The sequence below is a fragment of the Pteropus medius genome, unplaced genomic scaffold (genome assembly GCF_902729225.1).
Source record: "Pteropus medius unplaced genomic scaffold, Ma_sr-lr_union100, whole genome shotgun sequence".
NCBI classification, from domain to species: domain Eukaryota; kingdom Metazoa; phylum Chordata; class Mammalia; order Chiroptera; family Pteropodidae; genus Pteropus; species Pteropus medius.
In genome coordinates, this window is record NW_024354500.1 from 16,916,146 (window position 1) to 17,060,324 (window position 144,179).

At 36.6% G+C, this 144,179-nt stretch overlaps 2 protein-coding genes and 3 pseudogenes across 8 annotated transcripts in view; 2 read left to right on the forward strand and 3 right to left on the reverse strand.

Moving 5' to 3' along the window:
* Positions 1–4,289, forward strand: part of LOC120595042 (E3 ubiquitin-protein ligase TRAF7-like) — a 112,411-nt pseudogene extending 108,122 nt beyond the window's left edge.
* An 8,030-nt stretch (positions 4,290–12,319) lies between these two features.
* Positions 12,320–120,734, forward strand: IMPG1 (interphotoreceptor matrix proteoglycan 1). Its single transcript, XM_039853233.1, has 16 exons — positions 12,320–12,386; positions 40,115–40,281; positions 40,540–40,568; positions 44,390–44,454; positions 45,130–45,209; positions 48,515–48,667; positions 54,530–54,588; positions 57,418–57,438; positions 59,622–59,869; positions 61,219–61,295; positions 62,199–62,281; positions 92,439–92,967; positions 95,314–95,533; positions 113,171–113,363; positions 119,234–119,306; positions 120,657–120,734. Exons 1-16 carry the CDS (start codon positions 12,320–12,322, stop codon positions 120,732–120,734), a joined length of 2,142 nt encoding a protein of 713 aa, XP_039709167.1.
* On the reverse strand, positions 62,729–62,844 carry LOC120595124 (uncharacterized; annotated as a pseudogene).
* Positions 80,171–80,883, reverse strand: LOC120594982 (60S ribosomal protein L36a-like; annotated as a pseudogene).
* A 4,595-nt stretch (positions 120,735–125,329) lies between the features above and the next one.
* MYO6 (myosin VI) overlaps positions 125,330–144,179 on the reverse strand; it is a 137,198-nt gene continuing 118,348 nt past the window's right edge. For 2 of the 7 annotated variants that reach the window (XM_039853225.1, XM_039853227.1), the window contains exons 26-36: positions 143,297–143,505; positions 142,372–142,450; positions 141,321–141,481; positions 139,539–139,565; positions 138,953–138,982; positions 137,411–137,449; positions 134,434–134,537; positions 133,369–133,500; positions 130,500–130,526; positions 127,680–127,898; positions 125,330–127,148 (exon numbers count right to left, since the gene is read on the reverse strand). In XM_039853225.1, the coding sequence (XP_039709159.1) occupies positions 126,949–127,148; positions 127,680–127,898; positions 130,500–130,526; positions 133,369–133,500; positions 134,434–134,537; positions 137,411–137,449; positions 138,953–138,982; positions 139,539–139,565; positions 141,321–141,481; positions 142,372–142,450; positions 143,297–143,505 (1,227 nt within the window). In that variant the 3' untranslated portion in view covers positions 125,330–126,948. The remainder of the gene's footprint in view (positions 127,149–127,679; positions 127,899–130,499; positions 130,527–133,368; positions 133,501–134,433; positions 134,538–137,410; positions 137,450–138,952; positions 138,983–139,538; positions 139,566–141,320; positions 141,482–142,371; positions 142,451–143,296; positions 143,506–144,179) is intronic. The other 5 variants (XM_039853229.1, XM_039853228.1, XM_039853230.1 and 2 more) reach the window with 5 other exon arrangements.

Sequence of the window (144,179 nt, forward strand, 5' to 3'; positions counted from 1 at the left end):
TCCAATTATCAAGCCACTAATTTCACCAATAAATAACAGTATTTATCTTCCATTATGCTAATATTTTTAAATCTGGTGTTAATTGAAATTAAAGATTATTGAAGATTATAGTAGCTATCTCTGAAATGTGGCCTTTTTGTTAAATGTCAACCATCCCCTCCTTCCCCCTAGAGGATTATGTGCTGTGACCAGACAATTGGCCATACCTAGATTGTAGCTCGGATTCACACAGGCTAACACATATAAACACGTGTGCACATGTATACCTATGTCAAAATATTTTAAAGTGAAATATAGGCATTATCTTACGTAAAGTAAGATTCAGATGTTGTTGAATTCTCATTTGAAATTTGAAGTCACAAGCCTCACTCAGCCAATAGACAGTTACTCAGTGTGAGATCCTAGTTCGTCATCAGAGACTAGACTTAAATCATTAACTATGAGACATTTAGAACTTCCTAAGCCTCTGCTTCAGTTTCCTCACATGCAAAATGATAATAGTATCTACCTAATCTGTATAATATGTGAATAAACTAAACAAAGTTATCTAATGTTTCTTATTATGGTTAGTGTTTTGGCTAACATCTTTTGGCTAATATCGTTTTAAAAGGTATTGAACTGGTAACTCCATTTCATTAGCTCTGTGTACATTGTATCACTTTTAGATGATATAATGGGCAAATGTCTGTGTGTTTCAAGCTCAGAAACTCCTTTGAGTCCTACAAAACTGAAGCAGTTCTGGAAACCTCTTTTCAGGATAAGTGCTTCTTAGGCAGACAGAGTACCTGCTCCTGGGAATTTTGTGCTAAGAGGTTGGTGCCCCACTCACATCCATTTCCTGCCTTGAACTCTGCTACAAATGCACATTTCTCTCCTATGCTTCCTGCTCTGCCTATAAACAATCCTTTAAAAAATGTGCTTTGTATTTACAATAGCCAAGATATGGAAGCAACCTAAATGCCCATCAACAGATGATTGGATAAAGAAGTTATGGTTCATATATACAATGAAATATTTATCAGTTATAAAAAGAAAAAAGAAAAAAAAGAAATCCTATCATTTGCAACAACATGGATGGACCTATAGAGGTGATTATGCTGAGCGTAATAAGTCAGTCAGAGAATGATAAATATCATATGATTTCACCGACATGCAGAATCTAAGGAACAAAAAGAACAAGCAAATAGAAAACAGACCCACAAATATAGAGAAAAATCAGGTGATGACCAGAAGACGGGGGTTGCTGGAAGAAAGTGGTGGAGAGTTAACTAAGTACAAATTTGTAGCTGATAGATGGTCTCAAGGATGAGGAGCATGGCATAGGGAGTGCAGTCAGCAGTAAGGTAATGTCTATGTGCAGAGCCCAAAGGAAGATAGAGTAATCAAGGGGATTGTTTCATAAACTATATAAATGTCTAACCAATGTACTGTATACTTGAAAATAAAAAATAAAATAAAATAAAATGTGCTTTGGCTCAGCTAGCTTGTCAAACTAATTCTCTCTCATCTTTCACTGCTAGACTATATAAAGAGAAGTCTCACTCATTGTCTCTTTTCTACTACCCAATTAGTCTGTAATGCACTGCAAGCTGACTTCCTTCTCTATTATGCTACTGAAATGCTCTCTCAAAGGTCATAGATTCCTCCCTATCACCAATCCAATAGTGTTTCCTCAGCACTCATCTTCTTAATTCTCTTTGCAGCCCTTGACCCTGCTAACCTTTCACTCTTCCTCGGTCATCTAAGTGTGCAAGCAATGAGTACTGGAGGAATTCAGACCTCAAAAATAGTTCAATAGCATCATTTAAACTGGGTTTAGTATCTATAAAATTCAAGTCACTGATAAAAGTACAACATTTATCATGACTTTATATAGAAGGAAATATTTGTAACTTGCTGATACACAACATACCTTATTGATTCTCTTAGCAGCCTGTCCTTGTTCTAATAATTATTTTGAAAACATGGCTGGTGACCAAGGGGAAACAATAAAGGAGAAGGTTGGTGCTACCCAATAGCCTTGTTGTCTCTCTAGAGCAGGGGCTTGGGCAAAAGTGCCCACTACAACCAGTTCTCCTGGGGGCCTACCAGCCCTTCCCACCCTAGGCATCACTACTGGGACCAGAATGGAAATGACCTTGCGGACCTCCTTTTCAGCAGTCACCACCAACAGCAAAGCCTATGGAACCAGCACATAAGTATGCCCTTCAATAGCACCAAAGTATGCCCTCCTCCTCTAGCACACTTGCCTACTCCCCTAGGGACAAAAAGGACAGTTTGCACCCCGTCAGCACCCTGCACCACTTTGACTCGGCCCTCTCCGGCCTCTCCCTCAACTCTGGGTCCAGCCTATCCCTGTACTCCACATCCTCGATGTCCAAAGATGAAGAGGAGCCAGAGACATTTGCGTTTGCTAAGAAGCTCTTGGTGAAGTGCTGTTGCCAACTCTGCTACAGTGTGTTCAAGGACCCTGCAATCACTACATGTGGGCACATGTTCTGTCGAAGATGCACCTTGGAGTCAAAGAAGTGTCCTGGGGACATCAAGCTGACAGTCATGGTAAACAACACTGCAGTGGCCAAGCAGATCTGGGAACTCTTCATCCACTTCAGGCATGGCAATCTGGGTGGTGAGGGCTGGGAAGCTCATCATCTTTGAAGAAGGCCCAAAGGGTGCCCCTTCACCATCGAGCCCAGCAGCTGGAAGGCCCATGAGGGCGATTGTGACTACAAGCCAGTGAAGAGCCTGAAAAACACCAGCTGCCCACTGCTCGTTAAGATAACCTATCAGCCCATCTCAAGGGGTGTGATCACATAAAGTGTTCCCATTCCAAGTAGGAGTACACATTCACTGGGTACCAGGACATATACGAGAGGTACCTGAGGATATGCTGCTTGGACAGGCTAAAAAATTCATTTAGCAGACGGTTGACAGCTTCCACAAGATGCACATGGCACTGGCCTAGAAGGACCAAGAGATTTCTTTCATACACTCCATGCTGATCAAATTCTTGAAAAGATTAACCATATGAGAAGATCTTTGAGTTCAAGTCTGATGTTCTAGACAAAAACCAGAGCAATTTCAATGAGGATCATATGGAGTTCTGGAGGGATGTATCCATGTTGAATGAGGAACCCCACATCAATACATAGCTGAACATGGGCACCCAAGGATCCTGTGACTTTCAGCAGATCTTCAAGTGCAAAGGAACCTCATGGGCTACCAGGGCCCTGTCATCTGTTCCATGGATAACCTGCTCCTCAGTGGCTCCTTTAGCAAGATAATCAAGGTGTGGGGCAACTGTACCATGTACAAATGCCCGAAGATGCTGAAGGGCTGTGACAGCATGGTGCTGGTGCTCTGCATCCAGGGGTGAGAGCTCTGCTGTGGCTCAGTAGACTGCATCATCACCATGTGGGACATCTAGAACCTGCAGAAAGGGAACATGATCTGTGCCTAGAAAACGAGAGTGCACACTAGTCTCCTTGCACAACATGCTCTTCAGCAGCTTTCTGAAGGCAATCAAGGTCTGGGACATAGTGGGCACTGAGCCAAAGTTAAAGGAACTCATTGGCCTCAGCTAATGGGTATAGGCCCTGGTAGCCACCCAAAGCTACCCATACAGCAGCTCCTACCAGACAATCAAGATCTGGAACATCCAGACACTCAAATGCATCCATGTTCAACAGATGTCAGCAGCAGCATCTGTCACCATAACAAATCACCATAACAAAACTACTCTGTCACCATAACAAATCACCACATCGTCTGAGGTACCTAGGAGAACTGCTTGCAAGACAAGTAGCAAGTGCAGACCCTAATGGGCCATGTGGGCACCAAGTATGCCCTGGCAGTCACCTCATTGCCAGACCAGACCAAAGTCTTCAGCACACCCTGCAGTCTCTCAGGGTCTGGAGAGACTGAACATTTCTCTGCTGCATCGCCAGGGCAGAGTGACTAGGCTGGCTGTGTCCCAGGGCCAGCTCTTCTCAGGGGTTGTGGACAGCACTGTGAAGGTTTGGACTTGTCAACAGAGAATCCAGGCTGGGCCTTGGCTTTTCCTGGGCCTGCCCTGGGGGGACAGGCTGGCCATACAATTAGTCTCAGCTTCTCTGCCTATCCTGTGGGACAGGTGGGCAGGCTCACCCAGCCAGGCAATGCCCTCTCTGCCATATACCCAGCAAACCTCCCTTTCCTGGGCCTGTCATTGCTGCTGCCAGGTAGTCCAGCCCCTCTCTTTGGGTACCAGGTACAAGCATGGCCCGGCCCACCCTCCAGCCCTACTCTAGATGGACTGCGTTCTTTTTATTCAGCTTTACTGTTTTTAGACCGCATATAGATTTGGTTACTTCTCGATTAAAATAAAAGCAGTGCAAACTATGAAAAAAATAAAATGCATGCAGATTGACACCTTTAAGATTAAAAAAAAAAAAATTACCAGCTTTTCTAGTGTTCAGCTTACAATTGTTTTTCCCAGAGGGGAACTGGTTCGGTGTTTTCTGTGTTACTATGTATATTACCAAGCACTTGGAGAGGGGCAAGAAGGAGAGACAGGAAAGAGCCCTTGGAGAAAGGCTCACCTGCTTTGTCTCCATAAGCGGGTGGGGTCATTCAAGTTCTGCCACACCAGGATACATCAAAAAGATCTTTAAGAAAATAATGAAGATGGATGAGGATGTAGGGCCTCCTTCCCTAGGTTGCTGTCATTCATATCCTCATTAAAAATGTCATCCCAGGGCCCTACAAATGCCTTCCTGCAGTCTTGCCCTTCTGCAGTCAACTTCTGTCAGATTCCATCTGCTGCTCCTCCCCTCCTAGTGCTTGAGGCAGCCCTTTTGTTTAATTCTGTAATCTTTGGCTGACTGCCAGCCAAATGAAATGATTATCTGCATTGACCCCAATGCAGAAGATGGGAGCCCACCTTAGGTGACATTCTAACTAACCTTTGTGTTTCTATCTCTGTGTTATGTCTCTCCTTCTTAAGATATGGCTAATAATGCAGGGGACCCTCTTTGAACTACACAGGATGAAACTTGTATTAACAAGAAAGGCACTTATTCAAGACACCCAGAAATACAGACAAGGATACTGGGTTTTTATCAGAGGTAATAGAACCTATTCTCCCAGATCAAAGATTCAGTACTCAAGGCACTGAATATCTTACACTCCCAGTAATGGTTCCTGCTAAGAGTAGTTAGCCATTCTAGGTTAGTCACTGATTTTGCTGGTGATGGAAATACCTCAAGAATTTCCTTTACCTACCTGAATTGCAGAGGCAAACCAACAGTGTAAGCAAAAAGAAGCCTAGAACACTAAGCAAAAAGAAGCCTAGAACACTAAGCTTTTTTTGTCTACCAAAAAAAAGGAGCACATGATTCTAGAGATGAAAACTTTCCAGATTCTTATGTCACCACCTTACCCACAATGTCAAAATAAGTAGATGCAACATGAAGGAAAAGATTAATGCAAACAGTGAAATTTGGATGTAACTCCATATTTCATTGGCTTTTCATTCAGTGTTGTTGTGATATTGTGATTTATAAGAAATTTATATTTGATCCATGTCCTGGTTTCAGGCACAGAGCTTCCAAAACTCCTTGGAATTTCCTAAGTTATGAGAATGACAAAGGTAACTTTTATTATGTTAATGATGTGACTTAGGACCTCACCTAGTGATAGGGGCTGGTTGCCAGGGGAGCCAATCCTGTGATAAGAGGGTTGTAACTTTCAGTCCCACTTCCAATCACCAATGGGCAGTGATTTGATCAATCATGCGCATGTAATGAGGTCTTTATTTGGTTGTCCAAATCCAAAAAACAAGGTCCAATGAGCTTCCTTCCGGGTTGGTGAACACATAGAGATTGGGGCTAGAGAAGCACTCGGAGAGGGCATGGAAGCTCTGTGCCCTTTCCCCATATCTTGCCCTAAGCACCTCTTCTATCTAACAGTTCCTGAATTACATCTTTTCATTATAAACTGGTAATTTAGTAAGTAGAACATTTCTTTGAGTTCTGAGCTATTCTAGCAAATTAATCAAACCCCAGGTGGGGTTCATTGGAACTTTCAATCTATTGCCAGCGGGTCAGAAGCTCAGGTGACAACCTGGACTTTCGATTCATGTCAGGGGAATGGGGGAGGTGTGGATTTGTAGGACTGAGCCCTTAACCCGCGTGATCTGACACTATCTCCAGGCAAACAGTGTCAGAATTGAGTTGAATTGTAGGACACCCACCCAGTGTCTGAGAATTTCTTGTTGATGTAGGGAAAACATCACGTGCACGCACGTGCGTGCACACACACACACACACACTCTCTCTCTTAGAATTGATAACCAGAACCCATTAGTTGTTAATTTGTCTGATGAACATCAATTGCTTTTTAAGCATCTGTTTTCCCTGTACTAGAGAGAACATAATGCAGAGCAATAAAGAGAAGATACGTTTTGGAACCAGAGGGATCTAGGTTAAAAACCTGCTTCACCTTTACTGGTTGCATAGTTGATAAATATACTTACTATCCAAGAGCCTTGATTTCTTCATCTGTAAAGCAGAAATAATAATAGTACTTACATTATAGAGGCGCTGAGAAGATGTCACCTATGCACATAAATCACCTAATTGAGAGCTTGGCATTTAGTAGGAATTCGAAAATTTTTATCTGTTGAATAACAAATGGAATGGTTTCTTCATGATATTAACTGATTCATTTTGGCAACCATTTCTCATTCCTATTGATTTCAGAAGAGTACATCTACAGACATACTGCCCTTTAATCCTACCTTGTACATTTTAAATCTGAAATCTTTCCAGAAAATAAAGGAGAATGCTTACCTCTTTAAGAATATATAATCATTATTGACAGTCAACCAATTGAAAAAGCACTTCTAGATTAATTAACAGTGACCCATAATTAAACATAACAGTACTTAGAGAAAGACCCACTGATACCAGAAAGCATTGTTTCAGGAATAATTGTTTATCATTCTTGTTTGCTTCCTAAGTGGCAGTTATGAACATTAGTTATCCGATTTTTAATTAAAAGTGGGAAAAATTAATAAGGTAATGCTATCAATAGAAACTTTTAAATATTTGTCATTTTGATATAAATTCAATCCTTTATAATCATATATGATATAGGATATTTTTAAGAAGAAAAAGTAGTCTATACCACATTTTTCTTGAAGCAACATGTTTTATTAAGGAGGCTGTTAAGTGGAAATTGTTTTCCTAACTTGAAATTGTTACTCTCCTAGAGAAAGAACACTGATGTTTCACAACAGGATTAGAAACATAAGTATAACACATTCTAGCACATATGAATGTATATTAAAAAATTTATATACTTATTAATAAGTATGTAGCTATTTGAAACGTATAACACAAGATATACAGCAAAAAGAAAGTATTTTGTTAGCACCTACCAGCTTTCCAGTCTATATGAATGTATATTAGAAATATTTAAATAGTATTTGTATATAACTATATACCTATTCTGTTATATCATTTTACCTAGATGTGGTTATTTAAAAGTAGATTCATTTTTCACCTACTTCATTTCTCATTTTCAGATACATCGTTCTAAATAAGCTTCTACGTCAATTTGATGATTCTAATTTTCTTTAGATATCACCAAAATAAGCTGTAGTTAAAGATGAGAGCTGAAAACCCAGTACCTTATGCTACACATGTGTTTCTCCCAGTTTGTGGCTTGTCTTTTAATTTTGTTTAGTCTATTTAGCAGGGCGGAAGTTCTTCATTTTAATAAAATCCAACTTATTTTTCTTTCATGGATCATTCTCTTATTTCGTATCTAAAATCTTATTACTAAGCCAAAGGTCAAATAGATTTGCTTCTATTTTTTTTTCTAGAATTTTTATATGCTTTATGCATTTACAGGTATGATACATTTTTCATTTCTGTGTAAGGTGTAAGGTTTGTTTCTACGTCAATTTTTTTGTTTATTTTTGTGGGGTTTTGTGTATGTGTGTGTGTGTGTGTGTGTGTGTATAGCATTGTTTGTTGAAAAGACAATTCTTTCTCCCTTTAATTGCTTCTGCACTTTTGTCAAAAATCAATCTGCTATTTGTGGTCCTTCTTCTGAGCTTTTATTCTGTTCCACTGATCTTTGTTTATATTCTGTCACCAATACCACACTGTCTTGCTTACTGCAGTACAACTCTTAAAATATAATGTCTGGCATATAAAAAAAAAAAAACACTTATACGAAGAGATAAGATAATAACAACAAAAATAAAACAGCAAAAGCAAGACAATAGAAACAATCCCCATAGCTCCAGAATTTGGAATTATCAAACTATTCTTCCTCTATTAAATAAGATAAAAGGCAAGATTTAAAATTTCAGCACAGAAGTGTAAACTATAAACAAAATGAGGCAGACTTGAAAGAGAACCAAATCAAAATCCCAAAACTGAAAACACAATAACTAAAATTAAGAACAATAAATTTTATCCAGCTGAAGAAAAAATAGTGAAATAAAAGATAAGTCAATATAATGAAACAGGAGGGAGGAAAGGGGTTGGAACAACAGGAATATACAAGATACACAGATTTTATGACAAAGGTGGAACTTTAGAACAGTGGAGGAAATGATAATCTTTTCAATAAATAGTGGGATAGGCAAAAGTAAACAACAGTGCTTACAGATGTGTAGTTAAGTAGCTAAAGAATTAAGGAAAGCAAATAAATTATTATCATAGTGATTATATTTAATGGAGGAGAAAGGTTTGTGAGTGGGACCATGGATGCTTCTGGGGCACTATTAATATTCTCTGTTTTTACTTTTATATTACTAGTGTTTACTTCATAATAATTTTGTTAAGCTGAACATTTAGGTTTAAGCAAGTTTTAAAACATGGATGAATGGTAGCAGATCTAGAAAAATGAATGTTAAACTGCCAATAGGGAAAGCTCAGAAACAACCTAATTTATATATATATATGACATGCCAGATACTAGGTACTTCAGGAAATGGGAGCAAATTAATGGAAGGATGGGGTAAAAAATAGAAGGATAAATTGAAATAGCTAATAATCACTTAGAGCTCCAAATCCCCTTTCCCATTCTCTTCATTTGTGTAACTGCCTCTTGGCCACTCGACAGAAGGCTGAAGGTTTATTTTCCAGCAAGTGAAACATTCTCTAGACTACTAAATATTTGCCAGATTTGAGAGTGAGGATATTTCTCTGAAAACAGAAAGATTAAATTAAAATATTCAAAAGAATGTTAAGACTCAGGCCCCAGACCTCTTTCTCAGCTCATGTACCGATACTTTGGAAGTCAGTCTATATCCTAATATCAAGAGATTAGTAGACTTTTCTGGTATATCTGACCACCTGAAGAGGAAATAGTTAAAGATACTTACTTCAAATGTTCTAGAAAGAAGGTTGCCAAATATAGGAAATAAAAATATAGAATGCCCAGTTAAATTTGAATCTTAGGTAAGTAAATAATTTTTTAGTATGTCATATGCAATATTTGTGACATATTTATACTAAAAATTACTTATTATTTATCTTAGGTTTAAATTTAACTGAGTATCCTGTATTTTATCTGGAAACTCTAAGAAGAACATCCTAATTAGATCAACCTACAATGAAGACCACAATTGGCAAGTTCCAATCTTATGCACAGAGCTTTCTCACGGTCAATCATGGATTATATCAGCTTCTAAAATAAAAGATAGAGAACAAAAAAGAAATTAAAAATTCAGCTTGGGTGAAACAGAGCTTTACTTAAAAAGAGAATAAATTTGAATCTGTTAACTATTTTGAAGAGATAAAAGAAATTGTATCCCTAAAATTGTAAAACCATATCTTATTAAAATCAAAAATAAAAAAAAAAAATTCCAGAAACTACCAGACACAATTTCCTAGAAATTACATATGACAATAGACATTTAAAAACCAAAAATTAGTTAAAAGATTGTTTAGAAATTTTCTAGAAATCAGAGTATAAAGAGGAAGAGGAAGAGGAAAATAAAAGAAAAAATTGGTTTTAAAAGTTAAAGAACTAATTAAAGAATGCCACTATCCAAATAATATGTATTCTAGAAAAAGAGAATGCAGAAAATAAAAGATGGAAATTAAATAGTTAAATGAAGTTTCCATTAACTGAAGAACATGAATACTCAGATTAAAAGTCCTCTAAATGCTTCCATGCAATGAATTAAAATAGACCCACAATCCGAAAGATCATTATATAATATCAGAACACTGGAAACAAAGAAAACTTTTTAGAGAGGAAAAGATCCTACACAAAGAATCAGGAACAAAAAGGACTCCAGATTTTAGCAGCACTAGAAGCTAGAAGACAATGGATTAGTGTCTTCAGTATTCTAAGTGAATTTTGTTTCCAACTTATAATTCTATATCCCGTTGTCTTAATTCATTCAGGCTGCTATAACAAAAAACTATAGACTGAACCTGCTTCCTGGCTCATAGAGAACTGTCTTGTCACAGTACTTCTATGACAGAAGCAGCAAGGGAACTCTCCCATGTCTCTTTTTAAAGGGCACTAATCCCATTCACATGTGGGCTTCACCTTCGTAATCCAATCACCTCCCAAAGACCTCACCTTCAAATATCATTGCATTGGGGTTTAATTTTCAAAATATGACACAAACATTCAGTCTGTAGCACTGGCTGAACTATCAATCAAGGATGAGGATAGATGGAAACCATTTTCAAACATAAGATTTCAAATTTATCTACTGAGAACTTTCTTTCAGTAATGTACTGGAACATATGCTCTGCCAAAACAAGAGTTTAAGTTAAGAAAGAAGGCAACGTGGGATCTGGAAAACATGGGATCCAGCACAAGAGAGGCGAAGAGAATTCCAAAGATGATTGTGAAGAAAGATCTTCAGATGACTGCTGTGAACACTAACAAGAAATTAAACAATACAGCCTGGAGGGGATAAGAAAGTCTTGGGAAAGACAGATTATCTGAAGTGTTTAACCATTGGAGGAGGAAATTTACAAATCTGGGATAACATTTGGAGATAATTTATTGTTTTGTGTGTAGAAAATGAAAGAAAAAAAATGAGACAACTGCAAAAACATCATAAGGACAGCGGTTAACATTATAGGCTCCTGAAGCAGTCTCTTCGGATTCAAATCCTGGCTCTGCCACATATACCTTAGTTTCTTCAAATATAAAACAGAGATAATAATAATAGTACTTACTTCATAACATATATATATATTGAGTTATATATATAAAAATCTATGGAAATATCTAAGAATAGTGTCTATCAATCACAATATAAGAGCCCAATACATGTTTGTAATTACAATATAATTCATGCCTCAGCTATATGTAGCATGTATACAGTCACAATAATATTAAACTGAATATTCAATAAAGTGAAAATATAGTAATACTGAGGCAGATGGTGAGATAAGACGAGTACATGTTAATGAAGGGTGGGGAAAATGTGTATGGAGGGGAAGATATTATCAATACCCATTTTTGGATAATGTCTAAAAGTGAAAAATCAAAAAATAGTAGTAGAAACATACTATTTCCAGGTATAAATGAAAATACTAGAAGAATTGGCTTAAAGAATTAAATGTGATTGCCTTTGAAGGGAGATACGTCACCATTATTTTTCACAAACTTTGTAGAACTATTTGACCTTTTACGTTGTATGCATCAATAACAAATTTAAAAAATTAAAACCAGACTTAAACCAAAAAAAGTTATCTGTATGTAATGCCAGAAAGAAGGTGATTTACAATGCAATACGTTTGATGGAGACAGCCTTGCCATCTCTGGAGGCTAACACGAATTGAATGGCCACATAGTTCCAAGAACAGCAATTAAGCTCTCTTAGTAGATGTTCCTTGTGCGTGTCATTTTGGGAAACATTTGACCCCGTCAGCCTTCTTCTGTATTTAGCAGGACCTCCCCTGACTCTCTGTGTCACTGTAACAGGTGAATTACCAAGAAAAAAAGCATTCCTTCTGCCTATGCTATGGACACTTGTTAATAATGGATTTCAGGGTCCTGGAGCTAGACTGACAGATGCTCTTCCAGGAGGTTAATGAGATAAAGGTTCCTCCAGCTGGCCCTTAAGCAGAGATTACACCTGATGGGAAGATAATCAGATTATTCCAGAAACAGCCACTGCTTCATGTTCCTCATAAATTAGCATCTTCATAAAGATAAACCAAGAAGGCTATCCTCACTCAGCCGGCATCAATATTTAATTATTTTTCATATTTCTGTCATTTTTAAAGTGATATTTGGGGCTGTTCTGTGATTGTTACCAGATTGCTACCAATGCACAAAAGTCAGAATGTATTTGGAAACTAGAAGGGCTATTTTCGTTTTTTGGATTTTTCTCCAAGTTCAAGGAACCAAAGGTAAGTTATTTGAATATTTGTTTACTTTTAAATTGCTTATCTATAAAATCTATTTATAGAAGAGAACATTTAAAATCAATAAATTACCACTGTATCTCAAAGGGCTAATATATATGGTAGGCATTAAATAAAGGCTGATTGATTGATTGATTGATCGAACGTCAGAAATTGTTTTCACTTTATTGCTTACTACATAATCTTAAGTGCAATTTGTGTTAACAAATAAGAGAGATAAATGCTTCCTATTTGCTTTTATTAAACATTAAATATAAATTCATATCATTAATACAGTAACAGTAGTTCCATGAAACCAATTCCATTTATCTCTTAAAATTGATAAATAAAATCTAAAAAAATGAAATTAATATTTTGTCACTTACGATCAGACAAAAAATGTATTTCTTACTTTCTCACTGTTAAATAATGAGTTGCTTTCCCTTACAAAATAGTAAGTGTGCTTTATCTTCAGAGTTTATAACTACAGCCAACTTAGAAACTTGGTAATTTTGAAGTTATGTACATAAAAATACTAGATACCGAATGTTCTTATGGAGAATATTCAAGTGAATCTAAAATTAAAGCCAGCCACGAATCAAGCATATTTTTTAAATAATGTATTTTAAAAACTTTATTTAAAAACTGTATTAAAAAACCTGTTTAATACATCAAAAATGTATTAGATAACATTTTAGAATAAGCCTGATCATTATAACATAACATTTTAAGACATTTGAAATCAATAATGTCTGATTCTTCTTTAAGAGTGATTAACATTTTAATTAAAGCATTGGTTTGAAAATGTCCATAGAGAAGTAAAACAAAGAGTTGGTTGCATTCATAAGTCACAAAATAACTGATACTGTCAGTTATTTTATATGTAATTTTACTGGCTGCATTTAGAGAGAAAAAATTTCCAGAAAATATTACATAAAAATCCTCTTGATGTTTTGCTACATAAATGATAGTGGATGGAACAAAGTTTACTTATCTTTCCTTTCAACTATTCATTTCATATCAATGTTTACATTTATGAAAAAATTAATTAAAAACAAATGATGGTGTTCCAGTGTATTCTGAACTTAATCTGCTGAAACAAATCAATTTGTTCATTTCATAAACTTGACTAGGCAAATCAGCTTTGTTTTGTTTTGTTTGTTTGTTTGTTTAATTACGTTAAGTAATTTAACTATTTTTTTCATTTTCATATATTATATATCAGCCCTTACAAACAATTTGAAATAGCATAATTATATATAGAAAGTTAACTGAAATAAGATTACCAAAAAACTACAATTTGTTGTATGCTTATTTCTCTGAAACAAAGCATTGTAACTACGTAATAAGGAATCCTAACATGTTACTTGTTTGAGGCTTTTTTTCAGTAAGAATCTCAGATCTGTGAATTTCTGTTAATCTTCAAATAGCAAGGTCTACATTAATTAGAGTTTATTTGCTTTGGCCAGACTGGTTTCCCATTTGTGACTATCATAAGTGTACTTAGAAAATGGTTTTAGGAGAGAGAAGAGTTTAATTCAGTAAAACTGTTAAGCATAACAGTTGGGTGTTTAAATTCAATTTTTAAAAATTATAGATTATTTGAAAAATCAAAAATATATTAACAAATTACCCATTGTACTTCTATCCAAACACAGCCCTTAACACCTTCGTGTTTCCTCAGTCTTTTTTCTATGTATGCTTACTTAATTTTTTTATAATGGCAGTTCTGCGGCACACACAATTGTATATCAGACTTTTTGCACTTCTACTGCATCATATGAATGTTCTGCATGGCTTTCTAGTTTTGACAAATATCATTTTATTGGCTGTATCATGTTCCACTCAGTTGATACATCATGGTTTGCTTTATCTAAATACTCAACAAAAGAGAAATAATTGTTCTTAATTATTTTGTTATTATAAATAACATTGTGATAAACATCCCTGTACATAAGGCATCTCTCAGTATTTAAGATTCTAAGCATAAATTTACTGAAGTTAAGTTATTGATTCTAAGCAATATAGTTTTATGGCATGTGATTCATATTGCCAAATTTCTTCTCGAAAGGTTTCCTATCCCTTTAGGTTATTTTTTTTTCCATTCGATTCCACAGAGTGCTTACCACATACCCAATACAGAATATTAAGAGATTCAAAGACATGCCAATATTTCAAAAGGTTTCCTTTAAGCTTTGCAGATTCTGTATGTAGTTTTTCCATTGATACATAAAAGTGAAACAGTTCCGATTTTAAAGCATTCATTAAATAAAATTGGTTAGCACAACAAAAGACAGTTCAGTAGTTTCAAAGTACAATTACTTCATGAAGATACCATGGCTCCTCTCTTCAGTATTCATAATGGGGATGCCAGTGGCATCAGAAGTGCACAGCACCGCTTTACACTCCTACCTTTCCATTTCACATAAATAATTTCATCTAATTGCTTGTGACATTATGACATGGTGGGGGAGAAGTAGAGAAAGAAAATCCACCCTTAGCAAGCCCTAAAATGGAAATGGTGTTTATCAGAGTCCTTGCCTTTTGCATTACATTTGGTTATACTAAATAAAACCTTTAACTAAGTTATTATTAGTTCACCAAGGTAGGGCAATTATTTTAATAGCTGTGAAATGTCAGGAAATTTGCATTTGAAGACACTCCACTTCTTGCTAATCCTCGACTACTGGGATATGTTCTCATTTCATAAAATTGCCTAGGAAGGTATTTTCCCTTATTGTGGCTCCATTAGCAGAGAACATGGCTTCATTTGTGTCCCTGAGATAGCCACCCAATGCCAGTCACATTAACTTTGCAGCACCTATATTTTTAAATTTCTGCTACAGCCTCAGGACAGTGTAATTCAAAAGGGTGTCAAGGCAGATTTTTGTTGTTGTTCAATTGCATCTGAGAAGATGTCCTTAAAATTGAAGCTGTGTAAATTAAAAACACTTTGCGTCCAGTTTATCAAACTGTGGCAGCACGCTTCAAACCATTTATTAGATTAATATTTGCTTTAAAAATAAAAAGTAGTTGCTGCCTTGTGGCCCCTCTATGCTTGTTTCACTGATCACACTAAAGGACTATTATGTGTGTGAGCTAATTAAGCAGCAATGACATGACCTACTGCTTGGTTAGCCATTTCTGTCAATCATAAGCATGCAGCCACCTTAAATATCGACTGTTTTGCATGCTAATCCTCTCTGAAAATTCAGATCCTGTATACCTTTAGTGCCTCAATCATGTTCACAGATTTTATGCTGTTTTAAAATAATTCATCTGGAACATTTGAGATCTTGCTCCCTGGCATATGTTGTCAGTTTGGCTCAAATAAATTCTTTAAAAATTTCAAAAAAAATTCATCTGAGGCAACGAAGTTTGTTTTCTACAATAGTCTCTAGGTTTATATTATAATTCAGTGTATATGTGTTAAAGACCATAACAAAAGCCCCGACCTCATCACTCTATTGTGAAGTATGGAACTCTAGGGTGTCTGAGGTCTCAATCCACCACCTCTTCTTCCTTCAAGGAGGGAAGACACTTCTGCAGTTGTGGGGAGGGAACTGGTTTTACCAACCATTGGAATACTGCAAAGAAGTTTGTTTAAAGGAAGGAGAGCACAACGTGAGTTTTAGCCTTCCAACGCAGACAATTTTTAGCAACTGTTGTGTCTGAGCCCACTGTCTGAGAGTGAGAGACAATGTCACTGGGATTTCGGCCTCACAAATCGAGCATCAAGTCAGATGGAATCATTTTAATAAGGGAGGAGGTTGGGTGCACTTTTTGCTCTGAATCCAAGGCAACCTGCATGCCAAACTTATCCTACAATGAGTTGATATGGTGGCTGTTAATGAGAATTCACATGTGGAAACGCCACTGTCAAGTCTGAACTACACATGCATTGATTACTATAATTGTTTATTGAAAGTGTGCACCTCTAATTTGGTCACAGTAAATGTGGGAAAGAATATGAAAGAGTTACAGAACAGTGATAAATTCTTCTAAGCATATGGTTATATTCAGTAGATAAATATTATCCCATTTACATACAGCCATTCGTTTTTGTTTTTTTTTTGTTTTTTTTCATTTTAATTAGTTTCAAGTATACAGTACATTGGTTGGATAGTTTATAAAACAATCCCCCTAATTTTTCCTTCTCTCCTCTGGTTTTCCACCTAGCCAACATATTAATGCTAACTGCATTCCCTATGCCGTGCTCCCCAGCCCTGTGACCCTCTATTAACTACTAATTTGTACTTTTTTAACCCTTCACCCCATTCTCCCAACCCTACAATCCCCTCTGTCCATCACCAAATTGTCCGCTATATTTATGAGTCTGTTTTTGTACATACAGTTATTCTTGAGGGAACAATGTTGCTCTGTGTTCCTTTGTAAAACCATCTTAATTCATTCCAACTTGGCTTTCTTCATTCAGCCATCTTTGCTCCCCTTATCCACCACAGCCAATATCTATTTTCACAACTGCTCCCCAAGGGGAAGGGTTAAAGGAAACTAAACCAAAAGGAACTTTGTGGAGAAAAGTCAAGACCTCAAAATTAATTAAAATTTTCCACTTCAGAAATACTTTAACTTCATATAGAAAATAACATATGTAGGGCTAATTTGTCCGTCTTAAGGTTCTTGCTATGTTTATGAATAAACAAAAGTTACACTTAATTATGCCTGACTATGAAACCCAAAGGCACAATTACTAACCCATGGTAGGTAGTTCAGACCTGATCAAAATACTTTGTAGATAGTAATCATATTAATACTTTTTTTTATATAAGCTCATACAAATTTTAATTAATCTTACTCCTTAGATTTCACTAGTTGATAGACAATGTGCTCATTTCTGGTCAGGAACCTAAGCAGAGAATGCTAAACAATGTTCCTAAAATTATTTGAGGTAGGAAGGTTAGAACCAAAACTTGGATTAAAGCTGTGTCTAGTCCTATCTTACATCTACTTAGTCTATTAATCAGTCCAATATCATATGAATACAATTAATATGATTTTTAATATTAATTCAAAAGCCAACTTTCCTCTGCTGACAACATCAAATGATTGCTCATTCAAGCCATTTCTCTATTATCTGTATGCATGACTAATCTCGGGATATCTGGCCACATTACTCAGCTCTACCCTAAAAATTGAAGCACCAGTTTTAGGAGATCTATTACTCATTAAGAAAAAAGCATCACATTTTGAACTCCTCAAAGATATGGAGTCACAGTGTCATTTTAAATGCCCACCATTAAAGTCTAAGTTTAGTGGCAAGTGTCTCATTTAAGTTGCGTTATGTATCTAAAGGCAGTACCTGGCCTAATAGATGTGAATTGACACAGTGGGAAAGCCTTTTCTGAATTAAAATTACCTTCCAATCAAAACACTGAAATTTTAGCTCCAGGTTTGCAATAGTTTCAAGATACGCAACTCTGAAACACCTCTTTTTAATTTCTCTTTTTCCCTTCCATGCAACCTGATTTTTACTTTGATTAAAACAGCCCAGTCCCTCAGCCTCTCCCAGTTTCTCCAGTTCTTCAGCCCACCCAGGTCTCAGTGTCCTTTACATTAATCCTAAATTCTAGGGTCCTCTCTGTAAACTCTCTCAACAGTCTTCTTGTTGGTACAATAGAAACTTTACTCCTTGACTCTCTGCCCCATTTTCTTGGTTATTCCACTCTGGGTAAACTTAACATTCACTTTTTCCACTCTCATTCCCGAGTTGCCAAGTGTTATTAAAGAATTCCAAATAAACGGAGTGTTTCCATGAAACAAATTTATGCACTATATAACATTAATTGGGCCATCCAAGCTATTCCAGTCATACTCATCTCTGATTCCCTGTCCAAGTCTCCCAGTTTGATTTCCAAACCCTCCCTCTCCTCTCAAGCCTTCAGCCTCATTCTCCCTCATTCACATAATGGTACAGTTAAGAAAAAAGACTAAGGTTTTCACGGGACTGCATTCAACACAGAACACAGTTGCACAGAGCAGTTCTGCCGTTACTAGTTATGTGAACTTGACAAATTGCTCAGTCCTTATATATCTCCATCGTATATAAAATGGGAATAATGACAGCAATGTCTCCCTCATAGGGCAGCAATGAAGATAAGTGAAATAATGTTCATGAAGCACTTAGTGAAGTATCTTCTATGAACATGCTCAATAAATGCTGACTCCTAAGACAACTATGATGACTACTATCATTACTATTACCACCTCCTCCTATATACTGAGAAGATTTAAGTCACTTGACTTAATTCGACATCTCTTCTTTTCACTTCAAAATTTCTCTGAATCTTTATCCAAACTCTTCTCATTCTCTATTGTTTCTGGGAAAATAAAAAGATTTCATATCTTTGCAAATGTTGTTTCTATCTACAACTTTAATTCCATTTACAACCAGTTCCCCCAACAATGTTCTCTGCCAATTGCCTTTTCCATTGACTTTTTTTCCCAGCCTATGGACTTTAATGAAACATTTCTCAACATGGTAAAAACACTAATGCTGGGACTCCAGCATTGATGATACTGATTTAATTCGTCTGGAGTGGGACCCAAGCTAGAATATTATTAAAGCAGTCCAGGTGATTCTGCTACACAGCCAGGTTTGAAAAGCATGATTTATTGCCCTCTGTGAAGATACGTGGATCATTATGTTATGGGCTAACAGGGGATTTGTTTTAATCTCCCCCCACCCTGCTTTTTTTTACTAAATATTATATCACAATATACATTAGGAAGGAGTAGTCTCATTATTTAAAAGCGCTCATAGAATGATTTGTTTAATCATTCCCTTTATTATGTTGTTTCATTTTTTTAACTGTTTTACATAAAATAGCACTGATTATATATATTAGGGCATAGATAGGTTACAGGTATATGTATTTTGAAAAAGGTACACCAAGTGTTCTAATGCACACTGTTTAAAAAAAAATTCAAATGCTTCATGAGGGTGGGGACCATGTCTATCTTGTTCTTCATAATACCATAAGCACTCTCTCTGTCATAAACCACTCTGTGTCTTGCATTCTGTCTCATTTCATGCTGTCACCTTTTTTCTCTAAAGTCAGGAATTTTGATATCCTCTAAGACAAGTCCCTCTTCTTCATATATAATTTGTCACCAAATCGAATCAAAAGGTGTGCTAATAGATGTTTAGCAACTATCTCTTCAGGGGGTAAAAATCCTTCTTCATAGTGCTTGCCAATGTCCGTAGTGTAAATAAATACTCCTATCACAGCCAATTTGAAACTACCAGCATGACATACAACAAGAAGGCCTGAGTTGGGGCATGAGAGGCATCTGAGACATGCTACAGCCTGGTACAGATACATCAAATGTTCATTCTTCTGTTGATGGACTTTGCTATTACATATAACATTGATACAAACACACCCTTGTATGAGTCCCCTGGTGCTCACATCAGACAGGAGTCTCTCCAAAGTCAAAATCTAGATTTCTCTCTCTCCCTCCCTCCCTCCCTCCCTCTTTCTCTCTCTCTCCCAACCTAAGAAGGAGAAAAACCATGTCACGTGCTATGCATGTTTGCAACTTTACTGGTGATACCAAACTGTTTTCCTAAGCATTTTTACCACTTTAGGTCAGAGTTCCTTTTACTCCAAATCCTCATCCACACTTGATATTGTCGGACGTTTTATTTTTTTTCCAGTCTACAGTGGGATGGAATAGTATCTCATTGTGGTTTTAATTTTTTTTCTCTGATTACTAATGAGGTTGAGTATCTTTTTACATATTTTGTGTCTTTTATGTTTTCTCTTCTAGAAAATGCTTAAACAAGTGTTTTGCCCCCTTTTTCATGGAGGTATATGTCTTTTCTTATTGGTTTAGAACAGATCTTTAAAAGTTGTGGGTGTCGATCCTTTCACCATTTTCGTAAACCTTTCAAATATCTTCTCCAACTTTGTAGCTTATTTTTTTTCTCTCTTAATGGTTACCTCTGATGAACATTTCTTAATTTTAATATAGTTGATTTGTGGGAGTTTTTGTCTTACTTTAAAAATCCTTCCCTATCTCAAAGTCATGAAAATACTCTCCTATCTCGTCTTATAAAAGTTGTATAGTTTTGCTTTTCCTATTTAGGCCACTAGTATTTAATGTGTGTAAGTATGTGTGAATTAGGAAAATAATTTATTAACATGGATAATCAATTGTTTTAACACCACTGACTGGATAGTTTCTCCTTTTCCTCTGCTCTGTGATACTCCTTCTGTCATGAACATGGGTTTTGTCCATTTTGTTCTCCCTGAGCCCATGCCACATTGCTTTAATTATTACAAATTTATAACAAATTTACAATCTTGGTATCTGGTAACCATGTTTCCTTGACTTTGTTCTCTTTCAACAGGAGTGTCTTGACCCTCCACTATTCCATAATATGATCTCAAATTAGCTCACCAAGTTCCACAAAACATCTTATTGATGTTGGGTTAGAATTGTGTTGAATCGATGGATCACTTTGGGGAGAATTGATATCCTTAAAATGTTAAGTCTTTCTATTCAAGAACATGGATATCTCTCCTTTTATTAGTACCTTGCAATAAAGTTGCATGATTATTTTAATAAAGGGCTTTTACATCTTGGACTTATCTCTAGCTCATTTATATCAATTGTCATCATGTAAATGACATGATCAGTTATTTTTCGATGTAGAAAAGTAATTGGTTTTATATTCCATAGCTTTGCTGAACAATCTTAATTCTGAAAATTCACTAGCAGTTGTTTGAAGTTTTCTTTTTTTATTAAATTTATTGAGGTGACATTGGTTAATAAAATTATATAGGTTTTAAGTGTATAATTCAATAAAACATCATCTGCATATTACAATGTGTGTTCACCACCCAAAGTCAGTCTTTGAAGTTTTCTACTTAGCAATTATGTCATTTGTGAACAAAGAAAATTCAAGTTCTTCCTTTTCTGTCTTTGTATCTTTGATTTCTTTATATTTTCTTACTATCCTTCATAGGCCATCTAGTATAATGTTTAAGAGAAAAGGTGGTTGCTTGCATCCTTAACTCGTTACTGATCTTGAAAGGGAAGCTTTCATAATTCTCCATTAAGTATGATGTTTCCTTTAGATTTGGGGATTGTTTTGTTTTTGTAAATGTACTATATCAGATATCTTAAAAGTTTCCTTTCTATTCCTGAGTTTTAATCATGAATAAATATAGAAATTTGTTGTGTACTTCTATATCTATTGAGATCACCAAATGATTTTTCTCTTTTAATTCATTAATGTGATAAATTACCTTAATCAATTTTCCAATATTAAACCAACACTACATTCCTGAGATAAATCTAACTTGGTCATGACCTTTTTTATACACTGCTGGATCTCATTTGTTAACATTTTATTTCAAATCGTTACATTCATGTTCATAACTGAGACTGGAGCATGATATTTTTTCTCATACTTTGTCAAATTTTGTAAGTTTGTATGAAAATGGAATTAATTTTCCTTGAATGTTTGATAGAACTTTCCGGTAAAGCTAGAGAATAACATTTATGGAAAGATATTTCACTACTGACTCAATTTTTGTAAAGGTTATAATAATAATTAGGCTTCTTATCTTTTATATTAGTTTGGTAAGTTGTATATTCCTAGAATTTATTCATATAAGTTTCGCATAGATTTTTAAATTTATTGACAAAACATTATTCATAACATCTTCATGTTATGTTTTTCATATCTATAGAAAGTATAGTGATGTCCTCCTTTTTCAATCCTGATAGTAATTATATCTTCTCTTTCTTACTTGATCACTCTTGTTTTTTGTTTTTGTTATTAGTATTTTCAAAAAAAAATTTCGGTTTTATATTTCTTCTCCTTTTTTATGTTATTATCTCCTCTTTTATATTTTATTAATCTCTACTGTTCTTTATTTTTTCATGTATTTTCTTCGAATTTATTTTTTCATTTGCTAACCTCTTGAGATAGATGTTTAGCTTATTCATATTTAGCATTTTCTTTTTCTAAAATAGGCATTTTAATGAGATAAATTTATATTTCAAGTACTGATTTAGCTATATCCCACAAGTATTATGTAGTATTTTTATCATTTGATAAAGATATTTCTAATGTCCAACATGATTTCTTCATTGACTTATGGGTTAATTTAAGGTTTTTTCCCCCAAAAACATATGAGGATTTTCCAGTTATTTTTTAAAAACTGCTTTTTAACTTACTTGCCTATTAGTCTTAGTCTGAGAACATGTACTTGCATTATAGTTCAGTACCTAGTCATTATTTGTATATGTTCTCCCTGGGCTTGAAAATAAAGTATATTTTATATATGATATAAATAAATTATATGTTTATTTTATTATGTTCCATATATGTCCATTAGGTCAAGTTCAATTATGTGTTCAATCTTTTATACTCTTATTGATTTTTATCTGCTTGTTCTATTGATACCAAGAAAGATATCTTAAAATTTACCTGCTATTATTGTTGATTTTACTTTCTTTATTGTTCTGTCAACTTCTGCTTGATATATTTTGAAATTTATAATTAAGTACATAAAATTATAACTTGCCACATCTTTCTGGTGACTTTTAAACGTTTATCATTATGACGAGACTGTCTTCATCTTTGTAATGTTTTCTGCCAAATAACAAATTTCATCCCCTGGTGTGCTGGAACTGGCCATACTAACTTACAAGACTCCATTGCACACATCTCTTCCCAACTCCATGTTCAGTAATATCACATTAGTGACTTGAAATCAGCCATGGAGGAGAATTAGCACATGGAAATTAGCAAATGCTACAAATTAGGCCTTCTAATCCTTCCTCAGGAGTTGGTTAGTAAACATTTACCAGCAAGCTCTGACTTCATTTGATATTAATATTGCTATACCAACTTTCCTTTAGTTTGTGTTTGTATAACTTTTTTCCATCTTTTCATTTAGAGGCATCTATTAAAACAGTATACAGTAGATTTTTTAATGAAATCTAACAATCTGACTTTTAACAGAAGCACTTTATTTATTTTTAATGTGCCCCAAATATTGCATGGGACCTACACTAAAAAAATCATTAGTTGTTTATCAGAAATTCAAATTTGACTGGGTGTCCTATATTTTACTTTCTAAATTGGTAATCTTATTTCTATCTTATCCCTAGCCCTAAACCTCAGAATAAAATGGTACTAGATCATAGTAACAGCTACCAATGTTCCAGGCCTTCCACAAACTCTTGACATCTATTTTCTCATTTAAATTTTAAAACAAAACAAAACTATATAATATGCAAACATTAATGCAAAACTATGGTATTAGAATTATTGTTATCCCTTAATTAGAAACCTAAAACATATAGAGAATATTTGCCCAAATTCAAGAAGTAGCTTTGGAAGGTAGAGCTATCATGCTGTAACTTCAACCACACAGGTACACAAAATGAAGTTTAACTTTTTTTCTCTGCATGAACTATGATAGGTCCTTATACATCAGAAAATTTAACAGTCAGAGATTTGCAGCTGTTTCTGTTCAATCTACTCCAATTCTGCTCTCTTTTCTGGCAATATTGAACCAACACTCTACATGTAATTCTCTTTACTCAGAACTTCCAACATACTCCATTATTACGAGCACTAAAACTACAGAGTACTGTGTTTCACGGTTCACAGTATTAGAATCAGGGGCAGCAAAGAGATTCAGAAAATAAAGCTGCTGGGCTAAATTAGAGCTGAGTCTGATATGAGTACTTCGGATATGGTAAGAATCTACAAAATAAATACGCCCCAAATCAAAGAGAGAAAATGCCCCATGTTCTGGCAACCCAGCACAGCTGGAACTAGAAAGAAAGTGGGGATTTGGCACATATCATTAATGTGTCCCATAAGCAAATTTACAGTTCTGTTCCCTGATATTTCCTTAGTGCACCCCCAGCTTCTGAAATTAGCTTCCTCCTGAGTTTTGGGGAATTTTTTATAGGCTTTCAGTTTATAGGTCTCTTTGAATTCCTGTTACTTGTCTTTCCCACCCAATTCAAAACAGATCACGCACTGAATCTGCCTCTAGTTTGCGAATGACCTGGTACTGTTCCAGCATAAACCCGTGGTTTCCATATCATCCAAGCTTTGTGTCAAGCCAGGCTAAAATGCTTTGAAAACTATTACATTCCATACATTTGTAAGGTACAATTGCAATTCATTATCCACATATGTCAGATGTACGTGTAAAATTCCATTCTGAAGCTAAGCTCTTATTCATAATCTGTATCTTTGTGTAAACGCCACATTTTGAAATCTATGGAGATGGTACCAAAAAAATACACAGGATGGGTTAAAAATTGAGAAGCAGAAGCAATGAAATGGGTTAGTAGAATTTAAGTTAATATAAGGATGAGATGATGAAAAGTGGCTTAATGGGATTGGTCCTACATGTATACAAAGAAGGTAGCTGCCCAACTAGGATGATTCGAGGGGTACCAAAAAATCCAGCCACTGGAGAAAGCACTGATTTCTTTTTGTCAATTCCTGAAAATAAGCTTTAACTAGTCTGGCCACCAACTTTAGCATAATTGTTCTCACTTTTGTTTCACATCCTGTTTACTACAACTCTACCTCAGCACTAAACCAACTCCACTCACCATTTTTTTTTTCAAAGTAATATATTTTACAGTTAATCACAGATGATAGAAATATCCTACTCTTCTAACTTTCAAGACTGGCCTACTTAAAGGAGAAAGGATTTTGCTGATTTTGCTTATGTATTCATGTGAAAATCATTTACAATCCTGAACATTTTAAACTTCACTGCTAAAATTCTGAAGTAAATTTAGCACTCCCTGAAGAAGCAACAGCGCGGATCCCAGTGGTTTCTCACAGCCTCTGACACAATACTGCATACCTTGAGGGCCTTTGAGAATTAAGGACATTCCAGTGGTTCTAAAACTGCACTAGGAACAGCACCTCTGTAACTGGCAGTTGTGCGGATCCCAGTGGTTTCTCACAGCCTCTGACACAATACTGCATACCTTGAGGGCCTTTGAGAATTAAGGACATTCCAGTGGTTCTAAAACTGCACTAGGAACAGCACCTCTGTAACTGGCAGTTGGCTGCAAGTGGACTTCAGCCAAAAAAAAAAAAAACAGCCAAAAGGCTGCATTATGAAGCAATTTCATGCCCTAGAAGAAGACGGCCAGGTGTGAAACCTTCAAGCTACCCCATGACAAGTATCCCAGTTGTGTTTCTCTTATTTCCCAGGACAGAAAGAGGCCAGTTATCTTTGAGAACACTCCTCTCCTTTTCAATATGGCCTCCTCTATCTCCCCCATAAACAGGAAGGGAGTTAGCAAGCATTTCTGTTCCGGGTAGAGGTAAAGATATATGGCCCTTCTGAACTCCTGCCTCTCCACTCCCTGACATTTACCAGACAAGGAGAACTCACTGCTCCACCCTCTCAGAGACAAAAGAGACAACCCCTTTTCTCTTTTCTACATCTCTCTTCAACTAGAGTGCTGTTCCTTCCCACTCACCAAGCTGCATATGCCATCAGCAAAATTTCTCAGCATCTCACCTATAGATTTGGTTTTTTTTTTTTTTTTTTACTACAGTGAGGTGGAAGAGGGACTCCATACATATGTGGATAGAGAGGATAGAAAATAGGAGTTAGCAACTTTTATTTCTTGTAATGGATTCCCACAGTTCTAATCCTTGCCTTTCTGATATATCAAGTGTAATGGCTAAATCTGATTTTTGCAATGAGAAGATAACATAACTGCTTTAATTCTTTGAGAGAAGGGAGCACTGATTTTCACCCTTATTACGGAGCAGTGTTGCTGAACAAATGCCAGTTTGGGAGGTAAGGAAAGCTGCAATGGCATCCAAGTTTCAACAGCTTTGGAGAGGGCAATGGTATAGCACCCACTCCGTGCATCATTGATGATCAGTCCATGTGCTGACTATCATGAGAAGTTATTCACTTCATGTTTCATTAAAGAAAATCACTGGAAGTTTCCTTAATTTCTATGATCCTCTTTTCTATCATTTATTGCAACATGCTTTCACTGGGATTAGTACTGTGGAAGTTTATTGGGAACTAAATGTATGAAGAGAAGTGGAAAACAAGGTATAGAAGCTCCTGTGATAGCTTAATCATACAGAAAACTGTGTTTAAAATCCATACAATTTTCTGGAACAGCATTCAACAAGATATTCAATATATCTGCATAATTTTTGAGGCATATTCAGGTATTTTAAGCATGATGTACATTTAGTTGCCCTTCCTCTGTGGATAAAAATTTTCAGGTGTGTAATTGAGCATTTCTACTAATGTGGAAGGCTGACCGGGAAATAATAGATCAAAAACAAGCTAAGCATCTGCATAAAGGCCACAACCCTTCGCTCTTTTTCGGCAAGATTAAGAAGTTTATGCAAGGTTAAATTATTATTTTTTAAACTTTCATGCATTAATTTGGTCTTGAAATGTTATCCACTTTCCCTCTATGGAGTTCAGTTCTTGGTGATTTTTGATCTGTAAGAATTCCAGTAACTTTTGTCTCTATTCTTGTTAATTTGTTCATTAAGACATTGCAGCCTCTTCCCTTGGGGAAACATAATGGTTCGCTAAGTGCTGATACTAGTGGCTGTTGCTTTCATAACAATGCTTCCGTGAAAGCCCCATTCTCCTTTTCCTGTTATCTGTTACTGTCACTATATATATATACAGTAATCTTACATTGTAAGCCTGCACAGTTAGATAGCCAGAAAATATTCCTCTAGAAGAAAGAGTTTGGTGAGGAGTGGTCCAAACAGGTTAGTATGGATCCACTTTAATATGTAATCAAGAAAAAGACTGATTTGTGGGCAAGGCTGAGCTCTGATGTGGAAACTTTGTAAGCAGCCTATGACTGGAGGCCAACTTTGGTACAGGAAAAATAAAAATATACTCTCCAATGGTATGCTAAGGAGATGGTGTGGCCTATAATGGCACTCAACGTCAAGGCCACATGGCTACCAACCTAGAACCTAGAGTGGAAAAGACACTTTTGACTGAAGGCTGGCCTTCACATTAGCCAGTAGACATGCTTAGGCAATCTAACTTCAAAACAATAAATGAAGGGTCAAAAGCCCAACATTTCAGAGCTGCCACTCCACCCTTGGCCAGATTTAACTTTATCATAGGAAAAAATAATGTATACCCTAAGAAAATTCAGTATTTGAATCCAGTGGTTGTTTCATTAATTTCCTTTTCTATACATTTGGAAATTTCCAAACTTCTCAGCTATCCTGGGTTGTAGGATCTGGGTCAGCTCTAAGATTGAGTGGCAAAGAAATTTAATTAATTTTTTTAAGTTAATGTTCAATTTATTAAAATTGTATATCTGATAAACAAAACTCTTGGAACCAATTGAGAAATTTAATTTAAACCCCAATTTAAACCTTCAGTGTCAACCACTTTCCCTAGCCTGCTGCAAGTTGCCTTGCCTACGGGAATGTTGTCCTCCTTTCCCATCTAAATATTTTCCGGCTGCCAGGCCTTTCATGAGAACCTCCCAGCTCAATGGGAATCCATCCCATCATGCTGTCTCAGCCCTTCCTCAAATGGCCTGTTTTGTTCCAAAATCACCATCCTTACCACTAGCCCATCAACAAATGTCAATACTCAATATATACAATTCCAAATTCAAAGAAGTGATTATCGGAGATATATTTTCCAACATTCAGTTTTCAGTACATTACGTGTTAGATTAGCGACACCTTCTGGTGAAGCATCGCATTAACATGTTGGATGCACCAGGCTCTATGAGCACATTGTAAACATCAAAATAAAAAAGAATGAAGGATAAAAGAGGAGAGAAAGAAAGGAGGAAATATTAGTAGCTTTGCCTGTAGTATCAGAGGAATCCTCACACACAAAGGAGCTTGCCTTGTTTTAGGAAAGGCAATAAAGACAGATCTTTCAAAAAGTTTTTCTGGGTGAATAGAAAAAAGGGTCAGTAGCCAGAGGGGAAGTGGTATCAAGAAAGAATCTTTTAAATAGAAGGGAAAAATAATAGTATGTTTGTAGGATGATACGACTAATTCAGTAGAAAGAGGAAATATAATGGTGCAGGCAAATGAAAGGAGAGTTTCCGGGAGACTGTCCTTGAGAGGTGAAAAAAGCTGGGATCCAGTACATAAGTAAAGGAATTGGCCTTAGATAGAACAGTCTGCTCATCAAATAGTCACAGAAGGGAAAACAGGGTATTTGAGCGCAGATGCAGCCAGTGAGCAGATGTAGAAGTGGAAATTCGTGAAGTTCTCTTCTGGCACCTCTTGTTCTCAGTAAAAAGTGAAGCAAGGTCATCAGCTGAGAGTGAGAATTGGCAAGAAATGCAGGAAATCTGAAAAAAGTTGTGCGCAGCTCTCCAAAAGAGTGAGAAACTCAATGGACCATGGATATGTAGTGCAATATTATTTAAGGATCATAAAGTTAAAGTGAGCCCTAATGGTTTTCTCCAGTCATGTTCAGCTACAAGGGTGCAGGTGCAAAATAGGCAGAGGGTTGGATTCAACCATGGTTATGGTTTTGCCTATCAAATATAATAATTGAGAAGCCAAAGTTTTTAAGGATTTGCCACCCTAAAAAGCCAGGCAATATCAATATTCTCTCCCATTGATACTCATGTTTTTAATTGGTTGCATTGATTATTTATTTACTCTTAAGTAAATGAAAAGACTCTGGGGATGCTGACTTTATTAAAATATATTTATATCTAAATCATATCCTTTTTATTCTTTCGGTTTTCATTCCTAATAAAATTGTTTGTCTTTTCACTTAGGATATTGTCATTAATAAAATGACTGTCCAAAGCCTCTGATATTACACACTGTAGAAAGTAGAAATTTAAAAAGGAGTTTACAATAATCTAAGTGGACAGAACATATGAAACCATTTTTCATGGCCAAATGGCTTTTAATGAATCTCATACCTATATTGTATTTGACCCATTACTATTTCCACAAAAATTTTTCATTAATTCACTTAATAAATACATATTGCATATCTGTCATGTACAAAATATTGTACTAGGCAAGCACCAAAGCGACTTGGGGAGAGGATAGAATTACAATACTGGGGTATCTGGAATCTAAAAGTCCCTAGATGTTTGCAAATACAAAGGTGTTTACAGCCTAAGGGGGGAAACTTGTATATTTAGAACAAATTATTGTGCAAGCACTACAACACAAGTTCCATGACATTTGTTCATCTAATTTACCGCTGTATTCCATACTGGGCCTGAAACATAGTAGACACGTAATAAATACGGTGAATTAGTAAATGCAATAGAGGTCTGAGTCATGCTAGAAGACCAGGAGGGAGCAATGAATGAATTCTGAATGTGGGATCTTAGAAAGCTTAGCAGAGGAGAGAAAGTTTAGAAGCTGGCCCTTGAAGGAAAAGTAGGAGCCCAACAAACAAAGAAGAAAGAGAAGGGCCCTCCAGTATGAAGTAAGAGACAAGCACAAGACCAGCACAGCAGCAAAACGTAGGTACACTTCGGGGCATGCACAGTCTGGTCTGTGGACGGAGGATCAGTATAAAGAAACAGCGTGTTAGAAAGAAACAGCAATACCAGGAAGTGAATGTGTGGTTTATCAGGTAAAAGAGTTCTGATTGAGCACTCACACTGTGCCCAACACTGTTTTAAATGCTGCCCATGTGGTAATTCATTTAATACCACAGAAACCTTGTCAGAGAGGCACTATTATTCCCCATTTTACAAGTGAAGAAACTCAGGCGCAGAGGGGCCAAATACAACCAAGTAATATAGCTAGTAAGTCACAGAGCCAGTGTCCTGGGTACCACTGGTATAAGGCAAACATTTTGAATAGCTGAGTGACATATGATTTGTGTTGCTACTACATTTTTCTTTCACAAATAATAAACATAATTTAAGTCAAATTTAGAAAGTAAGCATCATGAATATTAACAGTTCCTCATCCGTATTTAGGAGTTCTAAATAGTCCTATGTATTCATTTCCATTTTGTTTTCTTCATTCAGTGATATTACTACCTCCCAAAATTATTGGCTTAACGATTGATTTCCTGGTGATTAATCTACATAACATAGAACAATCTATATAATATAGTACAATTGTATTTATTTTGTCAAATTCCATAAAATATTTAACTAAAATGTTCTAATATTCTTGAGCTCTGGAAATGATAGAACCTTTTTGTTTTTTGTGAAATCACTTTGCCTCTCTCTTCTCTTTGTAACTTTGAACATCATCCAGAGACAGTTGTTGATGGCAGCCAATTTGTCATCATACAGGTTATATTCATGTTTTGTCATCATCCTGGAGAAATATTTTCTGCCTCAAAAAAATGTTTCAATCTTCTATTAAATATGCTCTTTTTTTTAATAGCAGGTCTTTCAACTATCAATTCATTCTCATGAAACTTTTACTTACCCTTTCCAAATACTTATATAAGATAAAAATGATCAAATCATGAAAATATATTCAAAGAATCTAAGTTTAGTTCAATATCAACATTACAATATATCAGCACTGGAGAACAGCATCTAATATGATCTAATTGCTTTACCCAAGGGAGCTTTCATTAGCTCCAATAAATAACAGCTCTTTAACCTCATTGAAATCTTCAACAGTCCATGTTTCAATTTTTAAAGTTTTTTAGTTTATTTTCTCTGAAATCCTTGGAAAAGACACAGACTTTGTCATTGTGGCCTGTCTTATAAATATGCTTGGACCCGGGGAACTGTAAGTTCCTGTTCTCAGAGATCTTGCTCCCACATCTCTAGCAATAACGTAGGGTGGGGACACAGGCACAAGATTCTGATCCCTGCTCAAGCAATAGTATTATCACAAGGGATCCTCCGTGGTTGGCTTTATGTAAACTAGAGGAACACAACAGGCTAAGGTATCTGATACTCAGGTAATACAAGAAACCAGAGAAAGGTGGAGGATGTTTACCCTAAGTAGAAAACTGCCTAACATAGGGAAAATATAAGGAACTCCCTCAGACAGTACTTGTAACTAGGTCTTTATTATACCAGAGGACAGAAATAGGACTAATATGTGGAAGCCTTTGGAAGGTAATTTTCAGGTAAAAGGAAAGAATTATTTAAACATAGGCAGAAATGGAACAAAATGCTTCCTGGAGGAAGGAGGCAGCCATTTGTAGAGTATTTGCCTTGGGTTCCCTCTGGCAGAGAGACACTAAAAACAAGGTGCTTATATAACTTATTTTTCTAACAGGGACACATTTGGGAATGAAAGATAACAGCAATAAACCTGGATTTCCAAGCAAACCAAGTCTCATGACACCTAATTCACCCTAATTGTTGACTGCCAGCTATGTGGACATGTTGGAAAATGTTCTCTATACAAAATAGGGAAAGATCGACCCTCATAGGGAAAAGAGAGCAGGTCAGAGCTCATGGGAATGCTGAGAAACAGGGCAAATTGTGACTTTCTCATCCCCTGATATTGTCACCCTGATAGAATAAATTCCAAAGATCCAGATCAAGCAGGATCTATGTACACAAGCCTTACTATGAACAAAGTGTTAAAATCCAGAGGGATCCAAATGGAAAAAATTCCAGAGCAGGGGCATTGTTCCCAGAGGCAGAGTGGAGAGAATACTACTTCCAAATCCAGTTATTCAGAATTCTACCAGAGTATAACATAAAAATGTAAGAACAGAGCCAACCCCAAAGGACTAAAGATTGTGGGAATGGCAAAGTGAGAGCAGGACCAGGCTCACAGCAGGATTCCCCCACATATCAGGCAGGCACTGTGAGAAAAACAGAGAAGTGCAGGGCACATGGGGAACACACTTTCCCTAACTGTGATCTGTGCTTACCATGCCAGATAGGCCTAGAATTATCACAGGATGCACATTTTTTCCATTCTTAATGGCAATTGAAATATAATTATAAAAACTGTACGACAACTTACCTCACTGTAATCACTGTAAGAATTTGAAAGTGTTATTAAAAATTAACATTTCTAAACTAAAATTTCCATTTTACTAACTGCAGTGGGTACTAATGGCTACATACACTGCTATCCTCCTCTTGCATTTTGCTCCAATGTTGAAAGGGCACATTCCACTTTGCTATGCAGCCAATGTGATTCAGGAGAAACTGACCCCACTCCACAGTTCAAATGAGCCACTCAGAGTAATCCCAGTTCCCTGCCCTGTGATCACTCAGCTCAACCCATTGAGCATTGGCATATCTCTTGGCAACTGGTATCAGTCCAGGCACATGGCGTGAATCAGCCATACTTTAGGGGAAGGCTGTTTTTCAATGGAAACAAAGGCAAGCATGTTCAAGTCAGTGGAAGCCAGCATTTGGGTAAAGTCACCACACGAGGGGACTGAGCACAGAGAATGAGAGAATGTCAGAAAGGCAGAGCCAGAGCTCTGTTTTCACCAGGCATTCCCTACTTTTCACTTTCTTTTGTAGGCAATAACTTCCTTAGTGTTTAAGCCAGTTTGAGGTGGATGATATTGACTCTTCAGCTGAAAGTATCCTTAGAGATCCATAAAAAAGCGATTCCCAAACTGTCTGCATATTGAAATCACCTGAAGACTTTCAAAAGTAGCTGATGCCCATGTTCCACTCAGAGATTATGATTTATTGGTGTTTTGTGTGTCTGGGTGAGCAAATTAATTTTTCAGCTCCCTGTCTTTCTGGAGATTCTTGAGAATTTATCACTGCCCAAGACAGATGGAATACTCTGAAACTCCTCAAAGTGACAGAGAATATGTGTTCCCACCAGTACTCTCTCTCTCTACCCCCCATAATGAAAGAGAGACTTTTATGCTTTGCAACAAGATTTGAGTTGCTCTCCAACTACCCTGCTTGGATTTCTGCTTGATTCCCTTGTCTGCACCACATTTCAGAAGATATGAGTTAGAGAGCCTTCTTTATTAAAATAGGAATATAAATCTCTGTTAAGTCATAGTTTATAGTGTCAAGGAGCCATAGTGAGTGATCCCAGCTGTTCATCAATAATTCCTTTCTTAAATGGTGTTCTGGCTAAAAGGACAGAGATAGAGTAGGAGAGAACTTAAGATGTGACCTTACGGTTAACATGCGCTGATACCCTAAACCTTGATCCCCTACTGCATGTTAAACTGAGAAAATTAGTATCTATTTCATCTACATAGTAGAGCTTTTGTGAATAATATGAGATAATACAATGAAGAAAACTCAGAATAAAAAAGTGCTCGGTGAACATAAGTTATTATCATGAGAGGTCTAGTAAGTTAGAAATGCGTCTACACCTAACCCTAACAAACACAGTGGAGCCAGCAGGATGAAACGGCTTGGGGAGTTAAATCCTCTACCGGCCCCTTCTCTTTCCCCACCCCTTCATTCGTCCTCTCACCACCCCGCATAAAATATCAAACCTGCTCTGTAAATGCAACTCTAAGAACTGTCCTGGCTCTAACTCACTTTTGACCAGATTGCCACCCTATAAGCTCCCCATGTAGAAATCCTAGGGCTGTCACTAATAGGCAGGAAGTTTGTTCTTTTCTCTAGGTTTTTAGAAGCATTCCGCTTCCTCATCAAGAGTATACCTCCGGGTACCACAATGCTACATCACTCCCCACTTGAATTATAATGTCTATCAAAAGAGGCATCTCTTGGGAGGCTTGAGTGCTAAGTGAGGAGTGACTTTTAGAGAGATGTTTGGGAAATGGTTTCAATATTTGGCAGTTCCTAAAGGCAAGATGATTTGAGATATTGTTGTTGTTTTTTTTTAAATACTTGATCAGCTCATACTATTCCCTTACTTCTGAAAATGCCTTGTTATTAAAATATTTCATTTGGCAGTTGCACCAAAGTAGGACTTTCATAAACCAAAGGATTGTAATTTTTAGTTTATTCCATTCATTTATCATATGTTTCACATATATCACATAAATGTATATATTCACTAGGAAATCAATCTTTCTTTTACAGATCTCTCCATTAAAATGTACCATTCTGAAACTAAAGACATAGACAATGCCCCAAGAATCGAAACAGCTGAAAGTACTGCAAAAATGTACAAACTGTCAACCATGAGGCGAATATTCGATTTGGCAAAGCAGCGAACAAAAAGATCAGCATTTTTCCCAACTGGGCTTAAAGTCTGTCCGCAGGAATCCATGAAACAGATTTTAGCCAGTCTTCAAGCTTATTATAGATTGAGAGGTAAGAAAAGAGATGAAACCTATTAAGCCTTTCGTTCTTTTCTTCCCTTCCCTTTCATTCATCCATAGGTCGTTTTCAGCCCAAAACTTCCAGAGTCTCTTAGCCACAAGAGTTATAAAAATCAGCCAGCTAATCAAAAGTATGATAGATATCTGTTCTTATGTTTTAAAATAATATCCTATACAACAGAGAAGCATTAAGGCATTTAACAAGTCACCAGAGAGTCTCAGTATCTGGTTTTACCTCTTTTATTTTTGTCAAAGTTTAATATTGAATTTTAATGTTGTTATTACAAAGTAAGAAGCACAGGATGATTGTAACCTCAGGAATCTGAGCAAGTTGATTTACAAAGTGAGATTTTATTTTTCAGAAGCAACATTACAATCCAGATACTCTCTCTCTTCTTGAAAATGTAAATTGTTTATTGCTAATTCGGCAAAACCTATTGAAGCTATGAAACCTGGAGGCACCACCTGAGTGCAAAGGTTTACAAATTAACAGCAGGTACCAAGACATAATGCAAGGGTGTTGATGGGATTTACAACACAATTACTGTGATTTCTAGTAGAGTTACAGTGCAGTTTTTACCCCAAGACAGCATCATAGGATTCTTACAGCATTCCTGGAAATCACCGTGGAGTTCAATCATACCACAGCAATCGGTGGCTGTCCTTGTCATTCACTTACCATGGATGAAAAGATTCCCATGGTTTCTTCTTTAAATGGAACACAGAATTTTTGGTAGCTGCTATTAAATTCCCCAGGTAGCTCCAAATAGTGTAAAGTATCTTGTTTAGCTGAAGCATAAACTCAATTTATCTTACAGGTGAAAGTTGAGGAGGTTTACTGATTTTTACCTTGATCATACGAGAAGTTTGTTTCCATTCCAAAAAGCACAGTCACCCTGATATATTTCAAGCCTATTGACTAGAGCAAGCTGGTTCAATTGTAGCCTGTGATGTATTGTACATTATGACAACTGAAAACCATTTCATGATACTAATGTTCCAAAAAGCTCTTGAGTATTTACCTCTGTAATATGTACAAGGATTGTATTAATCTGGGGCGTTCTCACTGGGTTTTAGAGGCATAATTAACTAACAGTATCAAAAATATCAAGCCTTATGTTCCTCATATGTCTCATTTTATATAGAAATAAAGAGAGATTTACTTTCTGACAGAAACCACACCCACAGAGAAATGACAAGTACTGGATCATAGTCAGAAGGAGAACTCTAATTATAGGAAATCAAGTGCTCTATGTTAATATTCTGAGGTCCTAGCACAGAATTTCTGCATAGCAGGTTCTCAGTAAACGCTTATTGATGAATACAGGAAGCAAAGAGGCCATTGGGAATGCGAAGAAAAGACGGTAACATGTGTAAATAATTTATTTTGAATGTGCCTACACATTGATCAGATGACACAGGTAAATTCTATTTATTCGTTTTTGGATGGAAGTATAAATTTATGTATAGTATATGCATCATATTGAATATGAACACTATTGCTAACTTTTCATGTAACTTCTAATTCTTTATGACATTCACAAATAGGATTCATCACAAGTATTTGTGGAAAAGATTATTGCTGCAACCAAATTTTTAGCTCTGAATTTTATTCTTAGCTCTTTATTCTTGATTAGGTTTGCCTCTTTCATTCTTGCCTTTCTGGATGAAACTAACCATGGCAATGACAGTCCATTATCTTTATGGCTGCCCCTGGGTGATATAAAATTTTACTGTTCATCAACATGGATTTCTCAAGTCTAACAAATTGGTTTATAAAGAAACTAGAAATAACATGCAGCTACAGAGCAGTGTTTCTTTGACAGAGTAACCCACTGATTCTCGTAGCTACTTTTACAAAATGATCTGTTGAAATCTTTTAAACTTAGGAGAGAAAGCTCTTATATTCCTCAGACCAGATGGAATATTGAGCTATTTCTTTTCCCAATGCTTAAAGCAACACAAGTGAAAATGTTTCGAGCTTCATGGTAGAATCATAAACATGTTCATCCCAAAGAAGAGACACAGAGGAGGCAAGTATATTTCTAGTTGTCTCCAGGGGGAACCCTGTGCTCCTACCCAGGCAAACTTCCTCCTTTGTGACTGCCTTCCTTCAAACTGCCCATCCCCCATGTCTCTCTATCCCCCTTCCTCTCGTCCTCTATCTGTCTGCTTTCTTCTCTTTTTCCCAACCCCAATATCAAAAGCCAGATCTTTCTTTCACATTAATATGTGACTTAGAGAAAGTTAACGAAGGATGGAGTCCTAGTTCTTGCTGCTCCTGTAGATTTACCTGTAGACCAGAACAGGTAAATCAGGGGTTAGAAAAATCCAACTTTCAGAAATTTTTAGACTCCTCCCAGCCCCGCGGTACTTTGAGGCCTCAACTTTCTCGGGTTTTTTTGATGCTCTCTTGGTGAGAACGAGAGACTCTCTCAAGGGGTCACGGGCTAATGCTCTTATTCTCCCAACCACAGAAGGAGTCAATGCCTCCCGGTTTGTGTTAAGCTTCCAAGAGGCCAGAAAAATGACCTCAAATTAGTTACCAAAAAAAACCCACCTCTCAGAGTCAAAAAAAAAAAAAAAAAAGCTAGTTGTTCCTGTTTCATCCTAATATTTTGATCCCTATAAACTACAACACTCCAGGGAGATAATTCTTCAAGAAAATTCAGACATTTGTGCTTTGGGGAGAAAGTTCTCTTAGAGCTTTTGTGAAAAGTAGATTTTAATGGGGATGGGGGTGTTCTGTGTCCCTGCGGTGAAAGAAAGGCAAAGGAGCAGAGCTGGGAAGATGCAGGCACCAAAATAAGCCTTAAATTGAACTGAAATAAAAGGAAGATTTAATCTGAGACCAAGACAACACAGGCGAGAATGTGTCAAACTGGTAAACAGAAAGATTATCACATTACGTCCTCTCAGATGTTTTGTACATGGATATTGTTAGTGAAAGTCGCCAATGCCAAGCCCTCAAAGGCAGGGCTAGTTTATTTTATGTATTGTTGTGTATCTAGGAATTCAGTGGGTTTTGAACTAAACTATCAAGTACATTAGGGAAAGATGGAAGGGCAAAATAATATCCCCCAAGAGCGTATAAAGTATGTAGGTGAGAAAAATAGCAAGGGTAGCTGTTGGCTTGGACTAAACCCATACTCAGAGTTTGAACAAATGTTTCCTTCTTGAATGATATGTAGACTCTTGACTAGAAATGGTTGGTATCAGAAAAGGCATTAAAACTCTCTGATCCTTGCCTGGCAGGAGAGAGATTACGTTCACAAACATGGGTTCTCCAGTAAGAGACTATTATACTGGTCTCCAGGTGTGCTTGACCTCTGTTATTCTCCAGATGTGGAAAATTCAATGCACATTTGCGGTAGTGGGGTCTGCACCCTCTCCTGGCTTTGTGGATTCTGATCAGATTGCGGCTGGTAAATGACCTGAACTTCTTTGGTCTAGAATTCTCTTTGCCTCTTAAAACAGAAAGCTAAGAAAAATCCAGACATAGAATAAGTGGGGAATGAGGGAGAATAAAGTATAGGAATAAACTCACTTTATTCCTCCCCACAACACCTTTCTCAGCGCAGTAGCCAAAGAGTTTCTTTAGAAAATCAAGTGATGTCTGCTTCTGCCCCAAAGCCTCCTAATGCTCCATTTCTCTAGAGGTAAAAAAAATCAACATATTATAATTGCTTATAACAAAAGTCATCTAATTCTTTTTTTCACTTAGTCCTCTAAATTAATTTTTAAACTACACACACCTCTGCGTGCTTTTCAGTTAACATCTAAAGTTTTTATCTTAAGTTTAAGTAGTTGGATAGAATGTAACTTTTGGCAACCTGTAAAAATTGACATTGAAAATAAAACAAGAATTAGAGCATTCATGTGTATCCAGTGGAATCTATCATAGCCACTCAATACTTTGCATCAATTCTCTTAACAAATAAATGAACTTTTCTTAACAGCGGGAAATATCACATGGTTCCTTTTTCTCCATATAGCCACATTTCCATTCTACTTCCCACTTCGAAGATATATTTTAATGTAATTTATTTTAAACTTGAAAGTCTATTATTGATTGCTTTAAAATACTTCTCAGTAACAAAAATATACACATAAATTGAAATTATTTTTTTTCTTTTCTGTTACTATGTGTACAAAGAAATTTATTCTGGGTTAATTTGAATTTATAATTACTTTTTAATATATAATTGATTAAACAAATAGATATATAAGTTTCACAAAAAATTTTAATTGTTAATAACAGATATAAGATCAGATACTGGCTTTGTGGGTACTCATGTTTATGAATACAAAATTAGGAACAAGGCTTTGGAAGAGGCCAGTTTAAATAAAGGGCCCATAGCTTAAATTTTATTAGCTTCTGCTTCTGGATATACGGGATTGCTTTGGTGTTGTTCCTCTGTTATTTTATGTAATATTACATATTGTTCCTATTATGTATTGCTAAAATAAGACAGGATTTTTACTTATCGTCCCTATTATGTATTGCTAAAATAAGACAAGATTTAGCATCAATTTTATCTCTATTCTTTTACTTAGTTTCACTTAAATGCGGAGAAAACTTGATACATAAATAACTAGATGAGAACAGAGGGAGTTTGTTATAGCAATATCTTATTCTTTAAGTTTCTTTGGCATCATATGCTAACAATCACATCGTGTTCTGTCACCATTATTTTTAATGATTTATCGGCCGTCGACTCCATTAGGACTCCTGATGTGCTAAAAGCAAAGAATAGGAAACCACCGTAATTGCAAAACTGTGTGTTACCCCTCAACTAAGTTTACTTGCTTTCTTAGCTTCAAAGCTATTATTTCAAATCATCCCTTTATGTGGTAACCTAGGGCACTGTGTGCCACAATAAGATTAGGGGTCAATGAATGGGGGAAGAATGACAACAAAAGGGAAAGTGAAGAAGGAAAGGTGTACCCTTAGACTGATATTAGGAAAGCATGATAGGAAAGTTGAGACTTAGTAATTAATTCTATTTGAACTGTGTGCCTGTTTATCTCTTGGAAAGCCTTCAAATACAACCAGTATCTGTGGCCAGTCTGAAGACTATGGTTCTACAAGGCCCTACACAATTTGTGTTCCCCTCCCCACATTCTTCTTTCTTCATCGTCTGATACTTTCAACCTTGCTCTGGCTATTCTGTTTCCTCAATGCTCGTAGCATCCTCCGGCCTTGAGGCCTTTTTCTAAACTGCTTGAAAGTCACCTTTTACGATGAAGCTTTCTTCAACTACCCTATTTAAATTGCAGTCTTAGACACACACACACACACACACACACACACACACACACACACACGCATTCATATTCCCTATCTTCCTTCTTTTCTTTTTCTCCATAGCACATATAGATGCTCGATAAATAGTTGTTAAGTGAATTAATTTCTATGGGCTATAAATTAGTGTGTCAAAATAAGCCTCAAAAAAGCTTTCCATGTCAGGAGATTGTGCTTGAATTGTGAGAAAGATACCTTCTACTCTTAATGGCTCTGCATTGCAGTGTGTCAGGAAGCTGTGTGGGAAGCATATCGGATCTTTCTGGATCGCATCCCTGACACAGGGGAATACCAGGATTGGGTCAACATCTGCCAGCAGGAGACTTTCTGCCTCTTTGAAATTGGCAAAAATTTCAGCAACTCCCAGGAGCACCTGGATCTTCTTCAGCAGGTAAGCTTAATCACTACATGTTTGGAATATTTCCCAAATAAATATCTCCCAGACCTCCAGCCCCTACCCCTTTTGAATTGGTTTCCACAGCATAGGGTTGTTTGAAGACATGCTTGGAGATATATGATAAGACCAATAGGAGTTTTATTTCTGCAAAGTAACATTGTACAGACAAGTTGAAATAAAGAAAATGAAAATAGACTTTAGCTCTTCAGTTGGCATAATCTCTTGGTAAAATTACTTTTTCTCTTTCTGCAGAGAATAAAACAGAGAAACTTCCCTGAGAGGTAAGTACCTAAAATAGAGTGCTGCGTGCTCTTGACTTTTGAAAGATCTCATAATGGAGTGAGACTCAGCTATTGTACCTTTATGATATTATGTCAGCCACTGAGATCTGTGTAGGTAATTCTGATAGACAATTTATACACATATTGTGCTAAATATAAATGAATATATAAAAAAAGAAAATTGTTAGACCTTATAGATTAAGATATATGTTTGTACTATGTTTTCAGATAATATGAATTTATTACTATGTGATAAATATCTAACATGTATTTTCACTTATAAGATATAGAGCAATTAAAATAGTATGATTTTTAGAATTTGTGATAAGTTATTAGTTACATCATGAAACTAATCTAGAGAGCAACCTCAATTTTGAACTCTCGTTTGGTATTTTGTAAAATGTTAGTATTTCTCAAACTAAATTACTAAAGCAATGGCTATATCCTCAACAAGAACTGAATGTCAAATAAGAAAATCAAAATGCAAAAAAAAAAAAGGAAAAATACATAGATAAAATAATTAAACAAGAGAGATGTCATTGCCAAATTCTAATCTCACAAATTACATACATTTTATAACATTTAGAAATCCAAATCTGCAGATACTAATACTACAAAGAGAAACACAAATTTGGCTATATGAATTGCTGACAATCCTTTATACTGCTTTTCTCATTTGTTCCTTCATTTCTATTCCCTTTGCCAACAACTCAGGCCAGGACCTTATTACCTCACACCATAAAAAACATCAAATCTGATCTCCCTAACAGATTTTCCTGGCTCTAACCTCTTCCCCACCCTAACTTGCATAACTGCTGCAGGACTAATGTGTCTACCATAGTCCTTTTGTTACACTGAGCCCTGTTCAATGGCTTTCAAAAGATTCCCACATCTTCCTCTTGCCCTTCTAAATATAATCCCCTCTCTGCACTCTCCTACCGCTCTGTGCTGAAGGCTGAGCGGAAAAGACTGAATCCCTGGCATCCCGTGCCCTCTGACTACTAGATAGGGCCAGCCAATAGGAAGCAAGATATCAGAGGAGGTGAAGAGAATAAGGTGAGCGAATTTATTGCCTCCTCTTCCCCTACTCCCCAACCTGCAAAGTCTCGGAGAGGGCAGCTATTGGTCTCCTTCAACTTCAGCTCAGTTCCTGTGAGGTGGCCCTCTCAACGGAGCTTTCTCTGTCTCTAGTTTGTGGTAACTGCTCCATCCTCTTACCCCTCCTGCCAGAGGAGACCTCTAGCACCTCGCTGTTACCAGCCTCGGGATTCTGCATTCTCGCTTGTGGTTGCTTACATTCTTCCCACAACTTAGTAAGTAATCTCTTTATTAAACTTTGCTCAAACTACCCCACTATGAGTGAGTCATCTGTTTTCTGCCAGGACCTTCACTGAGGCAGAAGCCAAGCTAATTAATTGAGGCATGTCAGCTCCTGACCTTTTCAACTTTGCCTTTCATTACCCATGATTCCACTGTTGCCACCATGCCACTTCCTCACTGCAGAGACCACATCCAACTCATCCCAGACTCTGACTCCAAGCCTTTCTCTCTTGCCTGAAAGAACCTGCCTCCTCCACTCCACTCCATCTCTCTAAATCCCACTCTCCTTTCAAGTCCCACCTCTTCATGATATCTTAACCACCTATTTGAGCCTGCAGCAATCTCTCCCTACTTTGAAATTTGCGTTCTATTTGGTACTTACATTGTTATTTAACATTTCCTTGCTTTACCCTGTTTCCGTGAAAGCGGAAACACCTCCAGGGCAGAAACTGTTTTATATTTCTCCACCAACTGCTATAGGACGGTCTTCATATATTTATAATATATAACAGTTCTAAATATGTCTATCTAGCCACACTTTTATAAATTTTTTAAAGCTATTGCCAAAATAAACAATGTGACTTAAGAAAATATTAGTACTAGAGTTTTAACGTTGTTCGCAAGACAAGGGATATTGATGCCTCTAATTTAAATTTAGGATAATATCAACTCCTTCATTTTCCAAAAAGAAAAAGAAAGTAAAGCAGAGGTTATTCATAAGAAAAAAAATTCAACACATACCAAGCCTTGATAGGAAAACATTAAAAATTACAGGAAATGATTATATAAGCCAGAAAGAGAAAGATATAGAATCATTCCACCAATTCTTGTGCCTACCAGCATTGATAGAAAGAAGAAACTAGAGACATTTTACATTACCTATTGTTACCAAGTTGTTTCTAAAAAAAGAAAGAAAGAATATAAAAGGAAAGGGTAAAGAAAAAACCTCTTTTACTTCAAACATTTTCAAGAAAACAAAACAGAAAATTTTCTCATCTGACTAGCTCATCAGTCTGCCAGTTTCAAATGACTTTAAAATAAAAGCCAGTGGAAGAAACCAGCAGCCTAGCTTCCCAAATTGTAGCTTCTCAGTGATGGTCTAGATTGCCAGTGTAGTGGCAGAATCACACCTGCACAAAATAGGCTGTTGAATTGTAACAAACGCAACAGCCAGCATTTTAATAACTGCTCTTCTTGGTTATTTTCTTTTTTACAAGGTAAAAAAAAAAAAAAAAAAAAGGATACCAATGTTATAACAGGAGAAAGGAAACCTTGCTATAAACAAAAATCTATAAATTAAAAAAAAAAGAAAATTAAGTTACAAATGCTATGTTTGACATAATGAAAGTTTACTAAATATTACTTCCATAAAAACTATTTATTAGACACATAGCATAATACCAACAAAAACAAACAAGAATAGCTAATACCAAATTCCATTATAAAGTCTGAGTTTAATTTAGCCTATATGTACCAATATAGTCATCCATATTTACAGCTGACATCCATTCTGATTGGTCAGAGCCCATGCCAGGCTGATGGATATATTTTGTACATTAACCTCTATCAGCCCTTTGGCAGAATTGAGTGTGGTAGAAATATGCAGATGGTCCCCTTGGCTATAGCCAATCTCTATGACACTACAACAGTAGAGCGCCTAGCCATTCCATTTGGTCTTCCATCAACATGGGCCACAGAAAAATTGGATCAAATGTATTGGTCAACCATCACTATATTATACACAGACACAATTCTTTGAGACCTAATAGCTCATAGTAACAAATCTTTTCATGAGTTTCAAAAAATATCGCTACTGCTACTTCTTTCTAAACAAAGCTTGCTTGAATGGGCCAACATTATATGCAGACAATTCAATAACAATGACCTTTATTCTGCCCTTAGAATATATCCCACACTGCCACTCCATGGCACTGTGAACCCACCCCCAACTTCCTGGCTGGTTACTATTGCAGGCAATTGTTATGTTAAGAATAGGGCTTTAATACATCTACATTCTCCAGAAATCTATCTCTCTCCCATTATTGTACCCACAAGAATTATTTTATTGAATAAACTTAATGGCTATCTGAATTTGCAGGTTTGAGGGTCTGAGATTTTAGCAAGAATATTTCAGTCATAGATCATGCCATCAATTATCTTTGATGTCAAGGACACAGTTTAAGCACAAGGGACTATAAACATCAAACCCCCAAATCCATCTTTGCCTACTAGGGAATGTTTGCAGGACCACAAAAAGCTAAGGTGCTTATGAAAAGCCCTGGAGTCAAACATAACCATTTTAAGGGAGTTTGAATTTTTCTTCAATGAAAACAGATTAGAAGATTACTACTGCAATGAAAAAAATAGATAAACCCAGTTTTAAAGTGTACTTTTTCTCTAATTTTTACGTCTATTAAATATAGGTAAATTTAAATGCATTTCTCCTATTGTCATCAAGCTCCTTGTCACCACATCTGTTTTCTCCTCTATTTTGTTGATAGAAAAGATGAAATAGCCACAGAGGAGGTATTACAAGAACTGGGTGAAACCCCCGCATTTTCAACAGGTAAGCTTAGATCTCATTTCGTCTGCTTCTGAACCTTTCATCAAATCATGAAAGCATGGTAATAAAAGCAATTCTTAATTAAAGTTGACAAAGTTTATAATGCACTTTCTCAAAACTAACTTGTATTTCCAACCTTATAAAATGATTTAAATTCATTGTATAAAACTTGGAAAATCTAGGAAAGAATAAAGCTAAAACCAAATTGTTATCTTACAACTTGGAGTCAATTATTTCAATATTTTCAAACAAACAAATTCAAGACAAATATCTGTCTGTATATCCTTCATATAGGCAAGCGCACGCGTGCGGGCGCGCACACACACACACATACACACACACATACACACACACACACACACACACAAATTAACCAGATCTCATTAGGCAAAACCATTTAACTTTATCTAGAAGAGCACCAAACTTGAGTTGGAGAAAGGAATAATGAAGAATTCAACTTGGGCGGCGGGGGGGAAGAATTCAACTGGGATCAAGAGTATCAGCTATATTTTGCTCAAAAATGTATTTAGGTGATCTTAAAATAAAAATGATCTGAGAATGCATCTAACATCTATAAATTCTAGAATGACAGAAAAAGCATATGAAATTTTGACCTTGTTCTAATGTAAGCTCCTCCAGTCTCATTTCTGTGCCTCTTATTTTCTTTAATTTCCACAGATATTGCCAGCGTCTCACCGGGGTCCTTCCTTGTCACTCCTGAGGACACACTCCTCAATGGCACTAAGATGCCTATAATAGTAAGAACTTCTGAGAGTCAATTTAGCTCCTTGCATGACTGTTTTTGTTGTATTAGTAAAATAGAATAAGAGAATGGATTAACTGGACGTTCAATATTATTGGTGTTACATTTTTATCACTCCAATTAATAGTTAGTGACTTTGCTCTATTCACAAGTCTCACTTCTCCCTAGGGACTGAGAGGGAGCAATAAATTGAAAACTAGGATAAGGTGGGAGAATTGCAAAAAGCAACTTAATTACAAACTCTGGGAAGGCAGGTACCTAACAGAACATTATATACAGCAGGTGCTCACCAAGCTTTAGAATGAATGAAGTGTTCTTTCTCCTGTGAAGTGTAATCTCACACTGACGACAAGGGTAGAAGTTTTGTTCTCAGTCATGTCCAGCATGAATAGGTCAGAAAAATGTCAAAATGATTGAAATCCTGCGTGTCAAAAGGGGAAAAATAAAAACAGAGGCAAGAAGAGCACTAGCAGCCTTTCCATTTGAAAAGGCATGCAAGATGAGAGGACTGTTACAGAATTTAATGTTGGTTATCAAAAAAGGTTATCAACATTTTTAACCTCTCTAAAAAGCTCTGAGCCAAATGCTTAAGGCCGAAACAGAGAAACAATATCCTCCTTATTTATGAGCAGTGGAGTTATGGCAGCATGAGTCGGCAGCAGACTCAGCATGGGGCTGTGGAATAGGGGTGACAAGTCAGAAAATGGGTCCTGTCATCCTCACACTGCCACTACAACCAGATCTGCCATCCCCTGTGTCTGCCATCCCCTGTGGCCTGTGAGACATCTCTAGCCCTTTCCTCTTTTCTCCAAGGCACAAGTCAAAGCCCAGATGGTGAAGGCAGGAAATTCAGTGTCTCCAGCTCTACATGAAAATTTAAAAATTAAAACCCTGCTGGCCATTCTCTCTCTCTGGCCTTTAGGCCAGATGGCTGCAGATTTGGTGGAACTATTGTTATGAACAAAGAATACAAATGTTTTATTTTTCTCAAAACTACTATTCCATTAACAGTGAAAAGTGCTGTTGAAAAAAATTATTGAGATTGAACATATTCACTATAAAATTTCTACAACTCCTATTTGCCTTCTCTATTTTCTCACATTACCTGTGTCTAAATCTTCAAAATCTAATTTAGGTCTCTCCTTCTGCAGTAAATATCCTCTGAATATTTCATTTTACATTCATTGCATCCTTCTCTCGACATCCTTTTTACCAACTGCATCTATTACTTATTCTTTCATTTAGCAAACATTTAACTGACGTGCCAGACACTGGGCTATGCACCGAAGGTCCTAAGATAAACAAGACACAGTCCCTGCCTTTAAGAAATTTATAATGCAACTAAGTACAACAGAATAGTCTAAGTGCTATGACTGAAGATGGCAAATGTATGGACCGGGACAAATTGATATGCTGGGTTGGGTTGCAAAGGACGTGATCCCTAGTCATGTATATTCACTGAGAGCTTTGTACATAAATGGCTTCATGTTTTTTAGTTTGGGAAATTGCATGAAGTGTGAGAATCATGCTGGATTCAAGGAGATTATATGAGGAGAGAGGGGTAACAGGATTAACATATAAAAAGAAGACTCTGGGTCAGTAAATCACAGGTACCAAATGAGCAATTCAGATCTTATTCACTACTACAAGAGGTCAAAGGAGGCAAAGATTTCCACCTTAGATGGTCAGAGGATATATTATTGTAAGTAAACCATGAAATATTGGTAAGAAGTAAAAAAGGGTGTGTGTGTGTGTGTGTGTGTGTGTGTGTGTGTGTGTGTGTGTTTTATTGCTGGAAGTGGGCATGGGGAGCAGTGAGGACGGTCTCCAGTCAGAAGATTATCACAAGCTATATGATGTCTCAGCAACAGTGAATAAAACCATTTGTTGGTCAGGGCAGGGAGAAGTGAGACAGACTAAAACAGTTCAAGCAGATTAGTGTCAGATAGTGGACTCTTGAATGTCAGGAAAAAAGAATTTTGGCTGTATCCCATAGATAATACGGAGTCACTGATGGTGCTGGGTAAGAGGCATAAAAATTAATCCAGCGGTTGAGGGTAAATTAGGAGACTCGTCACTAATATATCTAAAGAATTTATTTAAATGTCTCTTGTAAATTTCAAATGTGCCTAATGAATGGTAAGCTTCTAGAGGATAATACCACATACCATACTTTTCTTTCAACTTCCCATAGATCCTAGCACTGTGCTACACCCATACAGATGCTCAGAGTATATTATTTGAATGGATGGATGAATGAATGAATGAATGAAAAGTTTTTCATTAAACAAACATCAGTAGCCTGGTAAGTGTAAATCCATGTCCTCTGTGTGCCCTAGTAAAGTTAGAGGTTATTCTGTTGTCCAATGCCCATGGAAGAGGGGAGTTTGTGATAAGAAATGAGGAGAAACTACATCAGCTACCACCCAGATGAGTTTTGCCCCTCATGGCATTTTCCATTGACTGTTCTCTTCTCTCGGCTTCTATAACACTGATTTCACCGTAAGAGACTATACACTACCAGAGACAGTTAATTTTCCGCAGACGTATTTTTTACTCTTTTGAGAAAGTTGTACAGATCTCAGGATCATCTTGGTACCAAGGCTGAAAATCTGTCAAACCCCAAGTTTGAAACCCAGATCCAGGCTTGTTCTGTGCCCCGGAAACCCACATGAGTTGAGAACAATGAGAGACTCCTGCTCAATCTCAAACTAAAGAACAAGAATGATGACCCCTGGCCTTTTGTGATCAAAGGCCAAATCCAGGTCATCAGAACAGTACTTTTATTCTTAGCCACATGTTTCCAAAGGTGGCCTAAATATGCCATTCCCTCTGAGAGAAATTTCAAGTCTTCCCTTGACCTGACAGTGCCTTCTAACCTGTCTAGAATCTTCTCTAAAAAGAATTTTAAAATATCACAGTATCCATAGGTTATTTTATCTAATCCAATCCTCATCACAGAGTATTTATAAAGTTATACAAGGATGTGGTACAATCCTAATGATGCTCCAGCATTATACATAAATTATGCATGTGTATGTATATGTGTATAAATGCTTTCATGAAAAGCACACAGTCATAAAATGACAGCGTTTTCAAAGATTTTAAGTAATTAACTCATTGGAGCTTTGGTGCTTTGTTTCTCAATGAAATTCACAGGCCACATCTAGTTAATAGGACTTTTATTCTAAAAACACTAGAGCCTTCATACTCCACTTCTTGAGACAAGATCAACATATGTTATATAATATAGCCATTTGCTTATTGTTTATTTTAATAGAAGACCTTTTTTTAACTTAGGAAAGAGAAATAGAATTCACTGAGGTATCTGAGGGCCCACTGGAGCAGAAGGTGGAGCTGAGCATCTCTCTGGCAAACCAGAAGTTCAAGTCAGAACTCGCTGACTCCCAATCCTCATATTACCAGGAGCTAGCAGAGAAGTCTCAACTTCAGGTGAGTGAACTCAGCCCATACAATCACAGCCCAAGTCATGACTCAAACTTGGGACCAAATAGAACATAAACTCTTTTGGCTAAGTTCCAACTTCTTGTGAACAGGCATTCATTTTTAACCATTAAAAATAAATCAAAACTGCAATGGGTTCCAAAATATTAGAACAAATGGATCTCCAGGTAAGTTTTCCATTCTGGTTTTCCATCCATAAAAGTCATTTACATTTAGATTTTCTTTAAATATTAGCAGGTTTTTAAATCTCATTTAACTGAAAGCCACTAAGCAGATATTCTATATGTCTAAAACGTCCATGTAGGCACCAACTAGGGAACATGCTGGGTTGAAATATGAATTTTTAATTCACAATACTTTGTCTTACATAATATTTTCATTTTTGCAGTCTGCTGCAATTTAAAGACATGACATTTTTCATGGGTGATAAGTGAAAGGCAGTTATGTTGTCCATGTTATCCATCACTAAACAAAGGAGCTGTCCCAAGATGTCTCTTCCATCTCTGACCATCATCGTATCTGCCTGTCCCCAAATAAATCAAAAGGAGTCTTCATTCCCTGCAGGATAAATCCAAACTGCTCTGCTGAGCATAGCATGTATATGCCATGAAAAGATCCCTGCCTTTCTTCCCAGCCTCACCTTAACACTAGTTCTTTACCATCCCCACTTCTTTTCACTAGCTCTCCACAAACCGCTTACAAATCTTTTCTCACCTTTAGTCTTTACATGTCCCTCCTCCTCTGTCTGGAATGCCATTCCCTGAGTTTCAAATTACAAACATCATGAAAAATTCTCTCTACCCATATTCTGGGTTCAGTGCCTCTCCTCTGAGCTAACACCCAGGGCCACTGTTGTCTCAACACTTATCACTCTGTCTTGAGGTTGTTTGTTTACATGGCCTTTGTTGTCTCCATTCCTCCCTCCTCAGCCACTACCCTCACTACCATTAGGCTTTGAGCTTCTCCTTGAGAGCAGGAACCTTCTCTTCCATCTCTTCAGCCTTACTTCCTAATACAGAGTTTGGAATGCTGTTAACTACTCAGTAATGTAAAAAAGCAACTGAAAATAGAAGCACCCATGAGATTTCATAATATGAACTACATGTATGGACAGCCTGGGTACCCAAGCATCTTACATGGAGAGGGAACAAACAGGTTCCCACTTCTAATACTTAGCAAATTCAACACTTACCTCCTCCCAACTGGAGAGGAGGTAAATGAAAAAACATTCTTAACTAGCAACCTCTCCCTGCATTAGCCATCAGTCAATAAAATGTAAAGAATCATTTCTACAAACTTCAAAGAGAAAGCATTAGCACGAGGTGTTTATGAACCAGAAAAGTACTTAGACATGTATTATTAGATAGAATTAATTTTAAAAATAGTCCGTTAACTTTTCTGTTCTTTGAACAATTCTCTTCAGCAAATCCTTAGTATAGTGAGTGTCTCCAAAATTGGATAATTGACCATAGATTGTCTCCACTGACCTGTTGTTAATTTTCTAAGCACGTAAAACAACCTGATGTAGAATAATGCAAATAAATTATAATACTTTTAAAATCTGAGTTTTAGTCTTGTTTCTTCCAAGACTTAGTCATGAGAATTTGGGAATCACTTTTCTGACCTTAGATTCCCATTTAGAAATTGAAGATGACCTCGAAGTCCCTTTCCAAGTTAAAACATTATATACAGAAATAGTACCACTGTTCTCAATCTTCTATATGTATTCGCTCGTTTCATTTTTCACACAATCCTATAAGTTATATTATTTCCAGTTTTTGCAAGTGAAGCTACTGAGGCAAAAGGTGATTCCTTAATATGCCCCAAAATGTCACACCTATTAACTGGCAAAGCCAAGATTCAAACACAGGCAGCCTGGCACCAGAATCCCTGCTCTTAACCACCATGCTATAACTCCTATTTTCCCCAAATATGTATGGTGGAAGGATTTTTGCATCATCATCAGAAAAACATGCCCCTTATAGCCTCTGAAATACTGATTAGCTAAAGAAGAATAGGTCTTGTTTAGTCTTGTTCCAGAGACCTATTACATCAGCCCAGCTGGTTCCATTTGCGTGGTTGTGGCCTCTCTGAGATGAAGCCCCTCTGCTTAGGGTGTCTGTTTCCCTCCCAGGCTCCTAAGCAGTCCAGACACCTAGCCGCCTGCCATCAGATAACTAACCAGCCCACCACAGCCCACTTGCATTAGCATGGTCATTTGGACCTAATCGGAAATTAATGGACAGTGCTTTGCAGTAATTTAATTTCCACAATAAACTTAATGAGCAATTTAATACAAATGTCAAAAGGAATGCTTAGTTGTCTGAATGCTTTCTCCTGTGCAAACATTCATGAGAACTCAACACGGCTGCCTTTTTATAGCCCCGTTAACATACATTCCAGCAGAATCAGGGAGGCCCCTGTGCATTTAGTATTATTAATAAGGTTAACTGAGCACTTAATTAGCAATTTAGTGGTTAGTGCTCCATGATTGGAAGGTTCCCAGAAGATTATTTAGCAGAATTAACTGAAGGCCTTTGTCATCTCCTCCCTAGATGCCTCTGCACCCTTCTAAGCAAAGCTGATTCTTAATCCATCACAGACAGGTTCACAAAGAGGGCATGGACACAAACAATAAAACCCCTCCACTGGAGCCAGTGCTGTGAGCACTCCTGGAGGGGAGGACAGCTCTCCCCAGCAATGTACTCTGCTGCCTATGCTCACAGCTGTGGGCTTTTATAGTAGCAGTTCTGTGCTTAACTGATTGTTTTCACACATACAACAGAATCTCTGGTATCCTGGGCAAGAAAGAGGGATGAGTCAGGGTTTGAATCTTCTGCTCCAGAAATTGCAGCTCACACTTAAACATTCAGTCCTAGGTGCTATAACTGGAATGCCATGACAAATGCTTATGACCCCAGCTCTATTTCTCACAGGAGACCAGAGCAGACCTAAAGCATGTACACAGCTCTTTCCCACCTGCCCCAATAATAAAGAAAGACCAGCTCTGCAGAACCTAATCTGCTAGCTGGCTCCTGGCAAGAGTGGAGGCACAGAAACTTACTACCCAGGCCCCTGGCCCCTGACCCCTATGGGAACTTTCATCCTGTCCTTCCCCACACTGAGTCTTTCAAAAACAACTGACTGAACATTTGCTCTACCCTTGCCAGGCTCCATGCTATGTGGTTATTAAGGAAGTAAAAGAAAATCAGGCTATCAAAGAGCTAATAATTCAGTAGCAGAGATAGAGAATAGTAAATAATACAGTATCACTGACTCCCTGCCCACTGTGTGTCAGACACTTATTAGTTATTCCTTAAAGCAATCTTATGATATAGGTGTTATTATCTCATTTTGGTTAAGGAGGCCAAGATTCAGAAAAATTGGGCAATAAATTTAGATCATGCAGTTAAAAAGTAACAAAACGAATATTTAAACTCAGGCCTATACGGCTATCTGCTTATCACCCAAAACTTGAGCTATCTTTATCATTGTAGTTACTATACACTCAGGAAACAAAAACTATTTTAATAATTTTGCAAGAAAATATAATTTAGGAGGTAAATCCGTCTGGTGGGGGAAAAAATTCATGATACATTCCAAAACCCGATGTAAGTGATTTGGGGATTATCTGCATATCGATGCTCTAGTCCTTGGCATAGATAATGTAGAGTCTGCAATAATTTTAGATATAGTGGCAATGCAGTGGCATGCTGATGAGTTTAGAGGAGAAGAGACACATTCGACTTGATTAAACAAAATGTGCTGAGTCCCTACTATGTGGATGACAATCCACTAGGTGCTGGGAGGGAGGAGTTAAAGATGAGTAAGCAAGACATGATCCCTGAGCCCGAGGATCATAATCTCTATGAGGGAGACAATATGGACTTCAAAGACTGTTTTATGAAATGTACAGTAATAAGTTCTAGAGTAGTAAGGAGAAGAAATAATTAGGCCTTACTTTGGGGCCCTACAAATACTTTTCAATAGAGATGTTTGAGCTGGCTTTGAAAGATGAGTGGGGGAAGGGAATATCGATGAAGAGAGGTAGAAGAATTTGCATCTTGGACTAAAGGAAAAAAATTTATAGACATCTAGAGGAAAGTACATGTTGTATTAGGGGAGAAACAGGGGTTGGTTTAATGTAACTAAAAGATACAAATATTGGCCAAGGGGGTAATGATGGCAGAAAGTGCAAATAGTGAGGTACTTTGTGGGGTAGATTGTAGAGGGTCTTAAATGCTATTCTAAAGTATTAGACCTTATTTAATAGTCAGTGCAGCCCACCAAGTGATTTTTAGTGAAGAGCAACAGATGTGGAATGATTAACTTGGAAAAACATTGTAGTTGAGAAGACCTCTCCCTCATACCCACAAACTCAATGCACCCAAAAAGCCATTTCTCCTCCCTCCCCCAGCGCACACCCAGAAAATTATTTCAGCGATACAGAAAGGGCAATAGGCAGGGTATAACAGTCATGGGAATAAGAAGAACATGGTGAAAACAAAAGGCATGTGAGATTTGAACCAAGAAGACTTGGTGACTAGATGCGAGGGACACAGAGGGGAGTCATCTAGGGGTGCTGGCTGTCCGGCATGGAACGTGATGGGTGTTCATGACCCTGACTGACATAGAGAGCCCAGGAGGAAAGGCAGATTTGAGAGGAAGAGAATGACTCTGGTTTGGACATATTTAGTTAGTGGTAAATATTGGGATAGTCATGTGGAGAGCTCAAAGCTATGTGTCAGGAGATTGTTGAAGCCAAGGGAGAAAAAGAGATCCGCATCAAGAGACAAAAGGAAGCAGGCATAGGGAAGGGAGGACAGGGTTGTGTCCCTGTTTACCTCTTCAGCCTATTGCACTTTCACCCTGCTGTTCCTCCCAAGCTTCATTACTAAACCATTCTCTCTTCCTCTTGGTTTTTCCTGCCTACCAGGCTTCATCCAAGTAAGTTGGATGGGTCAGTGCCTTTCCATCAATGTGACAGTGTGTCCCGAGAGCCTAGCACAATGCCCAGAGTCAAGCTTACTGAATAAATGAGAGAATGAGTGAGATGAAGAGGCTGAGGGCACAGACTTGCAGAATCCTTACATTTAAAGTAGAGAACAGAGACAGGAATAGGATAAAGACTGAGAGAGTAGTCAGAGAGATGGAAGAAGAACCCGAAAAAAGCAGGGACACTGTGAAGAAAGAATGGAAAATGCCACTGGATTTGGAGAGAGCCAAGAGACAATGACCTGGAGAGAACCATTCCTCCTGGGGCGATCCAGGAGCAGAGCCAGACTGTAGCGGGTCAGTGAGTGAGTGGATATAACAATCATAAAATACTCTGATAATATGCCTCGTTAGCGAGATCAGATTAGTTTAAAAACTTATTGAAAAGTTCACATAAGTCTAAGGGCCAGTCTAGTCTGTTAGAGAAGAATCTGCTTCCAATGTCTCATTTAAGTGCAGCAGCCATTTGACTTTAACATTACAGATATTTTTCCGGATCATATAGTTCAATTTGGAAGATATCTCAGTTACTCTATGTGTATAAATAAAAATACTGTGGCCAAAAAACTTTCTTCCAAGTATCACTTTAAAGCTATAACATGTTTTACATAAATAACCATTAAAGCAAGTCAGAACTACCCAATTACAGTTTTACAGCTTTTAAATAAATAGCAAAAACGCTTTCCTCTGGGTTTTAGAAATCACTAAAAACAAACCTGGCCTCAATCATTGCTTCAGTTTTCCATTTTCATTTTTTTCTCCTAACTCACCAAAAATGTTTAGGCTCTTTCAGTTAGGCAAGATCTGACCCAGTAGAACCAAAAAAGTATTTCATCAATTTTTTTCTCTCCACAGATGCAAAAGATATTTAAGAAATTTCCAGGATTCGAAGAAATCCATGTATTAGGATTTAGGTAAGTAAGAGAATCAGACTCTCCTCAATTTTTAAATCACTTTCTTCCTCTACTCTTTTAAACCGATGTCATGAGGATTATAAAGTCTCTTTTCTCCGAATTGTTTAGCTCTGCCTAATCACTAAAATGGAATACATATCAGATAAAAGAATTGGCTAATTCGAACATGACTCTAGGTGATTTTTTTTAAAGAGTAACACAGGAGCTATGTTCCTTCCTCCCTCCGGAGTCAGAAACACTGCTCTCTGCAGAGAGCTCATCTGCTGTCCTTGACAAAGTTATCAATGAACCTCCTGGGAAAATAGAGGTAAATCAAAAAAGTTGCCTTGTTGTCTGATTGCCTGGTTTCCTGGTGAGGCTAAATATCACTGTTTAAACAAATCAGACTGACCCAATGAGAAAAAGGGAAAACTAATAAACAGTGATGCCTATGGGTAGCAGGGTTGGAGGAATGGGGTGGACAGGGATGGGTGGAAGCAAGACTTCCCAAAATATACCTTTTATATCATTTTGATATCTGAACCATAGCAATATATTACCACAGAAAACATCCAATTAAACTTTTAAATAGAAGAAATGAAATAATAAAATAGTGCCACATTACAGTAGGATTCTATCATGTTCCCTTGGCTCTCCCACAGGAGGCCTGTATCCATAGGCATCCCAACATTTTAATGTGGGTTCATGATTTCGGGCAAGAATTCTTGCTTCTTTAAGTTCTCATTATTCGAAACATCTACAGGTGGGGTCATAATATGTTTTTTTAATGTACCAGAGGATAAACATCAGCCCTGGTGTGACAGAATGAGGTTCTAAACCCTGAGGGAGATTTGTAAAGTGGGTAGAGCAGGAGTCACCCTAAGTCCTTCTTTGCCTTTTCACCTTCTATTGTCTTAAAGCAAGAGGGTGCACAGAACCAGGGATCCATATGCTCACAAAGAATAAATGGAGGGAGAACTCCACCAGTTTATTTCTTTCGAAAACATCAGGCCCCTCTGATTCATGTAATTCCAAAGGAAAGAAACACTGAGAAGTAAAAGCTATAAACGATGCAACCCTTAATATTTACCAAAGCAGACTCATTTTTCTTTATTTCAAGATGCTGCTCCACAGTATTCCATGTGAAATCAGATGGATTAGAGAGAAATAAAAGGTGATAGGAGAATATTCTGCACAGATGGCAGGGTCTTCTGGATAAACCGCTGCAGTTAAAGAACAAATTTTTCATTTAAACCTGAAGGAAATGATAGGAACGGTTTTCTTCGGTGAATGTTCAAGTGCTCATTATCCCCTCTTTTCAAATAAATGAAAAGCTAATAATAAAAAATATTCTATTTCAGAAGAAAATCAAAATATTAGATTGATGAAATTTTGCAAGGTAAAAATTTTAAAGATATATCCCTTGAAGCAGCATCTTTTCCATGTGTTTATCTCTGCAAAAATTTATTCCTTTTCCTGCCAAAGATGCTTATAAAGGAAATTCGATGACACTTTCCTAATGATTTCTATTATGTGATAAAGGCTTAGTCTCCCAGAAAACATTTGACCCCGAATATAATAAATGATCTGCTTATAAGTATGGCAAACTTTTAATCATTAATAATGATGCTCAGACTGTTGTAAAGTTAACTCATGAAGGAAATTGCTTTCTCATGGAGACAGATCCCCACAAAACCTAAAATTTTGTGTGTCTCCTGATACTGTCTTTATTTCAGTTTATTATATAAAACCTGATCAATTTAATAAGTACTTTTATTTCAGTGACCTCATTCGATTCTCTCAACACAACTGAGAAGTAGTTAGGACATCTATTATTAATATGATTATAAAGATGAACAGTAAAGGTTCACTTTAAATATTGCTTTATCTCTTAAAACAAATATGGGAAACTATTAACATTTAGTTGGAGGGTATACTCCTTCAAAGACTTGTACACAACTGTCCATACTAGCTTTATCTGTAATAGCCAAGAACTGAAAAAAATGCAAATGCCCATCAACAGAGCAATAAATAAACATAATTTTATACCTAACCTCAACTCTAAACCTAACCCTGACCCTAACCCTATATACCTAACCTCAATCCTATCCCTAACTCAAACACTAACCCTAAAGTAAAACCTAACCATAATCTTAACCCTAACCTATACCTAATTGCCATCATAACTCTAATCATAACCAACCATAACCATATAAGTAACCTCAGCCTTAACTCTACATTTAATCCTAACCATAACCCTAACCCTATGCCTAACCTGAACCCTAAACTCAACTCTAACTCTAAACCTACAGCTAACCTCAACTATATTTGTAACTCTGATCACAGCACTTCAAAAAACAGTCAACAAAACACCAGTTCCAGGGCCAGTCTCAGATAAATTAGATTCAAAATTGAACTAATCACTTAATGCTATTTAGGGGGTGAGAAATTCATTTATAAAATACTTTTTAAAAAAACTTTCTGGCATCAGTACTAACCAAAATGTAAGATGTATAGGATGTATTTGCAACCTCTTTAGGAGGAATATGAGGAGCTCAAAGATTTTAAGAAGAATAAAAGTACATATAAGCTTTGAACTAATATTCAGATCTTAATCAGACACATCATATAATGATGTTTACTTCCTGTGATTTATATGGTTTTTAAATTTTCCATCCAAATTCTGATGACAATGTGTATGTTTCCTTCAAAGCTCTGAGCAAATATGGGAGACAGTGGAAAGAAATCTTTTTGTTTTTTGGGTATATGAAATGATATTTTGAATGTCTCAATAAATTTCATAAAAATTCTTCTTCCTTGCATGTTCCCATTGTGCATGATGATATGAAGACCAAAGAAAGAAAGAGATGGGTAATTTGGACTTTTCTTCTTATTATTTTTAATAATCATTATATTTATTCATACATACAATATATATAACAAAGCACATCATGCAAAGATTAGAGGTCATATTAATTGAGGATAGCAATGCAGCAATTTATATATTCATCTTGTCCACAATAAACCAAATGTTGTTTGACAGTTGAATGTTCTCTATATTTTGTCAGTATGTACTTATACAGAAGGAAAAGCCTCAACCTCCATCTTTTCTTCCTCCTTCATACAAATTTGGAGTCTTATACCATGTTTTTCAATTAATGATTTAAGCAAGGCATGTCCTACACACACACACACACACACACACACTGTCACAAAAGCAATGATTTCAAATGTTTTTGATCATCTATAAAAGTTATTCTAAAAGACCTTAATAGAAGGACATGAGGTGAATTTTTAACCACTCAGACTTAAAAGAATAACTACCTTCATGTCTGATTTTTGAACAGTCCACTAATCCCCTCAAGAATAGAATCGCTTTCTTCCAGGAAGAGTATCAACAAAAATCTACAAACAATCACGGGAATAAATACTCCTAAAGTTAAGCAGAGGAGACAAAGACACAGTTGTTTAATCAGAGAATGCGAAACCACCTTTTGTCTTATTTTAGAAAAGAAGGTTCTTAAAGTGGACTTGACATTTATTTTCTGAAAAGTAGGATTCTGTCTACTCGCATAAGAGATAACTCTGAAACAGATGCCAGTGGGCATGTTTGCTGCTGCCTCTTCTTTCTCAGGGATACTAGAGTGTTTCTGAATCGCCCAGTGGGCAAAATCTTCATAGGGCATATCTGAATTTTCACCAAATGCGAGAGGCCTAGGGACCTCTGGGGACTAGAGATAGAGCTGAGGCCGTGCCCTCTCCCCCACACCAAAGGTGGTCACAGAGCCTCACAGAGCAAAAAAAGATGCCCCAGGGACCCCCAGGAATGCTGTCCTAGGGCTGAATCTGGAAGGGGGACAATAAAGACATCTTTCCTATGGGCTGAAAGTTTCCAGACCTTAAACAGTTGTCTCCAATGTCTATTAAAAATACTAGGGTTCCGATCTGCCAACACATTCCCCCTGAACTTCCAGTCATTCTGATGAGGACTCCCACCAGAATGGAAAAATTCTGCAGTGGGAGTGCAGGTCAGTGGCTCCATGGGATTGAAATATTATCATATTGTCAGTAGTTTTATTTTAAAATTTGCTCTTCAGTTCCAAGGTCAGTTTGAATTAGACAAGAGCCCACTACACTTTGAAGAGCTCAGTCATAAGAATCTGGCTTTGGTTCCTATAATTGACTAGTGAAATAATGAACTGTAGACTCCAATTGCTTGGCCGAAAGAACTGCTAAGAATACACATTATCAGTTCCTGTGGCCTTTAAAACACTTTTGCATCTTTCTGTGTAGGTTTAGGGCATGAACTAAAAGGTAAAACCTGATCTAAGAGGACAGAGCTACAAAGAATTCTATTTCATTTTTACATGCAAAAAGGCATTGAATCAATAAACATAATAATATAGTTAATCATGTGCTACTTTCCTTTCTCCTTTCTCACAACTTTCTTTTGAGATGTTATTTTTAAAACAGCTTGAGAGAAAAGATTATGATTTAATTTAGGTTTTATTTTTTAATTAAAACAGTACTTGAAAAAAGTAGAAGAGAAATATCCTTAAGAACTAAAGTTTTGAATTGGTTACAACGTGTACATATTATTGTCCCACTGCTATATCCTACATTGCTATTTCATAACCTTTTAAAATGCAGTCATTTGTAGGAAAAATGACAATTCACCCTTCTTGCTGATTGGCACTGCATGACTCCACTTATAAGACCACTAAAAACACTGGTCAATAGAGCAACTCTTGACAACACTTTTTTCATAAAGACTTAAAGTAAAAATCTATGGTCAAGATTCAGTTAGTAATCCCTCTTCACACTGGATTTAACTCCCATCTTTACATTCTATTTCAGAACAAAAAATATATGTCAATCCTTTTCCACATTTCCAACCTCTGATAAACATTGAAATTACTTTTGAAGTGGGATATTTTTTAAGAGCCCATCAGGACAAAGGTTGAATCTGTCCTGAAGCTTTGAGCAATATAATGACTCTCTTTCCAAGGTGTGTAACAATGGCTTTGGGTGTGATGTGTCCTCTGCTTCTACAGCTCAAGCTCCATAGAGATGCAACTTATGGCCGTCTTTAAGAGAAACAGTGCAGAAGCAAAAAGTCCTGCAAGTAACATGCTGTCTTTTGATTCCAACAAAATTGAAAGTGAAGGGGTCCTTCATGGAAAGATGGAGGATGACAAGCAATCAGAAATCTATCTCACAGTTTCAGACCTCAAAAAGCTGATCAGCAGAGCACTACAAGAAGACGAATCCTTGGATGTGGGGACAATTCAGTTCACTGATGGTCAGTTTGTAATTTCATATTTCTTGGTTTATCCTCATTCTGACAGAAGGATAAGGAGGACAAATGTCTCATGGTCACTGTAATTTATTGGACCTTGTAGAGTCAGTCAGTTCTGTGGCAGGCACATCATGTATGGTATAATTTCTGTCTTTCCTCACTCTAACCTCTGTCTCATTTGATGAGCCTTTGGTGAGTGCTTCACACCAAGAATAGCTGTAGGAGAAGCCAAGAGTTTTAGTTCAGTCCAGCTCAACCACAGTCATCCAGTGAAGCCCAGGTGGACAACCCATGGACAATTCTGTTCCTCTGGCACAACCTAGATTCCCTCATCTAGTAAATCGGTCAGGTTCCAAAAGGAAACAGAGGACACATTCAAATTAGGATAATTTGAGGAGAGTTTGATAAAGGGACTATTTATAAAGGTTTGTCTAGTACCCAAAGGAATAGGACAGTTCCTTGGAGTAGAAGCAGCAAGGCCCATTATTACCTCTATGCCTAAAGGGTTGCCTAATGAACCAAGCCATACCAAAGGCAGAGGGCAAGCAACCACTGATATTGTCCATATAAGTCAACCTCCTAGGACAGAGAGTAGTGGAGAGAGAAGAGAGTGGATCTAAAGAAGTCAAGAAGATAATAAGATACATTCATGATCTTTAGTGGGTGCCTGGAGGAACCCAGTAACCTAAAACTCAACTCCTCAGTAGGCCCAATTCTCCTGGCATAATAGTTGGACGACATGACGTGAAACTGGCATTCTCTGCCAGTTCTGTCTCTCTGGTTTAGATAGTCAAACTCAACACTAGAAAACTTAACCAAGGTCTCTTGGTACAATATGCAGAGCAAATGAACGTACAAGGTAAGAAAAGATGTACTTCGGGCTCATCTGAGACCATCTGGTACTCTAGATTTGTCTCTTCATTGAACTCTCTAGGATGTTCTGAGAATCAGGCTTTAGGTTGGAAGTGGACTCTACAAATTGTCTTTGGTTCCAATATGTATCCTAGCCATTTCTTTCTTTGTCAGCTTAGTTATGTTTTCATTTCCTTTGGCCTAGCCAATCAGCCTGCCTGCTTGATCCAAGGCTGTAAAATAAAACTAAACACCCTAACAGTCTACCTTGATAACTATTCTTATCACATAAACATGCAAGATACGACCCTTATATCTGTTCTTCAATATATTGTTCAGATCAATAACCACTAGCTTATGTGACACCAACTTCTTAATGATCTCTTCCAGCACTCTCTAAGACCTGATTATTGCCACATTTTACAACTCTGTTTTATTGCCCCAAAAGGAAAAAAGAAAAATAAAGAAACACTAAAACTTTGTGATTTTTCCATCCACAGAAATTGTTGAGTCATTGTCAGGCTTTGATATTGATACCCCGTCAGTACTGCCTACCCACCTTGCTGACATCACAAAGGTGAGTTTATTGTTCTTCATATAGAAACAAAGCCTCAAAAACCAACTTAAGGACTAAACATAGCAGAACCCCCTTTGCAGTGCTAAATATATATATATATATATATATATATATATATATATATATATATATATATATATATATATATATATATAATTTTTAGAGTTAGTACTTAGTTACCCATTTCTAATATAATATAACTTGCCTTTAAAATGTTTTAAAATTCAAAGTTTCATTCAATGTAGTAAGATCTTTGTTTCAGTTAGAATCTGGATTTGCTCTGTTTTTGATAAAGTAAAAACATGTTTATGAATTAAAAGGAATCCTTAAAGCAGAATGTATTAAACTTTGACTATCAGAAATAAATATAAACATAAACATAATTTATAAATTTGTTCTTAAATCTTAAGATCTTATCTCTATACTTATTTATAGGGGTTTCATAAGTATAAATTAATGTCTTAGAAAGTAAAAGTAATAAATTCAGTAATAGTTTTTGTATTTCATTTAAAGCTATGTCCATTTAATTTATGCCAAACTTTATCACTGCGGTGTTCATAAATGGATGTGCTGACGAAGTTCTATTTTCTCTTTAAATAAAGAATTCATAAATTCAAACATGACTGACATAATTCAAAATATCAATTGTAAGTTAACCCTACACGGGCAGGCTCAGCCAACAAGCCAATAGATCATATTTTACAATTTGTATCAATACACGTTTTCCTTTTAGGATGTATTTCTATGTCAGAACCTATATCAGAATCCATATAGATTCAAGTCGACTACAAAATTATTTGCTTAAATTTAAATAAAAAGAAAAAATATAGAGTATATCCCTTCTTATATACAGAGAAGTAAATGTTCCTTCTCAACAACCATCTTTCTAACTTTACCCTCCAGGATGCTACTTTAAGTCCAGTACTTCCTCTTGGTCAACCCAGGCCTGAGACAGTAGACAGAGCAGGACACAGTCTACCTGGTGAGTATCTTCTTCCCACAAGTCTATTAGATGACAACATCCTCTTTGAGGAATCCATCTATGACACTACCTCAAAGACCAGTGATAAAGTCATCCCTGACCCAAGAGAAAGTTTCCTTATACCAGCATTTTCAATAGAAAAGCAGTCCGTTGAACTATCTTCTTTTGAAGAGAAGGAAATCTTCGGCATTCTTCTTTCAGCTCTAGTCCCCAGGCCCACAGAAAGCACTAACAGCCCCTTCCTTGTGGGCTCTACTGGGCTTCAAAACTGAAAGTCCATCAGGACAAGGTAGGTCATAAAGCCACAGTCCACAACAAGGGGCTGTGGCAACAGAGGATTGGGTCTTTACAATCAATATATATATTCCTTTTCACCCCATGCAAGCTGGCTATTGATACTGGCTGTTCTACATGTGTTTCTTTCTTTCTTTCTTTTTTTAATTATTATTTATGCCTACAGCACCTGGACTTCTTAGGTGGTCTCCCATTCAAGTACTAACCAGGCCCAACCCTGCTTAGCTTCTGAGATCAGACATCGGGCTTATTCAGGGTGGCATGGCTGTAGACCATGGACCGTGGCTCCCCTGGGGCATGAACCCAGCACCTTCTGCATGTAAAGCAGACGTGCTAACTGTTACACTATGGAACCACATCCTACATGTGTTTCTTTAGTACCAATTAGCTCATGTATAATTGATCAATAAGGATCAATAAACTCTCTTGGTTCGCTTTTGAATTTCCAAGAATATTCATTTTTGAGGCAATAGGGTAAAATTTTCTCACAGTTAAAGAGAAACCTTTAGCAATATATAAAGACCTACAAAAAGAATCCTGAGTATTCTGAAGAAGAGTCTATTTCATGCAAGAAGTAGCAGATCTAGTGGCTTTAAGAACCCTTACACTTTCCACTTTATACAACTTTCTGGTGAAACTGTAAGTAAAAATGTCTTTAAGGAAACATGAATACCAGAATACAAGGTTGGTAAGGATGTGCTGTGATTCTAAGTGCAAATGCCAGTGGAGATGTGTTATGGTTGATATTTTTAATAAGATTCTTACTGTTTTGATTAGTGTTCGTCTTTACAAAATTCTACAGGTTTTTAGTGGTCCACCTCAATCCGATATTCCTCATAAATCCTCTGTGCAATTAGTATGCAATTTTATGGAAGACCAGGTTTTTCACAAATACATATAAGGCACGATAGCAAAATAACCTATACAGTTTATATTTGGCTTACATGATTACCGGTGATAAATGTTAACTGCATGATACAGTTTTCTATTTCTGTATTACAAACGAACCCTAACAGTCGTGGATTGAAACAACAATCATTATTTTTCCCATAGATCTGAAACATGGTCAGGGATCAATGGGGACATCTCTTCTCTGTCCCATGTTGTATAAGCTAGAGTATTTCAACTGGTATTGAAGATCTTTTTCCAAGAAGGTTCACTTACATGACTGGCAAATCAGTGCTTAACCAGAGCTGTTGGGGGCCTCATTTCTGCTCTATATAGGCCTCTCCAAGGGACTACTTGGGCTTCCTCACAGCGTGACAGCTGGATTCAAAAAGTCAGTATTACGAGAGACAGACAGTGGAAGCTGCCACTCTCTTAAGGGCCAGGAAACACTGTCGCTTCCTCATAGTCTGATGGCTAGCCAGCCATGGAGCCCATCTTGATTCAAGAGAAGGGAACATAGACCTTCTGTCTTGATGGGAGCGTTATTAAAGAATTTATAGCCATTTATAATCAATCATAATCTGCATCAATCACTATTTTGTCTTTTAAATCATTTAAAAGTTAGTTGGTTAAAATGAAGTTAATCTTTTGGTGAAATGATTGATATTAAATGCTCACCGGATATCAAAATGATATATCATAAACCTTATTATAAGATCAGCATTTCGGGTAGATTACTAAAAATAATAGTATATAGATGACAAAAGTATCAATGTATTTGCAAAATTGCTTTACCATTCTCATTTTATTTATACATTCCTTCCATTTATGAATATACCATAGAACACTAAAGCTAGATGGGATCTTAGATATAATCTAGTTAAGCTACTATGTTTCATAGATAAGAAAACTTGCTCAAGGTTATAGCACAGCTGGTCACAAAACCAGGACCATCATTCAGGTGTCCTCTACCTATTACAATATGTTTGACTTAAGTAGCTCCATCATTAAAATACATATATATTCCCTCAGACTTGCTTTGCCCTCAAACCACAGCCTCTTCATTCTCTATTTCACCACGCTGTCATTTTTTGTTAATAGTCTAGTCTTCTAGGTCTTTACTCTCACCTCTTAATCACTACAAGGTTTCACAAGGTTTCACTTCTAATCACACATTACAGGAACACGATTTTCTCAAATGGCTTTCTAATTAATCAATTTAGCAGCCTCATTTCCATCTGCATTTTACTTGACATTTCTAGTGTTGGGCTTTTGTTAACCACTCCCTTCTTGGAACTCCTTCATTCGTCTTCCACGAAATGACTTTTTTTGGTTCTTCTCCTATTTTTTGACTACTGCTCCTCAATGAGGCTGGTTACTAGGTTTTTTATAATTTGTATATTAAAATCCTACCTAACTCAAAAAAAAAAAAGATTGTGATGATTTATAGACATCTGTGAAATACAATAGGATTTTATTTTTTAAACTTGAAAGAAAATAGAAGGAGACAAAGATAAATCAGATAACTTTTAGAGAAATGAAAAAGTTTTGGAAATAGAAGTATTAGTTGCACAACACTGTGAATTTACTAATTCACAGTTACTGAGTAGTTCACTTTAAAATGGCTAATTTTATGTGATGTTTGACTTCAATGTCTTCTTAAAAATCAGATGACTATAAGAAAAAATGTATACAAAACAAACATCATAAAGTTCTTTTTTTTGCTTTAGGTAATTTATGAATTTGGTTCTGAGCTTCTTAGCAGACCTGCAATGAGGAAAATACAAGTAGGCATGTAATTTAGAGTCTGCATGCTTACAACGTGATTATTGCTTAGGAGAAAAAAATGTCGCCTACAGGTCCTGGTAAGGAGGAGAGTCTGGGTTATGGCGAACCATTTCCTGTCTGCATCAACCTCTCTACTGCATAAAATCAGTGTCAGGTGTCTCCTTTTAGGTCCTCATTAGAGATACATAATGAATGCCAGAGTCCAGTTTACAGCGTTTCTCTGAGGTACTGGGTTCTGACAATCTACCTTAATTCAAGGATTGATTTTGGAGTATCTAGAGAAAAGAATGTGCTACATAACCTTCAGTCAATGCTCCATAAATAAAAATTATATCTTATAACCGAGCATTTGATTAGTATTGACTAAGAAGCACTATACATATTTGCTGACATGGGCGTAGAGTGCAAATATTCTATTGCCAATTAAAGGCAGATTTGTGTGCTTTCAGTCAGCCCAATTAGAAATAGAAATGATATATCTTAATAAAAAATGAAGACCCTAACTAGAAAAAATTCCTGATAAAAAGGAATTATATACATGGAAATGGGATGGGGGGAGGTGGAGCGGCGAGGAGCGCATTCTTGACAAGACCGAGCTTCCCTCCCTTGTAAGATAGTTCTGGGTCTCTCCCATACACAGATAAAATGACAACTAGGACTGCAAAGTTCCATACCATGACACTACTGAGATAATTTTAGCCTGAAAAAATTTTAAGGTTAGTGTCACCAAACACCCACCAAGCCATTAAAATTTCAGTAAAGCACTCATAGAAATTTCTCAGCTTATGCAGTTTAATGTAGTAGTTAATCCCCTGAGAAAAAGTACTTATAAAATATGCCTGTAGAACACTAAATGAATTGGGATCTTGTATAGAATTCTGAGGTTTTCTTTTATTAATATTTTTAGGGTAGTTTATTCCAAGCCATTGTTTCTCGTAGAGTCAGTTATCTGTTAAGATTACTCCTGTTTCATATAAATCAGTCATAAACATATAAGAGAAATTCAACATTCTGTCCTCCACATAACATGCATCCAACTCATTCAAAAATAGACTGAAATCATTAGGGTGGCAATGTTTTTGTGTTTTGGTTTGGTTTGATTTGTTTTAGGTGTGTTTAGGCAGCAATACATTTTTCTTTTCACTCATTAGAATGATCATCTGGTCTATCAAAAGAGAAGTTGTATAGTCTTCTCCCTCCAAAATTAGACTTTTTTACTTGCTAGACATTCCATTTAAAATGTAAGCCAGGTCTCCTAATAAATTGCAACATTTTAAGTGATGAAGAAGCAAACTTTAGGCAGAGCTATTCTGCCATAGGACATTCTTTTGTCTTTTATTTCCTTGTATTAGTCTGGCTTCTCCAGAGAAACAGGACCAAAAGATTTTATACATATATAAAGAGACTTAATATAAAGAATTAGCTCATTTTGTTACGGAGGCCATGACATCCCAAGATCTGTAGGCAGCAAGCTGAAGACCCAGGAGAGCCAATGGTATGAGTCCCAGTCTGATTTCCAAGTCCAAGGCAGGAGAAGAAGAATGTCTAGGCTCAGAGACAATCAGGCAGAGAAAGTGAATTCTCCCTTACTTAGCCTTTTTTGTCCAATTCAGGCCTACGGACTGGATGAAGCCCACCCCCATTGGGGAGGGCAATCTGCTTCACCCGGTCTATCAATTCAGATGTTAATTTCATCCAGAAACACCCTCATAGACCGGGTGAAGCAGATTGCCCTCCCCAAAACAAAAGAATGTTTAACCAAATATCTGAGCACCCCATGGCCCAGTCAAATTGACACATAAAATTAGCCATCACATCCCTCATCTAGGTAATAGGTTAAAATCACCACAAGTTTCTGACTTTTCTTAATCTCACCTCATCCTTTGACTCTATTGAAAGGAATCAGTGAGATGAGCTAAATTGAATGAGCACAGTAGAGAAACCTGATGTTTCATGAGGTCAAGGACTCAATCTGTCTCTACTCATTGAGATATCATCAGTATCCAACCAGGTCCTTGGCACATACTAGATAGATAATTAATATATGTTGAATGAATTGAAGGAGTAAACAAATGACTTTGTATCATAATACCTCCATGAAAGTCAAGTTTGATGAGAATAGTTTGATTATTTCCTTTTTGCGCTACCTACTAAGAAGCTCAGAGAAAACAAATTAAATAGTCCAGACAGTAGGTAGCCATCTATTCTGGTCACACCACTCACTGATATCAAAATATGTCATCCATTCATGCTTTTGTGCCTTTGCACACATTATTTTCTCTTGTCACTGTAATACTCTTTCATTCTTCTAGCCTGATGACCTCCTACTCACATTTAAGTTCCATCTAACATGCCACCTCCTTTGTAAAGCTTTCCTCCAACTGCTCCGTGAAAAGACTTGTAATTACATCTGTTCCCTAACTCTATAACAAAAAGATACACAAACCTCCATCAAAATTGTACCACTCAGTATTGAAATTATTAGTATGCACATCTGGGATCCCTTCAAGATTGAATTTTGGAAGTGAAAAAATGTGTTCCGATTTCTCAGTGCACTGAGCACAATGTCTGGCAAGGGGTTTATAACTATTTGTTACTATTGACAACCTTACTGGACCTATGACTATGAACTTTTCAGTCCCAGACCATAAACTAATGGAGGACATGTGCTCCCTATGTCAGTCCTCACACAGCTTCAGAGACAGCCTCACATGTAAGGCAATGCTTCCCACTGGTAAATACTTTTGTCAAAACAAGAGTGCTGAAAAACTTTAATCAGCTCCACCACACGTGACATATTAACTACCAGATTGATTAATGTGTCATCAAGAACTGAAAGAAATATGCAATAAGCCACTCTCCTAGGTAAAAGATTTTCATGTCTTTACTCTCAATCAGGCCTGACAAAGATTATTTAAATTGCTCCACTTTCGGATAAAAGGACAATAGTAAGACTTGGAAAGATTTGTAAGAAAAACTCAGCTAAACTTTATGCCACTATGGTCGATATTTTTGCCTTTTCTTCCTTTTACCTCTCAATCAAGGACCAACAGCAAGTTTTCCTAACAGGAATATACTTCTTATAAAAATTGTTCAGAGAACAATTTTATAATAGAGAACTCCATGGGGAAAATGTCATCTAAAGGATAGAAGGGATGGCCATTCAGCAAAGACTTGCAACAAAACGTCACCCCTAGATACAATCTTTACAATGCCCAGAGAGAAACGAAAAGTAAATTAAAGTCCTTCCAGCTTTCGAATTTGGTAATTCTAGATTTAACCTAGATGTCAGGTGAGATGGTACTGTCCTTCAAATTTTAAGTTTGGGAGATTCAATGCCCTGCCCCAAATTTTGGCAATTCCCAAGAAAATTTGTACTCTGACTTTCTGCCCACTACTGAACTGATATTACTCCATTTCCCTGCTGCACCTGTTGTTAAGCCTGCATCCTCTCACAACTCCTCAATGATCACCCTTTCCCAGGCTCTTCCCAATTCCCTACCCCAAGGTATGCTCCAATTTTTATGCAGAGTACTGGTCTGTTTAATCTCCTTCCAACATTTTACTGAAAAATGGCCACGTTTCTAAGATAAATTCTGCCACTTCTGCAAGAGCATAAGCAGGTAGAAGGCAGTTGTCATTAAAATTTGTATCTTTCCCTTCCTCTCACACTCACAGTCCTTTACACAAACACACTTACATACATATTCAGATGATATTATGTACCAAGTGTTTCTCAGTAACTCTTGGCAACTTCACCTCACCTTAATGCCACCATTTCAATTCCTTTCTCAGGGGAACTCTCTTTTTCCTCCTCCATGTCACATAAATTCATTCTCTGGTTTTACCTTATATGGCACTCACGCACATTGATTTCCCCAAGGGCTCCATACAGCATCTCTGCACATCTTTAGATAGGAGATTGGTCCATCATCGGTGAGTTCTGGAGACACTGGAGGCCATAGAGCCTAGCAAACTCAACGTGCCAGTAAACCAGAGTAAAAAAGATTTCAACAGGTTTACTTAATTTTAAGTGGATTTCTGGGATGCTGTGCTTAGTCATTTATTCATTCAACACATATTTATGTCCTGCTTATTAGGTACAGGAGATAAAATTGTAGACAAAGGAGATATACTCCGTGGCTGTTGTGGTTTGAGTTGTCTCCTAAACAGACCCTAGGATAAAGATTTGATTATAAGGAGTTTGTTTCGGAGGTGACCCCAGGAAACCCAGTAAAGCAAGGAGAAACTGAAATAGAGAAGGAAAGGAAACCAATACAGCCAATTAGCCCCATGACCATTGGAGCTTATCAGTGGTGTGCTGGTAATGTTTAACAACCAAACTCAAGAAAACAATAGTGAGATGTATATTCATACAGAAGTTAATTATAAAATTTTGCTGATACGAAGGATATGTAGCTCGCAATTTACAAATAATGAAATATACATACTCTTTATTATCAGTTCTATAAATCCAACTGATTCTCCTAAGGAAGTAATTTTTAAACTGTGATCTGAATGACAGGAAGGCAAAAAAATTAAAATTGGAGAGGGATGGTGAAGAGCGTTTTGGGCAGAGAGGAGTGGCTGAAGCTGGGATATTGAAGGAAAATGAAGAAAGCCAGTGTAACTCAAGCATAAGAAGTTAAACAATGAAGCTCTAGATACATAGAGCTTAATAAGCCCTGTTAAGAATCATTAAAGGGTTTTAAAGCAAAGGAATGACACATCAAATTTGAGTTTAAATAGATCTTCTGACTGCATTGTGGAGAATTGACTGGAGGTGGGCAACTGCAAGTAATCAATTAGAAGAGTCTTAACAGCAGTCCAGGCCAGAAATGTTGACAGCTTGGACTTGGGTAATAGAGGGAGAGATAGACAGGTGAATCAGAGTAGTATTTAAGAGAAAAAACCACTGTGAAGAATTCTGAAGCTATGAATGTGTTCATTAAGAAAGCCTGGCCTGATTAATTAGCAACATCTGTTACAGGTTCATTAGTGGGAAGTGGTAATATATGTGTCAGCAGTGTCCGTACTAGGCCAGTGGACTAGTTTTGGGCTTGCCTCTTAGATGTCTAAACATTGCCTTCCTGTTACCATTTTATGATCATACAACTAGTTAGGACATCCTAGGAAATGGCAGTCTTTGCTGGTTCTTAGATCCTTGGCATGATCACTTTTAATACTTGCACCCATTTTTATTAGCTCACATTTCCATAACAAGAAAGCATAAATATCTATTATTAGCAATGCTTTTTATTGATCTGTCCTGTGTTTTACATAGCAGAGAAAAGGAGAGGTCGATAAATACAGGAAACTGTGCCACATAAATAGGTAAATATAAAGACTCATAAGGACTCAGGCTTTCTCCATTTTCTGGCCTGCTTTAGGAAACTATCTCCAAGATTACTTTAATTCTATAGAGCTAGTAGCGCTTATGAGCGCTTGATCCCCCTACACATTCCAATTTAGAGCTTCCATTCCAACAACTCAGTGGTTTTTGTTTGCTTCGTTTTTTTATTTCAGTTTTTGGCATCTATAATATTTTTTACTTTTGGTTAGCGTCTGCATTCTATCCCTTCTCATTTCTTGGAGTGGCTCTAACAGACAGTAGGAGTCTTTTTTGTATCTTACTCACTGTGGCTGAAATCCAGCACCTCGGCAGCACCAAAAAACCAGCACACCGCAGTTCCTGGCTCAGTGAGAGGTGTGCCCCATACAAGGGAGGACTGTAGTCCCCTCAGATTATCTGGAGTCCTCTCATCTCAGCTCTGTTTTCTTTCATACCTGGTGACACTGAAGCAATTCGAACAAACCCATTGAGCTCTAGTCCTCGGATCATCCCTTAGCAGAAAACAGCTCTAATGACAAGGAGAATGTCTCTGCATGAATAAAAACTTCAGTGCATTTCAAAATTAAGCCATTTTGACAATTTTAACAAAAATCTTAACTTAAAAACATACAATTCAGTTTTTACATGTGAAGAATTGAAAATGGTTTCAGGAAAAAATATATAAGACAAAAAGAAGCAAGAAGTTAAGGCGACATTGCATGAGGAAAATACTGGAGAAACTATATTGTCGTCAAAAACGTAGTTCCATCTCTAGGATAAGAATGCACTGTCACAGATGTCTGTGATGTGTCCAAGGTCTAGATTTAGAGGTAAGTTAAAATTTCATGTTGGAGAATTCTTTATTACAATAATACCACATCTTTAGCGTTGTTGCTCAACAAGCAGAGAGGACGGTACTGAAAAGGAAAATTAAATTCATACTAGACCACTTGCCATCTATTTCCTTTATTCAAGACCTACATACATGAAAAAAAAAATCTATGTGGAGGCTAAAAAGAATAATTAATACTTTTCCTCTCACCTTATAAATTCCTCTAGCTGGGCTAATAATCAAATTAATAAAGACAAATTGACAGTAGAAAATAAAAATTTTAATACATGCACATGGGTAATTCATATAAGAGTGAAAATTCCAAAGACGGTGAGGCAACATTGAGCATATAAGACATTTTTAAACAAAGAAGAAAGGGAGAGGAATAAGTATTAGATTTCAAAAGTGAAAGTGAGTGTTTTACAGGTAGTTGAAGATGAGTGGGACGTACATGGTAGGCAAATTCTTGCTGGGCAACAGAAACAATAGGACACGGGGTACCTTAGCTAACAAGTGCCTACCTGGTGTCCTCTTATTTACCGTACTTAATTCACATTTAGGCTAAGGCAGCATTCTAAGATTTCCTTCCTGAAGCAGTTTTCTCTATCTGAATCTCTTAGGCAAAAAAGGGAGCAGGGTCAAAGGATCTTTCTGAGTCTTGTTTCTGAATAAATAGCTTAAAATTATTATCCCAAAAAGCAGCTTCAGGGTGGCACAATTTTGGTTCCCTTCATCTACATACATGAAATAGGAACAAAGTAAGATTTATATATAAAACATAAAGACTACTTTAAATTTTTCTATAAACTAAACATATGTTTATAACTATCTGGGTCAAAGGAGAAGAAAATCAGTGAGAAACAGATGCATCAAAGAAGCATCCAAGGAGGTTTAAGTGGGCCCCTGCTGGACTTTGCTGAAGAGAAGGGAGATGACCTCCAGGTAGAACAAGTTCCACAGGCAAAGATGGAGAGGTTGGAGTGAGATTCAGAGAAGAATGCAGAGAAATAAGTGGGGAAAGGATATATCTATGTATATGTGTGTATATATGTATGTATATATATATATGTATGTATATATATTTGTGTATATATGTATGTGTATATGTATATACACATATACAGACATATATCAAGCAGGACCTTAAAAGTCAGAAAAAAAGAGTTTGTTCTGAATTTTCAGTAAATAAAGGGAGATGATGAAAATGGGGCTTAGGAAAGTCAGTATGGACACAAATTTTTTAATGAAAACTAGGAGAGTGGGGGTTTTTGTCCCATATCTGTTTGTAAAGCTTTGGGGGCATAAATAAGGGTAAAGCATACAGAGAAGAGATGAAGGAAGAGATATAAGAAATTTTATTTTAAAAATAAAATAAACCGGAGACTACTTTGGATAATGATGGGTGGAGGAGAAAAATGGATCAAAGAGTTTGGATCACCATGTGGTTGAATACCTTCTTCCTCCATGGTTATCTATGATATACATGGGACACAAATTTATTTCCACCCTGGAGTTTAAAACCTAATGGAACACAATGAACAACTTTCTCTCTCTCTCTCTGTCTCTCTCTCTCTCTGTCTCTCTCTTTCAGTTACCTTCTTTCCTCTCTCCTTCCCACTCTCCACCCTTCCTATCTGTCTCCCTCTTTCTCTTTCTCCTTCTTTCTTTCTTTGAAAAATCAGTACAAGTCAGAGAATAAGGATTCTCTGATATGCATTAGAAAGACCTCACTTAAATGGTTGAAATTTTATATTGAGGTTAATTGAATTTTACATAGAGATAAGTTAACTGTTCAGTATATGTATTAGTCAGGGTTCTTTAGGAAAATAGAACCAATAGGGGTGTGTGTGTGTGTGGACAGAGAGAGAGAGAGAGAGAGAGAGATGAGACAGAGACAGAAACATAAATTTATTTCAAGAAATTGGCTTGCACTTGTCTCAGAGGCTGGCAAGTCCAAAATCTGCAGTGTAGGCCAGCAGGCTAGAGACTCAGGGAAGAAGTGTACTGACAGAATTTCCATTTCCTCTAGGGAGGTCGTTTTGTTTTTGTTTTTGTTTTTAATTAAGAAATTCAACTGATTGGATGAGGACCACCCACATTATAGAGTGTAATCTGTTTTACACAAAGTCTACTGATTTAAATGTTATCTAAAAAATACCTTCGCAGAAACATCTAGAATAATGTTTGACCAAATATCTGGGTGCTGTGGCCTGGCCAATTTGACACATAAAGTTAACCAACACAGTATGTCTCAAATGAGCTCAGCATAGTAGGTAAAAAAACTTTATACGTTAGATCAGCAGAGAAATATACAAAGACTACTTTATACGTTAGATCAGCAGAGAAATATACAAAGCCAGGACTAGAACAGACAGAATCAGGTCATAATTCAGTAATTCATCTGGTGCAAAAAGAAAGGTTGCCTGACAGAATGCCCTTCATCATAATGTAAAGGTGTATTTGTCATTACTGATAATAGGTAGTTAGTATTCGTGGAATTGGAAGGAGCCCACGGTAGAAGAGGGGGCAGAAAATGTAATGAGACTAGAAAGTTGTCCAGAAGAAAGCCATGAAAAGATAAGCGCAGGGGTGACATAAGCTAACTGGTCAAAGTGGAATCTAACGCATTCCAGTCACAACTGTTTATTACTTCTCACATGACTGAGATGTGGTGTGTTCATAGCTACAAGGATTTGTGCCTCATGTACCCTTATCTTGACCCACATGAGGTAACATCAGAATCCAAATAGGAAGACAAATGTTTCTGCCCCTCTTTTATCCATTTTTATGGACTATGAGGCCAGAGAGTAACCAGGAGCAGACAAGGCCACTTCCAAGACTATGGGGAAGAATGTCACCTTGGGTCCTCTTGTGAAGAACTGTGGTTTTACAATATGATCATCATTTTAATCAAAGAAACAACTCTTGCATTGTGAGAAAGTGATATCTTAACAATCGAAAATTAGAAATAGCAAATTTATAAATGGTTTGGGGACATGGATGGAAATTCCCATGAATAGTTCCCTTTAGTTTTTAAGTTTTAAGAAGGTAAAACTACATTTCTAAAGCCAGCAGTAGATGACAAGTTGCATGCAGTTGTCAGTTGATAGAAGGAGAGTCTATATAAGCAACTGAACAAACTTCTGTAATTGTCAGGCACTTCTGCTCGAAGTGACAGGTCACATCATCCAGTATTAAAAATGTAAATGTCAGAAAAATGGGATCTTCATCTTTAAGTAGGTCCTATTAATCTCAGGGAGAATTTAACATCTTTTGACCATTGAGTAAACCAAAAGATAAGTTAATTTTCAGGAGGGTTTTGCCTCTATTTTTCTTGCTTGGCAATAAATGAGATAGAAAAATAACAACTCACCATTGCTAGTTGGCAAGTTCTCTGTACTGTCAGGTTAAGTAAAATTGTTGCCAGAGCATATGTATTAGCTTCATGATATTTGGAATGTTGAAACAAGTGCTAATCCACAGAACTTTAATAAAATGCTTACTAAATATCACCCAAAGTCACCATTTACAAAATTTGCCAAACTTCATTTATAGAGATGGAACAAATTAAAGCATTTGAATTGAAGAGAGGTAAATGAATGTATCTATTTGTATTTATCTACTTGTTTGGTTTGTGGTTTGTTTTGAATGAGTGTATGTTTAGACGTCAAGAAAATTTCTCTCTTTAGATTCTCAGCCAAGACCTTCTTTCTGTAGGATGACAAATTTCCCATTGATTCTGGTCTTTACATGAGAGTATGCAATAATTTTAGTCATCAGATTTTTCAGTTACATATCTGCGATTCTTGAATAATCTTTCAGTATACTTCTTCAACTTTAAAAGCCAGAGTGACTCAGGAGTACAAAGCAATTTAAATGCCCCACTTTCTGTTTTAAGCATCTTTTGTGTGTTAAACTTAAGTAGAGGTACTTAGACATGATTTACAATATTCAAAAAACAGAGTAAGAAATATTACAGCTCGGGTAACTGGGTAGTGGAAAGGAGGAAGAAGGCCAGGAGAAGGAAAATGAGATAGAAAGACTACAATTAAAATAGCTAAAAGGGCCTTTTTAAAAAAAAAAAATCAGTTTCAAGTATACAGTACATTGGTTAGACATTTATATAGTTTATAAAACAATCCCCCTAATTGCTCTTTCTCTCCTCTGGTTCTCTACCTAGGCATTACATTAATGCTAACTGCATTCCCTATGTTATGCTCCTCATCCCCGTGACCACCTATCAACTATTAATTTGTACTTCTTTAACCCTTCACCCCTTTCTCCCAGCCTCCCAACCCCTCCTCTGTCCATCACCAAATTGTCCACTATATTTGTAAGTCTGTTTTTTGATTAGTTTGTTCTTTTTGTTCCTTAGATTCTGCATATAAGTGAAATCATATGGTATTTATCTTTCTCTGTCTGACTTATTTCACTCTGCATAATAACCTCTAGGTCCATCCATGTCATTGCAAATCGTAGGATTTCATTTTTTTAATGGCTGAGTAATTCCATTGTTTATATGAACCATAACTTCTTTATCGAATTGTCTGTTGATGGGCATATAGGTTGCTTCCATATCTTGACTATTATAAATTATGCTGCCATGAAAATTGGGATGCATAGATCTTTACGAATTATTGTTATGGTTTTCTTTGGATAAATACCCAGAAGTGCCATTGCTGGGTCAAAAGGTATATCCATTTTTAATTTTTTGAAAAACCTCCAGACTGTTTTCCATAGCGGCTGTACCATTTGCAATCTCACAAAAAATATATGAGGGTTCCCTTTTCTCTGCATCCTCACCAACACTTATTGTTCTTTGATTTATTGATGATAGCCATTGTGGTTTTAATTTGCATTTCTCTGATGATTAGTGACCTTGAGCATCTTTTCATATGTCTATGGGCTATCTGCATTTCCTCTTTGAAGTATCTGTTCAGGTCTTCTACCCATTTTTTAACTGGATTGTTTGTTTTTTTGTTGCTGAGTTGTATGAGTTTTTTATATATTTTTGGATATTAACCTCTTATCAGATATATCATTAGCGAATATCTTCTCCCAAGCAGTTGGTTGTCTTTTTGTTTTGTTGGTTTCCTTTGTTGTACATAAAAGGGCCTTTTAATTGTGGGAAATATTTGTTTTAATGATGGGATCTGGAGGACAGCAAAACAGAGGCTAAACAAGAATAGAGATCTTGGGAATAGTGGGAGGTGCTGGGCAAGAAGGGGGCATCGATTCTTGAAATGCGGGGGCTTCCTGAATGGGAAGCTGAAGCTGCAACTTGAGCATTTTCCTGGGAGAACCCATTTAAAAACTTAACGTTTGATCAAGGACCACAGGGTGGGAAGGAGCATCTATTAGCTCAGGAAAAGGAGAAGTGCAGAACTGTTTCAAGGAGGCAGATTTGTCTCTGAAGTTGGACAAAGCCACACTGCTACTATGCTGTGTACCTGTAATTTACTAACTTTCTTTTGAACTTTACTCATGATTCCCACATTGCTCTAAGGGGCTGAATATTTTTAATGACTCTGCAAGGAAATGAGAGTGAGAATACTTTTAGCAAGACTTTAATGTTGGACTAACATCCAGAAAGAAGACCCTCCCATCTTCTGGGCAATGATGAGAGGATGACTTATGGGAGGCAATTGCTGAGGGTCCAGATACATTTCACCCAGCTGAACCTTTTCACTTAACATCCCTTTCAATGAGGTTTTTTTCTTCTTAAACAAAGAAAAAGTTATGCATAATCAAAGAAAAACAGGAAAATAATACTACAACACCTAGGCCTTATCTCCCTTAATTAATATTCATTATGGAAAATGGAATCTGAAGCTTGGCATGAGTCATCTATGAGTGTCCCAAATCCCGGGCTAAAAAAAGAAAATGAAAAAATGACTTTAAAAAAACGTTCCTGAGATTTAATTCTATGTTAAAAGTCTAATTTCTGGAGCAGTTTAATCCATTGCAACATCATATACAAAAGATATAAAATTCTCCTGTTTTCTTGAGAATCGTCTGAGGTTTTCTTGGTTTGCAGGCTTGTTTTGTTTGTTTTGTTTTTGAGTTTGGAGACTTCACACACAAGCTAATGAATCTCTCAATTCATTTCTCCCTGAGAAGTCTCATTTTCTTTCCACATTGCTAATATTTTCTGCTTCCCCTTATGAAGTCCAGGCTGGGTGAGAGATCCAATTTGACAGTTTGTAGCAATATCCCTGGAATGATATCTTTCAGCCCTCAGTATTGGTATCTACTTTGCTTGAGAAGGATGAAGTTGTATTACATGTGTCATTCTCTTCTACTCTAAAGCCATTTTCCCAGTTTCAAATTCTCTTGGCAAACCCACGATCTACAATTTAGTATCTTTATGCAGATTCCTATCTAGATCTGTGACTACAGTGGCCTCACCACCAATTCAAAGCCAATTTGCTCAAGATTTGATGGACCTGTTATTTTTCCTCAGACTTTATCATAATAATTAGTAAGACTTCTAGTCTACACTGGGATATTTTTTTCTCAACTCCTTAGAATTCTCCTTTCATGAATTTGTGCACAAACTAGCCTGGCCCATACTCTTGCTTCTTCCTCCTCACCTAATCTCAGCACATCCTCTTTGCATTTGTAACATGTAGCATTGAAGCAGGGCCAGGTTTAGGGTCCAGTGAGTGAGGCACTAGCCATAGGCACAAAATTTAAGAAGAAGCAAAAAACTCAGGAATCAAGATCAAATTTAAATGCAAAATTTCAAAACCAAATCAAAAGTAATACAAAAAACTCATGATGAACAAAAATCAAAATTTTAGGGGTCAAATATATGTGTGGAAGGACACCAGACTTCGAGTGATGAGCATACAATAGAGTATACAGAGGTCATATTATAAAGTTGTACACCTGTAATTTATATAATGTTTTTAAGCAATATTATCCCAATAAATTTAATTTTAAGAACAGCATCACCGCAAAAAAAAGGAAAAATGGGTTGCCAATTAAAGAAATTAAATGAAGATTAGCTGTTGTTTGTTTTATAAGCTAGCATTATCATGTGTCAAGAACAATCGTGTCTAGTCTGCCCACAGCTCCTGGCCTGTGTGGCCCTTCAGGAAGGCTTATGAGGGTTGACATGGTGCAAACTATTTGGACAACATGGGGTTTCACATATAGTTATATTTTGGGTCGTAGTGCTTTTATTAACCTTTTCTATTTGGTTCACAATACAGGAGGATATTTTGTTAAATATATACAGGGGCACACATTTTTCCTTGTACCTCGGGATCCAATAGGTACAGCACAAACAGAACTAAGTCTGGCTATAACCTTGGTCTATAAGCAGAACTGCTCTCAGAGCTTTGTCCAGCAGCCTGGTGCCAGATAATGGAGTAGGGCTGAAACAGTCCAGATAATAACACAAACATTATAGACAGGTGTATTTATAATGATGACAAAATGATTTGTTGTAAATCACTCAAACATTATTTTGAATGAGAAGTGTATTAATTTTTCCATGCATTCATTGAAATATAAATCCCTTTTAGCAGGGTTCAGCTTTCTATTTTCTCTTCTCTAATGACTTAGCCAGTCTACTGAAAATTATAGTCTCTGATCTGGTCCCACCTGGAAAATACTGGCTGCCTGTGCACATCCCATCAATTGGCCAGGCAGTTCTCCAGCTCCCTGACTCCTCGTCCATCCAAGCACTGCGTCTTGGGCCCAGAGATTAGGAAGAGCAGGCACTGCCACTGCCCCTAGCCTAGACAGACAAAAGAAAGAGGAGGAGGTGTTACCAGAATCCAGGGGCAGCCTCACCTGAGGGAAGCTGGAACTCTGGAGCACCTATCCAGAAGAAATAGGAGACACAGAGAAGAGAGAGTTATTGCCAGAACAGCAACTTGAGGCACAAAGGGAAGTGGGGAAATAGCCCCTAATTTTTCCTACTCTTGCCCACCAATGCTCACTTTGGCCAAACCTAGCCCAAAACCAGACGGTACAGAGTCCTTTGAAATGCAATCTACGGGGATCAGAACCTCACCCCCACCTCCCTAAAACAGAGCAGAAGGAAGGGCAAGGATGACTGAGGGAAACCAAGCCCAGGATCAGCTCAGAGCCCAGTTCATAAGGGATTCCATCATCAAGGAGCAATATGGTGTTTGTAGTGACATCATGAAACATTGCTAAGCCAGCATCAACCAACAGTTCTCGCTACCCAACCACTTCATTCCCAGGATTGTGAGGGCCACGAACGCACAGGTCATGGACTTCAAAATTATCTCCTTATTGTTTGCACTTAATTAAAAGCAGGAGGCTCTCTACCCATGTATTAAGTAATTTTATAGTTGCTATTGTTGCCTGTTTTTCTAGGAAAATATTTCCTTGAGTACCCTTATCTATCAGTTTCAATAAAGTAATAAACAGCATAATCACCCAGGAGACTTCCCATTTAGTGCTGACATCGTCTTGATGTAGTTATCCATTTTAGCTGCCCTTGCTTGAACTGAAGGAATCTCACTCTATCTTTTCACAGGAACTCTTATCATCGTTTTGTTTTCCTCTGCCCCAGGGAGACTCTCTAGATGAATGGATTGATAAATGGATTGGAGGGATGGGTAATAGAAGATGGATGGATGTTAATAGTAATGATGGTGTCCCCGGATTTTAAATATTGGGATGTTCCCAGCCTTTCTTTTGGTGGCAGTGGGAATCATAAAGTGGGCAATGCAGGGTCATAGATGCAAAATGTGAACCTCGTCAATGTAACACTTTATCTTCTCACCATGCTTAAAATGTTAAATTAAAATAAAAGGTAACAATGATTCGGACATTCTTCACTGCAGGAAAGGAGAGTTGAATACATTTTCTTTATCCAGATAGTAAATAATAAACTGTTGCCTGAATTTTTCAGACTTTTTCTTTTTTTTCTTTTTTTTCCCCAAGCATAAATTTTCCCCAAAGGGGAATTTTATTAATGACACTACTTTATTTCTTTCCCAAAAGACCAACTCCAACCACATGAGGTGAATATAGCCTCAAGATTTTATAGTCTTCATAATAAAACACAATATGAAGCTTAGAACTGGATCACTTGGCCCTTCCTCTTCTTATCTCCTCCAGGTTCAAAATGCTTGCATCTCTTAATAGCCAGCATTCTCTTAGATCTGCAGTGGGGCTCAACGCATTCAAGCCTCAGGACAATCTTCTTTGTAGTTTTAGACTTTTTGCAGAAAAGCAGCTTAGTCTGCTCACCGTAACCACTCTACTTCTTGTCATAATGCCACTTTCCCCATGCATACAAAGCGTCTTTGATCTTCTTGTACTGTGCCATTTTGTGAGGTTGGTGCTTGCCACACTTCTTATAGAAAGTCTGGCAGGTTTTAGGACCGTTCACCATGTTTGCGAGAGTGCTATCACCTTGGAAAGCCAGATTTTTTTCTTAATGTTCACATCCCTTATGCATTCAGCCTTTGCAGGATAGTACAAATCCTCCCACCCCCACCTACAATGTCCTATGGGGTTGAATTTTTTTATGACTCAATGTTTATATATGATTAGGCTATGATTTATTCAAATATAGTTCATTATTCTTAATAAATCTTGCAAATTTTTCAAAATCTTGTGTAAAATGAAAGCAGATGAAATATCAATTGTCAATACCAAGGGCATGAAATTAGCCAGACATCTAATGCACTAAAGGCAGTTCAGATGTTTTTTGAAATCACTTTGGGATGAGTAATGCTTAGAAATTTAAGTTTGAAATAGCTCCAACTGTAACTATTAAAGTAACCCCCTGCTCCCCGCAAAGCGTATCCCTCTAAACTACCTTTAACAGTTTAGAACCAGTCTATTGCATTCTTCCCTTCTTTGCATATAATGATTCCTTCTAGCTGATAGAATATGATGTACTCTATGAATATCCTCAAAATATATACTTACAGAACCAACTTTTAGAAAGCATTGAAGCAGGAAGTGATTGTTTTAAGTGGCTGAAATACAAATATCTCCTGCAACCATTACTTGGCAGAAACCACTAAAAACTATCATACTAGTTCTCTTCCTAAAGGGGATTTATATTCCATTAAGAAGCAAAGAAAGATGTTAACCAGCTTGAATTGACAACATCCTGGAAATTTAAATATGCTTTTTAACATGTATTTGCTTTTTCAACAAGTTCTATAGATATAGCAGAAAATGTCAGATTTTTTTCCAAAATGACATTCATTGATATAAAAAGCATTTTAAATGTCAAATGGAAGAACGTTTCAAAAAGAACTTCGATGTGATTACGCTAAAGATTTCTTACTCCTGAGTTCAAAGCTACTGCCTAAAGTTGAATTTCTTTGCCTTTAATTAAATTAATTTTAAAGAGAGCTTCCTTTCATGGACTTCACGGATTTGGTATTAAACATAAATGTTCACATAGCTCTTCTCAACCCAAGTCTTTACCAGCAAAATATAATAAACAGGCACCTGTGGATGAAGTAGGAACTATAAGGATTGAGGGCAGGAGAACAATGTTGTGTTACATCCTCTTCAGGGGCAGATCTAGGCTGAGCTGTATCACTGGGCTATAATCACTGTATATCTTTCCATAGTGAATTGTGGAACCTTTCTTCTACCAGTGTTCTCAAACTTTTCCGTGAATCAGAATCCCTGGAGGCTCTGTTAAAATACAGATTGCTGGGCTCTTCTCCCAGAGTTTCTGATTCAGTAGTTCTAGGTGGGACAAATCTGCGCTTCTAACCAACTCCCAGGGGACCCTAATGCTGTCGGGGACTTTGGGCATACTTAGAAAACCACGGCTCCACAATAATAGATGTAACTATAACTTATATTGGGGCTTTAACATTTTCTTGAAATTCTTGTGAAGATTTAGTTAATATATACAATTCTTAGAACTATGCCTGGTATGTAGCCTGGTATGTACCAGGTAATCAAAAAATGAGTGCTGTTATAATGACCTAGTAAAATGCCTGTCACAAATCTATATGCATTTAATATTTGTTGAATGAATGACTGAGTAAAGTAAAAGCAGAATGGAATTAAATAGTAAAATATTCCAGGTTTAATGCTTTTTTACTCTTCTTCCATGCTTTCTTTAATATACAGAAAGTTTAATTTTAGAAATAAGCAAGACAATTCTATACAAAAGTGATATTGGATTAAATGAAAATTTTCTCTTCTCTGGGTTTGCTGCTCCAGCCCTTGACTTTGAGCGAACACATCTTCAAAACAACAATGAAACCACCTCTAGCAATTGATTTAAAATATCATTTTATACTGGCACATAGTAGGTGCTTAATAACTGTCTGAGGACTGATTGATTTAGGGACCAAATGAGTGAAGAATGCATATTTACATATAATTTGGTAAACTTAGAGCTTAGAGCAATGTGTAAAATAAAATGTACCAGAAAATTAAGGACACAATTTTATTTAGACACAATAGAGAATATATTCATTAATGAGGAATGTCTCAAAGAAAATAAGTGGACAAGGGTTTTATAAAAGCAGGTAAACAAGGAAGTCATCTGTGAGTTTTACAGGAGTGGTGAGGGAGTGGACAGTGAGTGAAGGGCAATTCTTTGCAGTTAGCTCCTTCCCAGAATAAAAATGCGTAGGGAGAGTTCAGAAAGCAAAAGGGTTGGGGTGAGTGGGGGTTTCTTAACTATAGCTATTTTCTGGTAAAGCTCAGATAAAGACCAACATTGTCAGCAGTAATTCACAAAGGGGTGATAATAGCATTGTAGGATGTGTCTTGCAAATTTGGAAGGGAGGAGACCTTTTAGTTGTTACAACAATGAGAGGGCATTGCTAATATTTAGTGGGAAGAGAAATTCTCTAATATGCACAACAAAAGATTCATCTGCTTCCAGCAAGACTTGTAGTTCTTGCCAATCATGTATATGAGAAAAAATAACTGTAAATTTCTAGACCTTAACTCCTATTAAAGTAAAACTTTATTAAAAGGTAAAATTATTACTCTCATACAATTTTTAAACGTGTCAAAGATTGTATTTAACAAATTAACTGAAGAAAACAGATGTTATGACCAGTTCAAAGGAAAATTCAAACATCAGCAATTAGAAATGAGGAAATAATGCAAAACTGGCCGATATCCACAGGGAAATAATCAATTATATTCCACCTGATGAAAATTCTTTGCTTTTTAATAGACTAGAATAATTTGGATTACTGATGACAGAGACAATAAAATGCACAGGCCCCTATAAATCAACCTGGAAAATTCACTACATAAGAGGCTTAAGTGTTTCATATTTCTTTTCCTGATACTTCTTTTTTCACATAAGCATTATTTGCAAAGTATATTTTGCAAAATTTTGTTTCTCCCGAATTTTCTAGGAATACAAATAATGTGTAAATTAAGGGGAGATTATGTTTTGCTTTGTTTGAAGTTTACTAAGTGTTAACCACCATTTCAGAAAATTAATACTCTTTGACAGTGATGATCATGGTATTTATGTTGCCAATACAACAGCTGAATCAGTCTGCCTTTGTAGCTGTGGAAGCCACAGTGATATTTATAGATATTTATATATAAGTAAAAGTATCTAACTGTTATATAACATCTTATGGTGTTGTAATGCCTTTTGAAATACATATTATGCTATTATAATTTTTTTCCTTTTCTTTCTCCTTTATGTTACAGTTTGAACAAAGCATTGACCTTTTCGAAAGTGTTTATTAGCTTGGTTATATTCTTGATTAAGTTCATCTCAGGATCATATAAAGGGCATTACAAAATATTTGTTAGACAAAAGGGGTACTTAGTTGATTAGGTTGAGAACACCTGGCATGGAGGTTGCCAATTGCAAACTAGATTAGGTAAATGTAATTCAGATTGGCAAAACCACATTAGAAACCATGTTCCTGAACTTATAATCTATGTCCATGTCTCAGTCCCTCTTTCTCTTACTCTTCTTCTTGTTGCCATAAATACAAACACATATTCTGTTCTACAAGCTTCCCTGTAACTAGATTGGCATTCAATGTCCTTATTGCAGATCAGAATACTAATATAACTTTTCTGCATATTTTATGTAATTTATAATATATTCACATAAAATAAGAGAGATGTGTTTTAAAATAACTACCCTAAATTAAAAACCAGATATTCTAATAAAAGTCAGAGTCAGAGACTGGTGGACCTAAAATCCTACAATGCCAGGTGTTTAAAGGTTTCTGTGTATGTCAGTTATCTATTGCTGCATATAAAATGACTCCACAACTTAATGGCTAAAAGAAATAACAAACATTTATTATCTCTCCCAGTTTCTGTAGGTTAGAAATCTAGGAATAACTTACCTGGGTGGTTCAGGCTCAGAGGCTCTCATGAGGTTGCAGTCAAGATGTCAACCAAGGCTATAGTCCTTGACAGGGAGGAGTTGATGGACTTGGTGACTTACTCACATATCTGGCAAACTGGCTACAAGAAATTCTCAGTTCTTCCACAAGGCTGCTTGAGTGTCCTCACAACATGGCAGCTGATTCCCTTCAGAACAATTGATTCAAGAGAGCAAGGTAGAAGAAGTAATATCTTTTATGATCTAGTCTCAAATCATACATCATCACTTCCAGAGCATTCTATAGAGGTCAGCCCTATGAAATGTGGGAGAGGACTACACAGAAATATGAATAACAGGAAGTAAGGATTATCTGTGACCATATTGTAAGCTATCATACCATATAATGTTTTGTGTGCTTTCTACAGTCCCAATTTCACTTGTTATGTAATCTTCTTAATCTTTGTTACTTCCACAGATACATATAAAAATATTAATAAAGAGAAAAATATATTGATTATTTCACTTTGTAAGTCGAAGCTGGAAAAACACAACCTTTTCAATTATCTTGGAATAAATAATTCAGAAGTAATTCCGAATTGAACTGTGGTCATGCTATTAAAAGCTAAAACATCACTGCATGTCAAATCCATGTCACAATAACTTCCTCTGTCCCAAAAGTTCCATTTCTTCAGAGAAGGCAGTAACAAATTTTATTAAGGCTGCCAACGAACCAGGGAAAGACGTAGATGGGCTCTTTTTCCAACTGTATACTCACGATTTCCTTACATAGGGCTGGTTCTGAATTGAATGCTGTTACAGAATGTTACACACAATGAAGAGAAAGTAATTAGAGTGATATGGCTCTGAGCTCTGTGTTTTTATATTACACGAGGCAGGGTTTAAGTCTAATAAGACTTTATAAATTCAGTATTTTTTTTTTTAGTGAAGGAAATATATAATATACTAGACTAGAAAAAAATGTGCCTTTGATTTATGATTTGAGAAGAGAAATGCCTCATGTATGAATACATAGACATGCATATTTCATTCCACAGATGACCACTGGTTGAAAAAACATTCATCTTTGTAGCCTTGAGCTATGCCTCTGAATTACCCACTTTATTCACTTAAGAAGACATAATTAGACAGATACTTCAAAGACTCCAATAATTCACATCAAGTAGCAAGTACAGAATGTATAATCAGTTTGAAACTTATAAAATGGCTTAAAGGAAATGGAGAGTTTTAAAATATCCCTGTACAGTACCTAGAACATAACAGGTGCCAAATAAATATCAGTTTCCTCTCACACCATCCTCAATTCAGCCTCTCAAGATTCTAAGACTAGATTTTGAGGCTATAACCTCATTGAAACATCTAAGTAAAATAGTAAAAAAGTACAGCGAAGTCCTTTAGGTTAGGAATTAAGTTTCTTACCAGTTTCAGGTTTAATTCAGATGTTATTTTAATGTTAGTAATAATAATTTTGGTAGTAAGTTATTTTTGCTTCTGTGGTAGCTCTGCTCAAGACTTTTACTTAATATGTAGATACATTTGAAATTTTCTATCACCAAGGAGCTATTTTTATCTGAAATTTACAAAAATCTAAAAATAACAGCTATAAGAAAAACTTCTTAAAATGTATATTTATGTAAATGTATATTCATGTAATGTGTATTCATGTATTTCATGGAGCAGAAGAGATAACATTGAAGATTTCAGCAACCTCAAACTTCACCCCCCTCCAAAAAAAGTGTATTTATGTTGAGTGACTAAACAGTAAGCTTTTTAAAAATAGTAGTTACCACTATTTTTAATGATATATACTCATTATTCAAAATGTTAAAGAATGGATAAAATTACCAAAAAAAAAAGGAAAATAAAATATTGTTCTTAAAATTTTGCTACTTAGAAAAAACTAAATGATATATATCATTTTAGATATCTCTCAATACAGTTTAAAAGATAGGCTAGAGAAAAATACTTTTACAAACATAGAATTTTTCTGTAATGCCATTCTAATTAAATGAACGACATTTAATTTAATTTTATTTTTAACAGAAGAAGAAGAAACTTAAATGACACTCAAGAAATTAATGATTTTCAGATAAATATTTCTTTATATCATGAGATACTCATTCTTATAAGATCCCTAAAGGCTAAGAAGAAAGATTACCTAAAATATTAATGTGGATTCATTATCATTTATGATAACACTATACTCATTAATGTTAGGCAGCATTTTTGATGTATTGTTATACAAGATATAATCATCAGAACACTCATAATCCAAACATCTTTGCTCTCCACACCTCAAGTTTTGGTAATTAGGCGGGTATTTTACCATTGTCAAGGTTTATAAATTTAAAATTAGTTCTACGACATGACCTCTTTGGCTTCTTGGACAGATTTCCATTTTAAAATGGATTTAGGGCTCACTTTCAAACCTTCTACCACAGTTTCTGCATTGCGGAGTCCTCTGTTTTGATTTATCTTTTAGTTGGCCGGAATGTATCATTAGATAATTGTTTCAAGAAGGCTCATGGATTCCAAACCTCCTGAGGGCTTGGCTACTAAAAGGAAAACGATTTCTCTATTCACAACACTTCCAATATCAGATTTGTAGGGGTTTTTCCCACACCAACCAATTCTCTAGACACCAACTGGGTGTCCTACAATTCAGTTATGACTCTACCTGGAGTTGGTGCAGACCTCAAAGGTACAGAGCTCAGTCAGCTCCACAAGACTGCCCTTCTCTTCAGATGTATTGAAAGTCCCAGGCTATCACTTGTACTTCTGATCAGCCAACTATAAATTGGGAGGTTCCCAACTTTTATGGCTGCCACCTAAGGGACTGGCTCCAAATCACTCAGTCAGCCGAGAGCAAGTGGGACTCAGCATTTGCAAGTCCTCTGGAATCACAGAAAACAGAGGCAGTTTTAAATGGGCATGCAAGCACTTCCCATAGCTATCCCCCCAGGCTCAGCACAGAGGGAGCAAGGGAAAACACACAGCTCCCAGCTTCTCCCTGAAATGGGTTTGACTGCATACTTTCCCAGCTATTGCCCCAAGGGTCAGAAAATTAGGAGATCTGTGTCAGGAACTGAAGCCAGAGATCAGAAATATGTTTCTTGTTATATCGGAGCTACTAATACCTATAACTTTCAAATGTGAAGGATAACTTGACTTTTGGAGTTTCTTACTCTGCCATTTTTATTGATGCCACTCTCTACTGTTTCTTAGAACTGCATTTGAGTATCAATTGTCTCAAAATAAAAAGTGTTCTGACAAATACAGCATTTTGCTGTCTCACACCTCTTCATTGTATAGTCTCGCTTAACCAGAAGTAGTTCTTTTTAACCCCGGGAGCTATTTCTTCTGGCATTTGCTTTTTGCATGTTTCTAAATAAAATATGTATTTTTGAGTCATCAGTCTTATATATTATTTACTGACTTCCTAATATTGTAAATACAGATTTAAGTTTCTTACAGTAATATTCCCTCTTAATATCATAATAACTATTATTAAATCAATATTCGGTGTTTATATATTCACAGCTGACCTATTTGCTCTAACTATATTCCCTTTCTGTTTGCCTGGAGTTAATGTTTTCTTTGATCTTTTTTAATTTGCATAGTTTTGTTTGTATTTATTACCAATTCTTCCCAAATTTTCCATTAAAATTTCTGGTGTAATTTTCCACATCAGGTAACTTATCACTTCCCATTTTCAGAGACTTCATTCTCTTTTTCTCTGGACTACTACTCTCCAGGCCTTTTGGACAGCTGTCCCCTGGAACTTTCCTTTGCATTCATCCTTAGAATTTCCTTTGCCTTTCTCCTGAATTGCATTCCCTGATCCCTAGAACTTCAGGCCTTCTCTCTCTGGGCTTACTTTCTTGTTTTGTGGAGCACATCCTTTGGCAGTTTTGTTGAGTTAAAAATTTGTTATAATGGCACAGGGCTTGGTGATACAAGTATTCCATATACCCATCTCTTGAGACTAATTTAATCTTAACTGGTTGCCTTTTGACCTGGGTTACCTATCTTCCTAAGACATCCCTTTACCCTCTTCTTGGCAATTTCTCTAACTTATTTCCAGTATCCCATTTCTTCCTATTTCTTAGTTTACCCCATTATTTTAGGTAAACACATTCTAAGAAAAGGTGCCTGAAAGGAATTATTTGGAACTTTCTGTGTTTGAAAATATCTTTAATCACTCCCACATTTGATTGATGGTATAGAACTCCATTATAGCCATGCTGCTCTCCCAGCTAGCTGTTCCTGGAACATGAAACACATTCTTCTTTAGTTATTTCATTTGTATTTGCAGCATTGCCAAACTCTCTCACCTCCTTCAGGCCCTGCTCAAATACTATACTTAGGGACCACCCTAAATAAAATTTCAAACTCAGCATTCCCAGCTACTTTCCTGCTTCATTTTACTTCCATAGCACTTATCACCATCTGGTACATTATGTATTTCTCTTTGTTTATTTTATTTTCTGTCTTCTTCTACTAGATGGTAAACTCCTTGGACCCAGAAACTTTTATCTGTTTTTTTCACTGATTTATCCCAACACTTGGAACAGTGCCTGGCACGTGGTAGGCTATCAATACCTATTTGTTGAATAAATGAATAATAAACACCTACGTTTTATCTCTATAATATGCCAAAAAAGAAGATAATACCTTTCTTGTCATGATAAATCAGAATGGATTTGTTTGATATAGAAATAAGAACTTGCTGATTGTGTCACTTGAAGATCTAAGTGAGATTGTGGAATCTTTTTAGATTTCTAAATATGAAATAGGCGACCACTTGATGTTTATGATTTAGTGTGTATATGTACATAGGTGACTCTTTCTAGCAGCATTTAAAATAGCCTTTCTCTGTACTTGTCCCTCACGTCTTGCTCATTTTTCTACTTGGCCTTCCTCTGGTTACTAGTGGGGCTTCTGGCTGCTCCCACTGAGCCCATCTTTACCCATTACTGGCTTATCTCATTGTGGGCTTCAGCTGGACTTGAGTTCACTTACTTTGGTTTGGACCATTTCATCTGTGGCCTTTGCTTTTTGACAGGTCTCTTGCCCAGAAAGTGACCAAAATAGGCTTTTACTCCACACCCAGCAGCTGGGTTTCTAACCAGTATCCCCACTATGCACGTATACATATAAACCTCACTCCCTCATGGGAACCCCACACACACTCAAACGCAATAGCTAAAAAGTCAAATTATTCTGAGTCCAATTATTCTAAGTCCATTTATTTTGCATATCTCATGATAAAATAGATGGTCTTGGCTTTAAGTGTTTGACTTCTCCATTACAGTGTAAAAAACTTTATGTTCAAATGAAGTGTGTCACTGCCATGTCAATTTCTACATAAGAATCTGATGAAAATTTAATTATTTAAAATATATTTATAAGTAGCCGTAAGATTTGGATGATATTTTTATTTCAAAGAAAATGACTGTGGCCTTAGTAGTTTCACTATCAAGCCAAGAGAGAATAGAAATAATCTTTTAAATCACATTTAAATGATTTATTTAAATATGATCTGCTGCTAGATTCAGCAAACAAAAATACAAGATAACCAGTTAACTTTGAATTTCAGATAAAAAATAATTTTTTAATACAGGTATGTTCCAATGAGAATCCTGTATTTTATCTAGCCAACTGTTTTTATCAGTGAAATAACTTGGATAGATTTGTTGTGAATGTAAATGATTAATGTTAAGATGCCACAAAGGGAAAGAGTTAGAAATTCATTTTTATTGGTTGATAACCTAATACAACAGACTATTTCAATCTAGCTAAAGTCTATATAGTGATAAAGGTGTAAGTAATGAGATGCTGGCCCAGGAGTAGATCAAAAACATCTGTCACTGTGCTTCTTCCCTGACCCTTATCATCTGGAGGAGCACAGAGGACACATCATAGAAACAGATTCATATGTAGTTTCCCATGACACAAAGCAGTCAAATCCAGTCACTGATAGCACTTGAAATCTGTCTTAGCTCAGGCTGCTATAACAAAACACCATAGACTAGGTACCTTAAACAACAGAAATTTACTTCTCACAGTTCTGGATGCTGGGAAATCCAAGATCAAGCTGCCAGATGATTTGGTTCCTGGTGAGGTCTCTCTTTCTGGTTTGCAGATAGATGTCTTCTTGGCTGTCTCCTCAGCTGGCAGAGAGAGAGAGACAGACAGACAAACAGAGACAGAGACAGAGAGAGAGACCATCTCTCTCACGTCTCTTCCACCCTCATGAGCTAATTACCTCCTAAAGACTCTACCACCAAACACAGTTACATTGGAGATTAGAAGTTTAACATACGAATTTAGGGAAGATACAAACATTCAGTCTGTGCAATGGAGATTTGAATAAAACTACAAGTGTATATATATCCAGAGAGATCTTGGATGTTAGGAAACATCATTTCTGACAGTTAAATGAATTATGGGTAGATATACCTAGGCACTCACCCCAGGTGAAAGAAAAGAGGGTGCTTTTCTAAAATTTGGGTACAATTCACCGAAGGGTAAGTTTTATTTTAAGAAACTAATAAAACTAATATGATTCCACATTTCAGAGCTGTTTATCACTTGGAATTTCAGTTTGGGTGATTGCACTCTCGTAAATTAGCTGACTGAGAGTCCAAAGATTATATCTACATCCAGACAGTTCATTCATCATCCGTAGCATTTAGATTTCAGTACAGCGTTCCCACATATTTGACAAAATGCCACTGAAGTAATCACAGAAAGCTCCCTGTTTTGCTTTACGTAATGCCCTAAATATTATCAGTGGCTCTGAATTTAGGTTTATTGGAATATTTTAATAACCCACCAATCTCTGTATCCGATAGTTTTGTATAACCACTTTCTTCATTCATAAATACTTACTGATTTTAATTTTGTACCAAAATGGGAATGGACTTCAACAGTTCAATGTGTACTTACCCAAGAAAGTAATGCATGTGGCGGAAAATAGCAAGATATAATCCTGTAAAAGTGACAAAACCTTTAAATATTATCAAATATTAGCAAGTTGTATAATCAATATAAAGTTCAAATTATATGTGTAATGCACACCTTTACTCTCTCAATACTATTCTGCAAATTGGCAAGTTATTCAGTTAGATTATCCAGTCTTGGAAAGGTATAATTTATATTTTAATTGGTAAAACTAACAAAATATGATAAATGGGATTACACACACACACACACACAAAATCTAGTTTCACAAAGTTGTAGGCTCACGTGATTGGAAGGTGAATAAAATTTCTGGGCAAAAACCGCACAGCTAATTGTCTGGGAGTTCTAGGTGGGGCTGTGGGATCCAAAGCTGTTCCAATGCCATCTGTGGTTTGGCACCCTTGGTAACCTTGTCAGCTTTTACCACCTGGTTCCTAGATGTGCTGTGTCTGGCTGGGCAATAATTCCAGAAATTCTAGGTAATTCGTAATCTTTTAGTTTCATACATCCAGAATTTTTTGGTCTGAATAAAATGGGTACAGGATCCACCTTCCGACTGCCCAGGTTTGCACACAGGTCTGTCTGGCAGATTTCTTGTTATTTTTTTTTTAAATGTGACATTAAAATAATCAATGTAAATGTCATTTTTTTTAAAAGTTAAGCTTAACTTTGTTTTTTTCTTTCTTTCTTTTCTTTGGGGGAATGCTCGGACATAATGAATTGGTCTCAGGAACTTTCTCCATGGACAGTTCTTTGTCTCCACCTGCTATAGCCTCTACCTCCCTGTCAGAAACTCTACCATTTTTTACTGCATCGAGCATCATCTCTCTGACTGATCAAAGTGCCACAGACATAATGTCCACTGACCAGACAGTACTAATCCCAGGACTCACCATCCCCACCAATGATTATTCTGCCATCAGCCAATCAGCTCTGGAAATTTCACGTTTGCCTACATCTTCAGAAGACCACAGGTTAAGTACAGGCAGCGAAGATATAGTCAGAGACTTAGATGGACTGGATCTAGCTAACATTCCTTCCTCCTCTGAGGTACCAGGATTCAGTGGATATGTTTCCACCCCAGACAGTTTCTTGGAGAATATCACTCCTGTCCCAGCTTTACAGTATATCACAACTGGCTCTACGACCATCGCTGCCAAGGGCCGAGAGCTCGTGGTGTTCTTTAGTCTGCGTGTCGCTAACGTGCCCTTCTCCAATGACCTCTTCAACAAGAGCTCTCTGGAGTACCAAGCTCTGGAGCAACGATTCACACAGCTGGTGAGTGGGCACTGCTTACAATTCTCTGTGTGTCTCTTCTTTTTTTGTTGTTACTTTATGACTTCCTTGAGCAATGCATATTGGAAGAGACAAACCCCTGAGATAGCTATTGCTAAAGGCATTCAGCTGGAGCGTTGAGGTGGATTCAGATCCAATAGGCAACCGAGTTCCGTGGTGGACACACAAAGCAGACACTGCCACCCAGCCTCATGGAAACAAACTTATCCTTAAGATCTTTTTATTATAATTCGCCCTAATTTTGTTTTCCTACTAAAAATACACAGCCAACAAAGTACTGAACTTGGGATTTAAAAGCAAAAACTTTTCCTAAGTTATAATGTCTTAAGCTGTTTTTCAGCCATCTAATGAAAGGGCTCAGATGAGGTCGAGCACAGATGAGATCGAGAGTTCAGATGTAAAGACTCTTTTTTCAGTTCCCCTTAAGTTCTTATAAAACTAAAAAAATGACTAAACGGTTTATCATCCCTGATCCTTAACAAAGAAAGTGAGATTATCATGATGGCAAATATCTTTCACTATAAAACAGCTCCAAAACTCACATGTTTGTTTTGTTTCTACATGTACAATAAGAAATGCATATATAATAAGAAATGCTGAACCATGTGAGTTGAAAAAATATTTATAAGCTTCATATATATGTTAAATCATTATGCAAATTAAGACCACATAAAAACTAATCTTCAAGTGAACTTTTAAAGAAAGACTGTGCAATCTAATCTCCACACCACCCACAATGAGGTGAGTAGATACCTGGGACGATCTCAGGGAACAGAGTCCCAGTGTACCTAGCCCAGGTATATTAGGGTACATGCTAAGCTGCCATAATGAAAAGAATTCAGTAACTTAAATGAGATACAACTTTATTTCTCTTTTACTAGATAGATGGGACAGCTCTGCTCTAAAATGTCATCCAGGGACCCATATTCCTTCTATCTTATAACTCTGCCAACCCCAAGGGTGTTTCCTCATTCACACAGTCACATCTGGGTCACTGGTAGACCCTTGTTTCCACTCATGAGAAGAGGAAAGAGAGAGCGTCCAGAGCAAGCAATATCCTATGCAAATGATACCAAAGTGGCCTGCATCTCTTCCACTCATAGTCCACTGGGGGCTCAGCCCAAAACTACACAATAGAAAGTGAACATTTGTTCTAATAAGAGAATGGATTTGGGAGAAGGGAGCAGCTATTTGTCTGCACAGTAGATAAAGACAGGGTCCAAAGCAATGCTAAGGCACAAACAACAAGCCCAGTCAAAGTAATTAGGAGAAATCAGGAGAATAGATTGAAAAAAGAAGTTCCATACTTCATATAAAATTTCATTTTATTTTCAGAATAACCTTAGTGGTGGGGTACCAGAACATGGGTCAGGGTCAGAGTCAAAATGCTGGTAGGGTAAAGGCAAAGACAAAGAAAAAGCAGGTCTGGGCCAAGCCTGAGAGATTGAAGCTTGCATCTGTGTGCTCCCTGGGCTCATAGGTGTCCATTCATGAATGAGGGGCTCACTTTCAAGGCCAGGAATGAGACAGACATTGCTGAGTTTTAAACATTTTGAAAAGTGATCTCAAAAATGGCTATGGCTCAAAAGAAGCAGGTGTGGGGACCTGAAGCGCAAAGCCTTGGGGCGTGCTTTTGAGATCATTAAATTATAGTCTGGAAAACATCCTTCCTGAACCACTTTGTCTTCTCCCTCACAGTTCAGACAAGGGCACTGAGGTACAACACAGTAGTTAAGGCGCTCGATGAAGGTCACACAGGTAGTTAGAGACAGTTCCAGGACTGACTGCCAGTTCCCTGCTCTTTCCAGTGGACTGCATGTGTGTCAAATGTGAAACCCATCCTGCACAAACAGACAAGCTGATGTTTAAGCTGTTATTTACTTCAATAGATCATTTCAAATTGGTTGCTTCCAAATAGAAATTTGCACAGGCGTAGGTCAGTCTGCTCCTGGGCTCAGTTTGGAACATGTTTTTATTTACTTGACTTGGATTAAAAAACCTAACATTTCTGCTTTGCCAATAGCATTGGCCTGGATTTTTTAAATCCTCTTCTCTCACAATTCATCATGAAGGAAACCACTGCCCATTCATCTCAATACACAGATAGAAAGGTAGAAATATGGGACATAATCACGGCAAATTATTAAGTAGTGGTGTTCTGGTCTTTCATTAAATCCAAACACATAAAAAATAAATAAATAAAAAGGAACCGAAATTTATGCCTCGGATAATGAAAAATGAATATAAGTGGAATATAAATGGAATGTAAAAAAGTAGCAGCTGAGCACTTAGAACACAGTTAAAAGTAAACCATCTTTTATTTTGCAGCTGGTTCCATATCTACAGTCCAATCTTACAGGATTCAAGCAACTCGAAATACTTAACTTCAGAAATGGGAGTGTGATCGTGAATAGCAAAATGAGATTTGCTAAGTCAGTACCATACAACCTCACCAAGGCTGTGCACGGGGTCTTAGAGGATTTTCGTTCTGCTGCAGCCCAGCAACTCGATCTGGAAATAGACAGCTACTCTCTCAACATTGAACCAGGTAAAAGAGTTCAAGTCAGAAATATGCCAGAGTTTGGGTTTTTTTTTTTTATTTGTTTGTTGGTTTCTTTGTTGGTTTAAGCTTGCAGCTCAACTTGAGGTCACAAAAAATCAAATTAAAATCAAGCTTGATAAAATAACCTTTTGGAAGCTATGAATTGCTTTATTCAAAAGATAGGGTCCTAAGGCATGTAGGTTAAAGTTTTCCTATACCACAAAGCAAAGAACAAACACAGCTCTTGCTTCACAATCTGAGAGCTTTAATTTCTCCTCAGAGCAAAACTTTTGTCTTGCTTAAGAGTTTTTTTTTTTTTTAAATATAGTTCACAGCCAAAAACTCATTTACATTCTGCTCCAAGTCAGAAGCAACTTCTCAGTGAACTGCAACAACCTAGGTTTTTTCTCCCTAAGAAACCTGCCAGTCATAGTTAACTACCAAAATCACCTCTTCATAACACAATTCAGGATGAAACTGAGACGGCATCCCGAGAAAAGGAAAAAAATCATTAGACCAAAATTCAAACTTGGAAAAAAGCCACTTCACCATCACCAAAGAAAAAGAAAATAATGTCTCTTCCCATTTGTGTATCCTAGGTCAGCTCCCACGTGCAAATTAAAACAAATAAGAGTTAGTTTAGATGTGACAAAAATTGTTAAAAGATGTGGGGGCTCAGCCCAAAACTACACAATAGAAAGTGAACATTTGTTCTAATAATAAAGCATACTATATGTACCGTTGTAACCTGCTGGGCCCATATTGGAAACTGTTTTCATCGCTAGTTTTAAATTTCTGTTTTCTAACCAATTGAAGGGGGGCAGTTTGTTTGTTTGTTTGTTTGTTTGTTTGTTTGTTTGTTTTATTCCCTGGAATTCAAGGGGCCATGTCTCCAAATCCACTGCCAATGCAACCTTCTAGTCAGATTGAAAGCAAAGTTTCCCAGCTGGCTATGAATTAGTGAAGTGAATCTTTAACATCCTCTCTGGTTTTCTGTGGACTAATAATGAAGGCAGAGGGAAAGAAAGGCCTTGGGCAAAATCCAAACAAAAAGGCTCAGTTGGGAGACACTTTTCTTTGACAGAGCAGAACTTTTAGAAACTTGAAGAAAATTGCCTCCTACCTTGTAAACAGAATCATTAAAATGACAGAGTGTCCTTAGGCACTAAGCCTAGGAGTATTTACCTCTGAACTAGGCCGGCTGGCTGAGTAAGCCCTCTGGCTCCTCTAAGGAATAAAAGACTTCCTAAATGCTAGTAAAATACCTACCTCTTCCCTAGAAAACTTCCTTAGAACTGGGAAGAAACCAGTTAGGATCAGGAGACCAATTTCTTCATCCAAGTGAGAACAGTAACAGCGGCAAGTACAGGGAGAACTTGGAAAGCATAAGGGAGGTAAGGACCCAATGCCTCCCTTCCTGACTCCCTTAGGGAGCTGAGTTTACTTAGAGACCCATCCAACAACTCGAGATGGTAAATGTAAGGAGCCAAGTTGAAGCAGGGGAGAACTTGAATGTACTGCTGTGGGGACAGGCTTCTCAAGTTAGGTGCGACTCAAGTAGTGCCTTAGAAAGAGTAGTGTATTGTCAGGGATGTCTAAGGGACTTTGGTGATGTGGAAATAAAGCACAGAAGAGCGTTGACCTTGGAGAGCCATAGCACTGCATGGGAGTCTTGTGTGCTAACTGTAGCACTCCATTTCCACAACTGGAAGATGGAGATAGTAACAGGTGTGAGGATTAAGTAAAATAATAGAGTCGTCCTTCAGTATCTACAGAGTATTGGTTCCAGGACCACCCCCTATCCGTGGATGGCAAAATCCAAAGATGCTCAAGTCTTTTATATTAAATGGCTGGTGTAGATGTCGCCTTGCATATCCTCCTGCATACTTTAAATCACCTCTACAATTCTTGTAATACCTAATATAATGTAAATGCTATAAAATTGTTACCATACTGTATTATTTATGGAATAATGACAAGAAAAGTAAAGTCTGTGAATGTTCAGTACAGACACAACCATCGCAAGCCTAACTTCATAGTACATGTCAGCAACAATGTAACTTTTCTTTTCAATATTTTCAATCCAAGTTTCTTTGAATCCGCAGATGAGGAACCACAGATATGAAGGGACTGTATTTATGACACTTAACATAACACTCAACACATTGAAGTTAACTCATAAATGTTTAGTTAATATTGCAACATTGTCACCATTAAATTGACTAATGATTTGTGACCTGCATAGGGTACCGGAGAGAACAATAAAAAGTACTATGACAAGGTATTTGTGTGGAGGTTGAAACTGAAATTATATTTACTCATTTCTCATAAGAGAGCAGCTATGTAGCTTTCCTCTAAGAAGCCAGTAGCAGTAGAAATGGGACAGTGCTAACATCAGCTCCAGTCCCTGTTGGAGCCAAATTTATGCTGAGCTACCAAAGAAATACCCCCAGGTTTCCTAGCATACTGTGGGGTAACATGCCCAACCCATCTTTTAATGGTGGAACAATAGGGGAAAGCCAGAATGTGCTGGACAACCTGTGAAATTATCTTACTCCATTTCTTACCAGATACTTGGAGAGTGAGAAAATCTGAATTCTTAATACATTGAAAATTTATAGAAGAATGAATAAATGAATAGGAGACGTCTGCCAAGAAATGACTGTAGTGAGCCAGCTAGGATATGAAAAATGCCTAAATCAAAGGGTTTGAGGACAAAATTAGAAAGCCAAATATGGATTTTATAAAAGTTAAAAATAAAAGAAAAACAATGAACATTATCAATTTCTCTATAAAAATCAAAATAGGGAAATCCAATATCCAAAAGGGTTCCTATTTAGAGTGAGAAGCCACTGTGCCAACTTGCCCCCAAAAGTGTTTCTTCCAATCAAGGGTTGGGGAGCAGGCAGCTGGGTATAATAGACAAGCAGGGAAGGACAGGCAAGGAGTACAAGGGCTTCCTAACTCACTAGGGATCCTGGTTTAGTTATTGCACCAAAGGTAAAGGGTAGATTCACCCACTTGTAACCAGCAAGTGCTTGATGGTTCAGCCTTGACCATTTTCTACATGCTTAATACAAAACAATAAATGGTGATCTAGAATGATCTAGAACCTTATAACACATTAATGTATAAAAGTCAGTCCCTGCCCAAAGGATCTTGCAATGTAGCCAACGAGGGACACCTTAGAGTGATGCTGGGATCAAAGCTATGCCTTATTCATTCAAAAAAAACTTTGTAATAAGCACTTTCTGATATGCCACACTTAGTTGCAAATTCTTGTGAGTCTGAGAATCACTAAGGAGTGATCCTGAAATAAAAAAAGCTCTGAGTTGTCCCTTAAATTCCATTTTGTTGAGACCTAGTGCCTAAACAGATGAAAGGATGTAGGGATAGAGATTAGTTGAGAGAATTCTACTCCCTCCTGCCTGGTCTCAGGCCGTGAGACGGCCTGTGGTGGTTGGTGGTGGCAAGGGCTGAGCAGCCTGCTGTAGCTACAAATAACCAGTACTGTTGAAGAAATAATTATTCAATACCATTTACTAAAGCCAGGAAGGAAGACTTCATTCAAGGGGGACAGTCTTGAAGGCTGTAGGGACAACTGCAGTGGGATCTTGGGGTGGGGAGAGAGAGTGGTCTCAACTCTGAAGACAGATAGCATGGGCAAGTGGGAACCTACAGACAAGCAGTAAGGGGCAGGGGGGCGGGGGTGGCAGTGGATGGAAACATCGGAGGTGGTTTTAGGTGGTTAAGCTGGCCTAAAAGGATTCTTGTTGAAGGCGGGACAGCGTGATCAGACATCAGCCCGCGGGGGTGAGTGGAGGATGAGGAACCTGATCAGATGTCAAGAGTGATCAGATATGGAGCATAGGGGCGTTCTAACTAAACCAACTTGGCAAGATTCTTGCTAACAGTGGACAATGAAGAGACAACACGGAAGTTCAAAGGTAGAGGCTGAGTTGAAAATTTCAGTGAAGCCTGAGTAGAGTTTAGTCAAGGAAAGAATCTTTGTTGGCACCAGAGTTGGAGAGGCAGGACACCAGCCACGTAGGGGTCGGTCACAGAAATACGAGCTAACATTGGAGGTGGTAGCTGCTGAGGAGACGGAGGTGGCCACCCAAGAGCAAGTTGTGGTGAGGGACCCACTCAGACACAGACTCACAAACACCCTCCACCTCCATTCTCACAGCTCCTCCTCTCTGCTCCAGACCAGGCGGAGACAGCCCCCAAACCCAAAACACTCACAGCCATTGCTTCTGAATAGAGCTAATTAATTTCCTACTTCTATGAATCTGCATATCCTATAAAACATCTTAAATCTGAAATTAAAAAATTCAGATCTAAAAAAAACTATACAGTTATAGTAAAGTGTTTCTAACATCAGTTCTCCTGCACAATTTTAGTTTGGGGAAATAAGCATAAATTTGATATTTTGATTATAGGAGAAATGGGTGTCTACATGTTAAAATAAATTAAAAGAAAATATACAGGTAATTTTCAATAGCTTTTTTCTTTAAAAAAATCTTGACTATGGCAGCTATTTTGCTCCTAGTTTTTTAGTATGACTAAACGATCCAGATATTCTCCTTTTGGCAGTATACTTGAGTGTAAGCTGTCATGGTGACTGACAGTCGAACTGATTAAAATGTCCTCCAGTACAACTAACCAGTGCAACCAACTTATCTGCTGCCTCTCAGGTCCCTGGACCCAGAATAAAGATAATTACTTCAAGTTACTGGAGAACAAAGACTCAAATTCCAATTTACATACCCCCTGGCTCTATTCCTGGCATGGTCTTTTCTAGCATCTAAGGCTTGGGCTGATGCACTGCAGTGGCCGTCCTCCAGCATGTAGTAAGATAACTCCATGGGGTCCTGATAATCAAAACCCCAGATAATACCAGAAGGTCATTTTCACAAATATAAGAAACCTCCTTGATTCAGGTTTGATCTTGCCAGTATTTGCTTAAACTCATTGGCATTAGTCCAATCTGTTGAGAAAACTCTCCTTGAAAGAGAATTAAAGGAGAAATCTTTAGAGAGGAAAGGAACAGCTGCTGGTAATACTGTATGTTAGGAATAAATACCTAGCTTTGTCAATGAGAGAGGATCTCAAGAATCTATCCTTGGAAAATGGAGAAAGCATCCTATAACTTTAAACTTTTCCCATCCAAGATGGCCACATATAGCAAAACTCAGTTACTGGGTGTCTTATCCTTTGGGCCTCTCCTTTACACCTTCTTGGGAGAAAAAAGAAATTAGAAGTAGGGCTACCTTACACTAGAGAGTCTCTCATCTCATGTCCAACATTCCCTGAGCCTGGGAGCTGCTGTCTCTAACCACCCTTTCCTCCTCAACCATTATCAAAGAATAATCTTCAAAATGTGGAAAACATAATTGGCATACAAACAGAAAGTGAGCATATGTCACAGTTTTATTCGACTAATTGATAAGAGAATTGTTAAAATGATAATCATGGTTTAAAGAGAATATGGAAACAAATTTTATACAGCCAAAGAACAAAGGAGAATGATGAAATAAGATTAAGCTAAATAAAAACAGGAAATACAATCATTGTATCTTATTCATTTTCTATAACTTCTAATTTTATAGAGTTATAAAATGCCATAATCAATGGTAAATGATAGGTCAAACAAAGTTATTGCCTCCTAGGGCTCAGCAAATTGTTTCTTAAAAAGAGCCTGATAGTAAATACTTTTGGCTCTGTGAGCCGAATGATAAAATCCAAGATATTATAAAGTTGCTTAAATAAAAATTTAAAAACCTAAAAACCATACTTAGCTTGCCTCTGGAAAAAGTTGGCTAGCTGGACTGGCCCACAGGCAATCCCTGTTTATTAACTATTATTGCTCTAGGGCAACATTGAAAGTCACATGGTCAGCTTTTCTCCTTATTTCCAAATGTCAGGTGATTTTTTTTAAACCATAGAAGATTTTCCAGCCTCTAACTCCCACAGGTCCTTATCTTTGCTATCATAGAAAAGTTAGACAAGTAAATAATAATGCCATTATGATTCAGATCTTTGTTCATTCTTGCACTCAGTAAGCACTTAGGGATTATTTGCCACCAGTAAGGCACTATTATAGGCACCAGGATCCAAAGGTGATTCAAGCCCATTCTACCCTCAAAGAGAAATAGATACATATATAAAAAACTGTAGTAGAGTCTGCTAAATACAATCATCAGGATATGACCAGAAATGCTACAAAGCACAGAGGAGAAAGCAGTAAATTCTGCAGAGGCAAAGTGATGTCATGGCAGGCTTCCCAGGCAGGTGGCAATATTGAGTGTATAATACCTTGGTGTATGATGGTGGTGGGCCCTGGCAGAAAAGGGTGGGAGGAGCTATTCAACAAAGGGCAGGAGGCTGATGCAGACATTTCTGGGAGTGATACCAGGAGGGAATGAAGGGAGCTCAGCCTGGAAGGAATGGAAAGCCATGCTGAGCCAGCTCATTTAAAGCCAGAGTTTGGTTCCACGCTTCCTGTTAAAGAAAAAAATTTTTTTTAATAAATAAATTAAGCCAGTTAGTCTAAGAGCCCTTGCCCAATCTATTTGCATCTACACAGGTGTCCTATTTTTCCTTTCTTTTTTCTTTTCTTTTCTTTTCTTAAACAACTTATGGTCCTTTAAAGTTCAACTTTAATAAAATTATGTAATACTCAAAATGTCCTCAAACTTAATACTAAACAGTCCTTAAAGTATTCTCAAGAGTGTAAAATTACAACATAGTTTATGATTCACAAAATACTGCAAATTTGAAAAATACTTAGTAAAAATATATAAATAGTTATAGAGTACTATTTAGATTAATTCATTTTTAAACACTTAACTTCAAAAATAAAACAAGAATTAATAAACTATATAAATAACATAAAAATCCTTCAAAAGATGTATTGGGGCATATCAGTTTTAAGGAAATGAACATTTGGCGAATTGACCTCTGGCCTATGAAGTGGGTCAAGACCAGGGAAGAGGCTAGTGCTGAAAGTACACAGTTCAAGTATACAAGCCCTAAGAACAGGTTAAAAAAAAAAAAAAAAAAGGCCCAGGGCAATGTGTAGAGTGGGAGGAAAAGAGAACTGGGAATGGAACTCTGAGAAATTCCAACACTAAATGCTGAAATAGAAGAACTGTCAGTGAAGGGAGCCAGGAGAAGATGATGTTGCAGAAGCCAGGAAAAGAGAAGCACAGGGGAGACAAGACAGGTCAGCAATTTCAGCAGCTGTGAGTGATCAGTAGATTAGGACATTTAAGTTGACAGTTCAGAGGTCATTAGAACTCTTTGCAAAAGCAATCTAGCAGAGTGGCAAGAGACCAGGCCAGATTTCAGTGGGGTTGGAATGAAGTAGAAAATGAGAAAGTCACCATGCCCTGTCCACCTCCTGCCTTACAGCTTGGAAGAAGGCTCCTACTCTCCAGAGGCTGGAAGACGGGGGACGCTTTTTCCTAGATGGTTACATTTCAAAGGAATGGCTCCCGGGGCCTGGAGTAAGACAGTCCAGAGTTGTAACACTGTTGAAAAGCTTTAAAGAGATTTACGTCCCAAAAAGGGCACGGAATGATTTTATAATTACAAGATTTCTAAACTAACTGCTTTAAGTAAAGGGAAGTTAGGGGGCTAGAGTCAGGAAGAAGCCTGAGTAAAGCTTAGCCATGCTGAGGGGAACTGTAAGATGGTCTTGGTCAGAGGGTTTAGCATTTCTTTTCTATGCTCTAGTTTTATTATATGTACAGGCAATGCTCAGACAGACCAGTTATTAAGTTCCACTTGCAAAATTTGAAACAAAAGCCAATGAAGTCTTTATCGTGTCTTTTCTTTTGGGCGAATGTCAAGGAGGGAGGAAAAGTAGTTTGTGGGAGTAATGCTGGAAGAGGGAAATAGTATTCCATTACTACTTCTGGACTATAGAGAAGAGAAAAATTGAAAATTATCATGAGATTTCTAAGTGAGGATCATTCCACATTTAGATCAGTATCTGAATTCCAGGATGTGTCCTCTAAATGAGGGTCAGCAATTGGTTAGGCCAAATAATATCCACAGAGGTACAGAGATGTAAGAAGCGACACAGTGTTATTACTACATGTGGTTGGCTATTCACCTTTTGAAAACTCCCTGAATAAATGAATCTGCGAGATAAAAAAAATATAAACCAATGTTAAAACTATCTGTTATTTAGCAACTGAAATACCTAATAAATCACGGCTCACTCAGTATTCTGCCAACATCCCTGGCAACTAGAGTAGTTCTTGCTTTAGGCTGCGATGAAAATTCTTCAGAAGCATGGAGGGCTTTTATTCCAGTTTGCTGTGCAGGTTGAAGATTTCAAATATGCAAAACTACTTATTCTAACTTATTCTCTCCCTGAATTCCTAAGAAGCCACCTCAAAAAAGGGCAGACTTCAAGACTGGTAAATGATAAATATTGAAATTAATTACAGTATAACATCTAGGATGCTGCCAGTCAGAACGGGAATCAACAATCATTTTCTCTGGAAAGTTACATAATTTATAAGACCTCCATTTAGTCACCAGCTCTGAAAAGGTACTAGATGTCACTCATCACAATAATGACAATAAAAACAGTAATACCTACTAGTAATTGACACTATTTTCAATCTTAATAAATAACTACACAAAGCAGGTATTAGTACCTCCCACCACCACCACCATTACACAGTTGGAGAAACTGTTTCAGAGAAGTGTGAGTAACTTACTGGCCACATAGTAACCAAGTGCTATAGCCGGAATTCAACAGCAGTGTTTTGTGCTTTCTTCAACTCTACCTACTACCTCTTCATAAAAGAGTGTTATCAGCCCTCCTACTGGGTATACTAAGGCTGTGTAATCTATTGAGAAAAAATGAGTACCGTTGGCTCTGCTAGGAGTGTCCCTTCCCAGATGGGGCAGTCACAGGAATTCTCCTTCCAGGAGACTCCCTTTCCTTTACCACCTTCACACACCCCCCCCCCCAACCCCCCCCACCCCCCAGCCAATCTCCTATGTCTCTGGCCCTATCTCCTCCGTTACACTGCTGCTACCCTGTGCCTCCTGGGCCATCACTAGAGATCTTCCGTTATTACCTGTTTCCATTAGAGAACCCCGGTACCGATTGCACTGCCAGATATCTCGTTGCCATTCTCCAGAATTTCAACCTATGCCCTCATCTCACACCTGAACCAACTTATGGAGCTTTCTTAAGATGCTATTGGAGCCCTTCATCCAACCCCTTATCACAAATGCCTCCACATAAGCTGAGGCCGCAGCCCAGCTGCAGAGCCACCTCCCACAGCCCCTTCTATTGGAGTTCTCACTCTACCTGCTGATCCTGGGACACTCAGGCCCTAACACTAATGTACCCCAAACGACTCAGTTTATTTTATTTTTTTATTTACTTATTTTTTTATTTTTATCATGGTGACATTGGTTAATGAAATCCAGTAAGTTTCAGGTATACGATTCAATAGTGAGGCACATATATATTGCATTGTGTGTTCACCACCAAAAACCTCAGTTTAGCAGATAAAAATAATGACTGAGAGTGGAGTAAATTCTTCCACCTCCCATCCAGGGCAAGATGTGTATGTTATTCATACACCCACTCATGTAAGAAAGAGTTACTGAGAGCCTACTATAAGAAGTTTGTGGTGGTGGTTCTCGAGAATGAAACTGAAATGAAACCCAAAGTATTATACACTGCATGCCCATTTAAACGAGAAAGAACTCCCATTAATAATTTACTCAGTTCCACGAATGTGTATCAAGTTCCAACCACATACATGGTGCTGGGCCGCGCGCTATTTATCACAAAATAATTATTCTCACTCTAATCCTACCCTTCAGCAATAAGCTATATGCAAAACATTTTGGCAAATAATAAAGTGTCATAAAATAATGAAACACTAACTTAAATGTAGATTTATTATAAAATTCTAATTGCTGTATTGCATCAACAGTTCTAGAGATATGTGCCAGCATGTCCAGCTAATGCTCCTGCCCTTTGTTGTGGTACAAGACCTAGAATGAGCTGGAGGAACATGAGTGATCACCTGGTTTAAATATCGCATTTTATAGAAGGGAAAAAATGAGACCTAAAGATGCTAACCTACATTCCCAAGGCCACCGACCGTTGATGGGAACCAGTCCTTCACACACAGGGTGCTTTCCTGGAGGCTTCAGCATTGTCAGCAGGGATGAGCTGGTTCACTCTCTCTGCAGGTGCAGCCAATTCCCAGAATGTTCTCAGGATTTGGGAAAATAAGCCCAACGGGCCTCTGTGAAAGATGACGTCCCTGCCTTACATCTTGGATGAACCCTCAGTAGACTATATTTATTCAAATTACTAATTGCCAACCCCCAAAGCACTGTATTAAAGTGCTATCAATGCCTTGGGAAGGGAACAGACCCAGTGCTGCTTTAGGATTTTCTGGGCTCTAGGCCCTTTTGCTTTCATTATATTAACTAATACAAAATTAAAAATTACATCGTATGACTGCATTGGTATAGAGGTGAATATAATCCAGTTTGGATTATATATTTTTTTCTCCTGATTTTAAAGAATTTAAAACCTGTTGGTGAACTCTTAAAAGTATGGTGGGCTAAGGCCACAAGTCTTGTGCCCTGCAAATTACTATTGATTGAGTTGTGCAGGTTTGGCATTCTCTGATGCCCCAGGCAAAGTACTAACCCCTCCTCTCCTCCCCTCCAACAAAATCGGCACGAAAAGCCTTGGTTATGAGTGGGGGAGTCAAGGGCGAGGCAGCACCGCAGCTGTCGGACCCCCACTCCGCAGTGTGCAGCAGCGCAAGTGGCAGGGTTTACCCACGCCGACTCTTGGGAAATCTGCTCGTTCCATTCTGGCGTGAGGCTTGGTCACTCGGGGCGCCTCGGCCCTAGGGGCGGCGGGTCCGCCGGCCTCGGAACTCCAGAGCCCTTATAGCGCCGCCTTTTTGAAAATGAGAAAACATGTTCCAGGAGTTTCCACCACATTCCCCCAACCAGCCAGGCTCAATCTGCGCGGTAATCACGCAGTGATAATGGCTCTATCAGCGATCCCCTGGAGCTGCTTGTGCCACCGCGCTAATTCCTTCCAGACTCCACTTCTCTTCAGAAAGGCGCACCGCACAGTGGTTTTTAAGGAGACAGAACTCAGTTGGGGCTTTTAAATTTCATCCCCTGATGAAATTCCTACTTCTTTTGCTATTGAGCGCCATCTAGTGAACACTAGGTTTCATCGCTTTGAAATGAAGGGGGAAAAAAAAAGTCTGCAAAGTCCCAATAGGCCCTCAGCATTGGCCTGCCCAGGTGACGCCTGAGTTTCAGGCAAACTGAGCTGAAACCGGCTTTAGGTCTGGACCCAATCAAAGGAGATACTTCACTTCCTGGGCAACGCAAGTGCTGAGACAGCACGAGAGAAGGGATGATGAGATAATAAATACTGACAAAGAAACGAAAAAGAAAAGAACAGAAAAAGCAATCAATACAAAGCCCCAAGGTTGTAGGGCCAGTGAAGAGGTGGGAGCGGGCAGGGGCATAATGAACTGAAGTTGGTGAAATGCCGACCGGAGACCCCTGGAGACTTGGAAGACAGGGAGAACTTATTTTCAGGCCTGACAAGCCTAAGGGCACTTAAGACCAGAAACAAGAGATTCGGAAAAGGCAGTTTTAGACCATCAGCGACCTATGATCTCCGAGAATTTCATGCAGCCCTACCGCCCCCAAGCGAGGGTCCTGGGCTCCGCTCAGGAAAGAATTCGAGAGTGAGCCAGAGTTAGTGACAAAGAAAAGTTTATTTAAGGAAGAATAACACTCCTTAGACAGAGTGTGTTTTCTTCTCATAGTCAGAGAATGAGACCCCAAGTGTTAGAGGAATTGGGTTTATATCTGTTTTTCAGTTTCTATGAAAAATTACTGATTATAGGGAGTAAAGAATGGAATGGATGGTTGCGTTTAATTTCTGCAAGGTATAGCTTAAAGTCTTTGTTTTCCTGTTTTCCTTTCACGGTGTGGGTAAATAGTTGTTAATCTCTGCGGGAAACTTCCTTTGTTCTGTATGTTCCCCGTGGTTTGTCCATATGGCTGATCAACCAGGTTCTGAGTCTAATAGCACATGGCAGGTTTGGAATTCTACTTGGTTTCATATTTAGTCAATCTGTGTAGTCCTCATACCTCTTTCGTAAATTTATAAACTTCTTGATGACCAGGACCATAATCCTTTTAATTCTAACTGTAAAATGCCTCAAAATGTTCTCTGCAGGCCAAGGACATTCATTTGAATGCTTTTTGATCACTGATGGACAGCTGAGAAATATACATCCTTCCTCAGTCAGCCAATTGGGAATGCTGTTTGGAATGCATACGAAAGCCGTTATATAAGCAAATCCAGGGAAGAAACTGATACAGAAAATGTACTTACGCTGGAAATCTAAGAATGATACAAATATTTCCAAGTCCCATGTGACAGCTCACTTACTTCAAGCCATGTTCATTGATGTCACATTTGAAAAACAGAAACAAATGTGGTGCTCCTATAGGGTCAGATTACACCTTCTGCAAGGAAACATTCTGCTTCATGAAGGTGTGGTGGCAGACAATGGTTTTGAGCTTTTGTTTATTTGGGAGAGCCTTTCTTTAATTCAAAGAAAAGCACTGGCGGAAGTCTGATGTGTAAACTGACGAGAGTGGAGATGCTGGCAGTGGGTGGCAGAGCCTCCCACTCATTGTTCCTCATCCCCTATTACCCTTTGGAACCTTATATTTGAAAACCACTAGAATGATGTCAAAAGACGAACATCGTAAACGGACATGCAGATGTCAATCTTGGGTCATACTGACTAGCTACTATGGGCTTTAATTTTCTCATCTGTGAAAGTGAGGTCAGCGATATCTATCTTAGAAGATTGTTGTGAATATTAATGAAGACTTGTTTAAAATGTCCAGCACACTATGAAGCACAAATGGCCTTCAATAAATGTGAGCTCCCTGTTTATATAGTGGTACCCCCTTATCCGCCTTTTTTTCTTTCTGAGGTTTCAGTTACTACGGTCAACCGAGGTCCAAACATATTAAATGGAAAATTCCAGAAATAAAAAAATTTATAAGTTTTAATTGCACACCTTTCTGAGTAGCGTGATGAAATCTCAAGCCATTCCACTCCATTCCTCCTGGGATATGAATCATCCCTTGTCCAGTGTATCCCTGCCCGTTAGTCACTTAGTAGCCATATCAATTGTCATATTGGTTATCAGAGAGAGAGGAAGAGAAAGATACCACATTCGCATAACTTTTATTATAGTATATTATTATAATTGTTCTATTTTATTACTAGTTATTGCTGTTAATCTCTTACTGTCTAATTTGTACATTAAACTTTATCATAAGTATGTATGTGTAGGAAAAAACATAGTATACATAAGGTTCAGTACTATTCGTGGTTTCAGGCATCCACTGGGGGGGTCTGGGAACATCTTGCCCTCAGATAAAGGTGGGGGGTGGGGCGGGGACTGCTATATAAATAATTGTCCCTGTGCTCCTGGTGAAATTCCTGGTGAAATTCCTGGTGAAACTCCTGGTGAAGGTTTGAGATCATGATCCCTGGGGCCACATCGAGAAAAAAAGCCTGAAAGGGAATGACATTAATGCTCTGACTACAGCCAGAGTCCACACGGGAAGCTAAGGACTAAACCAGGACCCTTGGATGCCAGAATAGACTTGGACTTTTCCCACCACCTGCAAAGGAGCAGCTACTGACACCATTGGACTCACTCAGGCCAATGCCCTGGCTGCCTCTCTGGAGAGACTGTCAAATTTGCTCTGCAGAGGAGCTAACCAAATGGGTTAAGGACAAAAAATTAAGTGATTTTGCCACCATAAAAATGATCTATTTAACGAGAATATAAGCAAATCCAGGAAGCTAAGGCAATTATAGACCAATTAATCTAGAAGCAATCATGAGGACTTCATCTTCTCAAATCTGCACACCACTTTGATATGATTTGAAAACATTTTTCTAGAAAGTGGCATCTAGCTGTTCTCTTCCTAATTGACTGTTGATCTCAAGTTTCATTGTCCTTCCTCTTTCCAAGCTACAGACCATATTCAGAACAGAGCATCTTAGGTTGTTGCTACATAATGTTTACATTATTGATATTCACCAAATCAAGAGCAAGGAGTGGGAGGTTCGGACTAGTTTGCTTTGTGCAAATTTCTAGGGCTGTGTTAAGGAAGAGGCAAATCATTGAATGGCCTACACAAATAGTCGTATGACCCATCATTCTAAGGAGAAATGTCTTTGGGATATGACAAAGAAAGAAGATGATAACAACATAGGGAAAGCTTTCTTAAGAAATTTCTACTAAACTTTCATTCATCGTAAAGTCACTCTCTTCTCTTCCATGGTGCTTCCTCCCCAGGGTTAGCTCACATCCAGTTCCCAGTCTTTGTCAAAAGTCCAAAGTTGTAGGTGGCCCTCAAAGAATGATATGTAAGTAGGGAGGGTTATCAACATACCTAGGGAAAATATTTCTTAAGGTGTAAGATTGGAAGCAGCATGAGTTGCTTCACAAATAGTTGTAAATGTGGTCTTTTCTGTTATGATTCCAATTAACTGCAATGACCTTTATAGGCCATGGGCCAAGGGCTCCCCTTTAGGGATCTTTCCTTCTCTGCAACTTCTCACACAGTCCACAAGGGGTGGGGTGGGAGTTAGAAGACTTGAGCACAAATGGTCATTATATTGGCAACACTCAACTTCACTGAGTCTCAGCTTCCTTATCTGCAAAGCAAGCAAATTAGTCAAGAAGGTCTCTAAAATATCTTCTAGCTCTAAAATTTTATCTAAAATATAAAGTTAAAATCAAAAGCCATTTGTGGGTCTGAAAGTCTTGGTGCTACAGATTTTGAAGGACCGAGTTGATATCTGTTGAGTGAATGAATGTTGTCTGAATTTCCAGGAAGGGTACACAGCAAACAAAAACTAAACTCGGTGATTTGAAATCTCCTACTTCTTATCTGTAGGTGGGTCTTGAATAAATAACATGAGAAAAACAAGTAACCGATAAACTAGGTGCATTTGTTCTTCAAATCCACCAGATTCAGGGCCTCAAAATTTGGACAAAGTCATTTTTCCAACGTTGCCTTATTGTTTTCTGTTCAGCTTCACTGGCACGTAGACCGTGCCTGGCTGTGCTGAAAAAAAATCATGGTGAAACAGTAACCTCTTTGTAACTGGAAACTTATTTGGTTATCACACATTTCCTATTACTTTTCAAGTGGGCAGAATTCATGCATTCAGTCAGCTTCTCCACTGCAGAGGGAGGGAAATGGAGCCTCTGACTGTTGTTCCCCCTTGGCTTCTGTTCTGAGACTAAAGTCCTAAACATAAAGTTGCTGACGTCTGTTATTTATTAAACCAGGCCCTGGGCGTGAATCACCTGAGCTACCGGGGTAAATCTGTGTTATTTTTCAAACAGTGCAAGGATCCTGTAACGTGGCCAACTTTAGTAACTGTGAGGCAGGGAAAGCCAGTTCCCATTAGCAGGCCCGCTTGTCCATAAGGGCCCCTCAACCTGCAGAGAAATACAACTTCACATAGACTTTTAACAGGTCTAGCCTGCTGGGGAAACCCAGTAATATACTTTCAAAGGCCTGCTCCTGCCCACTGGTCTCTCTCCTCCCTAGCTCTCACTTCTTCCACCAAAAGGAGGTGCTGGATGAGGACAGTGAACATAGCCCCTCTTTGAAATTCTTACCTCATAAGGTGTCTCCCAATGACCTGTTCACAATTTCCATGGTTGGTGATTTGGCAAAGCAGTTGACTCCGTTCTCTGATCGAAGATTCACAATATTACCTTATTAATGACCCTAGGAGGTTTAAACAACAGGGGGTAAGGTTAAAGGGAGTGGGAGAAAGAGAGCAAGGGAGAGAGAGAAACCTATTGTATTCATTTCGCCCTGCATTAAAACAAACAAACAAAAAAACTTATTTAGCCACCGAACTTCTTTTTAGTATAAAACTTATTAAGTCTTGCTGAGAGTTCTGCAAATGTTCCTATTTGGGAAATACCAAATGATCACAGAAATTATCCTAATTCTGAAAATTCTATTTTCATATGTTCTAAAGCACAATTCTGACTGTATCCCTCCCTCACCCCAAAATCCCCTCTGGTTCCCCGCTGCCTTTAAAGACCAAATTCCTTAGCATGGCATTCAAGACCTACCAGAGTCTGGCCTTAACTTACCTTTCCAGTCCGAGTTCCCTTCCTGCTATTTAGGAGTCTCTGCCCCTCCAAACCGGGCTTCCCCTGCTCCGTCTTCACATGTCTGTCGATTTCCCATCTCTGTGCCTCTGTTCATCCTACTGGATCCAGCTGGGACATCTTTTTCAGTCTTTGCACATACAAATGCAACACACTTTAAATACTCAGTTCAAATAATCTCTTCCATGGTGATCTCTAACTTATATTTAGAGCTCGTATTTAGGGCTCTTATTCTAGACAAGGTACCGGGCTTCTTGTATAGAAGCATTCTGTACCTTCCCCTATGCTCCTTGGAAAAATGGCTTTATACAGGGTTACCTGTCCCCTGGTTCCTTCCACATAATAGGTGCTTTTGAAAGAATAATCTGAAGGATAAATAGCTGATGTGATTCGCCAGCCAACACTTCCAGGACAGAAAGAACAATGGTCTCAGGATGAGAGGCCTGTTCTGATTCTGCCATCAGCATGTGGGGACTCAGGCCATTGACTTCTCTGCCTGAGAGCTCAGCGTGCTCAGCTTTATAAAGACAGAGAAAGGCTGGCAGAGCCTCAGGCCTTCCAGAGCTAAATATTCTGAGATTCTCTTGATTTATAATCCACTTTACGAGGCATTTGAGACAGTCTTACAGAATTAAGAATAGAGTAAAAGAGAACAATTAATGACCAAAAAAAAAAAAAAAAATCCAGACTACAGGTCTATTTGAATTTTAATACAGGAAAAACAATCCAAAAGAACGAATCTCTAACATTAGGGCCTTAAGGCTCGGGAAGGGACTAAGAGAAAGATATTTTTTAAATCAGAAAATTATCCCGAGTTCTCAAAACTGTCTACATAAATGGCTATTGCTTTATGGGGCACACCTGATCTTAAATATATATATTTACATCTCATCTCTGCAGAAAATACTTACATTAAAAAATACCTAACAACTGAAAAATCTTATTTCTCTAAAGCAGTGATTATCAAAATGTGCTTTCCAGATTAGATGCATTAGCATCACTTACGACCTTCCTTAGAAACACAGATTCTCAGTCTCCATCCCAACTCTCTTGCCTCAGAAACTCTGAGGATGAAACCAGGAATCCTTGTTTTAACAAGGCTTTTAGATGATGCTGATATACAACAAAGTTAGTGCAGAATTATATTTTAAGCTAAATATATTTAATATCACCTGTGTCTATAAATTCATTTTTCAAAGATACAAAAATGTGTGGTTCTCTTTTCAGTCTAGTCTATTATCACTACTGTACAACCCTCTCCAAAATGAGGTGATAGCAAATATATTTGGTCTCTTACCTTTGACTTCTGTCAGTTCCACTGCTCAAGCATTCATGCATTCATTAAAATCTGTCCCATCTCTTACAGCTGATCAAGCAGATCCCTGCAAATTCTTGGCCTGCGGTGAATTTGCCCAGTGTGTAAAGAATGAGTGGACCGAGGAAGCAGAGTGTCGTTGCAGACCGGAGTACGAGAGCCAGGGGCACCTGGACCACCAGGACCTGGGCCTCTGTGCTCCTGGAGAGGGATGTGAGGTCCAGGGAAATGGAGCCCTGTGCAGGTAGGTTGAGCATACTAAGTTTAGAGACCCAAGAGTTTGTTACTTGGAATTCTGAGAAACCTCTCTTTAGAATGAATTCTTACGGTCCTTTGATGATCAAACCCATGATGATCAAACTTTAGTGAGCATCAGACTCTTCCTGGAGGAGGACTTGTTGAAACGCACATGGCTGGGCTCTGCTAGGCTCTGTTTCTGATTCAATAGGTCTGGGGAGGGCACAGGTAAGGCTGATGCTGCTGGTCCAACGACAGCTCTTGGAGACCATTGCTCTAAATCTTTCTACAATATTTCCTTAAGACCAATAAGGGAAGAAAAAACAGCCTGTGTCAGCTTTAAGACTTTAAGACAGAATACCACATGGTCTACTACCTTAACTGTGTGTGTGTGTGTGTGCGCGTGTGTGTAATACTCATTTTTTTTTCCATTTACAAACATGATAGCTTTCATCATAAGAAAACTAGAAAACAGAAAATTATGAGAATTAAAACAAAAGTCATGTGTAATTCACCACATTAACTGCTATTATCTTTTGGTGTACATGTTTATGTAGAATGTTCATATAGAATTTTCTAAAGCAAAGTGGCATCAGCCTGGCTTCTTATTTTGTAGTCAGCTTTTTGACATTCCCCCCATATCACTAAATATTTTCTGTAGCATCATATTTGATGATTACATAGTAGCCCATTCTATAGATGTGCTATGATATGTTGAATCAACCCTTTATTTCCAACAGAAAGGTTAAGAGAAGCTCTTTGGAAGAAGGAGGAGAAGGCGAGGTTTAACTGGCCTTCTGTTCATGACCCAGACTTTCGGGGGCAGGTGGCCTTACAAACAAACAGTGAATACAAAGGTTCCTAATTCTTCTACAAGTCTTGTGACACCCCAATGAAATCCACACTGTAGACTTTTCCCTCACAAGGCTTCCGTGTGAGCCTGTCCCGCCTTCACCAGTCCTGAGCTTCCAGTCATACCTGAACATCTCCTCGGTATTGATTACTTCAGACCTGTGTCTTTATTAGAGAATCCCATTTTGTATTGTATATTAGTGTCCTCTTATTCATTCTAGTGACCACAGTCCCTAATTGCCCATCAGGGGGACTTGTGGTGATCTGCTTCCACACTTAATCAATAAGAAACAAGAGACATTTAACCTTTTTCTGGATGAAACATACCCAGTTCCTTTGAAGTATCAATGCTTTAAAGATAATTATCCAATAGTGGTTAAGAAGCAATATTCTGGAGTCAGACAAAGTGTGATTAAAATTTTGGCTTAGCAGTTTACTGATCAAATGACCTTGGAGAAATTCCTTAACTTCTCTAAACCTCAATTTCTTCATTGTATAATGAAACTAATAAAACCCACCTGCTGGGTTGCTGCAAGGAGTATATAAAATTACGTTTATAAAGTATTTTTATGAAGAACATAAAGTACAGAGTATCCCTTCAGGTAAGTGAGAATTATGATGATGCTATTGACTTTTTCCAAGTTAATCCCAATTAAAATCCCAACAAGACTCTTTAGGAATTTGATACCCCGGTTCTAAAGCTCCTCTAGAAATAAAAATGTTGAAATGCAATGATAGGAAGTTGCTCTGTAAGATAGCAGTACATACGATAAAAATATTTATAACACTAAGATAGACACAGAGATAGATCAACAGAACAAATATAAGCCCTAAATAAAATCTTACATATTAGGGAGTTTATTTTAACAAGCATTTCAAATCAGTAAGGAAAGTATGGACTGGTCAATATGGTTAGAGTGCAATTGGCCTTCCATTTAGAAAAAAATAAAAGTTTCTTACTATAGACAAATCAATTCTATATCAAAAATTCAAACTTAAAATCAAAACCATGAAAGTATGAGAAAAAATATTTTAAAAAATATTTTTATAATCTTGGGCTGAATAAAACCTTCCTTAATTAAGACACCAATCCCAGAAGACAGTAAGGAGAGAACTTCTATAAAGGAAAAAGCACCATAAATAAAATTAACACAAATGACAAGGTAGAAGAAAAATATTTATGAACTATCTTATATCTTAAAGGATAAACATCATAATAATGAGTTTCTACACATCTATAAGATAAACATCCTAATACTAAAATGAGCAAAGAAAATACAGAGGTGCAATTCAGAGAAGAAATCCAAATGACCAATAAAACATAGGAAAAGATGCTCAATCTCCCTATGACCAGGGAAGTCAAAGACAATGAGGAGCTATAATTTATAATTTATAATTGGCAAGAAAGAGGTGGATAACAATGTGGGTAACATGAGGGAAAGCTAGTTCTATCAAGCACTGCTGGTGGGTGTGTAAATTGGAAAAACCTCTTTTCAATATGTATAAAACTTTCAATTTTACTCAGATATTCTACTTTTAAACAATTATTCCTACAAAATAGTTGCACTTGTGCACTAAGATAGCTGTATAAAAATATTCACAGCATCATTGCTTTGAATAGGGAAACAATTGTACAGCCCTGTTGTATGGGGGAAATAGTTAAATCATCCATAGTATGGCATATTAGTCACTGTGGAACATAGCAGTTAAAAGCAATAATATAGCTCTGCTAGAGCTGCCGCATGAAAAAACCGAGACATTTCATGAAATGGGAAAAGTAAATTGCAGGATAGTAGATCCTCTTGATGTAATAAATTAATAATGAAATTATATAATTTAAGCATATTGGGTTCAACCACATGGCATTGCTATTTTGTCAGCAACAAATCATCAAATACTGACAAATATGTAAGTAAAAGCATAGCAAATATATGGAATAAAAGATACACTCAGCTATCTTCCCAATTAGCAGAAAGAGGGGAGGGGGAGGAATAAGGGTGAACTAGCAAGGCCCAAGTAAGCTAAGTTAGGAGAAGGGGGTTGCATGAGGCTTTTATGAACAACGGTGTATTCGGTTTTTATATTAATCAGCCCTGTTTGCTATTTCAGATGGCAGTACAATTTGTAATTCTGAACATCCCTCTTTCTTGAGTACGAAATATCACTTCTTTATGTTATTAAATTTATTAGGGTGACATTGGTTAACATCAGTTTAATGCTAACTTGTCAGAAGCGAGATCAATAGAGCAAGGCACAGGCTGATCTGGAAGTAAACAGCTCTTAAGACAGTTCGCAGAGCTCTGTTATTCCACTTGTGCCTGCCTCTGGGGGATAATATAGACTTTGGTGTTCAAGTACACAGGAATGAGATGTTCCTTACACCAATTCAATCCATCAAACATTATTGAGCACCCATGTGCTAGTCATTATGGTATATGCTGGGCAATAGGTAAGAAGGGAGGGAGGAAGCAGGGGAAGAAGGACGGAAGAAGAAAGATAGAAAAGAAAGAGGAAAGAGAGTAAGGTACTCGATTTCTTTGGAAGAACAAAGAAAAATCCCCACACCGCCTCAAGTCTGCCCTTTCCAACTCCTTGATTAAAGATTCCTTTAAAAATATTAAATGTTAAACCCTGATAACCTCAGCATGAGAACAACCCCCACCACCCCCATGAGCTGCGTCAGGACTCAGTGGAGAAGCCTGGCCACAGTGGTGCTGAGTCCCTCCTGAATCCCCACCACCTGCCCCACTCCTGTCAGTTGTTTCTGTTCCTCACAAGATGCCATCATTTGTGTGACTCTGACAATTTACTTTTGTGAAGGTAAGAGGACAAATTAAGACCTAATCAACCATAGATTAAGACGGTAATTAAGATTAGAGGCTTTAAAGTTAGACCCAAGTTCAAATTTGAGCTCTACTGCTAATTAGTTGCGAACTTGAGCAGCGTTTTCTCCCATTTAAGCCTCAAATTTCCCATCTTCATAATGGGGATAATAGGAATAAATTCATTGGCTTAGGTAAGGAATAAATAAGATGCTCCTCAGTGTAAACTCAGCTGCTAGCATTACTAAAGTTGTTCAATAATTATAAACAAAGGGCAGCTCTGTAAGGAAAAACTGAGATTCCCTGCCTGGCACTTAAACCTGAACTCTGAAGCAAATGAGTCGAGGACACCCAGTGTTTTAACTTTGAAAGCAGCGTTCTCTAAAGAACTGTAAGCTTGGCTGCATTTCCGTTACTCCATCTGAAAGTGAAGAAAGAGATAGGAAAATTATATTAAGAGCAACTGCCTTTCTGAGATGAGTCCGTTGACACACAACAAGCATTTTCAAGTGGTATGGTTCTGTCATTCTCCTGCCAAGTCATTGTCATTCATTATATTTTCACCTTTATTTTTCCCCCTATTTCCTTCTTCCATTTGATATTTATGAATAAACCCCATACATTTTTCATTTCCCTCAATTTTAGGTATTCTGTACATAGATTCAGTTATACTAGGAACTAACTTGGCAAAATTCTCTCAAGATTAAACAAAACTTTCATTTTCAAAGGTCTCCTTTTTAGCTTAATGAGTTTTATTAATCACAATTATCATTTTATATACACAGAAAATGCAAATCTAGATCTAATAGGGTAAATTATTTATGACTTTTCCTCTTCAGATCTAAAAAATTTCATTTTGTCCTTTAATAGGCCTAATTTTTCTGTGACATTATTTATAATAATGAAAATTGTTTCCAATTATAGAAGCCAGATTAAGTAAATGATGGTAGAAAGTGACAGTTATGAGGAGGTTTTAATAATATGGAAGTACTTGTTTTGACTACAATAAGATCACAGGTATATTCACATGCTAAACCTCAGATGGAGGGTGGGGGAAGTGGGGGGTTCCATTTTCCTCTGGTAGCTGCTCCTCACTCCCTTTTGAGCCTTTTACCCACTGGATTGGAGTGGGGAGGAGCCAAGGGGGGAGAGATTGAAGATTAATGTAGTCCAATCCAGTTTTTAAAACCTCATCTGATGAATAGTTTAGCAATCACTTTAGGCAACTCAGTTTTCTTGAAATATACAGTCAGGCTAGTAGATCCTCTCCCCTTCCCTTCTCTTCTCCGAGGTGATATCGGCATGCATTGGGGGTTGGGAGCAGGAGAGGCGGGGAGAGACTCTCCTTGCCTCACCAGATCCATTGGAAATTTTGTATTCCTGTATTCCCCTCACCTGTGATCTCTTAGTTCTGACCCTAGGCATCTGCCTGTCCCCCAGTGTTCTCAGAGGCTCCAAATTACTCAACTAGGACAAGCAGGAACCAAAAATATTGCCCTAGCTGGTGGTAGGAGGAACAAGGACCTTGTTGCTCAACCTCCTGGGACCACACCTCTCTCGTCTTCCCTCTGCCTTCTCATCAAGCACTGGGACCGAGATAAGATTTTCCCTTCTTCCTATAGTGATACCCACCTTCACCCTTTCCCTAAAATTATAATGGACAGAATGTTAGGAGAAAACAGTTTACTGATAAAGAAGCATATGTCGGAAAGTACTCCCCAAATATTACCCATTTTATAATGTAAAAAACGAGGCGCAAAATGTGTATACCTATCATCAGAAATTATGTAATATGTATACAGAGAACTCTGGAATTATATATGTCAAATTTTAAATGCATTTTATTTTTAAGCCACATGAACAAAGTGTTATTACAGAGTTGTTTTCATAACCACAAGTCAGAACTTGACTTGGAAAATAACTCGGCTTCTCGCAAGATTAACTTATCACTCATCTTTCACATGAGCTTTGCTCAATCCTTATGAGACCACTGCCTAAGAAACAGTAAGCCAACTGGAAGGCAAAACTTAGGGGGGATACAGAAAGCATACTTCCTCCAGCTCTAACAAAGGCACCTGCAAAAATACACTATCCATTTTCACTTGTCATAATAATTTTAAAACTAAAATAGCAGAAAGTTATAGTTGTTGTTAATGCTGATAAGCCAAGGGAAGAGGATATCATGTTTTGCTTTCTTTTGTAGGTCACCAGACTACTCTAAAAAGCAAGTATACAAAACTGTTGTTAAAAACTTCCATCATCAGCAAAATAAAAAGGTAAACTCATACTTTTATATGTTGGTTTTAATTATTGCATTTTGAAGGAAATTTAAAACATTCCTGGGCCTGAATCTTGTTTTAAATAGAGATAAAAGCATTTTCCCCTCATTTGCCAGGCTTTTTAATTTAGCATTTTAAGGGGAGAAAAGAGGCATTTCCTGGTACGAAGAGTGGAGACAGGAGACTGGTAATAATTGAAATGTGTAGACAAAAAAATACAATAACAAAAACAATCCAAGTATTTTGTAACATACGTAACCTTTTCTTAGAAAAATATACATGTGATTTATCAAATGCATTTCAACAAGGTTGAAGTGTTCATAATGATAATTTATATTCCTGGAACTGAATCATTTTATGTATATTCTTAGAAAATATCTTTTTTTGATTTCAAATAATCAGCTAAAGCAAAAATATGTAGAAGAAACAATTTGTGAATGAGTAACTTCGAAAACTCCTAAAAGTTCACCCTCAGAAAAACGTCCCTTCCAGTCCTACATATCTCTTTTAAAATACTCATCCATTCATTCAACTTATTTTACTAATTTTATTTGACAATGGGAAATAACTTATCTATAACCAGGTTAAATGTAGCCTATATTAAGCTTTTTCAAAATGACTCTTGGGAAAATATCTTGGACAATTTTTAGCCTAAATTTACCTAGTTTCAAAAATTATATCTAGTCTCTGATGGCAAAAAGAATCAGCCAGTGTCCACTCTACTTTACATCTATAGTGTTAGATGGAAACAAACACATCAGAGCTTGCACTTAAAACTAGTTTTTACAGTCAGTATATAATCAAGAAAGATACTGAGGCAATCACACCAAATGCTAATCTTAATATTATATATACAAGTGTACAATGGGAGTAATGTGAGCTCATTTGAAACAAAGACTGGACAGAAAAAGTTTAGACTTGAGCTGTAAAATGACAAGGGACATAGGATCTGATACTAACAAAATGCCCAGGATGAAGCAAACACCAACTAAATCCTGAAGTACCAGGTAGACTTAAGGACCACAATTCAAATGAAGCAGCAGCATGGAATGATGATGTCTGCTATGGTTGGAAGGACACATGGTGACCCTAACTCACAAACTATTTGTGCCCTCTGCTTCAAGATCATTCAGCCTCAGAATCTAAATAGGTTTAAGAAGAGATGGAATACATTTCTAATAGATTAAAAAGTTAGTAATATTTTGGGGGGCATCTTCAACCTTTCAAAAAAGATATCCTAAATGGCAAGCATATTCTCTCATCCGCCAACAGAGGTAATTTTGGAATGTACTATTGATTTGACCTTAAATGGCATTTCCTCAGCTTGTGAAACGATTTCTCTTCCAGGTAACCAGGAAAAAAAATTCTGAATTACTGACTCTAGGATATGAAGAATTTAACCATCAAGATTGGGAAGGAAATTAAAAACTGGAAATGTACAGATTATCATTGAATCTATCTCAAGAGAGATGGCTTGCTTTCTCAAGGAAAACTGTATTCACTCTGTCAAAATTCTGAAAACATAGGCAGGCATATTTGCTGGTCATCAGAAACCAGGCATATAGTCAACATTGAGAACCAGACATAGTATGTTTCAAATAAGAGAATAATTGTGTACTTGATGACTGATACATTCTGGAAAAAAAAAAGTTATTTTGTTTTTTTATCAAAACCAAAATACAATCAGTGAAACATATTTTAGTTATTCCTGGGTGATAATCTAAGTAATAGTAAACCAGGTTTGTTTTCAGCTATCCTTAAAATATTGCTCAGAGATCATTTACAAGTGCAACTTACTGTTTTTTGAACAATATATTGGAAAGCAAAGCTCTTCATATGTTAGAATGTACATAAAAGTTGACTTAGGCAAGGAGATGCAGGTCACTAAATGCATGGATGTATGTACTATGTAAACACTGGAGGGGGATATATTCTCCACACTTTAATATCACTCACACATATTCTCTCTCTCTCTCTCTCTCTCTCTCTCTCTGTCTCTCTCTCTCTGTTCTTAGGCACATTAGTCTTATAAGAAATTAATGCTTACACAGTAGATTGTTTTGTTGCCAATAATTTCTGATTTGTTCCTTTAAAAAAAAGAGGAACTGAGATTCAGATATACATACCGTGGAAAATCTCACTTATTACTTTATAAAGCTATTTTAAAGGAAGACACTATACTGGGGAGAAAAAAGTGAAGTTATACTTTTCGACGACCAATTCCTGTTTCCACCAAAACTAAACTATGTTTTCCTATAATGTAATAACTCCATTGAATACCTCTTTACACTAACTCTGGTATATGCATAGGTAGATTGGCATTGAGGCAGTCCATTTTGGCCAGATTTTAATGTGCTGTTTAATGAAAAGTTAATTCCTCTGTATCCCTTTCGAATGTTCTACTATCAAATATATTTACTGCAAAACCTAAATTTCAATAAAATATAAGCACAATATATTCCTCCATTTATAATATAATGGGTCTGTGTTTTAGTAGATATTCCCTGGATTTGCTTTATGGATTCTGATGATTTTAAACATGCCGCCAAAAGACAGCAAAATATTAAACACTGACGTTAACATATTAGCAGTAAACCTCAAAAACAAAAACATTTCCAAATAATAGAGGCAATCTTTGGGGAAGTAACAGTCCCCCCGGTTATAAACCCTCAAAAACTCATTCATATTGGTGTCACAAATGTATAAATTTAAGCCCTATTTTCACCCCAATCCTCCCCAAAAGTGAAGAGCTATGATATTTGACAAGAACTTCAAATTGTGATATGATGACAAAGTGCCACCAAGGAAAGAATGGTGGCAAGAGATGTATCTACTCACTTCCATGTCCCTGGAGCTTCCCAGAGGAAAACATGCTTGTTAGATGCACGATAAGGTGACCAAAAGCACTTGAAAAAAAACTCCATCAAGAGAGGAAACGAAAACCTAACACCATCACCTCTCGTAACATGCCCTCCACCTTCTACATTTCAGTTGTGTTCTAACTGCTACAGAGAAGGTAGTTTTAAAGGGAAAGAGAAATAGGTAAACACTCCATTTTCTGTGGGGAAGGTCTCTTTTGAAGTACCTGTCTCTCACTCTTTGGATCACCCACGTTTTAGATTGGTCTTTTCCAACCAGCCAAAGAAGAGCTGCTGAGGTAAGACAGCCCGCATTTCTCTGCACTCTCAGATGACGCACCTGGATCATGGTAGGTTCCAGACGAGAGGTATGAAATAGACCATCTGTATTTGAAGTCTTAGAGTGAAGGACTCTTCTTTGGGTCCCAGTTTTTAAATTCTGTGTCATCTCACAGATTGGTAAGGGCCTGGGAAAAGGCAGCCAACATTTAGTTTTTCTCTAATCTAGGGAAAATGAGTAGTTGCGGCTCACATACAGTCCTGCTTATTCTGTGGATGGAAAACCCTCAGGAGTTTGGAGCCTGGAGCCAAAGCTCAAGGACGTTTCAATTACCTGAGTTCCTTGCCTTTTCCTACAGCCACCTAACACAGGGTTTCCAGCTCCAGTGACTGGATGAAGCTTCAGATTCCCCAGCTTCTCCGACTTATTCTACTGGAGACATCAGGCAACAAGTGCAACATTTACAACAACTTCTTAAAATTTATAACACCCTGTAACCGTACTGAAAGCACAAGATGCAAGAGGAAGTTCTACATAGAAAGCATTTATTTTTATTTCCAGTACATCAGTATTTTAGGAAAGTATCAGGTATACATTTTTAAGGAAATGAGAAAAATTAAGTAACACTTGCAATTAGATGAACAAAAGTGAAAAGAAAATGGCCAATTAATAAACCTATTTGAGGTTTGAAGGTGAGATTTTGCATAGGTACAAATTAGGATTAAAGATTCTCTTTTTGATCTGTATTTTTCCCTGATTATCTCTTGAAAATCTTCTTTACAAAGTGTGACAATCAATCTTACTTCACATATTAAGTCAGTGATGGGGGAGGAAGAATACATTTATTTGAATTAAACTTATATTCAAAGATCTGGTCCTGGCACAGGTAGACTCTACCTGAGACTGTCTCCACCTGACCCCTCCAGGATGCTTCAGCACAGAATGTCTGCTCATTGCTGCTCTCTCCACAGTGGCAGTGCCATTTCTATGTGTTAAGAATTTATATACCAGATCTATTTTGATCCAAGTTTTAATAACCATAGGTTCTGCTCTTACATTACATACAATTCATTCTAAAATTTAGCGAGGATCTAGGAGTGCTTTGTCACCTAATATATCAGTGCTTTTCGACTGGGGAGGGTGGGGTGTCATCTTCAGGGGCACACCCCTTTTCTCTTCCACCACTTCTCTTTCCTTATTGTTACAACTGTTCCCCCAACTTGTCCTTATTCTCATTTTTAGGTATCCTTTACCATCTTCTCTCGTTAATTTATCTTCTGTGAGAGATAAAAATTCTCAATACCTCTCATTTCTGGTAATAATGAACAACGAAAACCTGTCACACCTTCTGAAGATGTAAAATGACAGATGAGCAGCCCTTTGTAACTCCTCCAGGGGCTACTCAAAAAAGTTTGCTTGTTTTAATTCTTTTTGCTTCACGCAATTGGAGCAAAGGCATTTATATTTCTTTTATGGTCTAGAACTAAATTACTTGACCTCTCTGGATCTATTACCGCTTCTGTAAAAGAAACTAGGTCTATCACTAACATTGTATTAATTGACTGATTCATTCAGTACATATTTATCCTACTGATTCAAGTACTCTTAAGATATTTAGGTAAAAAAAAAAAGAAAAAAATCTATGTATTTGGATCCCCTGAGAACCATAGTATAACCTGTGAATAAAAATATCTTTTAAAAAATCCAATTAATAAAGCTCTACAAACAATAAAGCCTCATTATTCTTCCCTGTGAGTTTCTGTTCTCTAAGCTTCTGCAAATACCCCCTATTTTCCACTTCAGATGACTTCTTGGTTGCTTGCAAAATAAAAGGGTTCACTGTGTTACTGAAAAGAATGACCTATAAGAAGTCTTTATAGGAAGCAGAATTCGAGTTATACTTCAATGTCTTTTGTGTGGGCTTGTGCTCCTACATGCATTATCTCTTCCTCATATAATTCTTTGAGAGGGTGCCACCTACTCAACTTTACAGTAAAACACACTGTTCTTTTGACATATGTGTATTACAGAAACTTTCAGTGCATACCCACAGCTCATAATACATATCTCAAAAGTGTTAGGGGAATAAGGAATTATAATTGAACTGAATGTGAAAGTATTTTTTGTTCTCATTTTTAATAGTTTATGTATGTCTACCTTTGCAAAGCATCCCCTAAAGAAGGAATTGGTACTGAGACAAGCATTAAGAGATTAGCTGGTTTAAACTTCTAATTTTAAATCTCAATTAAAATGATTAAAATATGAATTTACTTTTGATTCCTACCATTTTTACCTAGTGCTTGTGGGTTTGGAATCATTGTAAAGCACCTACATCAACATCTTTTAGAACACTAATTTTGCTATTTCCATTAAAGGCTGACAGGGTTCTAAATTTCTCTAGCAAAGGGGCTTCTGTGTGTATGTGCATCTACTGCATGTAGGTTACTGTAAGTCTATCTGAATTGGGGCAGTTCTCCTGGTAGTCAAAGTTAACTCAGGAGACTACTTTAAAGTAAGTTCTAGGACAGCTGTGTGACATAATTAGCAAAAAAAAAAAAAAAAAAAAAAAAGGCTTAAGACTATAATTTTACTAGCTATCAAAGTAAAAAAACTGAAGATTTGTAATAGCGCTTTTCTGTGATACATTTCTTACAATTTCTTCCGAATATTAAGTTCTCTCATTATAATACTTTTAAGCTATTTGATTAGTTTTCCATCTAGTGCCTATGTGTATCTAGAAAATACATAAAACTGTTTCTGAAAACAGTACTAAAGGGACTATTTGGTTACTGAATTTTCTTCAAGGGCTTTACCTGTTACTAGTTAAGAAACAATATTTTTTTCACTACCCTATACAAATAAAAACACCAATTAAATGTGAGTGATGCGAAGAGAGAGAACAGGTCATTTATTTTCAGTAATCAGACATTCTGTCACCAGTCATGGAGACCAAATGACTCAAGGGTTGGTGAGCCTATGAAAAGATAATCATTTTCACATTCTCAGTAGCACAGACAGGACCATTTAATTTCTTTAACAGAAGACAATCATTTGCACAGTATCATAATAAATAAATATTTCTGTATTAAGACATACATTATGAGAAGCAATTCTGAAAACAGTTGTCTGTGGCTCACAAGCACTAATCTTAATCAGCTAGGAACTATTTTCCTAACTGAGATACTCTTTCTAGGGGGAAAAAAATCAATGAAAATTCATTTCAAAGGTTAGTGTCTTTAAAAATTAGAAAAAAAAAAAAGAGTACAGAGAATAATTTTATTTTCTAATTTTATTCTAAAATACAAATAAGTCTCCTTAGGATTATGTCAACATAACTCCTTGATGCATTTTTGTCTCTAAATTTCTAATATGAAAGTCATAAATATTAGGCTAGAAACTGCTGACATTTGATCAAAACTAACAGCACACAAGGCAAACTTTTTAAATTAGCAATTACATGAAACAAGCAATTACTAAGTACAAGGGCTTTTGAATTACAAAGCTTATAAAACAATTCTACAGTTACCAAAATCTCAAAGGCCAAAAGAGACACTAGGAATTTTTTTTAAAACAAGCATGTTTTGAAGCAGAACACTAGCTTAAATCATATGAAACAACTTGGAAAAGATTCTGATACAAAAATTGCAATTGAGATGAAGATGAAAGAACATTTGAATTCAGTCCAGTTAAGCCACAATGCCACCTAAAACCTATTTCTTTTTCTAAACGACCCAAAAGTTATCGCAAAACCTTTAAGCATTTAAATGATCTGAATTTCCTTATTTGTCCAGGGAATATAAGAAAAATAGTCTCATAACATAATGTGATAGAAAAGAAAAACATATCTGTGCAAGATACTATGAGTACCTTCCTTATCACAAAGTACATCAGTTAAATTAAGGCTCTTTCTAGAATGCTAGAACTTCAGGCAAATTGCTTTACTCAAACTAAGACACACTGCATGGAGGGGGATAAATTAAAAATTTCCACCTTTGATGGAATTTTCCATGAATTTCCACAAGAGTAAAGAAAGTACATAGCTTTTCAGATCAAAACATTGGTGCCTTGATCTTTTTAAGTGTCCTAATTTTTGTAAGAAAATTTAAGCTAAGGTTTCATTATTCCAGTTATATTGTACTGTGCCATCCTTAAAAATCAAATATTTTGAATTTTTTTAAAATTTCTTTTCCTAGAGAAAAATTATGATGGACTTAAAGTTGTCAGCTGGCAAAGAATGAGACATGTCAGAATCTGTCCAAGTGTAACAAGTATTAGAATAATGAGAGATTGAACAGTTACAGCTAGATACAGAAAAATAACTTTTAAGTCCCAAAATCACTACCATAATTAACCTTAAATTAACAAAAAGCCATGATTAATCAAATCTGTTCATTTTGTATAAGTAATACTAACATGATTGTGGAATGGTTACACCTGTGGGGCATACACCCTACCTAGTACCATGGCAAGGGCTCCCAGCTGTAAGGTTACTGAGCAGCATTTACTTTAACAGATTCTGCAGCATAGCCGTCGCATATGTAGGCCTAGCCTGTTTGCTCTCAATTGCATTCTGAAGGTACTGGATGCCTCCACATCGTTCCCAAATTTCTTCAAACTGCCTTGGCAAAATCTCAGCACCACGCTTTCGAGTCAGGCCTGTCTCTTCCAGATTCAGCTCACACATCTCCATGTCATCCTTACCTGCATAGATGAGATATCAGAGAATTACCATATCTCTTTCAGAACCATTTATTATAAACTTTATTTCTGAAATATCTACCAAGTCGCATAGATCCGAGAACTTTTAAAACTTTATTTTCTTCCTCTAAGATTGAAATCTGTTTAATAAAGTTATCAGAAACTTAAATTTGTCTTCTACTAAGGACCCTTTCAAAATGTATTAACACTACAGCTGATCAAATAAACTATGAGGGTTAATAAAAAAGCTACATTTCCTTAAACCATTATAAATTAACTGACTCAACACCAACAAAAAGGTTCTTAGGGCACAGACAAGTTTCTATGTGCTCTATAAGGACCTAATTAACCCAAGCGATTTCACATTTTGAATAAGTTAATCCCCAATTAACTGAAAATGTGATTTAACTGCAAAACTCCATCCCTCGACCCTAAAATTTAATGAAGTATTATATTATATGTTAGTCTGTTTCATTCAGAGAGTTTATAATCCTTTTTTGCTTTCTAAAATTTTTTCATGTGAATCATACACACCAGCCACAAGAAGGATGGGTGGCTTGTCAGGATGCAGTTCCATTTGCCGGGCAATCCATGGTCCATCAAAATGGGCATACCACCAGCCTTTTTTCTTGTTCTGCGGGTCTTTGTACTGGTCAGCAGGGCGGATGAACGGGATGCGGAAGAAGCGTTGCTTTCGGTTCATTATGATCTCCTGCTGCCTGGCAGGAAGCTGAGCAGCTGGGTTCTGCTGAGCTATTACACAGAACAAGGAGAGTTACACCAGCAGCCCAAGGGATAACAAAAACAGATTTTAATCCTAAAATGCACCACAAATATTAAAAAAAAAGGAATAAGAGGGGTTCCTAAAAGTAAATTTAAAACAAAATGTAAATATTAATTGCCTATAAATGACTACAATTCACAGTGTGATTTCTTAGAATTTTCTTTCCTTAAAATGTTCCTTGCATTGGAAGCAAACACACACTCTCACACACACACACACACACACAGCCTGCACACACCCCAACACGTCAGCCACGATAACAATAACCAATCCCTACCAGATTCTTACAAATGACTATATCAGTAACCTAAAACAAACTCACGTGGCAGGAAAGCAAACTGGTATTACTCACTACATTTATATTCGTCCTCCAGAGAGTTCAAATGACGGCTGAAGAATAACTTTTATGGGACTATTTATAAAACAAATAGTAATTTCTCAGTCTGAAGGATTACATATATTTATCAATTTAATCACAATTTCCTCAAAAAAGTGGAAGACATAAAAGTTTTCCCTTGTGTCAACTTTGGGATTTAAAATAGCCAAGATAATACAAATACTTTACTACTAATAATATTTAAACTAGTTCATGATAACAAAAAAAAACTAAAAGTAAGCATGAACTTTCCCTCAGAGATATTTACTTACTCTGAAATCAGATTTTTCTTGGAATAAAATCCACTGAAATAAGTGAAAAGTACATAATATTTGGTTCTTATTGCTAGTAGAAGAAAATTCTTTGCTTTTCTGATAGTTCTGGGCATTGTCCTCATTTTAATCTTTTTTTCCCTTGCTCAATTTTCATTACTAAACAGATGGATTTTTGTTTTATCTGCAAATATATACATTTCTCTGGGACAATGATTTTATATCTTTAGCAGCACAATTTTGGTAGATCTGTTTAATACACTTTATACTTACAACTTTCAAAGTGGACCAACCACTTACAGCTGTTAAGAATCTCACTGAAAAGCTAAGTATGTCAGTGAAAAAATATATAATATGTATAAGTCAAGAACAGTCACATGGCTTTTGTAAGAATTTCCAAATACTGAAAGGATGAAAATACTCTTATTCCACTTTTTATACCAATAGCAAAAGCTTTATGGAGGCTGAATTTATTTCTGTGTAAACCAGAGAAAGCCAAAAGCAGTTAGCAAAGCTACATATGCCTAGGAAAGAATGAAACAGAGGCCCAGTTTTGTTAGTGACTAAAAAGCCAAATCACCTTTAGCATGTTAACAGAGCTGAGCTTATGTACTCTTTTGTTCCTGTTCCCCCAAAACTACTTACAGTTCAGTGTTTCCATTTTAAATTTTAAAAATTACCTACTTCGCAGAAAACAGACTAACTCAAAACTAAGAAATTTTAAAATGATAAAATATTAAAAACCTTTCCCTCTCTCTCAAGCAGTGAATTAGAATTCAATGTCCAATTGTTAAGAAACTTACTAGGGTACTGATCGCCACCCATGAAACTAACCCACTCTTTTCTTTAAATTAATAGTCTCCTGTAACTTAATATATTGGGTAAAATTAAGACACCCAACATAAACTCTTTGATAGCTTTTTCTACTAATGCGAGAACTAAAATTATATTAGGGAAGCCTGGAAACACATATCCATCTGGAAAACTACAAAGATACAGATATTAAAAGCTTATAACTAATCTTCTATTAAACAATTGTTTCTTTCACATACAATCATGCTATCTTCAAAAGTGTGAAATAAGTTTCAAAACGCAGCCCTATAAATTACTAGATGCGCTTAAAAAAAAAAAATCAGGTCCAACCAGCTGGCAAATAAATATGGCATTACAGTAAGTCCTTACTTAATGTTAAAAGGTTCAGTGACTTTAAGCGAAATGACATATAATGAAACCAATTTTACCATAGGCTAACTGATATCAATAAGAGTTAAGTTTCCATGGCATTTCATCAATGTTATAACGAAATGACATTAAACAAAATTATTTTAGGACCTGCTCTATGTCCAAATCGTTGTTTCACTGATTCTAGAAGAAATTTACTATACATTAAGATGACTCAGAGCTTTTAAATTATCAAAAAAAAAAAAATGTGCATCATAAGAAGCTATAAAAGTAATAGAATAATCTCCTCTTTCTACTGGGTGGTATCCTAGTAAAGCTGTTATTTGTATTATCATACAAAACTCAAATCTTTTTGGACAGAAATGCTTATACCATCATAGTGTTTGTGAAACCAGCACCTAAAGTTAGTCTTTATTCTAAAAGATCAGCTGCTTATTAAGAGAGAGTTTTGCTACAATAAGAATTGTTTATATTCATGGTTTAAAATGCTAGTTATTTTTTAAAGGAAGTAATTTGATAAAACAACAGATTAATTAAATTTAGTTCTGCATATATATTTTAGAGTGGTCCAAATGAAAGCATCATCTCAAATTAAATATCTAGTACAGACAAACCAACATTAACGTACTAGAATTCCACTTAAAATTGTAGCAAAACAATGTTTAATAAAAGTTAGTACTTTATAAAGTATTTTTAACCCATCTTCCAGTTAGCTCGTAAGTTACCACCCATTGACTTACGTGAATTGTTCAAAAATACTGCAAAATCTGTGAACAAATATTTAATGTTGAAGATAAAAATGCCAAAACTGTTAAGTGAGCATTCTTCTAATTTATAATGCCTTCTCATCAAATGAGGTGGTGACTAAGAAGTAAATGTCCTAGACACAGCCAAATACTCTCAGAATTACCTACAAGTAGATGCTTTCTTGATTTTTTTTTAGAAAGACAAAAAAATTTTAATTAAGTTTTAGGAAATTCTGTTTGATAGATACATAAAGAGAAGCAAAATTTTAAAATTGTATTTCATTTGTAATTTGGGACATGGTAATATCCAATGACTTAATAATGGGCATTATAGTACCTTTAAAACATTACTAGAATTTTTATAGAAAAAGAAGATAAATTCTAAATTTATCAAAAAATTGTATGTATTAGAGAAAAAGCACTGCCATGTTTACATATATCCACTATGTTTTAAATTTCTCCAAATTGTCTAAATCTTAAAACACATGCCATCTTTATTTTAGGGACTAAACAACTAAGTATTGTAAATCTTTATTGGATAATTTTCCACTGCCCCGCCCCAAATTATTTCTGAAAATCTCTTCCCATAGTTAATGTAATGAGAACATGGTCATGCAGTATAGCACACAGGAAGAAGGTTTAAGGATCTCAATTCCTAATTATAAGAATTTACCATGATTTACCAATGTATTACTCTTAAAGATAATATCATTATATTTTTGTTAATCATAACTTGTCATCATTTTATTTTCTGAAATTAATGAATTCTAATCCTCTCAAATATTAACCTACACAGCAGTTCTCTTTAAAGGTTGATCAGCTGCCTCATTAGGAAACCATCTCAGTACAGAACTTTCTCAGTTGAGCTGTTAAGCATCTTGGTGCTCTTCACCTTTCCTTTTACCTGCACTCTTGTGTTGGAATGAATTTTACGTGACAAAAAATAACAGGACAAAATGAGAGTACTCTTCAGAGTGAAAGTTACATTTTGTCCTGAAAATGGCCCATAATCAAATTCTTTGAAGGTGATATATATGTGGAGTATGTTCACATAAAATTTCTAAATTTGTTCATGTACCTAGATGGGACTCTTGGGATATTTTCTTAAATAAGCTACTCTGTTCCTCCAAATAGTATATATAATTAAAAAAAAAAAAAGGAAACAGTATAAGAACCAGCAAAGTAAGACATGTATTATTTGCTCCTTTTGGGGCAAAGCTAGATGAGTAAGATATCAATGTTTGGTTTAAAAATACAAGAAATATTTGTATATTCATTCTAAATATGTGTGCAGCATTAATTTTTTTTAAAAAGGGCAGTCGTTCAGATGTATAAATTTTGAAATAAAACATAATGAAAGCCTATCAGCTAAAGGCCATGATTAGAATATCAGAGTTAAAAAAAAAAGAAAAATAGCCCACTGCCATTTATACAAAACAAAGGTAGCGGTGGTTGGAAACTTGGTACAGTGAGAAGGTAAGAGAATCACCCTGTCATCTTCAATTCCCAGACACAAATTTTTAAACTGAAGAAAAGTGGTAGTCACAAGAAGATCAACGTTGAGAGGGCCTTGCACTTGCCATTTCTTAATCCCAGGTGACCTCTCACTGCCCTTCCTGAACATTATATTCTGACTGACAATCACTTATCACTAGCACTAACATCTCTCCTATTACTACTTCCTTCACTCAATCTATTCTTTGCAACGACTTAGAAACACTAAAATTCCACCATTTAAATAACTTTAATCAAACATTGCCTGTAGCTGCTAGGAAGGCGAGGAAGGTAAAATAGAAGTGAGAGTTCATTTTCTAAGTCAACTTGGGTCATGCACTGCTAAACTATACTAACAAGTGCTTGGGACTATACATGCCCCTTGCTAAAAAATGACATTAAATACACTGTCACTTTGATGTTAACCAGAATTAAGCTAATAAATTTTGCCTGCTTAAAGGTAGCAAATTGAACAAATGAAACTCCAATTATTGCTTTTAAGACTGAAATTGCAACTTGTATATCACAAGTATTTTCTTTATTAGTTTCAAGTATACAGTACCTTAGTTAGACATTTATAGTTCATGAAACAATCTACCCGTCTGCTCTTTCTCTCCTCTGGCTCTCCACCTAGCCATTACATTAATGCTAACTGCATCACCCATCCCAGCGACCCTCTATCAACTACTAAATTGTACTTAACCCTTCACCCCATTCTCCCAGCCCCCTAATCCCTCTCCCCTCTGGCCTCACCAGGTTGTCCTCTATATTTGGATATTCTTAATTTACATTAACGCTAGTGCATGTTTTCACGAGGTTATCTCTACCCTACTCTATTTTCCAAATTCAAGTATACGACTTTGTCTTTTGCATATCAAAATAACAAGATTCATTTTTTTGGATCTCAAAAAAATCATATCTTGTTCTTGGCAAAACTCTGTTCCAAAAGAAGGTACTATTTCTCACTCATGTTTTCACAGTGTTGTAAAGTAATGTTTGCAAAAAATATTCTTTTTTTTTCGTGGTAATACTTACATTTTCATATGTAATCTTTATGCACGTGTTTGTGTGTATATGTGTATGTGGACATATATGTATTGACAACATTATTGCACAACCTCTTTTGTACAGACAAGAATATTCTTACCTCTAGAATCTATCTTAATTTAATACTTAACAAATATGATTTTAAGGATGTATTTAATAGAAAAAAATACTATGAAAGATAAGCCATCATTACTGTGTTAGGTTCAGTGGATCACAGTTTTACAGTAAGAAAAAATTTATCATTTGTATAGTTACATGTATTTTATATAGGTGTATATATATATACACTTTGGAACAGTCGAAAGTACATATTTGTTTTTACCATAATCAGTAACAGACTTTGGAGCACGTTGCTCTGTTTCAGTATTTCGCTTCTTGTTCTTGGATTTCCAAGCATGATATACTTTTAGTCTCCTATGAAATTCTTCTCTGCAAGCTGCCAGGAGCTCAATATCTATCAATTACATTAAAAGAGAGAGAGAGAAAAAAAAGAAACATTCTAATTTAGTTGTCTATCAACTGTTCTGTGGCATAAACATTTATATATTTACAGTACATATGTAATATAAAGTTTTTTCAATTAATAGCACAAAATCAAAAGTTAGCTAATTATTGATAAAGATGAACATTTTAGGGTAATATTATCTTTTATATTTACAGAGCATTTTCTTATGCAATATTACTATCTTAAAGCATTTGTTCCACACAAGAACCCTGGACTAAATAAGTCTTTTATAGATGAAGAATTTAAATCACAGAGGTTAAGTTGCTTGTCCAAGGTCACGGGCCATGACAATAGAATAAAAAGCTCACCGTGCTCAAATGCAAGCTAGATTTACATGCGACACATTTTTTTATGTTTGTAATTATGCAGTGATGTGGGAGAAAACTTAGTGAGAAGTTCTCTACAATTATACTTTAGTTCCTAGTCGTAGTGTCCTGAATTGAAACATTATGATTTAACCGAGACCACAACTATGTGGGTTCCTCTTGATATTATGTTTTCCTCTCTTTTGTGGGAAGAAAAATCGTGTTAAAAATAAAGAACTGCACTGACATTTTTTACTTTGCATTCATAGACCAAAAGATTTTGATATATAAGTATTGTAAACATTAGAAGAGCCAGTCATTAATAAGCCCAAACTATAATTTCTCTATGCTTTTCCTCTCTGACCTAGACAAGACATAGGCAAAATGAATTTAATTTAATGTTTTTCTTTTAACTTTGTGAGTAAATTAGGTCTTCATTTCAAAGTAACAGTAACAAAGAGAATGGCTTATACTCATTTACAGCGAATTTTTAAAACTCCCACCCCAATCTGGGTATTTACTTTACTACCTGTCAGGTACGGCGCCTTCCCATTTTTCATCCTCTCCAGACACTTACCACAAGAAGTATTGATGGTATCACGTAGTTCTGCATATTTCCATTTACTAAGATCATGTTTCTTGGTACCAGCAGCTGCCTTGGTGGCTTGTACAGCAGGACCTCTGTAATTATTACATATTTTTGCATATTTTAACTAGAAACATGAATATTGACTAAAGAGGCAATAAAGTGAGTAAAAGTTTAAGAACTGTAAATAACTACTAGAAAAACATAATAATTTTTGTATCTTTGACAGGTGAGATTAAAAATGGTATACTATAGGATGCCAAGGTAAATTAAAATTGTCTGGTATGCCATTTAATAGCCACATTAGGTTTTCAATCAGAACTTCTGATTCCAAAATTCTAGTACCATGAATTTCCCCCAGATTTCAGTTTCGATGTTCTTACTGATGGAAAGATGAACATCTAAAGTTAAAAAAATACATTTATACACACACACACACACACATATATATTTTTCCTCAAAATCAGAAAAAAAATCCTTAACATATTCAAAATATCATTAGAAGCACATTAAGAGTTTATGAGCCATTAGGCCACATAGTACAATCACCTACAGACTATTGGGAGCTACAGATGGTCAAGCCCCAGCCATATCTAGTGGCTCAGAATCTCCCTGAGCACCTGGATGTTTACAGGGTCCACAGGTGAGTGGCTAAACTGCAACCCACTGCATTAGTCATTAAAGATAGGCGTGAAGAGCTGATGGATTCTGGAAACGTGTGAGACTTTTTAGCTTCGCTGTTAAAGAACACTTAGAAAAGTTCTATAAGCAGATAAAATCACATCCTGATATTTAGTAAGTAATAATATAACAACTAGTAAATTAAAGGAAGAAGTTTTAGGTCATGAGGCAGGTAATAGTGATTTCAAAGGGCACAAGTATTACATCTTGCCCTGCGTAGTAGGAACATTTGAGTAGGAAAAGAAGAAATAAATTTTAAAAATTAAAAAAATATATAAAATATTAAAATAATACATTTAAAAATAAAATAGGATAAATTCAACTCTTTAATAGCAGTGCTACTCGGGGCTTAAGACGTTTCTATATACATAATTTGAAATAAATATTCAGAAAATATGGGAAGAATTTTTTTCCTGTAAGAATGAACATTATTTTTCAGCAGAAGATCATATTAGCCCAAGAGCAGACAAGCAGAATAAGCTTTAAGTGGATTTTTAAGCTCAATATAACAAAAGAGGTATTAATCATCACATTTCAAGACATGAAAAGAAGATGGTACAAATATTAAAAGAACTAAATATTAAGGAACTAAAATATTGCTTCTCAGGTATCAGACAAGGAGTTTCACCTTTATTATTCACTACTTGGAAAACATTTCCTCTTACAGAGGGACAATATCCAAATATGAGTTCCTATTTTCTCATCATTTTACATTCTGAAAGACAACAGCAATCTTGACAGTCAAAACATAGACATTTAATGATATTATTCTTCCTAAATAAATATCTTTCCTAAAAGAAATTATTCCTTCAATATTAAGCTTAACAACAAAATAAATAAGGTACTTTTGCCTCTTTAAAAGACCTATTTATGCTTCATTTTAGAGAATAAAATGTAGCATACTTCAGCCTACGTACCTAAAATCATTATAAGCCTCGCTAAAAAAATGTGCAGCCATTTAGTCCTTCCTGCATTTTTGTGGTTAAAACCTGTTTTAGGTTTATTGCAAAATCTACACTTTCCATAAGCTGTGGGACTGGCAATTTTCCACATAGCTTTTTTTTCTTAATTGCTTTGCTCAAAAAGAGCCAGCTGTGTGGCAGCAAAGTCTATTACCCCTAACAATAAGTTATGCTTTAACATTTATTCAAATACTTATTTTCTTTTTCTTTTCTACATCCCTAAACTACCATTCAATAAACTAACAAAAAATTATCTTTTCTTCTGAGCTCTTCAAAGAGTCTTTTCCAGAAGAGCAAATGAAAATTACTGTGGGTTTTTCGTTGTTCTATTTTCTTTTGAAAGAGAAAGTGAATTTATATAATATACAATTTGATAGCTTGTCAGAAAATACATGAAGTGTCAATAAATATAAGGTGTGTTTTTGATCCTTTTAAAAATAACAATATTGAATCCAAATTGTTATTGCTTCAAATAGTTTTAATATTTGCATTCATATTTCCTCAAATGAAAATATGCCTGCTAAAAAATATTCGAAAAAATAAAATAAAATAAAAAACATATTCAGCAACCTAAGTTCATGAATGAAATGTATTTAAGTGCTCCCCACCCCCAATCCCTGGAGTTGTTAAAATAGTAAAATAAAGGTGTAATTTACTGATTATTTAGATTGTTATAAAGACAATCATGTAAACAATACAGTAAGGTAGTAGCAAAACTGACTTTTGATTTTTAAAAATACATTAATTTTACACTTTCGATTAACTCTGTACCTTCAAAACTGGCAGTTAAAATGTTATTGGTTCATATCCACTTATACAGGTAATGGACCAGATCCTGCTGGGAAGACCCCTTTGGTTCTTTGGCTCGATTTTTATACCAGTGGTATTTAAACCGTGTACTATGGTGTAGCAGCCCTCAGGAACCAAACTCTTCCTCTCTTTCCCCCTCCTCCAATGCGGCACAGTGGTCACCAGCCAGGGGGCAGCCCCGCCCCCAGGTGAAGTTTCGAAATACTCATTTTGTCAGGACAGGAGGAAGGGTTCCCCTACTGAAACCAAGTTGGTGGGGGCAAGTGATAAGTAACGACAGGACTACCAACAAGGAACAGTGCCATCCAAAATGCCAATGGTATCCCCAATGAGAAATGATTTAGAGGAACAGTGGTTATCTTTTTCTGTGAGGATAAAGTGACATTTTTGTATACAGAAAATTTACGTGGAAGGAGTAGGTAATTCATATAACAGGTTCTGGTCCAAGAAATGAAGAGTAATTTAAAAATATGATTTTGAGGTTACACTTTTCTCCCAAATTACACTGCACTAACCTACTCAAGAATTCTGACATTTCTTTCGCCATTTGTTCCCTATAAGAAAAATGATAATACAACATAGTTATATAAAAGACAACTATATAAATTACTTAAAATATCTAATAGTATAACTAAAAGTTTATGTTTTCAATACAATTACTGATTTATTAACCATTCACTATACTTTGTAAAAGTCTATAATAAACTATATAGCCAATTACTTGATCAAAGTTGAGTTGTTTAGAACTCCATTTTACGAATAAAATCCTACATAAAGCCACTTCTGCTATTTTTTTTATGTAGAGAATATAATCAGGATGTTCTAAATGCATACAAGAAACTTGGCAGGATATAGATTCTATACGACAATTTTTGTACTGGGGTTGCTTAGTAAATATTAATTAGACAAGGCATCATGGTGGTAAACCAAGCTGGTCTATTTTATAGTGCCAGAGTTTAAATAAGAGTCTGATGTATTCAAAGTTCTAAAATTCTAAATCAAAGCATGCTTTAAAAAAAATTCAAATGCATCAAGTACTTGGTTAAATTAAAGATCAGAAGTGCTCTGACCTTTCATGAACAAACATTTGCCAAAGGCGAAAACTTTTATTACCCATAAGAGTGTAACTTTTATCAGTATTGAATTCTGTAAAATGGAATAAATGGTTCAGCATGTTCAACAACACTGTGTTAACTTTAATATTTTATTTTCCTGTCCTTTGCTCTCTTCCTTCAAAATTAATCATTTTCTCACACAGAATGAGAATTCTATACATCAGACTCTGGTAAACCTCAAAATCTTACAAATAAGGAAAAGAAAAGAGGATAGGTATGTTTGCTTCAGGGCACAGCTTCCTGAATGCTGCCAGGATACCTGGATGCTTTGATTATAAGGAAGTGGAGGACTCCTGTATTTCTCTTTCTTTGTAATAAACGTCTGCTAAAATTAGGTACTGACAGTAGTCCAGCCAAGAAGCACAGTCAGAGACAAAAATAATCTTTCAAATTGATGATCAAGGACAACAAATACAAAGTAAAAAAACACAAATTTAATCTAAAGAAATTACCTACTAGACAATATGTTTATCAATCTCTCTTTAGGCTGGTCAGAATTTTCTAAACTCAAATTCAACATGATTTTCATAATTCAACATGAATTTGATCATTATGAACTATCTTAGATATTAATGGAATAAGTTATCATAATATACTGAAAACTAAGCTATCTGCCATGACTCAAATACTTTATTCTACTTATTTATATCTCCACATATGCTTCTATAAAGATGTAAGGATTGATTAAAAACACATATAACAAAATGGGTTAAAGTTTAAACAAAGTTAGAAAACACAAAGAAAACCAAATCATTAACTACTGTGATTGAGCACCAAACAAGAGCATTACACATTTTTTCGGGGAGTGGGAGGGAAGAAAAAAAATGAGTTATCTCATTCTTTTCAATAAAAAGAAATTTCTCCTAAAAAGTATCCACAATCTATTTTTTTTAAAAAAGGTTATATGACTAAATCAAGTTCTAAAAAAGGAAAATGACATACGGTGTCATTTTGGATCTTGTTTCATCAATTCTGTGAAAAGAATACATTTTCGTTAATATAACCAGTTGTGAATCGTGAAAATCTAGATTGTGCTAAATTTATGTTTCAGTGACTTTGCTTACTGATTTTAAGACTTCCATTATCTTTATTTAATCTATGTGAGATCAGTTAGAATTTTAATGTTTGAAAATTTTCATTAAAAATGATTAGCAGAAAATAAATTAAAGGCATTCAATGAAAATCAAGGTGCAAATATATTACATCTAGATTAGAAAATTCATACATTGTGAGGTTTGTTTTTAATAGAATCTGGATATTATTTTATTATTTTAGGTACAGGCATACCTTGCTTTATTGAGCTTTGCTTTATTGTGCATTACAAACGTTATATTTTTACAAAATGAAGGCAAGACCCTCCACCCGCAACGAGATTATGACTTGCTTTATTGGCAGTGATCTGGAACCGAACCCACAATATCTCCAAGGTATGTGTATGATGTGAAATCATCACTGTGCATTAAGAATCATACGTGAAACTGATCGAGATCATATTTTAAAACATATTACATATGTGAAAAATGCTTACTTAGAAGTTACTGGATGGGAATCCAAGCTGGAAAAGTAACTTGAAATTGTTTATTGCAGCAGAATCCATCTACATATATTTTTAATGCATCATAGAACCCAAGAACACTTTCATGCTATATATTAAGAACAGGGTTAGAGAGTTCTTACTCATAAATTTGTTAGAAAGAATTCAGTGCTAAAAAAAGGTAACATTCAAAAACATTTAGTTTTAGCTCATGGAGTAAGATAAAATTATCGAACATTAAAAATCCATATAGAACATTATCTATAATGAAGTGCTAATGCTTGTAATACAAAGTATGAAATAACCAGGAGGTTCAGTAGGGAAAGAGCTCACAGGACCTGGGGGTCCTTGAAGGCTTCCTGGAAGAGGCTCTGACAGAAAGGACTTACATGGGTGTTCCAGAGGAGGGGACAGCATCCCTAGGCCTGTTCCAAAAGAGAACTAAAACGAATTCCTCTGTCTTTCAAGTTATACCTGCTTGACTATCTCCTCATTACTTAGTAGTGGTCCCACTACCTAGTTAATTCTGCTTAACTTAAATCACAGGTAACTTGTCACTTATGTTAAAGGTCCTAAAAGGTCCACTCTTTCTCTGAGACCACTCGATTTGGAAGAGGCATACCTTTCTGAAGATGGGAAGGAGTCCATGTATGAGCCAGTATCATTTACATATTATATGGAATGACACTGGATATAGCTTAATACTTCAAATGCTTATGCATAAAGTTTGGCCGTGAATACCAATGATGACTCCATTAATGAGTCCTTGATAAGTGACTTTCAGCCATAATAAAGCCCGGTGTCTGTTGCACAACTTCCTCACACACATCAGGGAGGGCAGCTCTAAGAGTCTGCTTCTTTTAGGAGCCAGGCCAAGCCCCTGGCCAGTTATACTTAAAGACTTCCAGCCATTCCAACATAGCACAGGTAGAAGGAATGGAACTTTGTCATAAAGAGTGCTCTGACATTCTAAAAGTCATGAGTACATATATCTATTTGATTCACAATTTATATAGAATATATATACCTACATATTAAGAAACCTCTAATATGTAAAACTCAAACTAGTTTTGCTTTGTTTTTATAAATAATCGAAATAACTAATGTTTCTAAATTCTAAGTTTTTTTAATGAATCTAGCAACTTTTAAGAAGAAATTCCATATTCTTCCATACTTTTAAGAAGAAATTCCATATTCTTCCATATTACAATAGAGTATTTAGAGATAATTCAGAAACCTAAGGAGCCAAAATATTTTAAGCTGATTAACCTTCCTTCTTAGAAAGAGAAATCTATTTATTCTGAAACATGTGGTATGTGTCTGTATAAAATTTCTCATTCCAAATGTTAAGATATATATTTTTTTAGTTTGCATTAGAAAAATAATAAATCCCATCTTCAAATATATTAAACTGGATGATAATATATTCACTGATTTCTATGCCAGTATTTAATGGCAGGTATTTAGAAATTGGATGTCTGACCTTTATCCAATATTCTGACAATTTCAGAGTAAACGTTGAGATTTCCTTTTTAAACAAAGTACTCATGAACTGAAATATCAGTTTTATTTGTCAACAGCTTGACAATTTGATAAAATCAACTGTTTCATTCATTTGGGTATGAAAATAGACACAAATGATTTTTAAATGATTTTACTGAAAATATATCAGGACCTAAGGAATATGATTTTCTCCTATTCCTTTCAGGCTGAAATGAGAGGCAGAGAGATAAAGAAAGCAAAGAGAACACTATACCCCACCCAGCGTCCCAGTACCTCCGGAGAGCCAGGTCGGCCTGTGCCTCGTCACTGATGAGCTCTGCTTCACTCTGGGCGATCCGCAGAGCCAGCTCCCGGTCCCGGCGCTCCTGCTCCAGGACGGCTTGCTGCTGGGATTCCTCCTCCCGCTGTCGAGCCAGCTGCTTCTCCACTTCAGCCTGTCAAGGACAGAAAACCATTTCACCAAGGTGTCTCCACTTGTTTACTTGACCATTCCCATTACTACTTAAAATTGTTCCATATGAGTTCTTTACTAAGGAATATGTATATTGTTTAACCAGAAATCTTATCAGTCTCTATTCTCTTCCACATAATGATTCATATTTCCTCTTTCCAAATCCAAGTGAAGGTAGAGAAACCGTAGTTCCACCATTCCATGAGTATCCCAAATATCACATGAGTCTCCTAGGCATCACATTAACACCAACACCAGACAAGCAGATGTCAGGAATTTAAAATGCTGACTGTGCTCAGGATAAATTATGAAAGACAAGAGAAACAGAAACTCAAATACATAATCAATTATTCCCAGACATGGACTTTTTAAAAAATGGGAGGAGAGAATCTTAATTCTAACCTTTTAATGCTAGTATCTACAAAAAATTGTATAATTTGTTTAATTGGAGGAGTATATTATAAAGTCATGTGTTAAGTGAATGTTCAACTGACTTTTCCCTAGGTATAATAACAATAACAATAAACTGTTACATATTGAACTGAGCACTATTTTTAATGCTTTAACGTGTGTTAACTCGTTTGATGCTCACAACTATTATTAACAATCAGTGTGCAGAGAAAAAACTGTGGCTCACAGTCACCAATTGTATCTTGTGCAATGTCATAATTTTGCACATCTACAGAGCCTGGATTTAAACTCACCTTCCTATCTCCAAAGTCCCTTCCCATAACCACTTCCAAAACTGCTTTTTATCTCTGGGATAAACCAATAACAGCTCACCTAGCAAATCCAGATCTTGTTTTCATTTCTTTTGTTTTGGCAGAGTCTGTGTCGACAGAAATTCAGTCTGACTGTCTAATCAGAACATACCTGAATACGTTTTTCATCATCTTCCCTTTTCTTTCTTTCTTCTTCTTCTTGTTTTCTCTTTGCTTCCATCTCAAGTTTCCTAACAAAAAATAGAAACCTCTTTAAAAATTTAATAGAAAATAAGGAATCCTTCAGAAGGCAATTTAACTATTAATAAACAAAGGTTATGAAATGGGGACTCTAATTAACCTGCTAGCGATATACATTATTAACTTATTTTGAAAAAGCTAAACTCTAACTCTACGACAGAATTCTTCTGAAACAAAACAAATACAATTACACTGCATAACTTCTAACATCTCTAGATTAACTTGGCTATAAAACCTAGGTCCGAGGCCCTGATTACATGTGCTTCACTCTACTCCTCCAATTAAACAACACTTACATTCTTTCTGTCTACCCTATTATGCCTTCTCTAAAATGTTATCAGTTTTAAAACTGCAGAAAGGTAGAAGTACCTTATTTCTAACTTATAAAAATAATGTAAGATAGAAGCCATTGCTTTATAAACAAGAAATCCTCAGGTATAAGAATCTAACCAAAATTCAAATTATAGTTAAAATCATTTTGTTATTACAAATGAGCTATTCTCCACTTTCAAATTTATTCTAAAATTACAGTCACGAGTTGCATGACAACATTTTGGCCAATGACAAACCACATACATGGTGGTGTAATACAAAGCTTAGGTAAGGTGTGTAACAGGCTATACCATCTAGATTTGTTAGTATACTGTATGATTTTCACGCAATGATAAAATTGCCTAAAGACATTTCTCAGAATATATACCCATCATTAAATGGTACAAGACTACAGTATTTTAAAATAAGAATAACTTTTAAGAATACGAATATTTGCCAATCAACATCACCACCAAGAATCACTATTCTGTTAGCTTCTAATTCAAAACAACGATATGCCTTACATCCGCCTTTCCTCCTCTTCCTTTCTTCGACGCTGTTCATCTTCTTCACGTCTTTTTCTTTCTTTTTCCATTTCTTCTTGAATACGTCTCAGCCTTTCAGCTTCCTCTTCCTGCTGTTTTTTTTTCTGTAACTCACTGAGGAGGTTCTCTGAGCTTTTAACTACTGCATCATATTCTTTCTGTATTTGTTCCCTTGTCATCATAGTGGACTTAAAAAAAATAATAAACATGTACTTAAAAATTTATCTTTTCTGCTGCACAATATAGTGAAAACTACTAAACTGTACATTTTTAAATGGCTAAGACGGTAAATTTAATGTTATATGTCTTTACCACAGTGAAGAAAAACAATATGCACATATACAGCAAAGACCGGAAAAGTTGGTAAGCAATAAGCCCATTATCTTTACTATATTATTTGTACATCTAAAATAGTCAAAAAAATTTAAAGTTATATTTGCATACAAATATTTATATCTACTTCCTATTAATCAAGTAATCAAATATCTAAGGTGGTACTACAAAGTCACATACTGTAGTTAAAAATTATTTTTAAAGGAATGATTAATTTTGCCGGAGTTTACTACTCTTTAATAATAATGTTCAAAGAGTACCTAAGGAATATTTGAGAAATTATCAATTACATCTAAAATTGTTGGATGATTTTCCTAAGTGAGCCTTCAGAAAACATGGCTGGATTGATTTTAATTGATTAATGCCACATAAACAAGGATGGCTCTTGACAGATTTGTAAAATCATCAGAGTTTATCCAAAGCATTTTCATTCTTCCTTAATCTTCTTTCTCTGTTCTACCTCTAAGATTAACTACTGTTTACATAAAATAACTGCAGGAAATATGATAAAAGGTTCGCTTTAAGATAT

Excerpts from the sequence above, each read along its gene's own strand:
- IMPG1 (XM_039853233.1), top strand. The coding sequence starts at position 12,320 with ATGTATTTGGAAACTAGAAGGGCTATTTTCGTTTTTTGGATTTTTCTC. Across the intron at positions 12,387-40,114 it reads CCAAGTTCAAGGAACCAAAG|TGTGTCAGGAAGCTGTGTGG; the intron begins GTAAGTTATTTG and ends TCTGCATTGCAG. Across the intron at positions 61,296-62,198 it reads ACCTTGCTGACATCACAAAG|GATGCTACTTTAAGTCCAGT; the intron begins GTGAGTTTATTG and ends TTTACCCTCCAG.